The sequence below is a fragment of the Ostrea edulis genome, chromosome 4, assembly GCF_947568905.1.
Source record: "Ostrea edulis chromosome 4, xbOstEdul1.1, whole genome shotgun sequence".
Classification (NCBI taxonomy): Eukaryota; Metazoa; Mollusca; class Bivalvia; order Ostreida; family Ostreidae; genus Ostrea; species Ostrea edulis.
The window spans coordinates 78,825,588-78,969,766 of record NC_079167.1 but is presented as its reverse complement, the minus strand read 5'-3'; the positions used below and the strand labels follow the sequence as shown (position 1 = coordinate 78,969,766).

The following is a 144,179-nucleotide window of genomic DNA, read 5'->3' as shown; positions in this document are numbered from 1 at the left end:
CGATAAAGACCCCCCCCCCGTTCAAAGACCGTTAGCGCCGAACATAGGCCTAAATTTTGCAGCCCTTCACCGGCAGTGGTGACGTCTCCACGTGAGTGAAATATTCTCGAGAGAGACGTAAAACAATATTCAATCAATCAATTTACTACATCGTATATTTATCTTGAATGGAGAAAAACAAAATTTTGACGGAATGCTCAATACTGCGAGTCTCGATATTATATTTGTATATATCTATATGTTGTGTATTCGCTTTGTGTAAATCCCCTCCCCCGGACTGTATTTTATAGTAGTAAAGATAGATGAAATATAATTGTAAGTGATACATTGGATACATGTATTCAACCCACTCCAATGATACCAAAATCCCTATTTTTTGTGTTTGTCAATAAGTTTTCGAGAAGTCACCCCCCCCCCTCTTTTTTTTTTGAAAAACGATCTATGTGTAGACTTATAATCTAATTTAATCATTGTAAATTAAAATACATATAGTAATACGAGTAACACATATAGAAAATTGTCTTTCAGGTACCTTAATTATACCATTTAAAAATAATTTTATAATAAGTAATTTTTAATTTCTTGTAGGACTAATGCGAATAAAAAGTGCCTTTCAGGAAATGTATCGATACATGCATATTAATCCCTATCTTAGCTACACAAACTGTTTTTGTTTTGTATTGTGTTTTCAAAAATGAAAGTGAATTTGTGTTCCCCAACCAACGAAATAGTTTTGTAACCACTGCAGATATAGTAGAACACTGAACCGACCCCCCCCCCTCCCCCACCACCAAATGCCCAAACATCAGATGAATTTTGCACCACTCTGTACCCCACGGATTTTCATGACATACTGTACGCGTTATATGTAGTTATAGATAGTGTGCGTAAAATTTTATATTCGTGAATAACCATCGTATACTTTCTGACAAATAAATTGTCTTTTAAAAATATAGAATTTTACACTCGCACTAAACACTCAAAGTCAATAAAAGTGTGCAATTGAGGGTTTCAAAATCATGGTTTATCGACCATTCAAAATATATATGGTAACATGCCTTTATTAATGGTAAATATCTGTTGAACACTCACCTCAAATTGTTTCAAGTTAAGTATGACAGATTTTTTTTACAGTAGGTCAAAGTATGGTATATTTTTCGAGATTTTTCTCACATGTAACCATCGTTACTGAGTCCTTGACATGATAATATGTAAGTTAAACATTACTTTTCCATGTATTATTCCATAACTTGTATTGGAATTGACTGAGCATATATTTTTTCTAATTTGCGAAAGACAATAAATACAGGTTTTCAAAGAAAATATTTAATCAACACAACAAGAAATTATCTGCTGTAAAAGTCAGTAATAAGATTTTAAGGGCGCAAAATAAACGACTAGATAGCACTTTCAATATTTTTGAAATGGCAGAAAATAAAATTGATTAACAAATATTCTCGAACAGTTCAATATGTATGAAACATGAAAACAAAAGACTAGCAATAGATATAGAACGATAGCTTTTTTGTATGTAAATGAAGTAGCGCTATAATTATGTAACGTATGTTTCAACACTTACACAACAGTACATCCATGAAAATATTATGTCATCATCAGTTATTCTTTACGATTGATGTTGCAAAATCATAACGACATCACTTAATTCAATGGAAATACCAATTTTAATAGAAATATAACGTAGACAAGCAAAAAAAAAAATACCAAATGTGTCTTTTCTTCTGAATTTGTTAATTTGCAATAAATACGCAATTAAAACAAATGTAAAAGATTGATGTTTCGCTATTTAAATGCTCATGATTCTTATAGAAATAACAGACATGTTTTGAAACCTGGATTGCTCGTTGTTATAATAAACAATGAAAGTAACGTATGTTTCTTATTTTTCCTTTCATTACTATAAACACATCATTTCCATTCAACAAATGGAAAGAAACATATTTACCCATTTCTAACAATCTGTTTACAATAATAATATAAAGAAAATGTTTAATTTCCCAACATTTTGATTAAATGTATACCGAATCTTATGTTTTTGTTGCTTATTTTGGAATACGTTTCCATAGAAACTGTCAGTATAATCCACCACGCGGTGTTATGAATGAATATTTAACGTGAACCTTAAGACATAGATGTCCCCTATTGATTTTGAGGTCAAAAGGACAACGGTTAAACTACTCTGGACATACGCTATTGTCCGTTGAGAAGTCTTTCCTTGATAGACATTAAACTTGAAATACTGGTGCCCCCTTATGAATAGATGACCCCCATTGGATTTCAAGTCACAAGGTCAAAGGTCATACAAAATTACTCAAATGACCAGTTGCTTATAAGTATTTTGAGAGGCAAAACTTACATGTATCATTATGGTAGCCTTTGACCGGTAGTTAAACCTTTATTTTCACTGTCTATACAGACATTCTACCTTTTCAGTATTGCCACAAGGGGAGCATATAATATTATTTTTAAAACATTTTTTCATGGTTGTTCTTATGTTTTAATGCATTTTTTTTGTCATGGTAGTTATCCTGTAATTCTGCTCTCACAAGCGCCATTTCTGAAAAAAAATAAATAAAAAATTAAACACAAGTAGAATAATATTACGTAACGGAATTCCTGGTAACATACGTTACACTCAGATAAAATATTTTTTAATGATTTCTCTATAAGATTGCATAGAACAATCATCAGATATTAATCTTTTCATTTCTAAGATATATTATGAAAAGATGCTGAATTCTAGCAAATTGATAAATGTTGAGTTGCATAGTTACATGTATCATAAATAGGACAAAAGCAGAGAAAAACATGGCCTGTATTTCTTGCAGAGGATATCTGTATATGCTAGTGAATACGGGAACAATAACACATTTGTTTCTTCATAACATAGTTGATATTCAACAAACATATCATTAATGATGATATTTTGTCAATATGTAGTTCAATATTTGATGTCTAATCAAGCATTTCATTAAGTAGCATACGTTACTTTGAGTAACGTATGTTACCAGCGTTCTATTCAATGTAATTCTTACACCAGAGGAATTTCGAGATATTTGGAATACGATATACATTCTTTGATATCAGAAGAACAAATTCAGACCAAAACATTCCATCTGCTTAATCAATATTGTATATCAAACATTGCAGTTGTTGTAACAGTACTTACCGTAAGAGAAAATTAATCCTAATTCTCAAAGTTTAACACGTATTGACTTTCAAACTCAAATGTTCATAGTAGACGTTCATGTCATATACCACATCATGCAGACAGAGAGCAAAAATACGCGGGAAAGTGTTCTATCATTCCCTTTAATTCTCGGTAACGAATGTTACATCACGAATGTTACATCTCGACACGTTTGTCAAATTTGAGACCAACCAATGACTTCTGCAAAAGAAATGTTTATATTTTCATTCTCTGTATACTACGAGATTTTCATAAAAGGGGTAATATTTGCTCTGCAAATACGTTTTCATAAAAAAAATATTGTATCGTATGTTACATTTCTAAAATCGAAATGCAAAATTTTTAGAATAATGATGACTTCTTCTCAATGCCACATCCAAATATCGCTTGATGAATATTTTCCCAAAGTTTTTGAATATTTTAGCGCCAAAATAGATCAAAAACATAAAGATAATACGAAATCTTTGTTCATACATTGGGTGTTTAATTGACCCTATGATCACATAATATAATCTGGTGACATGGAGTAATATATACACCACTGATTAAAATCATACGCAAAAGGTGTTAAACTTTTATTGAATGAAAATTTAGGAAATACAAACGATATAAACGCAAAGAAAATTAAAAAACACGCTCTCAGAATTTTACATTTGCTTGTTCAATTTTAAAAATTGAGTCGGTGACAGTCACGTATGTTACAAAATTAGGGTATCTACGCTACCTACCAAGTTTATAAGTAAAGGGGAAATAAAAAGTATACCATGCCTAGGGAGGCTATGGGTCCATGAATGTATAGCACACAAAATATATGATTTGATATAGCTTATTTTCTAATAAAGTGCTGGCGACATTGATTGCACGCTTTTATTGACTTTGAGTGTAAATACGTCACTGATGTACGTACGTACTTAGGTGAATATTGTCGTCTGCTGTTACATGAAATATACCACATGCCGTTTAATCAAATGAATGTGAATGGTACAAAATAATACTTGAATCTTCAAGGAATATATTGTTTATTAAAAGAATCATCCATCGTTATATAAACTATTTAAATATTTACCTGGTATGTAACATGAATTCTCACGAATCATTGGTTAATCTTTATACACCGCTCTGTTTGTACACTATAGCCATAAAAACATGAATGGCATCCGGTCTGTAAGATAGCCTTCAATTTATCCGGATTTTTATTATCATGATGATTCTAATAAATGTCAAACTGTTTAAATAAATAATCATATATTATTTGAAAATATTTTTACTACCCACTTGATTCTCGTTTCCTCTACAACTGCCATGATCACGATGACGAATTTGTGATTCTTTCAACTGATATTTTAACCCTCTTCCATCGTCGCCCGGGATGAAACTAGGAAGGATTGTAAGTTATTTAGTGAATTTTTAAACCATATAAAAATTGTTCCGGGCGAGATGTTCAATTTCACTGGTTTATCTATACAAAAACAATGAAAACACCACAAATAGGCGCAAAGCGCTTACTTTATTTGATTATGTATTACGCATGCGCATAGATAAGTTGATTTCCATATGCTTTTGAGAGTTACTATGAGTTACTCTTTTAGAAATTTGACTGGAAAATATCTACAACGCAAAATATAATTTTCCTCCATAAAAGCGGGGCAGAATTTGGCCAAAACCGTATCTACTTCTTTAAAAACATTAAATTGATGTTTTTCCATTCTTAGTTTGTAATTGAAAAGATTTCGTTCCATTAATTTCACCACTGTGTATCAAAATCTTCTATATTTTCATATTTCCAGCATAAGTAGCAAAGACAAGTGGTAAGATATGTAATGACATGAAAGATAACGAACAGCGATTATTCTCATAACTCCCATAAGGAATACAAAATAGATAGTTGGGCAAACACGGACCCAATAATAGGTTCATCCTCTTTGCTCAAATGGTTCAGAATACGTTGAAAAAGTTGACATGCACCCCAACATAAATATTTGTAAATTGATTATCTGATAAAAATGGTCCATCCTCATTCATCAAGGAGTTTACCAAAAACTTTCATTTTCATACCATGATTTTTAAAACATACGTTTATTTTTTACTTGTATTTCTCATTATACCATCTTACACTTTTACATATTTCTTCAGTAGCATTGTTTTTATCAAAATATATGCAGTTTTTACCAGGATTTAAAGACGTCCATCCAGGAATAATTGTTGTAGGTTTTGATGTTTTTAATGCACAGTTTGGCCCTCATTTAATTATTTTGTAAATATCTGTTTGTTCCCAAAATCTTCTGCCACTTTGGTGCACTTGTAGTTTGTAACAAATTTTTCACCCATGAAATCTTCATACTTGCATCGAAGTTTTCAATAGCTATCATTTTGAACATTCATCTATGTATTCTTAAGTAACTACTTCAACATAACAATCATGGACACTACTAAAGGACACATCTCGTGTTTTCAAAGTATATAGAATTATATGCATTTTGTCTTCATTTTGCTTATAGAACTTAATTGTAATAGTTCGTTCGCTGAAGTATTGCGATAATTAGCCACAATACGGACTACGTCATATGCGACCTTCGTCGATCAACTTGTTGTAAAAGTAGTGTTAGATATTTTTAAAAACTCGGGTTTTAGGGGCTTAATTTATTTACCATGGATAGCATTTATTTCGATGTTGACAAATTTCCCGAGTCTTATATCTTTTAGCCACCAGTGCATACAAATAGTGACCCAAATGTAGCGAGGAAAGCGAGTATGAAATCTGCATAAATTTGCGAGTAAATAATGTTTACATGGGATCACTGTCTAAACACTATTTGGTAATACCATTTCTGTAAGCAACTGCAATTAGCGTTGTTGCTTTTCTAAAATAAACAGTGCAATTATTATTAAATTTGTTTTGGAGAACTTAGATGGGCCTAAATTATTAAACGATTATGCATCATTGACAACTAGACCTACTGTCACGGGTGCATTTAAAAAAAAAAAATGATCAAACATATAGTGAAATCACAATACTTTTAAATTATTTTATTCAAGCAATTTTATTAATCATTATTTTTTTATCTACACGTTGTTACCTAAGAAGTGGGAGCGCGGCGTGCTGTTGTTACACGTATACGCGTTCCTTAAAAAATGAACAGTGGCGATTTAGAGCCCCCCCCCCCCCTAAAATTTTCGAAAAAGGTAAATCGCGGCATCTTGTTTTGAAAAATGTACTAAACGATAAAGGAAGCAATAATTTCTTCTACTCCCGGAGAAATAAATGACAAAATCTTTTGATGTCTTGAATTACTTTATTGGGAGAACTTATTTTTCTCTCCAAAAAAACCCTTAAAATTTAGGTCATTTTATTAATTTCATCTCATTAAAATGATAGAAAATAGTACAAAAGACTTAATAGGAGAAATATTTCAAGCCCCATAAAATCTGTAAAATCCAGGAGCTTCCAGGGGCTTCACCCTCTGGACCCCCACCAGGGCTTCATCCTGGACCCACTGCCTCATAAAGTGGCGCCCTAGGTAGCCGCAATTCCTTGGTCCACCCCTGATGAAAGCATTATAATTCAATTCAAAGTTGGGAAATATCATATTTTATTATTTATAATTGAAAGAGAACTCAAAACTCCATAGGGAAGTAGACGAACTTGAAATGTATGAAGCCGCCGTGACTGCATTCGTGTAGCTGGAATTTCTGAGGATAGGACGGACACAGACGACGTCATATTGGACATTGCTGACAATGAAAAGAGAGGAAATTGCTGTATTGCACAGAGCTGGTCCCAAAAGGAGTGATAAACCGAATGATTGCCAGGATTACAAACTCTGAACTGCGTCATCGAATGCTCAAATCCAGCAAAAATCTGAAAAAATCACGGGATGGAAAATGTAGCTGTAAACCAGGATCTTACGAAAACCCGGAACAAACTTTTATACGATGCACGGAAGTTAGTAAAATCAGGGAAAGCCAAATTTTCTTCTGTATGGGATGGGAAAATATTTGTGATTGATTACAGTGACAAAAAGCACAAAATCCTTTGTCCAGCTGACATGATTGAACTCCTCACTCAACTGGGTGTCCAACCTGAATCTGTGGGTTATTCGTCCGTAATGGAGATGTGAAATGTGCTTTCCAAATAAAGACACTCTTAACACTGCTTAATGAGCTTAATGAGCTCCAAAACAACACTTTTTCTACATGAACACCTATGAATTACTCATAAGTAACTGTCTTAAAATTCCAATATTGTTATATTATCACGCCTCAGACAAAATTGTTGAAATCTAATTGGTCAGATCTTGGTCACATGACGCCATGAAAAAAAAACCGTATCATGCGAGTAAAATCCGTATTGGGTGAGTAATTTTATTTATCGTCGGGTTCGACTTGCAGTCGTGTTAAAAGGAAAGACTATGTTGTATGATATAGACCCCCACATATACAGTTAGAGGTCTTCGACGTGATAAATTCGTTACACTGTTAGTTAGTGACCTGATACGGAAAAATACATGGTGTGAAAAGAAAACCCGTATCGGGCGAGGCGAAGCCGAGGCTGATACGGGTTTTCTTTTCACACCATGTATTTTTCCGTATCAGGTCACTAACTAACAGTGTAACGAATTTATCACGTTGAAGACCTCTAACTGTATATGTGGGGGTCTATATCATACAACTTAGTCAAATGTCTTTCCTTTTGACACGGCTGCAAGTCGAACCCGACGATAAATAAAATTACTCGCCCAATACGGATTTAACTCGCATGATACGGTTTTTTTCACGGCGTCATGTGACCAAGATCTGACCAATTAGATTTCAACAATTTTGTCTGAGGCGTGATAACTAATAATGTCAACACGTGTAAAAACAACCTACGTCAAACATACGCCCGACTATGATGTGTAAATGTTTGATCCCGATGTTTAATACCAGTTTAATACCAGTTCTTCTTGTAAACGACCTATATTTCAAGAAGTCATTTTGTAAATTCAATAGATTTATTCATGAAACCTGAATGTTAGTTTATATATTTATTTAAGTCCCATACTTATAAACAATATACCTTTTCGAACATAAATTATTATAATTACTTTCTTCAATTTCAGGCCCTCTTAAAATATATTTGTAGATATAATAGCGAGTGAAATAGATCACATTCCTTTCACTATATAAAGATTGAATAATTTTTACAACGTATTTCATAACTGTACAGTGTATATATGTTTTTTCCCCCTAACTATCAAGATTGTATTTGTTTTTCTGGGATACAACTCCCAATACAAAGCTGGAATTGAGTCCCTCCTAAGTGAGGGGATGTTTTACTTATTTATTTTTTGCATTTTACTTGTGTCCTTGAACCTGATCCTTACTGTCTCTATTCTGCTTCTCATTTTCTTCCACAGACCTATTACATAATGCCAGTTAGTAGCACTATTCACAGGATCAGGACAGGTTTATACTATGATATGTCTCAAACCGTAAAACACAATTATACTCTTGATTTGTTGACAATATTGTTGGTTAATTTGCTTGTGTCATATATGTAACGTGCCGGGCGTCTACCGTGTGTCTAGGCTCGTGCCCGGTTCACCCGAGTTTTATTGAACAATGATAAGCCCTATCTGGAGTACAACTAGTTGCAATATATACATATATTATTGACACCTGTCTGGTGCTTAACGAAATACAACAAGTTAAACAATTTACAAAATATACATATATTCTATACACCTGTCTGGTGTCCTGAACCCCTGGTTAAACCCCTGGTTATTCAACTGGTCTTTAATTTAAACAACTTGTCTTGTAAGTCACTGGCCTAACCACTTGCATATGCCAACTGTCTATAGCCACTTGCATGGGCCAGTTGCATATGACACTTGCCAATTGCCACTTGCATCAGCCAGTTGCAATGCCACTTGATATATAGCCACTTGCCGTATTATGCCAGTTGCATATCAAAAACCCACAGTGCTAATGATTCTAACACTGGAAATGAGATACGTTTTAACTAGAGCTATGAATCACTTACTCACAAGAGCACCAGTGTGATACTTTCAATAACTATCTTCTACTTCTATCATTTAGACAAGGAACGAACCCTGTATCCAAGTGGCTGCTCACTATATATGTGTTCCAGCATTCACATATTAACAGGCTACAAGACTCTACATACCACAATCTAATTAGGGGGTTTAAAAAGTCTACCTGACTATCTACATATGTATAACTATTTTTGTTTGTTTTATTCTTTTATGATATTAATTCTTGTTAACTCTTTTTAATCAACAGACACATTAATTACAATATTTACAATTATTTTTGATTATACAGTCAAAGGGAGATAATTCACTGTCTGTTTCATATGGAAGAAATGCTTTATCTATTATTGTAATAATCTCTCTTAGCTACAATGCTACGAAGGTCAATACCACTTTTGTACACGCAATTGACTGCTCTAATCCAACCCTGTGTAGAAATGATAGTGTATACCTTAAGCATGTACTAATCACGAATCTTAATGCATTCATCTGTATTTTTGTATATTTGATATGGATTTCATTAATCCTACTATTGTGTGTAGATATTGAAGAAAACCCTGGTCCATTCGAATATCAAACAGATTCAGAAGATTCGGTAGATAGCAACACTAATTCTCTTGATTTTTTGATAGAAAATTCAACTTCATTAGTGCATCTTAATATCCAAAGTATAAATAATAAGCTTGTTATTATTCAACAGGGCCGTAACTGCCGATGAGGCAGACGAGGCAACTGCCTCGTCTGATTTTTTGGCAAAAAAGAAAATAAAATTATATAAATGTTATATTATAGGATATATGTTTAAAATGAAGACAAGCACCTTTGTCTTTGACACCATATTACGATTCTTTACATAGTACAAATGAAACACAAACATGATAAATTGGGATTTAAAAAGTGTCATTTTCAGTCGTAAAGTCAATCGGCGGCCCCCAATCCCCTGCCTCCCCTGATTTAGAACCCTACTTACGGCCCTGTTCAAGCTGAGTTTGGTGGATTCGATATTTTAACACCAAATGAAACCTGGTTAGATAAAAATATACTATCTCAGGATATACTGCTACAGGGCTTTCAAGAACCATTCAGCCGTGACAGGGTGGAAAACCGATACGGAGGGGTAATTGTTCATATTAAAAATCATATTCCATGCAAACGCAGACTGGATTTAAAAGTCGAACAAATAAAATGCATTTGGCTTGAATGTTGTATAAACAAAATGAAATTCCTCATAGGAACGTTTTACCGACCACCTAATTCGGAGGTCAGTAAATGGGAATATATAGCTTACTCACTGGAAAAGGCCAACGATACACGCATTGATAATATAATCATCACTGGGGACTTTAACTGTAATTTATTTAACACATCCAATTCCAAAATTGGTGATATTATAAGTGATCAGGGAATGTCACAACTTATTTCAGAATGTACACATTTTACCGAAAATTCCGCAACATTGTTGGACCTATTGATTGTTAATAATATAGATATTATTGAATTTTCAGGTGTTGGAGATAATATTCTCCCGAACACAGTACGATACCACTGTCCCATTTTTTGTGTATTAAAACTACCCAAATCACATACAAGAACTTATAAAAGAAAGATATGGTCTTTTTCTAAAACAGATTTCCGAGATTACAAACTCACTTAAAGAATACAGATTGTGATGCTCTGATTTGTAAAGATATTGATCAAACATGCAATAACATATGAAACTGCATTATTGATTCAGCCACAAAAACAATTCCAAATAAAATCATTACATCACGCCCTAATGAACCTCCATGGATGCACAGCGATATTCGGAAATTTATTAGAATTCGTAAACGTCACCATTCAACTGCTAAAAAAACTTATTGTCCTTGTGATTGGGCACGGTATAGAAAAACAAGAAATATATGTATCAACAAAATTAGAAGCGCAAGACAAACTTATCACACAAACGTAGCTTATACATTAAAATCAGGTAGAGTAAATCCTAAACAATGGTGGACAAAACTAAAAAGAATCAGTAGTACTAAAATCTCGAGTACTTATCCTCCAATTAGAATTGATGAACATAGCCCGCCGATAAGTGACACTAAAGGAAAATCAGATTTATTTAATATTTATTTTTTGTTCCCAAGCAGTAGTAAACGATGAAAATATTGAGTTACCCTACGATGATAATCTTAGTGACATAAACACTCTTTCAAGCATAGTAGTTTCTACTCAAGACGTTAAAGATGTCTTGGAAACACTCGATACAAACAAGGCCACTGGGCCGAAGTGCATCAATCCTACTTTACTTAAACAAGCATCACCAACTATTGGTTTACCTTTAAGTAAGTTATATAAATCATCGCTTCATAGCTCTAAAGTCCCAGACCAATGGAAAATAGCAAATGTTATCCCTGTATTTAAAAAAGACAATAGTAGTATCGTCAGTAATTACAGGCCAATATCTCTATTAAGCATTCTTGGTAAATGCATGGAAAAGTGTGTCTTTAACCCTTTCTCTACCGGCACATTTTAGAGGTTTTTGAAGACTAAATGACAATATCTTTACATCGAATAAAATCTGCATGTATCACAATTTGGGATAGACATATGACATATAATTTTGTTGAGAATTGTACAGGGAATAATTTCTTATAAAGTTTGTCAAGGTATCCCATATATAAATATAAGTAAAATGCCGATATGTTTAAACATTGAGAAATAAAATCGTAAGAAAACGTACATGTGCAAAAAATTGCTATTTTCTTATAACTTTGTCAGGCATTAAAAATAATTTTTATATCTTCTGAAAGCAGGGAATATATGCTTTTCAAAAATATAACAAATATTGAATTCATAAGGAAAATAAAAAAAATCATATCGAGGAGGAAAATGACCTTGCGAAAAAGCGTTGCGTCATATTTAGACGAAGCCATCCTTCACTTTAAATGCTTTTTTTAATCTAATGGCTTTACTTACTTTATTGATTTTTACATAGTCAAAAAATAGAGAACATTTCCAAAAATATGATATATAGATCATATATCTTATGACCGTAGTTTCAAAGATTTAGAGGCACTCCTTTTGCGTTGCCCTGTTTTTACGCACCACCGGTCAAATTGACCGGTACGGTAGAGAAGGGGTTAAATATTTATACAGTTTTATCCATACCAATGCTATTCTTACGTCACATCAATCTGGCTTTAGGCCTAACGACTCTACAGTCAATCAATTATTAAGTATTGTTAGTGACTTCTATAAGGCACTCGATCAGGGAAAAGAAGTTAGAGTTATATTTTTCGATATAAGTAAAGCTTTTGACAAAGTATGGCATAAGGGGTTATTATACAAGCTTGAAAAAATTGGAATTCGTGTTGAATTACTCGCTTGGTTTAGAAATTATTCATATGATAGGAAACAATACGTCGTTATTAATGGTAGTAAATCAGACATAGGATACATTAGGTCTGGGGTGCCCCAAGGGAGTATACTTGGTCCTCTACTTTTTCTTATTTATATAAATGACTTGGTTATAGATATTGCATGTGTGGTCAAACTGTTTGCTGGTGATACATCACTTTATATTGTTGTCGATAATGCAGATACTTCAGCATCTTTGCTTAATGAAGATCTCGCAAAATCAACAAATGGTCAAAACAATGGCTTGTATCTTTAAATCCCATTAAAACAGAATGTTTAACTATATCTAATATATATATATATATATATATATATATATATATATATATATATACGCTCTGGATTTACAAACCTAGTGGTCTACAACAAATAGTGACTAACCCTGTGACTGATCACCTTTACAATCCCGGAGTTCTGTGAGTTTCTAACCCTGTAACTGATCACCTTTACAATCCCGGAATTTCTGTGAGTTTCTAACCCTGTGACTGATCACCTTTACAATCCCGGAGTTCTGTGAGTTTCTAACCCTGTGACTGATCACCTTTACAATCCCGGAGTTCTGTGAGTTTCTAACCCTGTGACTGATCACCTTTACAATCCCGGAATTTCTGTGAGTTTCTAACCCTGTGACTGATCACCTTTACAATCCCGGAGTTCTGTGAGTTTCTAACCCTGTGACTGATCACCTTTACAATCCCGGAATTTCTGTGAGTTTCTAACCCTGTGACTGATCACCTTTACAATCCCGGAGTTCTGTGAGTTACAATTTCATAGAGTTAGCAATTACTTAATATGTATCACATTCAGAAATATGCAAAAGAAGCTATTGAAAATTATAATAACTATTATTATACCAATAGCAAATGTTATGTCACTGTCGCTATAGATAATAATAATCTAGCCAACAAACAATGGACCTCTTCATACTACCAATCAATTAAAGCTGAGCAATCATTTACTTAGTCATATGATAGATATACTCGTTGTAAGTATAAAAATTGTAAATTATGTTCTTATTGCAACAAACATTTACTTAGACAACACAAAGATTTATGCTGGTGTCACTCCAAAGTACATAACTTTCACAGATACAAACAGGCTAAAGAAAAAAATCAACAAATATACAAATATTTTAACCACCAATGTGCTAATAATATCAAACACTTCAGAATGTCTCAACTTACTTCAGTGGTCAATAATGAAATACATAATCCCAATGAAAAAAATACACAACTTTTGCAAACATCAGTTAGATCACAATGTGGTTTCATGTTTACTTTAGATTTTTTACACAAATCTTTATATCATGACTATATCATATATTTACAAAACAAACCTAACATATCCACTAATTGTCTTAAAAAAATTCATAAAATTACTAAATCTAACCACACTGTTTTAAACATAGCAGATAAGAATTTAGGTTTATGTATCAATGATACTTCCTGGTACATTGATGAATACACAAGACACCTTGCTGATACTAATACATATCAAATATCAACCTTATTCTACATAACTCCATTAAGGACTTACATCGTATTTACCATAAATACAATTGTAAACCTCCCGCCCACGTCAGTAACAAAGATATTAAATCTTTTTACAAGCGCAAGTCACCTTCTGACATTAAACTACCGTCACTTAATATTATACCTAAACCTCATAAACTTAAACAAAAAGCTTCACCTAAAATCCAACATTTATTAAAATCACGACCCATAGTCAACGGATTCAATACTATTATTACAGAACCATCCAAAATACTCAGCAAACTTGTAAGACATTTTCTAAATAAGCTTAGAATTAAATACAAGAAACATGACATTTTAGTCAACAGTTCTTTCCATGTCATAAACCAACTTAACAAAATATCCATTGATCCCTATGACATGGATATACATTTTATATCTTTCGATTTTTCCTCTTTATATACCAATATTTACATTTGCAACTGTTTTCTCCTACATAACACTATTACGAGCAATACGTATTTATTTCTGGATAAATCTACTACGGGGTCAACAGAGGTCACGGCTGTGCGTATGAACATTTGTTAAAAGTAGGTAACAGGTACTACTTTTACTAAGGCAATATACATCTAGCAATCGCTCTCACTTACTACAGAAATCTTTCAATAGATGAAATCAACACCACAAAATGTATTTACGGTTTTATTTGTATTCCAAGCAGTGAACTTTCATCAATAATTGATAAAACCATAACTGTAAACAATGTCTTTAGTTACTAGCCTACTAGGCCTAATGTATGTCTAAAATTTCGTCTGCTACAACTTCACCCTGGTCATCGGTGATGCGGAATTGTACCTACTGCTAGACGATGACATTAGGCTTTAGCAAAATGGTCATTCACAGGATGTATGGCCGGTAAGTCGTCAAAGTGCATTAAGACCTACACACCACAATGCTTTCGTGCCACAGCAGCAAGTTTATGTCGGGACATCAAAGCGAGGCGTCGTGAAAAACCTATTACAAAAAATTATCGAGTCAAAAGAAGCGTTCAGTGAGCTCATGTTTATCAACAATTACATATCCAAATCCAAACCGTCCCTTACCTTCGTGCAGTTCCACATTCTCTGCGATGTTCAGTTCTTTCCGGAGATTCATTCATCTGAGCTGCGTCCTCTGTCCTGTCTATAAATAATTTGCCTACACCTGATGACTGCCGCCCTGTTCTTCATGTTCCTCCATCTCAGTCTTCTGTTAACTCCGTAATATCCACAGAATATCTTTCAAAGTCGGTCTTCAACGTCTTCATTTTTCAAAAGTCAAAGCGCATCACAACTCTAAGTGTAACACTGCGCATCCCCGTTTAAATCATAATTCCCCCACCCTCTAAAATTAGACATATGGAAGAGTTTTCCATTATATACTCCCGAGTTAATGTATAAGTATATGTTGATATACTTGCTTTCTAGCGTCTTAATAATTAAAACAGTTCTTCATTTTATAGAACTTTGTTTTGTGTTGTCGTCATTTTGAACATCTATGACGCTTCGTTGTGGACGAAATGTATGGAAACGTGTTGTTAACACAATTCAGCAATGTTACCGACCAAAAATGTAAATATAAGTAATAAGGTATCATTTTAAAATATTTATCGGGATATAAATACGGGTTGGTACATGATCAAATTTTCCATAAAGCCCTTCGGGCTTTATGGAATTTGATCACGTGACCAACCCGTATTTATATCCCGATAAATATTTTTAAATGATACCTTATTTCTTAAATAATTCCAATGTTATTTATTACAAGTGTTTTGATTGGACAAAAATAAAGCTGAACAAGAGTTAATACATCAATAAATCCGAAAACGCGATGTATTCATACACGCCTGAAAACAAATAACATAGTGCGGGGAAACTATTCAAATTTTTGCAATTGTTAATGAAGTGAATGAATTGGAATTATAAGAATCAAACATTCTTTTTGAAGAATTTATCGATGTGTAAACTCCGGCCATTTTACTCACAAACGTAACATAAAAGTGCTTCGCACTTTTATTCAGTTTGTGAGTAAAATGTCCGGAGTTTACACATAGATAAATTCTTCAAAAAGAATGTTTAATCCTATAGTATTGACAATAACACAGTCATTAACTCATTTCTGTTCTGACAGAATCAGTTAGATATCAAACAAGACACTATGCAATTTATGATAGAACTTTTCACCTATATAAAACTAAATGCTTATTTCCATGTCGGTAACAAGCGTCTATTTCTACAAAAACAAGGCTTAGCAATGGGTTCTTATGATTCTGCAGACATAGCTAATTTATCACTCTTCATCTCCAAAACATCTTTTTTTAAGCTCTCCAATGTACACAACAGAATCATTTACATGGCTAGATATATCGACGATGGTGCCATTATATTGTACAGTAAGCAAAACCAAATAATGTTTGACATCCATGAAATTAAGAAATACTACCCCAAAGAGTTAGAAATCACCTTCAGTATAAACAAAATACAGACACAATTCTTAGATATCACTTTCGGTATTGGATACACCACATTTACAGATAAATATTTACATTTGCAACTGTTTTCTCCTACATAACACTATTACAAGCAATACGTATTTATTTCTGGATAAATCTACTACGGGGTCAACAGAGGTCACGGCTGTGCGTATGAACATTTGTTAAAAGTAGGTAACAGGTACTACTTTTACTAAGGCAATACACATCTAGCAATCGCTCTCATTTACTACAGAAATCTATCAATAGATGAAATCAACATCACAAAATGTATTTACGGTTTTATTTATATTCCAAGCAGTGGATTTTCATCCATAATTGATAAAAGCCTTTCTGTAAACAATATTTTACTATTGTATGTCTAAAATTTCGTTTGCTACAACTTCACCCTGGTCATCGGTGATGCGTAATTGTACCTATTGCTAGACGATGACATTAGGCTTTAGGCAAACAAAGCAAAAAAGTTAAAGAATGCAAATATTTCCGTACATTTTTATTACTAATATATGACACTGTCAATGAGCAAGGCATTATTATAAATACACCATTTACTAAATCTATCTCTTGGTTTGCACAAAAAATGTACCACAATCTTAAAATTTCAGTGTGTTACGATATTTTCAGATTTTATTTCATGCACGAAATAATTTTTTCTCATTGGTAAATATGTGTCTGTCTGGGGTTTATTGTGTTATACATGGTATTGGCTTTTTCAACTAAGTATATTCATATACTACAGTATTTCATAAACTATAGCTCCAGGTGTAAATATATACATATATGAACTTTGTCAATGTGTACGAAATATAAACACTATATGTATGTCATTAAAATAATATATATACTGTAATTGTATACAGAATAGAAGCACGCTACATATGTTAGTACAATTTATATATATAGACTTTATTAGTGTGTATGGACTATAAGCACACTACTTGTGTTATAACACATTTATATAGACTTTGTTAGCGTGAATGGACTATAAACACACTACTTGTGTTATAACAATTCATATAATTCATATGATTACACAAATGTACCAATTATTGTTGTAGCAATAATTATACATCGCATTGTAATTATTTTTATAAGTTATGACAATACAGTATGACGTTTAGTCATAACAATATGTATTGAATTTTATGTGTACACACTATAACACAGTATTTGTAGTATGATAAAAATATTACAATTCCCTCAATCTCCATTAAATCACTAAAATTATTCAAATTATTCATATATATAATCACATATTTATAATCACAATTTCTTATTTTCATCTCAAATCAACCTATTCATATTCATGTTAATATTAAAACCCATGGTTTTTCTTTTAATTCCATTATCAATTATTATTCCTTACTCCATTATTTATTATCAATTATTATTCCCCATACTAATTTTAATTAAAAAAATTATTTTTTTTAATATTGATTTTACGTAGATTAATTCATTATTTATACTGATTGATATTATTATTATATTATTTGTACTGATTCAATAAATTCATCAACTTCAAATGCTTATACATTGTTATATATATAACAGGATACCATATTACAGTTTTCGCGAAAAAATCACTAACTCAAATGCACGTCATAATAGTAACATATGCAATCAATCACGTCATAACATTAACATACGTAATCAGTCTCGTCATTTCCATTTCGAATCCTTTAGTTCAGTTGGGTTTTCACTAAGTTCCTTCCATTTGGTAAGTAAAACCCATTTAAATATATTATAATTAACGTTATTATTGTCTACAACATTAATTCTTTTAAGCACTTTTAGCAATCTTTACAGTCAATTACCTATGCATTTTCGTCGGCAATAACTTAATGCTTTACCATAAATTTTTATTAGTTATAGCATAAATGTTTATTAGTTATAACTAAAATATACGTTCACCAAATATTATTTTAGCACTATTAATTCAACTAATGTTTACCACCATAACGAAAGGGTCCTTTCATCGTTCAAATGTTTATACGAAATCCGTCAATTACAGTTTAACATTATAAATTTATACGCAATCTTTTTAGCACTGTAACGTTAACAAATATTTACTACCATAACTAAAAGGTTCTTATCGTATATATGCTTACAAACCCTTACAACATCTAAATTTACAAACATTAATAATTATTATATTAAACTTAATTTTACAGCATTCTAATAAACTTTTAGCCTTCGATAACGTATGGCCTCCGTGGCCGAGTGATTACAGCGTCGGGCCCAGGTCTACCATCTGCGGGTTCGAGTCCTGCTTGCGCAAATAAAATATTTTACTATTTTTTTTAATTTTTATAATTTTTTTCTCTCTCTTTCTTTCTTTCTTTCTTTCCCTCCTTTCTCTCTATATGAATACGGATATATCCATATATATATATATATGGATTACAATTATTATATTACATGTATTTAAGAAATGAACATCACTTTTGAGCTGTTCATGGTCATATTGATCATGAACAGCTCAAAAGTGATGTTCATTTCTTATATTTATATACATTTACTAAAACACCGTTTGTTTACATTGCTTCTCCTAGCCTCTGTCACAGTAGTTATTGTGACGTATGTCAACACAGACATGACGTCACATTTCGTCTCACCCTGCCTTTTATGAACATTGCAAGGTGCACTGTATTTTGGAGGTAGGAGACCGCAAGATTGGAATGATAATCCACGTAAGTTTACAATCTTAATCCAAAGGTGTGACTTGCGAGATCTGTGACAGATGTTCTATTTTTTTCAAACCATTACGCTCTCTCGGTCGCGTGCTTTGAGTAAGTTCATAATCCGTTCATAGTCAATTTGAACGGATTGTGTCGAGCGCTGAAATTGGTTGGTTCATAGAGGAAAATGTGATTTGCAATATAAATATATATCTGTGCATATATGTAAATGTATGTTTATGTGTTTATATGTAAATTATTATGCTGTAATATCACGGGTATACATTATTTTTTATTGTCATACTAATTTGTTATATGAACTAACTCACTAACCGTTTTTACTTTACTATTTTATTACGATATACATCTTTAGTTTACATATGAGCCTCGCCAGATAGAAATCAACCTTATGGCGTTCAACGTCATAATAAGAAACAAACGAATAAATATAACAAACATTTCCCGGTAATTTTTCAACACGTGTTTAATTTTTTCTGTGTGTAGTAAATCACCTTTAGATATCCACAAACACGCCTATCTAAAAGCGAAATAATTATCAAAATCATCTTTAGCATCATGGCCATCTTTAAAAATAACAGGTTCCCTCATAGAGCCCCTTAGTGTTTTTTGTAACCATGGTCCGATGTAAACAGTTGCGTCACGAATGTCGAGTCCGATCTATTTATCAAACAGCAGAAGACATCAAGTTACATCCAAACAACAGCTGCAGGTAAGGTATGCAGATATTTTACAAAGCAAAATAGTTGTCATTATTTCATCAGAAGAAAGAGAAAGTATTTTAAAGAGATTTTTAAAGATAAATCTACGCAATATAGGCCTAATGTTGAACCTTGTACATTTGTCGCTCATCATACTATATACAGTAATCAATATGTACAGACACCTGATCTGAGGCGTGGATAGCTGGTATAGATCTTACGTACACCCCTATAACCCCTACCCCCCCCCCCCAAAAAAAACCCCAAAAAACTAAACGACTAATAATTTCTCCAAAATATGTGATTTCCCCACCGATCCCCTCCATAAAACGTTTTGAATGAGTCAGTTTATGTGTAAAAGTTCGCAAAGTTACAAGTTACTTGTAAACAATAAGGGCTACCCGTTTCGAGGGTTATTCAAGAGGTATCAAAAAAAAAAAAAAAAAAAAAAAAAAAACTTTACCGAAGTCGGCGAACATGCCGTGAGGCTAATGTATATATCTAGTGTATTTAATCTAAATCCCATAGGTCATCTGGCAACTTAGTCCAGCTAGATCCAGGGCGTTTATTACACCCCACCCGAGCTTGTAACTCCCATATGACAGCCCATGAAATCACCTTTTGTGTCACATTATTTAATTATTTTCTGGGTCCCAAAGAAAATATTTGTTCACAAAAAATTAAAAAGATTGTTTATCAAAACCACTATTAGGTATGTTTCTAAGCTTTTAAATGCTTGTTTGTATATATATATAATACGTCACTATGGTTGAGAGATGTACGCGAATTACTTCCCTTTGAAAACGAGAGAGGCTCAACACGGGGAATATTCTTTTATGAATTTTTACAAACAATATAATCTTAATATTTAACTGCATTGACCTTAGTTATAAGTGTCCCTATAATGATTTTTAAAGTATATTGATTGCTTTTCATAAATTTTATGCAAAGAAAATATAATTCTTAATGACCTTTTCGAATTATTGCACAATTATTTATATTTTGAATCAGTTAATAAATATATCTAACTTAACTGAATATTGCAATGTCCTTACATGAGGTTAAAATCAATATTGCGGATGCATTTCTAATTCTGAAATAAAATATGTAATCATAGAAAGAATAATACGTTTATGGAAATTATCTCGGGTTGGCTTGAATATTCTGACACTGTATGTAGAAACATGAATGTAATTTTCGTTTTATTTCAGTTCGACGTATCTGTATGTAAATAGGCCTATATCCCCTTGGTACTGCGATCTTCGTGTAGTATTCTCACATTTCTCTTGAATTTACAAGCTTTGTATGCTCCCTTAGTCTTTACTCAAAATAATAATTTCGAGATACATGAACATATCTAGGCCTATACTGATTGATAAATATTAGGCCTACTTCTCTAACAGATGTATAACAAATCTCAAATAAATAAAATGTTTCGTAATTGTATTTTGAACTAAATTCTTATTTTCAGTATTTACTATGTATCACCGAGTCATAAGTATTTCACATCACATTTAAATAAGTACTGCAAAGCGGAAATATGCTACGGATACATTGCATTAATAGAATGTTCGTAAAATATGATAAACCATTTAAGAAATAAATAGAAAATTTAAAAAACCATCTGATAAGATATTCATTTAAATATTATTGCAGTGGTGGATTTGTATATGTAGGTAACCCCCCCCCCCTCTCTCTCTCTCTCTATTTTCTGACCACAAATTAAAAAAAAAATAGTAAGATAACAACAAAAGCATAAGATATGACATTAACCCCCTTCCCCACAATCACGCACTTTAACTCATATACCTTTGCCCCACAATCACGCACTTTAACGCATATACCTTTGCCCCACAATCACGCACTTTAACGCACTTTCAATGCGAATTTGTTTTGACTGCGTTTTATCGTTGATACAGCGAAAAGTGTTGTTGGTTTTTTTTTTGTTTTTTTTTTTAATATCTTGGGTTGTAAGACAAAATAGTGATTAAATGAGCGATTTACCAGATTCATTTGATAGTTCCAACAGTAGTAAAGAGATAGATTAGGGGATACACTACTGCAACGCAGCTCCAAATTGTTTACTGCATAACGGGAAAAATCTAACGCGGTATTGCAGAAGAATTATTCATGTTTGGTTTTATTATTTTATTTGATTATTTCAATTTATTATATATCTATAAGTTTATGAATATTACTGATCATGAGGAAGATGGTTATTTTATTTTAAAGAAGCATCAGAAAGAGGGGAGTGGGGGGGGGGGGGGGGGGGGCTAAAACCCATCACAAATTACATCATCGATTTCGTGGTATGAATAAGTTATGTATATCAAACAAAGTATAAAAAATGGGGGGAAATTTTTTCTAAAAGACATATATATGTGTATTCTCCAGGGAGGTTAACGCAACAACATTCTTATTTTAAATGAGAGAGGAAATATGTGTACATTTTCAATTTGGTCATTTGTAGTGTTGATAAAGAGACCCTAGTCAAACCCGTGCCTTTCAAAACTCGAACGCACAGATTACGCAACCTTAAAAAATCATACTACATAAAAAAAATTACCGAAACAAATGAAGTCAGTAATGGACACGAAATCTTAACATTTTATTAGATTTTAAATGAAATGATTGGCAAAATGAAGTATATATGTAAGGGGCGAGATTTAAAGATCGGTGTCGGATAAAAATCTAAATTCAAATAGTGAGGGGGAGTGGGGGGGGGGGTGAAAATTTCCGCAAGTTTCTGTCATCCGACATCGATTAGATATTAGTGGAAAGAGAAAAAAAAAAAAAAAAAAAAAACAAAAAAACAAAAAAAACAAGTGACTTAAAAACCACATGATAATATTACATTTTAATTAACATTTTAAAATAGTTTAAATGTACACTTTCTTTTGTGAATAAACAGTGGAAAAGGTATACTCGTTTGTCATTACCTGTTAATGGATTAGTTTCAACAGTCATCATATTTAGTTTTAGGGGGGGGGGGGGGGGGGGGGGTCTTGGTAAAAACTACGTGAATTTAGTTTTTTGTCAGACATTGAACTTTTGATCTCGCCCCAAAATCTTTCTTTTTGTTTATCATTATTTTTCGCAATTCATTGATTTATCGTAGGCTTGGATCTTTGCAATTTTTATTTCATTTCTAAAAGTTTTTACTTTGCAATAAATGAAAGATGAATCACAGAATAAGTAACAATTCTTAATATAAGGGGGTGGGGGGGGGGGTGAGGGGGGGGGGGGGTGCGCCTTCAATTTGGCCAAGTTGCAGATAAACCATGCCGCTTCGAACTGACAATTCCTCGTAAAACCCGTGCATTTCAAAACTCCGATTGAACACGCGTGAAGACAGGAAGTATTACGTAATCATAAAACCACACGGTTTACAAAACACAAGCTCTCGACGTTTTAATTGTATGTATAAAATGAAAATTAAATGTAACGAGAAGAGTAAAGCCAAGGATGAATTTTTTTTTAAAACTACATTTACCACTGTCAGAACATCTTCCAAACGAAGGCTTGGATTTAATTCGAGTTTTTGTTAAGGTCTATGCATTTATTATTATTATTATTATTTTTAAAAAGTTGAAGATTCAATAAAAAAGAAATATATTTTTAAGGAAAAGACACCAGCCCATCAATTTTAATCCCAATAAAATGTATTTGCCAATCTGGCCACATGTAGTGTATCGAATGTTAATAACGCTCGTGTAAGTATTAACTTTACTACCTACATTGTACATGTATTTAACATTGTTTAACATAACTCAACACCTAAGTACATAGCATACAGCCAGCCATGTACGCTGGAAGGGTGACCGCCCAGTATTCCGACGGTCCGACGGTTCGGTAGTCCGACGGTCCGATAGTCCGAAACTCCGATAATTTGTGGCCACATATAAGAGATCGCTATGTAATAGGCAGCAGAAAACAGGATTAAGTGCCGTGTGCCAGAGCGATATTTTACGTCACAAGAGCAAACCATAGCACAGTGGGAAAACTTTGAACGGGTTCGACCTACATCGGGTACCTGTAAAGTGCGAAACGAAACGAAACGAAATCTACCGAAACGTAACCCACCGAAACGAGACGAAACCCACCGAAACGAAACGAAACAGATTGTATAACCGAACTCTATTAATTGTAATAATTAAAAATGGTGTATAACCGAACTCTATTAATTATAATAATTAAAAATGGTATCTTAAGACCCTGTTAAAGTTACCACATATACAAAAAATTCGCCTCCCCATTGTGGTAAGCTTTCGGCTTGACAGTTTTAAAAGTTGGAAGAGGGTGAGTAAGCACAAAGTTCATATCCGAAGTTGATTGAATACCCTGTGCAATTAGTTTCGGATCCATAAATTTCAGAACAGAGGGTTACAGTTCGGCATAAATACACGTTTCAGTATTTTTTGCTCTAAAGACAAATCTATGTATACATGTGCATATTGTGTATTTGTATGTAGCATATCAAACGGTGGATTTTGAGTATGTCTTCCCGTTCTCTTTGTAATTTCTGCTTCCCTTGTTCATAAGCCTTTTGAGTTTACAAAATGCTGACTTCCTCCTGATATTATTGCATAAAAAATTCTGTTTTCCGTCCCGTTTTCAATTCCCCGTCCTAGCAACAAAACAAACGTATAGAGTTATATTTAGACTCACTACATATCAATAATAATTTTTAATAACACATGTATATATATTTTACCGAATTGCATTCATATAATATGGTATACTATCTAACTTTTTCCATTATTGAAAGTACTCGCACCTCAGCAGTTAGAGATAAAATAAAAGGCTAAGAGCTCTTCCTGCTTTCAAATTTCTCAGACACCAGTTTCTTAAAACAATGTATCTATACCCAAAGGTGGATCCAACGCCAGCGACCCCACACCTTGTTTAGTGTGTTTCGCCAGACCGCTGAGACTGTAACTCTCCGTTCTGAAATTTATTGATCTAAAACTAATTACACATGTTATTTAATCAACTTCGGATATGTACATTTTGCTTACTCAAATTACTAAAATTGGTATAAAATTCGGATATACAGATTTCCGTTGAAAACCTGAGATAGGCTCTGATTGGCGCATAATTGCACTATTGTCGTCCCATACAAAAATTGATTTCCTTATTGATTGTGTTATGCCCCGTTATACAGAAAATTTTCATTTAATAAACTTTTGCCCCTGGATGGGGGGGGGGGGGGGGGGGGGGGGGGATTTGAGGCCTACTTCAAACTTTTAAGACTGAGCAGGGTGTAGGGATTCCTACCATTTTTAGCTTGTTATTTCAGGGGTTGGGGGTGATTATGTAGGTTACCGTCGCCATCTTCATGACGTTTATGTGGAAAATATTGGAATTGAATCCCATTTTAGCATGTGTCCCAATCTAAGTTTTGTGCTCTCCTACCAACACTTTACGATATTTGACTACGGGATTGGCGTTGCCTTATAGCTAATAACAAATTCGTCCGAACAAATTGCTAATTCGTCCGAACAAATAGCTAATTCGTCCGAACGAATTACTACTTTGTCCGAACAAATAGCTAATTCGTCCGAACAAATGGCTAATTTGTCCGAACGAATGTCTATTTCGTCCGAACAAATCCATAATTCGTCCGAACGAATTACTAATTTGTCCGAACGAATTACTGTAATTTCACTCTTGAATGATTTTGGTCAGAAATTGATTGTCTGGTTTATAATCAGGCCGTGTCGATTTTGGCGGTTTCTGGTAATTTCCTTAAAATAATGCCTGACATGAATACATTTTAACTCTATTAATTAACATTTTTGGTGATGGTCAACATGTCGGACTATCGGACCGTCGGAATATTGAACCGTAGGACTATCGGACCGTCGGACTACCGGCCCGTCGGACTATCGGACCGTCGGACTACCGGCCCGTCGGACTATCGGGCCGTCGGAATACTGGGCTTGAACCCGCTGGAAGACGTGCACATGTGAGTGAAAAACACAATACCGTTCCTATAAATATATTAGTACAATTGCATTAATAAGTGCGGTCCTTTGTGAACACCAGAATCGGCTAGGAAAAACCTAGAAATAAAACGATAATAATCGTGAAAATTTTTAGGAAGCCTGTATCCGATGTCATTGCTCCATGATGCAGGGAGAGCGTGACGGACCTCACACTTTACAAATATATAAAATGCTAGATAAAAACTAAAAATAGCAAAAGTTGTCCTATCTGCATGAACGCTGGCTAGAAAGTGACCAGCCTAACAAAACCCGCTTAATCCCCGTGACAGTATACTAGCCCCTATCGGTCAATATTATAACAATCTGATTAAAACCAGATCCTGAGATCCGCTCACTTAGATCGCTACACTAGGATCTGACGTAACCCCATAGGGGGTCATGTCCGCATGACCTTTCGCTTGGAATATTCATGAGAACTATCAGCCAGTCAGATTTCGCCATACAGACAATGATGGCTATTGAGGCGGTTCCTGGCAATTCGTAAACAAATTGCTGTAATCTCTCTCCCACGAAGTTTATTCCACACTGTAAATTTGTATATTCTCGCATTACGAATTTTAAACTTTCACAATAATGCCTAATCTATTCCGTTCTTTCAAACAACAAAACGTATAATATGAAATATATCCAAATTAAATTAATTGTGAATTCAGATTTATGTATGAATAGGGACGGATACGAATTGAATAGTTTTCAAGATGGTTTACTTAAATAACGCAAGGAATATAACGCCAGTCGACGTAAACGGTGCATTGTGACGTCGAATCTAGCTGCGATATGTTTTATTTCAAATCAAACAATCGCAGCCATTTTCCTTGAATTGTGAACTCCATCGGGATTTTTGAGCGTTTGAATGAAAGAAAACCCGCAGAGAAAACAGACGTTGTTTAAATCGCATGTTTTGAAAGGTGTGCAGTCGTCTGTCAAACGTGCAGCCATTTTTGTTTTGTTTTTTGTTTTGCATCTCTAACGTAAATAATGACGCAAAGGTTCATGGGAGAAAAATTATCGTTGGTATAAATCGACAGGGTCAATTTGATTGGCTTAACGAAAGGTCATGCGGACGTGACCCTATATGGGGCTACGTCAGATCCTAGTGTAGCGATCTAAGTGAGCGGATCTCAGGATCTGGTTTTAATCAGATTGATATTATAATGGACCAAGACAACTATATCAAAACACGCTACTATAACGTGAATACATCATTTTCCCGCGTTTACTAGCGAACCGCGGGATGATATAATTATCAAGACTCAAGCGCACTGGTAGACGGAAAATATTGCGCAATCATACATAGATACACTGTAACAAGGCAAATACATATATGTAAATATTCTACCATTTAATTAAGATACAATTACCAGTAAAATGCGCATTTTTCAGCGCATAAAATGATTTGTGAAATGAATGGTGTCAAAATAAACACGAGAGTCAAATATCTAAAAACTGGGTTTTAGTTTAGATTTATGTAATCATTACTTTTAACCAATTCTAAGAGTGGGTACACTAGCTAGCTGATATGTATGTTAAATGTAGAGAGACAATATTCTTGCTTATAATATTCAGTGTTTCACTGGATCAGTTGTTAAGAACAATGTGCACATGTAAGTATTTATCAAATAATCATTAGACCAGAAATTTTATATTTTCTTTTATCACATTATGACTGTTTGACATGGGCCGTTTCATCCAATTTCTAGAATAGAAGGAAAATAAGTGTAGTTTTAAATTCATTTTAATAGAATTACAAATGCTGTGATAAGTCACGATATGTTCTTATTTCTGTTCAGATCAATCATTTTTTCGAGACATTAACATGTTTGACATACACACACTATCTAATTAATCGCAGTCGGGTGGAGATTGAGGCAGTTTTAGTTGATGAACACTCCTCCCCTTTTCCACGAATTTGGACTTGAAGTTCGGACAACCTCCCCTATTTTTATTTCCTTGCCAATGATTTTAGACAAGACATCTTCGCCCCCCCCCCCTCCCCCTCCATTTTTATGTTGTTGAAAAGACGATACTACGTGCCTGAAAAGGAGTTATTTAGACAGCATGACACTTAGGCCTTGCACTGACATAGCTCCTTATCGGAACATCCAGGACACCGCCAAAACATTTGAAAGGTGTCTATAGTGCATTTTTGTAATTTCTGTTCTAAAGCACACCCCTCCCCCCAAAAAACGTAGGGCGTGGCATATGGATGCGGACTGCATAATGTACAGCAGTGCTTTGCTTTTTTTCACATCTTGTTTTGAACATTGAAGAGAATTTTTCAACTATAAAGGAGAATTCTTATTTACAAAACATGATGTAGTATATTCGTTTATTTTTATTAAGTAAACTTTGAATCAGTCGTCAGTATAAATGAATATGTTAAACCTTGTCTAAAACTGAATTTATTACGTTTTTTTCTTTGAAATCAAATAATATACAGAACATATCGAAGGGAAAAAACCCATTGGAAATGTAGATATATTGATATGATTTTAAAAAATACTAGTAGATAAGCAAGTATCCATTCGTGGTATTTCTTTGTTAAACAAACATACATGTTCAAGAATTAATAAAATAATAAGAAAAAAAAGCGAATTTTGGATAATATATCTTTTCAAAAGAAAATATTTTATCCGATAATTATCGTAATTTTTCACTTGCTTTCACTCCCGATTTGACAGTCTTAAAGTATCAGCTTTTATCAGAACTATCCGCGATAAACTAACAGAATATATAATAATGGAAAACGCTATGAAGAAATGTGTTAAAAAATCCGAATTTTCACAAATCAACTCCAAAGTGCTGTGGGGAAAAGGATAACGTCATCATTCAGCGGCGAAAGCAAATGCTACTGTTACGTCATAGGCGGCGTGATAGGCAAAGAGTTAAACATATAAAGAAGTGCATAAAGATTAACAAATAATAATAAATAATGAATTATTTGTTGCTATTTATTGATTGTAGTATGTATGAAGTATAGATATATTACCCATAAAAGTAACCTAAACTCCTCAAAACCCTGAAGCCCCCAGCATATCCCTCTTTAACAAATTCTGGATCCGCCACTGTATTTAAAGACATTTTTATTGCATATAAGATGTGCATATCATATCATTTACAGGTATCATTTAAATCATTCATTTTCAATAAAGGGTTTAAACCGTATTATTTTATTCTCTATTGTATATACGCCATTAGTTAAATTTTAAGGCGCATTATCATTGATATTTATTTGGGAAGGGGGATATTTCAGAGCTAAGTCGATTACTGTAAATAATGATTTTGTATTAATGTTTCAGTTTTCATCATGGATATTGGTTTTGGGGGAGATCACTTTGAAGAAGAGGCTGATGATTTTTATCAAGAATACATTCCCAGATCTCCAACACCCCCACCAACAACGTGGACGCCTGATGACGAGACAGGTAGCGACCAAGATCTTGATGATGGGGTAGATGATGAGAACATCAGATACAGAGTGACAGAATTTTATGTCGAGCCATCCGTACAATCACAACCAAGCTACGATGATAATGTGAATCATGAACGGGTGTACGTTAACAATCTATTTGCAAGTGAGTGTGGCTGCAGTGCGAACTGTTTTGTTGACATTTCCTCATACAAAGAACATGCATACCAGCTTCTTTTAAGGCTCCGTGAGTTTACCAAAAGTGAGAGAGACATTTATATATTGTTCAAGTTAGAAGATCAGGTAACCATAGCAGGAGAGGTCACCACTAAAGGGAACAAACGAGAACGTCAACGGTTCCGTTACACCTTTAAAGGAATGAAAATATGCGAGAGTGCCTGGCGCTGTATTTTCGAAATAGGACGTTCGGAATTTAAAAGCTTAAAGAAACAGTTGAAAGAAACGGCGTTACTCCGCAAGTTCACGGATTGACCGTTAAGAAGTCAAAGCATGGCCATCTATTTTGTGTAATTGAAGCAGCAGTCTTGTTCATCAAGAGATACGCTGACCAGTTTGGGTTGCCATTGCCTGCTGCCCCGCGAGCACGCGACGACACGCCACCAGTTCTTCTTCCGTGTAATGAGAGTAAAGCAGCAAAGTACAAAGATGCCTGCCTGGAATCAAATAGCACGTACGTCGAGTTATCTACATTTAAAGAAGCTTGGAATGCGTGTGTACCTTTCATACAGTTCATGAAACCCAAAACAGACCTGTGCAAGACCTGTTATGATCTCCGTGAAAATATAGCGGGTGCATTTGATGAAGTGACGAAGTTGGAACTCACACAGCGTCTGATTGACCATATAGACCAAACGAAACAGGAGCGCGAGTTCTACAAAGAGTGTACTACTAAAGCACGGGATGAACTTCAAGATGCTGAAAAACTTCTTGGCAAATATTTGCAGTCATGTTCTGTACCTTATGAGAATGTACATTATACGTTTGACTTTTCTCAATACGTGACTATTCCCCATTCTTCACAGTAAGTCGGACCACTTTTTTTCTACAACCCCGAAAGGTACAGATTTTCGGAGTATGTGATGAGAACTTTCCTCTGCAATCCAATTACCTAATAGATGAAAATGAAACTATAGGTGAAAATGGAAGTGAAACGCACGGACCAAATGGAAAAACACCAGAATTGCCTAGCTACAGGGTGCCGCCATTGTGGACATCCAAAGTTGTGCGGAGAAGAAAAGTTGACAGGAGATCTGATTGGTCATTAACAGAAAATCTTTGTGATGGAATTTAATAGTGAAATATAAGTGATAAAAATGACAAGTGACATAACAGAATATGTAGAAAGATACAGAAGTTATAAGGGAAGATCTGAATGAAGAGGTGATATTTGGATGGACAATTTCATTCAGTGCGGATCTACACTAGTTGTAAACAGGCCAAAATTTGAAGGAAAAACGCAACGGCAAGCCATATATTTTTTGGTGGAATTTTGAAGGGGAGATGATGAACTTTGCTGAATGGTGACTGATTTTTTGAAAATTGGCTTAATAAATAATTGACAGTGATTGGAATTTGTATGGAAGTCTATGGGAAAACATTTGGTAGTGTTTGTCCAAATGCTGTGTTGAGTATATTGTATCATTACTTCGACGCCAACAGCTACGGGGAAACAGCTTGCCATCCTCACGCCGATAACTGCGTTGGCCAAAACAAAAACAAAACAACTCTACATTATCTTGCATGGCGCTGCTTAAACGGACTCCACAAGAAAATAAATTTGCATTTTATGATAGCTGGTCATACCAAATGATTGTGCGATTCTTGCTTCGGAATGCTAAAGAAGAAATATCGGCGATCAGAAGTTGACAGCATTTAGCAGTTAGAACAAGTAACAGAGCAATCTGCAAAGAGTAATACGGTAGCAAGATGTGGAGATTTTCAATGGTTCAAGTGGGATGCCTTCTTCAATAAATATTGTAAGCCGGTGAAAGGGATCGGGAAATTCCATCATTTCATGTTCACAGCTGAAGAACCAGGCATAGTATATGCGAAACAAACGCTTGGTGCCCCAGCAGTACAAATCAATCTCTTTAAAGAACGAGTCGAATTAGATGGCTTGCGCACCGAATTTCCTGAAGTTAGTTTGCCAGGTGGACTTTCTAATGACAGAACGCGATACCTCTTCCGTGAAATCAGACCTTATGTAAAAGCGCCGTACAAAGATGTCACGTGTCCCGCTCCTGAGGAGGAATGAATGTACATGAATTTCATCAGACAAAGCTGAATCATTTGTATTTTTGATTTACATTATTATGACATATTGAAAAAACTACGTTTATGTATAATAGAACATGTTATGAAAAATTCATGACGTCACAATTGAATCTAAAATATCGGTGTTTTTAAAAGTAACTTTATAAAGTGTGCCATTTTCAAACTTCAATATATTTGTTATTACTACAGATATTTAGGTCCCGTTTTCGATTTCTTAATCAGTATTTCATGCACCATCTAAAATAATAAAAATATGGAATTGTGAAAATTTTGCCATAAGGTCGATTTCTATCTGGCGAGGCTCATATATATAATACATACTATCGAATAAAAGTTAGGGAGCCATGTCGTGCTATAAGCTGGATCTAGCTACAGAAACATGGTACAGGGTATGAAGTGTATCACCTGATGACGACCTCAAAATTCTTGCCTAATGACGATCTCAAAATTGTTGTATGGCATAATTTATGATTAATAACTAATAACTAGTAGCACTCTATTATCAAAATTTTCTTTGGCGACCCTACCCTAATTCTTTTCTGTATATATTTTAGTTATTTCACATGTATATACATACCTACATCCCTATTACTATTACCTGTTACTAATATTACTAATTATTACCTCCTATTAAAATCCAAAATTTTCTTTATCAATTTTATTACTCATAAGTTACTTCTTTATTTCATTATGATTTATGACCTAATTATAATCACATATATGTGTCCGGCCATCAAAAGACAGTACCACAGTCATTAGACGTGTTGGTACACGATGGTCCTTATTTATTTATATTTATTTATTTTTAAACCATGGGACAACCCATACGTCCCATACGGAGCATATGTATGTTACTACAACACACTTCAACTTCACTATGTTGGTGCATTTGGGAGGTGTTGGAGGGTGAGGCTGGGTCGCAATGAGATGGATAGTATTATGGTAGATAATACAGTCACTAATCGGTTAACGATATATAGTTAACCAATCCTACGAATATCAAACAAACAAATCTCCAAATCAGGTTTTTTCCCCCATATATATTATCGAAGTGGATTTAAGTTTAGCATATCCATATTTACTATCATGCATCAAACTACAGTTTACATTTTGTAAATATTTCCCATCGATTGGTTTTCAATTTGAATTATGATTTGTACTGAACAGTAATTAAACAGCCGGAATAATCCACATTTTTACTGTTTTAATTGATTCAATATTTTTTTCCCCAGCAAATGACAATAGTACGATGTTGGATGATAAATGTCGCGGTTTTAATAATCAATTTGATGACAAATATCAGAGAGTCATGTTCACACAAATGTGCCAAACACTGAAGCGACACCCTGCCTCCCAGGGATATCCAAAGCGAATAGTTAAGTATGGTTCCATGTAAAAATCAGGCAGAGGGTGATAAGTCGACCGTCAGGGATCGAGCCGATACTTATATATATAGTAACATTGTTTATAGGAAATCATTCGGTGATAATATTTTTTTCATATGACGCACCTTCACAGAGCTGTGTTACTAAAAATAGAATGCCCATGTTTTGACCAAAATTGACTCATAAAAATGCTATATATATCTTCTTCAAGGTTTTGATAAATGAAAAGATCATACATTTTCAAATGGCTTATATAAAATGAAGAAGGCTACTGTTTACGAATTTCTGTTGTCATAGTGAGTATTTGTTATGTGTTACCATGGTAACCGTTGCTGTAGTTAACGAAAGGATTTTCTAACGGAAAAACATTCCAACTTTAAGACCATTTTTCTCGAAACAGCAAACACTTTCAAAAAAGTTTTATAATTAGACGGATAAAGTACATGCTATTGAATAATTTTTACTCAATATTTTTTTTGAAAGTTTTTACTGTACTCGGAAAAAATTATATGAAGATTGTGAAAAATGGCGGGAAAATAATATATTTTCATGTTTTTAAGTTTTCTTCTACTTACAAACTGTTCAACAAGTACACTTTTCTGTCATGTTCTAGTAATTATCATATTTATAAATATCTAAAATGATCTTCTTTATGTGTTTACATACCATAATGATATGTCTATAGATGTAAATGCAAGAAACGATGCATAGCATTTTGGGTCGGGATCGAAAGTCCATTTATTATTAACCCATTTCTTTCAGATTTCCTCAGGTTTTTGTAAACAACTTATTAGACCGGTCTTTATAGGATATTTTGCACTGAATGGCGAGTTTAACTTGGAAGTATTTTTGGCTGGATAGTTGTGAGTGTGTGGGTAATTAACAGATTAAAGAAAAAAATGCTTGGTTGGCAATTGTTTTTCATTTTGAAATTCACCTATCAACAACTCTTGTGAGGCTGGTCAACGACGTACGTTGTAGGTTGCTCGAATGACAAGAGATTGGCATTATAGTCCCAAGTATAAAGAGAATGAATATCCATGCTCTTTTAAAGCGTATATCTTTAGAAAAACAAAACTGAAAATACATTGAACAATGTTCAAGGGAATCCTATGATAAAACATTAAGACATAATTTATCAACTTTTGTGTTTTACCCTAAATAATTCATTGAAAATATCTTTTATTTGAAAAATCATTTTGAATTCATTTTTGCTCTGTGTAATATGAAATTTAAAACATTTATTACAAAGCATCTGGACATTTAAAACTTTGGCTAACAATTCTAGAAACATGATATGGCTCAAATTTTAAAATAAACTTTTTAGCACTTGATTTCCTTATGAATCCTTTGTAAGAATGGAACAAAAACTTTTAGTGAAATGTACGTTTTTACATTCGTATAATATATATGTTTGTTCAGGAAAAAATAAAAATAAGAACAGAAACTGCAGACATTTGTGTCATTAATATTGTAAAATTTGGACAGTTTATATTGACTTTATATAATTTCATGAAAATACATGTAATGTAGAAATGGGATTGTTTTAAAATTCAATAATGTAGTTTAAAAAATGTAAGTTGACTCATTTATCATGTCTATGGCACTATCTTTTACCAAGTATGATTACAGGTTGCTTTCAGATGACAAAACAACTGTTTTACATAATCCATGTAGATATTAGTGTCTGTAAAGTGAATTGAAAATGAATTCTTAATTATTTCATCAATACATTCCATTATCTATAAGATTTTTTAACAGTTGCAACTTGTAAGTTTATATCCTTTATAAACTGTATACTGAAAAATGTACACAGAAGAGTTCTTTGAAGCTTAAAAATTTTATTTCAAAATCATACTTTTTTAAAAGTGTAACCCCAAACAAGGCATAAACATGATAAAGGAACAAATGAGCACAGAAATATATTTGTTACGAACATATTTACAAAACGGAGGCAGATCCAGAAAAAAATATAAGGGTGGGAATGGAGGGGTTGTGACTCGTGTATTTACCTTCTCCATCCAGAAAGGGGTGGGTGAAGAGCCCAAAACTTGCATAAAATAGACCATTTGACCTATTCTATGATGCATCACATTATAGATGTATTTTTGCATGTCAACACAACTTCATTACACAATTCAACCCATTGGTGTTTAATTTTTTCATAAGTTGTTTCCCTTTCGAATTTAGGTACATTAGGAATTTCAGTTGAAATAATTTGAATAAACACCATATATAAGAATGCTTTCATGTTTATATGACAATTTGTCATTTATTTCTTCATAAAGTTTTGATATTTTGTTTGGATTCAATATTTTAGACTGTCTTGATGTTCAACATTGAATTTATGGACTCCTTTGCTTTCCTTTTGTAATAGTGTCTTGTACTTTCATTTGGTTTGATTGATTTTCCTCCTGTTACCACTTTAAGTATGTCCTTGGGTTTTGCACCTACAATACAATAAGATAGACACTGATTTTCAGGACACAAGAATTTACTTATTTTTCTCTCCTCAATATACATGTATAATATATATTTCTCTAGTTTTTGAGAATGTTTGAACATTTTATATCATAAAACTTTCAATTAAAAAATAAAGTACACACCTCAGAGCCTAGTAGTCATAGTACACATTGATTTTAAATTATACATGTAGTTAGAAAGAATAAAATACTAAAACAGCATATAAAACTTTTGAAAACAAGAAATGCTTAAAGAAACTTGTATATGGCATTGAGAAGGTGTTCCAAATATTCTAAATCAGTGACAAGTAGGTTCAGGTACTAGCCAGGGCAACAGCTGTATCAGGTTTTGAGTCTGGTTTCTGAGTGACCAATATTTTCCTATAATGGTGGGTTGGGGGTTGGTTGACTTTGACCTCATTATCAGAAGGGGTCATATAGTGCTTGTATATCAGGATTATTATATAATACTGCTCTACCAAGTTTGAGGTTTATAAAACATTTACACTGTAGATTCATTGGTACATATGTGCTACATGTATTTACAGTTATGTATTTACCACAGAGGTTTCCAATGCATGTAGTGATGGTAATGACACTGCATGATGCTGGTATGAAAACTTTAAAGAAATATACATTAGCTAAATGACTTGATCTTTGTTATATTTATATATTATTATTAGAAATATAAATTCAAGAACCCATGCATTGACCAGTCCCCATGACCATATCAAATTGAGGCAGACTTTAAATAGCAATATAATAGATATCTAATAAAAATGTCAAGAAGACTCAACTTATTGATTGATATGAAGATTTATAATTAACATTATGAATTGTTTTACAATAAAATGGAATTCTTTAAAAAACTACAGATCCTAAATATTTTCTTTGATATGTCAAATAGTATGCATATGTTTTTAAAATATGAATTCCGATTTGTCAAGAGCTGAATGGTGACCACTAAAAGAAATGATTTTGTGCATATGAAATAATATTTAAAAAATTTGTGTGTGTTTATATAGAATACATTGAAGGAAAAAACAACGATGTGTATATAAAATAAATTGAAGAAAAAAAATCAAATACATACTGAGATTTGAACCCGGTACCTCCGGCATGCTAATCCAGATACCTTACCACTTGACTATCTGTGATTTGAAATGAGGAGGAATACATTATAAACTAAACATTGCATCTCAAAAAGTCATATCATGTCTTAAATTTTTATATGCAAATTCGACTGAAATCTACATGTAGTACATAAAACCACACTCTTTTGAAATGATACCTACTCCTACTGATCCTCAGTTAGGCATAATCTACATTTTTATCTGAGACAAGAGGCGTTTGTGTGGAGGATACGTAGATGTCTGCTATTATTGCAGACAATTACAAATGAAACATGCCGTCGATTAGGATTAGCCTAGGCCTAAAACATATCATAGCGTTACTGTTGAAAGTATGACTTGAAACAAGGGAGGGGTTTCATCTGTACACAGTCGTCTCATACAATGCTACATTGTATAATACAACATTCGTTATGATTTTTATGCTAGTAATAATAAATATTGCGAATTTTGACTTATTAAATATGTAAATCACACCATTTGAAATTACCGTAATGCGCCGACTTGGTGACATGTCATATAAGAAATGTTGCTCGGTCTTCGTTGTCGGCTGCTCCACACACGTTCTATCTTCAGTGACGGCATATGCATCAATGTATTTCTGACACTCTCCGAAGGTAAATATATTCGTTTCCTTTAGATGAGGCTTGAGAGTAGATCACACTCTGTCGGAATATTGTCCTACACGGCATTCAGTTTTGGATCCGCCATATTCCGCGCACTTAGTGTGTTGACAACGCAGCGCCTCTAGCGATCATCGAGGTTAAATTCAAGAACGATAACCGAAATTGCATTAAAATCGAAACATTTAGAGAGGTTTTAAAATGTTATATTGAAACTTTCAAAAAAAATATTTATTTCAGAGCATGCCTTTTTTATTTGTTTAATGTTATATAATGATATATTTTCATACCTGTTTTGCTGTTTTTAGATTTCAAAGGGATTACAAGTAGTGTTTCGTATAGATTTGCACTAAGCGTGAATTCTCCATGTTCATAATTATCTGTCCATAATTTTGGAACAAGGCGAAATAAACCAAAACTACTTTGTATATTTGCCAAACATATTACGGTGAGTTAGTATGCTAAGTTTGGGTTCATTTCGTGAACATGGACTTATCACGAAAATGCGATTTTGCCTGATTTTTACGTGAAACCATACTTAAGTGACTCACGTACCCCTATGGCGAGCCGTGAAGGATACGGTCTGTTTCTGCGGGAATTCTTTAGCGAGGTTTCTCATTCCTCTACTGAATAAGACAAGCTCGAATCCATCCGTTATAGCGATCGGGACATGAGATAACATACCCCTCACACAGGCTCTTCTTGCAAACTGTAAAAAACGTGTATTGATCCTAAAATATTCATCACATGCCATTTCCTGCTATACTAAGCAGTGTTAGCCCGCTATATCCGCTGATCTACCACGCCCCAACTTACAACACTTCACAAATTCATATAATTATATACATGTATGTATATATATATATATATATATATAGAGAGAGAGAGAGAGAGAGAGAGAGAGAGAGAGAGAGAGAGAGAGAGAGAGAATTAATATATATAAAGCACTAAAATGACCAACAACACAAACAGTGTGGAATTGTCCAATTTTCAGGACGAACAAATATAATACACTGTATTTACATAGATACGAAAGGCAAATTAATGTAATTATAACGAAGACAAACTATCATTAAAGCTAAACTACTAAACATGGCCTTTTCATATCGAAATCGTAAGGCTGTTCATGTAAGTATCATATGAATGCTTCTTCAATATTTTAAAGTCAACCAAAACTGTCGAAGGTATGGTCAATAATATAGGGTTATTGAAGGTGAATATTGGCACGAGTTGGCTGTGAAAATGCACGAGCTTGCGAGTGCATTTTGACAGCCAACGAGTGCCAATATTCACCCATATAAGTTCAATAACCCTTTTATTATATAGCTAAAGTATTTGGTTGTTAAGTTATATCCATTTTCACTCAAACTACTCCAAAATAGACGAGAATTCATCAATATTGCCAGTGTGCAATAACAGCATGCATTTCTTAACTGTTCAATATTTAACCCGTCATTAATGCATGAAGCAAACTGATTTTGTAAATGGGGACATCATAATTTATGTACAGTAAAACATAATGCTTAAGTAAATATCAAATACCGGCTCTGTCAAATTCGGAGGACCGTCGTCTGCCATTTTTGCTTGTTTACGTCGATACGGTAACGTCAATATTGAACGCTCATACTCGGAATGTTTCGGGCGCATACAATTTACGCAATGTAAAGTTAGCGTTCAATAAATTCTCAGGATATTGAACGCTAACATTCTCTAGATTTTACGCAGATTTTATATTAGACTATTTATTAGCTATATAATAAAAGCGTATATTGGGGTACTTAATGAAAATATTCTATGAATTTTAATGAAAATATTCTATGAATTTGATCAAATCTGTATTTCATAATGTGTTGGGGTTAACCCAAGTGTATGTGAGTAATTTGCCATACTATTTTAGTTCCATGAATTCAATTGTTATCGCAATTCACCTTTGAATTAGAACGCTTTGGCCGATATAGTATTGCGTTGTGTGACGACACAATTGAATCTGTTTGTAATACAATTGCGAAATGCAACAGAAACTCTCATTGGTCCATATGTATAAGTCCACCCAAATTCCCTTATACGGGAGTAGTCAGCATTAGAAAACATGACGGCCAGATGGAAACAAACTTCAAAGGAAGAAAGAGAAAAAGTTGTATTCTTGTGTTGTTGTCTCATAAATTTAATATAAAAAATTCCTAACATATTTTCCTACTATACCTGTGTCCAAACATACCTTAAAATATTTATTAAAGCCCCATACGACCCCAAAACTCGCAGATTTTGATGGTTTCGTTCATTGATGTAGCCATGTTAGGTAGCCAGTCAATTCGAATCCCGGTTCATTTCCATACTGGCACAATAGCGTCTAGATGTGAACTAATGCTCCCACAAATATTTAAGATAAATATTTTAAATAATATATCATCCCAGTTCCATTAAATGATAATTATTCAAATAGCTAAACTCACAGCAATGCGGCTTTCATTAGTCTGGGCCGTGCCGGTCTCCATTGTTAAGGACCACAATGGGCTTCTGTAGCATTTTCGTTAATCAAGAGCTTATTTTACCTTTACAAAAACTATATTTTTTAATTTCTATTAATTATTCATGTTGATAATAAATGAAGAGCGAATACATAACTCACAACGAATTTTATGAATAGATACTAATAGCAAAAGAGTTCGAATTGACCGACTACCTAACACTACCTAACACGGCTACGTCAACAAACGAAATCATTTGAAGCTGCGATTTTTCGGGTCGTGAAATGAATATTTGAAGGTATGTTTTGTATGCATTCTTTTGAGACACGACAGGATATGTTTACTCCTCCTAGTCACCTGATCCCACTTCTGGTATATCCAGGGGTCCGTGTTGCCTAACTCTCTATTTTGCATTGCTTATAGGAATTACGAGATTGATCACTGTTCGACGTGTTCGTTATCTTCACCTTTTAAGCAGAGCATTGAAATTCCATCACAGCAGATATCAAATATATTTTCATAATACATAATTATGAATCATTTCAAATGTTCTCTTAATTAAATTTACAGCAGTATCACCATTTATTTAAAGAAATTCCCGTCTGTTTTCACAGCAGAACTATACAGATCGTCAAACTCAATAAGATATAAGAGATGCCAAATTTCCTTTGAAAATGTAAGCTTTTGCACATCAATACTACTACTATACTGCAATACTTCTACTATTAAGATTTTGTGAAAGCTGGTATGATAAGGTATCTAATGACTTTCAATGAAGTTGGCCTATCGGGTCGAATTAGAAGAGAAATTGATTTTCTCAATATTTTACTTAACAAAACATTAGGAATAGGACATTGAAAATGCTCCCAGGGATAGCAAGGTCAAGATATCATACAAATACCATGTTGCGTTTGTCAGTTACTACCTGTTTCTATAGTTTTACAAAATGTTTTGTTTTTGTTTTGATTTTGTTCAACTGGAAACAAAATTCAGTACTATTGATTTTTTTATTGAAGGAATAAAGGGATATTTTAGTAGGCCTTTGATTCACTGAAAATATAGTCCCCTATAATGTGGATCCGTCAGACCCAATTTCAGCATTCAATGTTACACCTATAAGTAAGAACAAGTCATGTGGTCATGTGACTCGAATACAGCCACATGCCCGGTGTGATCTAATTTGTCTGAATGCTTACAGGGGTCCATTTTAATCAAGTCCATTGAGATTCCAAACCAGGTCTGTAACCTAGTCAAATGCAAATCTACATCATCGTACCAATGTTACTCCTGACGGTAGCAACAGCTATTAAGATTATCTGATGCCTTTCTTCATATTCCTACTTACCCCAAGGCGGTGTCCACTCGTTGCGAGTCATGTCCTAACATAAAGAAAGAATACCCTAGCTACGAACTATCCTTGTACAGAAAATTTAAAAGTAGTCCGGTTAAAGACTGTAAAATATTTTGAGTAATATCTTTGTTGCTAGAAATAACAAATCATGCAACTGATAGACTGTTCAACTTATCCTTAAAGATGCTGATGTGTAGATTATCAGTGTAAATCACCAAACCCAGAAACCCAATACCTGATGTACGGCTGTATGAAGCATCTTAAAATTCAAAATATTCAGTCTCGATTGAAGTCAGCATTTCGCAAATTCTATGGTCGTTATAACGATCTAGTTCGTCAATACAACCTATCATTGGATCAAATGCTGTCTGACATGTTTTATACCGATTGTTAGGCCGTTCTTGGCACACTGATTTCGACTACGGATAACTCCGTTTATCTGATCAAGATATAGGACTCACGGCGGGTGTGACCGATCGACAGGGGATACTTACTTCTCCTAGGCACCTGATCCCACCTCTAGTGTGTCCAGGGGTCCGTGTTTGCCCAACTTTCTATTTTGTATTGCTTGTAGGAGTTATGAGATTGATCACTGTTCGTTGTCTTCACCTTTCATACAGCTGCCGAGTTTGTCCATCTGTAGGGCGAACTATTTTTCTACCGGTAAGTGACATACTAATTAAAAGTATAAACTACTGTGGTCATTTTGTTACGTTACAATCAGGTATACAAACATGGAATTCTTTCCTTTATCTACCAATATAACTCTAGTCCGTTACGACGTTACAAGCAGGTATACTAACATGGAATTATAGCATGTGTATCACAATTGTATTTTGGACATTATTTCCCGGTCGCGGCAACTCAGTGGTAGAGCGTTCGCTTCTTTACCAGCATGTCATGAGGTCGAGGCCCGCTCGTGCCGTAGCCGCGTCAAACCTAAGACGTTAACACAGGTAGTGACCCCTCCTTCACCAAACGCTCGGAATTTAGAAGTGGGAATCATCAGTCTTCCGTATATGACCTTTAAATCGGAGGTCCCGTGTCGCTTCAGGCGTTGGCGCGATAACGAACCCTCACTGCTACGCCCCTCAGCGCAAGCATAAGTCTAAATTTGTAGTACCTCACCTACAGTTGGTAACGTCTCACTATGAGTGAAAACATATCGATGGGACGTAAAACAAACAAATCTATAAACATTTCTTTTCCAATCATTTGTTTTTATTATCCAAAGGGTAAATGTTGGAAAACAATCATTAAATGTCTCAACAATTAGAAATATGACAACAGTTCCGTTGGTCACCTTATTTTCTTAGATTTAAAAATAAAAGTTCCTTGTTGTTTTAGGACTATGACTATGCAGACACTTGTCGTTCTTATATCAATGATACTGACTTTGACATATGGATACCGTAAGTAAACAATATATTATTTATATCTATCGTACTATTAACTTCGCTATCACATTACGGTCTAGTAAAGTGGTGTAACCAATTAATACACTGTGCTAACAATCAAATCGAAACAAGGGACATATCCAAGGAAGATATCCCGATAGTTTATTATTATTATTATTATTACTTTATTCATTTATAAAGCGCAACATTACATATAGTTTCTATACACTTACAGTTTACTGTTCAGAGCACCACTTACTCCATATTAATTTTCATCACACAATGTAAGGAAACTAATTCAAGATTAACTAGTATTCGTTTGCCATTATACAATTAACATGTATATCAAGGTGCAGCATACATTTTGTAAATTTGCAGCTTAACTAATATTTTAGTTGCCTTGTAGAATAGAAATGCTATTGACTTTGTTTTATAATCAAACTTGACACGGAAACGCTGGGAAAACCCTATAAATTCAACACATAAATTTCATTTTTGATTAATTATAACGATACATTTAGTAGGTACATGTAGTATTACTTGTTCTGTGGAGAATTATGTTTCTGTGTGAACGTAATTTTCGTAATCAGTTATTATTTCCACAATCAGGTAACAATAGAATATCTTTCTTTCAATCAAAGAGATCTTATCTCAGACAAATGAGACCGCGCAGGCTACGGAAATACATGGATGCCATGCAGCTGGAACATGTCATCTATACCAATCCAGTAATGCTGTAGATGGAGATATTAACACGTGTACAAGGACAAAAGAAATTGGGTTTACTTCTCCAGATAAATGGACATGGTGGTATGTTGACCTTGAGAACGTACTCAGAATCTACAGCATCAGAATACAGTTCAAAGACTATGGAAAACAATATGGTATTGGTCTTTATTGTTTAATGATTTATGACTTGATCTATAAATGTTTTCATTTTCCTCTAGTGTCCAGTTCACTTAAATGATCTCTTCCTTCTTGACTATCATTAATAAAAGTTTAACGAGCTTCCTGATGGTCACCAATTAGAAATTCCTTGAATATTTCTTAATTTACTGGCGGCATGCTAAATTCAATCCTCGACTATATGCAGACATATCCTTCCAATTTTTTATTTGTTTTCAAACATTTAGATTGTACGCCAGTAGTCCATTTTACCAAATTACAGAAACTACTCTACATGCAACAAATTCGAAACGTTTTTGCAATAGCATTTTGATAAATAAAAAGGTTTGGTTTGTTATAGTTTACAAAGTAATGCAAATTTATTGGATGTGTATTTTGTATATTATTAGTGAAAGCAGGGATGAGAGTACAATTCTTTATATGTTTCACATTGAGAACGTATTTAAAGACCCAATTTTAAGTTGACACCCCCAAATTGTAAGCTGCCTGCCAATCAAACATTTAACAATAGATCTCAGGTGGAGTGACATCTGCAGACACTGTGGTCTGGGGCTACCCCAGAGAGGTGTTTTGATAACAATAACACCAGTATCTATAGGCATTCTTTAGATCTTGAGGAAGCCCAGTATACCTGAGTTTTGATAGCAATGACCTGTCCACAACTGCTATTTTCTTGTAATTCAATTGTTTTTAAAAAAAAAAGGCCCCTGAACAATGCAATTTCAATATAATTGTAATTTTTCCCCTCTATATACCTATACATGTATTATAAGTTACACAATCAGAAATCAAACAATAACTTGCACAATAAGTTTTAAAACTTGTAACCTATTGAAATAATTTATGTCATCAATTTATGATACCTCTATATTTATAACAGAAATTATTCATTGAGTCAATGACAGAGAGATAGAGAGAAAGAGAGAGAGGGGGTGGGGGTGTAGAGTGTGTGTCAGTTACCCTTAGGAATACAACCATTATTCAAACACTATGACCACAGAAACTCTACAGAGGTCCCTGAGACAGGGCCTGTGTATATCAAAACTATAAAAAAAAAAAGCATGGACAGGTAGATTTCTACCATGTTCTGTCTCTGTGTATTTCTTTGAGTGCCATGGGATATAGCAATTAACACCTTGGTAGACCCTGGCCACTCCAGGTAAATAACATCTGTTTAGATTAGGCTCCGCCTACATTTTCACTGACCGTACGGTCTTGAGATGGGTCTTTAACGTGTTTGTGTTAAAAGTGTATACTAGTATAACGTACATTAATCAATCTCATAAATCTCATAAGGAATACAAAGTTAAGAGTATGGCAAACGCGGACCCCTATACACAGAGTTGGGATCAGTTGTCTAGAAGTAAGCATCCCCAGTTGACCGGTTACACCCTTCATCTTGATCGAGTCAACTGAGATTTGGTTCGGCTGAATATTTGGACTGACACCTCTACCGAATCTCGGAGCAGTCATAATTCATGTCTGGTTTGCATCCAATTTCTGCCTGTTCTTGCAATTAATTTGCACCTAGATGGCATTGCCGCTTGCTTCAAATATTAAATCAACTCTGTATCAGTATCAATGCTGTATTACTCTCTGTCTAGTGTGTAAATCAAAATGTCAGGAAGCTTTCATGTGAATATAATTTTTTTTGGTTTAGTGGTTCGTAAGAAAAATATTTTCTCCATATATTTGTATTTAAAACTTTGATCCACTGTTGTGGCCTCATCTTAACCGCAGGGGGCCATGATTTTTACAAACTTGAATGTAAAACCTTTATCCTCTATTGTGGCCCCATCCTACCCCTACCCTCCCCCCCCCCCCCCCCCCGCGGGGACATTGTTTTAACAAACTTGAATTTGCACTATGTCAGGAAGTTTTCATATGAATTTCAGCTCAGTGGTTCTTGAGAAGATTTTCAAATGACCGGACTCTATTTTTACACTTTTGCATTTTTGTGATTATCTCCCCTTTGAAGGCATGGCTATTCATTTTAACAAACATGGATACCCTTCACCCAAGGATGCTTTGTGACAAGTTTGGTTGAAATTGGCCAAGTGGTTCTGGAGAAGAATAAAATGTGAAAAGTTTACGACAACGACGACAGACAACGGACAAATTTCGATCAGCAAATGACTATAGGGAGACTTCAATTTAGGGAGATAAGAAATTGTGCTATGAAAGTCAGCCTTTGAACGGAAAAAGTGATAGTTTTTATTATGAAAGTTACATACCTAGACGGTAAGTAATGCAACATTATTAGTGATACAGATTTGGTTTAATGGTCAAATAACTAATCTGAAGCGAGCAGCTTTAATTGGTAGAACTGACCGAAGTTGAATGAATTGTATAGGACTGCTCCGAGATTCGATGAAGGCATCACAGTACAAATATCCAGCTAACCGAAACTCGGCCGAGATTAAGTACATGTAATCAGTAGTCAAAATCAGTATGTGAAGTGGTATGAAACTTTACCCAACGACAAATTGTATTAGTAAATTGGATCGTTATAACGACCACAAAACTTGCAAAATGCTGACATCAAACGAGACTTTTGAAACACCGACCCTGTAGTATCAATTTATTGGTCAGTAGCTGCCTTAATACGGAACTTTCGGGATGTGCCGGAACGGCCGATTATATTTGACGTTTACACACCACGGTCACGTGATAATAACCAATTGTAGGGCAAAGTTGACAACGATACAAATGGTGTTTAGCTAGCAGACGGTCCGTAAAGAGCTATGCGCAGTCCCACGATGACGATCCTAGTCACTATTGGTGCTTAGTACCTGGATGTAAATTTGATGGAGGGGAAAAGGTGCATTTAGACGCGTATCATTGGATGCAAGGCGTGAGGTTTTACCGATATCCTCAAGATATTCCCTAGATTTATTTCCCTCACCAACTCCCATATTTTAATCAAATGCATTTTCCTATAAAATGGTTGTAGTAGTTCCTTTCTTTCAAAGATAGCATTTAAATGCAGGAATGTGATAGCAATTGAAGAATTCCATGCTTGTTTACTTAGTTGTCATTGTAATCCGGAAGTGACATGCCCTACAAATGACGTTCAACGCGCGATAAAAGTCGAGTGGATCCGTATCTCGAAAGTCCCGTATTCAAAAGCTGATTATAAGCAGCACAAGCTCTATTTCATATCGAATCCGTTGAGAGGTATAAACACCATGTACAGGTGATAATTAATGGAATAATCCCCATCAGCTAATGTAATCCGATTACACATACGAGTTGCACAGCTAATGTAATCCTGATTACGTTAACGGTTACGAATGCACCTGCTAATATAATCCCTTTCCAATGAATCCCACAAGTAGTTGATGATGTAGATATCAACCAATCCACTAAACTATGTTTTGAGACATAATTTGTTTACTACGTTTCTTTTGATTGAGATTCGCATTGTAATGGTTGGTATTATTATCATTGATATTACCGTATAGCGGTGGTTGTTATTTGTTTGTTATTTTTTGGGGGATTTTTTTTTTAGCGGAATACATATTGGCGGATAAGAAAGAGTTATATCACTTGCGTATTTGGCGAGTGAAATTTGGCGGAAAGCTATCTAACCACTAAAATAAGACAAATTCATCACCCCGCGGAAAAAAAAAACGCTGTACGGTATCAAGGTCTCCGTTGGATTCTTTTTTCCGTTTTTTTTTTTTTTTAATTTTCACAAATTTTGTAACAATGATAGCGCTAAAATTACCCATTTGATTTTTATGAAACTTTCAGACATCATTAAACATAACATGAACTTTAATTTGTTTTCGAAAATTTGACGTTTTTCTGATTCTTAAGACCATTTTGTGCACGCAACTCCTCCAAAATTAATGACGATAGGTACATGTAACTGAAACGACTATGGTACACAGTTCAATGTTCAAGCAGCAGTCACGCCTCACTGGATAAAGCTAACGAACAAAATTGTCAACCCGTTTGTCTCCGTTCCTTTGCATTTCGTGTCTGTTTCTCTTTCAGGCCAACGCGTTCCTTCTCCGGCGAAGTCCGGTCTATTCAGTGGAAAGTTTAAAGCATGTCAAAAACTTGAAACGGATATCACCTGACTATGGATTCCCATAGTGTGCGGTACCTATGCGTTGTAATAAGCTTTAATCGGAATTCATGCCCCCCCCCACCCCCCCCAACCCCCCACCCCCCACACACACACAATCTTTACCCAGATTTATATACGTATGTGAGAGCAAGGAACGACAACTCTGGGTAAAGATTGTTACTTGTCCAGTTCACATCCGTTAATATCAGTTAGATATGAGTCACGGCCGGACTACAACCGGGCATGCAGCGGGCCAACTAAAGATGTAATGGACCCCAACCGCATGTTTTATGAACAAAAAAACGCATGAAACTGGTGAATAACGGTTGTCAAACATTATAATGTCCACGGGATTGGTGTTGTGTAGTACTGTGTCTTTCCTTCTATTAATGCCCCCCCCCCCCCCCCGGAGAAATGGCTCTATAGTAGTTTTTCTCCCCAGAAATATGGCTTTATAGTAGATTTTTCCCCCACGAAAATGTGGCTATCTAGTAGGATTTCCCCCATTTTATAACCAAATGACCCCCTGGAAACTTACTATATAGTAGATTACTCCCCCAACCCCCCAACCCCTCTTCTCATTCCGATTACATTTACGGTGGATCTTTCCCATAGATATTTTTTCAATTCTGAAATACCCTTATTCTAAATATCCTAAATGCAAGGTGAAGATAACGAACAGTGATCAATCTCATAACTCCACAAGCAACACAAAATAGATAGTTGGGCAGAGTTAATTTCCGCATTCCCTTGATTTGCTTCGTGCGTTAACAACTTCTCAATAACTGCTGGACCGATCTTTACCACATTTGATATGTAGCATCTATAAGAGAAGGTACATGTAATTGTAACAGGGTTTCTGTTGAATTAAACAACAAAGTCCTGTATGGGTTCTTAGATGTCGATCACCTCCATTTTATTGCCAGAATCTAAGCTTTAGATATATATGTATGTATGACACTCTGAAACATATCAAACAATTATATTTACAATCATGTACATCAAAGTATTACTTATTTACACCAATTACTTCTTTAAAATATGTTGCCATGATATTATAAAAGCCTAAACACTGATACTATATTTAGGATATTTCTATAATGACTATACAGACATTATTCATTATAATCATAGAATATATCATGAACACCATCATACCATTCTAAGGGAATAAGTGATGTGGCAATAATCCCTCATTTAACAAAACATGTCCATGGAGATTGACTGTAAATTATGAAGTTTACATAAATAAACTTGCATCATAAAAATATCAAGCATGTATTTAAAAATATACCAAATCTGTGAAACACATAAATTTAACTTATTTCAAGCTAACTGATTTATGCCTCATAAAATATCATTCTCACTGTGCAAGTGCTATGGAATTAAATCTACTAAATTATTAAGCTTACTGCAAATTAGAAATAATATTAAAATTGGAAAATAAGCTTACCTTGTTAAAGAAATGATCAATCAACAGTCAAATATCTGTCATATATTTTCACCAACTTCTCTATAAACCAACTAGACAAAGAAATGACTGAACACCACCAAGAACTTTTGGAGGGAAAAAGAACTGACCAATAAAACACCAGCTAACAACACTAAAACCAATAGGAACTTCGAACACTTTCAAACCTATTTACAAAAGTTTAATTATAATGACCTAAGGCAAAATTCAATAAATCAGAACAGGTACTGCCGTTCTACTTGGATGAGCATAAAACACATCTCAATGTAGTGGTTATTCAGATAATGTTTAATTTGAAATCTATATACAAATTTGTGTAGATTTATTAATTTAAATCAATTAATAAACACTATTACACAATGATGACCCTGCAAGCCTCTACCAAAAATTGTAAATTTTATGACCTCCGGAGCAGGGGTTCCTGTGTTAGGGCGTGACCATATTGGTCATTTAGTGAAAATGCATTATTCCTTTAAAAATCTTTTTCTTTTCTTTTAGGCCAATAACAGAAAAACTAAGTAAATGGCAATGATGGGCAGGGAATCCTCTACCAAATCTGTAAAATCCATGATCCCTGGGGCAGGGGCTGTAGTAATGCCTGGTTGCAGGGGAAGGCCGGCTAAAATGCTTGTGTAGTTAAAATAACTTTAGTATTTACAAGCCTCCGTGGCCGAGTGGTTATATAGTCATCGCGGTCAGAATCACACGGCCTCTCAGTTCTGGTCGGGTTCGAATCCCACTCGCGCCGGTAAGTGAGAAAGTTTTCCAATTTACTTTCGGAAAGTCGGTGGTCTCTTTCCAGGTACATTGTATCTGGGTTCTCTCTTCCACCAACAAAAACTGGGCGCCACCAGATAACTGAAAAATTGTTGAGCGTGGCGGAAAACAGAAAAACAAAGTACAAAGTAGTATTTACAAATTATAGTGTGTGGGGGTGATTTTTTTTTAAAATAACATAATTTCGTATATTTTATACTTTCTCATCAATACCGTAAAGCATATCTCTAAAATTTGTCTGTATGAAAATACATGTACATGTATTTACATTCAAATTATCGGCAACATACACTTTTAGATACTCAGATCTATTCACTATAAATATTCATTGTACAAATCCCGACTATCTTTCCATAATCCGTGAAGAGGAAGGGGGGGGGGGTGTAACATTACTATGGGGGAAGATCTACTATATAGCCATTTTTTCCGGGTGAGCTACTACTGGGGAAAGGCCACAGAACAACATCGACATATTCTTGTTTAGCCAGTTTGACTTTTCACCTATTGCAAGTGCAATCGTACTTGTACATTGCTCTTCAAATTTTCCAGCTGTGCTTATTGATTTCATTAATGTTGTTTGGAAAAATCCATAACATATAGACAGAAGGAACATTTTGGTATAAAGAGTTACCTCCCTCCTCTGTCTTTCTGAATAATTAGTTGTGCTATATCTACTGATATCATACAGTAAGTAAAACTTGGTTATTAGGAAGTCACATGAAGCTTCAGATTAAATGTTCTTTATGTAATATAAATGATCTCTCCGTATTGGAAATTAAATATTATTGATTTTACGAATGCAACTGTAATCTGTCATGCCAAATAGTTAACCAAAAGACAAAATGAACGATCAGTCATAATTTCAAAATTTGAAACTCAGTATTGCAAATGTATTTCTAATTGTAGTTTTTCTCCAGTGCGGCAATTTAAAGGCAATTAAATTATAAATACACGTCGTTTCTTCTCATCAAACGCAATAATTGAAAGCATAATGCCCTAAATGAACGACAAACAGAAAAACTCCTATATTATAAACAGTGACCTGATTTCTTGGACATTGTCACGTAGTGTATGACCTAATTTCAGTAAGTTGTTCTAACTTCAAAGTTATAAGGTTAAAATTTCTCAGAACAGTCCCGGTCCATTTGATGTATGACATTTTGGACAGTGTTCGACTTTCTACTTACTATCAAGATTTGTGTCATCACATTACATGTTCAACCAAAATAAACCCAAACTTTTATGTGTTTGTACATATTAGTAACATCTCATGTTTTCAAAGTATACAAAATTACATGCATTTTGTCTTCTTTATGCTTATAGTAATCAGGGGCGGATCCAGGAAATGCGGTTACGGGGGGCGCCACTTTAAGAGGCAGGGGTCTGGATTTTACATATTTTATAGGGCTTGAAATATGTCTCCTATTTAGTCATTTGTACTATTTTCTATCATTTTTATAAGGTAAAATTAATAAAATGACGCAAATTGTAAGGGTTTTTGGAAAAAATAAGTTCTCCCAATAAAGTAATTCAAGAAATCAAAAGATTTTGTCATTTATTACTCCGGAAGTGGAAGAAATCATTGCTTCTTTGCTTCGTTTAATACATTTTTCTAAACAAGATACCACGATTTACCTTAATTTTGAAAATTTTACGGGGGACGCGCGCCGGCTGCCCCCCCCCCCCCCCTTTAAATCCGCCACTGGTAATTAATTCTAATAGTTCGTTCGCCAAAATTTTGCGATAATTAACCACAATACAGACTTAAATCTAAGCCCCGATTTCAAAAAGTCTAGTTAATACGGAACTTTCGGGATATGCCGGAACGACCGATTATATTTGACGTTTATACACCACGGTCACGTGATAATAACCAATACGCAAGATCGTAAATACCGAGTTAGCGGAACTCTCTTGTAAAGAAGTCCGGAAAAGCGGGTCGATCTTAGGCATTTTCATGGCATCGGAAGACGATTTAACCTCCATGTGCTTAATTCCACAATTAAAAGCATTTTTAAATGAAAGGTGTGTAAAAATGTCTGGATACAGGAAAAATGGACTTCTGAATTTAGCTCGCGAAGCTAAATATTTTGACGCAAGCTTTTCTCAGCTTTGGGAATTTCCTGGCTGACAGCAGTGGGGAAAAATCCACCACATTTCCATTAAAATCTATCAGTTGTGGATATTTCTGCGTATTATGTTTCTTTCTTGAGTCATTACTACAGTCTACTGCAATGCAATGATAGTACACCATTGTTAAAATCGGGTGAATCGATCACGACAAAAGTTGCAGAACGGTATTATTTACCAACATGCCCAAATTCTCGCACACCCTGGGTCTCGCGAGACTTTGAAAGGGGAAAGTAAAATTTAAAACCGAGACGGAAAAAGTAGTCGCGATCTTGCGTATTGTAGGGCAAAGTTGACATCGATACATATGGTGTTTCGCTAACAGACGGTCCGTAAAGAGCTATGTGCAGTCTCACGATGAAGATCCAAGTCATTATTGGTGCTAAGTACCTGGGTGTTTAGATGGAAGGGAAAAGGCGGATTTAGACGCGTACCATTGAATGCAAGGCGTGAAGTTTTACCGATATCCTAAAGATATTCCCTAGATTTATTTCCCGCGCTGACTCGCATAATTTAATCAATTGTATTTTCCTATCAAATGATTGTAGAGATTCCTTTCTTTCAAAGATAGCCTTTAGATGCAGGGAATTGATAGCAATTGAAATAGTTCATGTTTGTTTACTTATTTGTTATTGTAATCCGGAAGTGATATGCCCTACAATTACGTTCAACGCGCGATAAAAGTCAGAGTGGATCCGTATTTCAAAAGTCCAGTATAGTAGGTAATCACGTGGTACAGTGACGTCACATGCGCCCTTCGGATTGTATAAGTTGTGTGAGATATTATCAAAAACTCAGCTTTTAGGGGCCTAATCTATTCACCATGGGTAACATTTACATCGATGTTGACAAATTTTCCGAGTTTTATATGTTTTCGCCACCAGTGCATACATACCCAAATATAGCGAGGAAAGCGTGTATGAAATCGGCAATATTGCGAGTAAATAATGTTTATATGGGTCGCTGTTTACAAACTGTTGGATAATGTTAATATTCCTTTATACATCTGTAATTGACGCTGTTTTTCACCCCTAAAATAAACAGTGCAATTATTATTTATTTTTGGATTAGACAAATTATAATACGTTACATTGTTGACAACTACTACTAGTAGATGAACTACATCCTATGCCAAGCTACTATCACGGCCGAGTGCATTTCGGAAAGAGGGCAAAAGAAACAACACACACAAATCAGTAAAAGTAATCAAATTTGAAGTGGAAATTATATTATTTTATTTTGATAAAGCAATCTTATTATCATTGTTGAATTGTGATTTGCACGTCGTTAGGAAGTGGGGGCACGACGTTATACTCACGCACTCTTGAAAGATGTTACGAGTTCATTGAGGAAATAATTTCATAATTCAATTTAAAGTTAGGAAATACAATATTTTATTACTTATATAATTAAAAGTTCAATTATTTTGTATCTTTAAAATGTTTGTAAATCTACCATTTGGTAGAAATTGGAAGCACGTTATGCCGGGTATGTTGTTACTGACAAAGTGAAGGTCAGTTGATCCGAGTGTGTATTGAATTTCAAGACCAGAATAGAATTATGTAGTGCTAATAAGCTTCGATTTATCCATTTTTCGCAGTTTATCAAGGTCTCTGTCCAAGCGGCTTTTGAAAAGGTGTGTTTTTGAAGGTAAAATTCTTGCTCCAACAAAAAATTATCCACATCTGTTTTCTAGTACCATCCTTCGAAAAATTGAAAAATACTCAGTCTAAATCCTTTCTGCTGACAACTAATACACCCGAGAACGGCACAAAACATCTTAATGCAATGCTATTTACAAGCCGTCAGTGTGATAATTGGTGTGTTTTTTTTTGTCAATTAAATCTAATCTGTTTATGAAATGGCTAATAGATGTTTTTAAACCCGAGGGCGCATATGACGTCACACATAATGGCGCGTAAAATAGCGAAAGTAAATATGCATATCGCAAGATTTCAATTTCATCGCTTTCAAACTCGAAAACTACGCAAAATATTTCATTTAAAACACATTTAGAGTAGTTTTAGGCATGAGAAGAATTAAGTTTGCTGAAAAAATGAAAAAGTTTAGAAACATGCGTTGTGTCCTTTAATATTATTACAGAAACTCGTAACGTAAAACTCTATAATCACGAAAAAAATAATAACGTTGAAAATATAAGACGAATATTGTATTTCAGGGGCAGATCCAGGAATTTTTTTACTTTAAAAAGAGGAGGGGGGTGGTGGCTCTACCATTAACTTTGGTTTTCAAAGGGGGAGTTCCACCCTCAAAATGCGTTATTTTTATCTTTTTTAAACAAATTTTCTTACGAAAGGAGGGATCAGGGGGTCAGACCCCCCCCCCCCCCCCCCGGATCTGTCACTGTATTTAAAAATCTATTGACGTGTCAGATCGTTGGTCTCAAAACGGGGGTGTTCATCGTTAAATGAGATGTATATAAGTAATAATTATTGATCTTCATCAAATGATAAATATGGGTCTAGGCAAATCTATTAAAGTATAACTAACACTGAACACAGGTCTACAAACTAAGGGTCTGTAATGTTGACTCGTTCTGGGCTCTTCGTTCTGGAAAATTTCATAAGGCTTATTCAAGACTAAAATCACGGATTGAAGAAACGAACAAGCATTTTTACCTAGTCAACAATTATCAAACCAAATGTTATCTATAAGATCAGAATCAAGCATCGATAAACAACGGATTTAATCCATATCGTATTACCTTAAGTTGTCATTTTAAAAAAATAGAAAACTGGCTTAGATCCACCAAAGCGTGTCCCACCACTAATTCTAATTTAAAATTGCTATTTCAGGGTAATTTGTGGGAAACAAAAGTAGGATTTTATTTAATTTTACGAGATTTACTAATCATGCCAGATTCTAATATAGGTTATGGACTTACCTCACATATGGAACAATATTAAGGTGCAAACAGTAACTCTAGAGGAAATATTTCAGAGTTTATTGGCACAGATTGTTAATTTATATACATATATATATAAAGCACTAAATAATCACAACTAGGTACTGAAAATTTTCACCCCAGCCCAGGGTCGAACCAGCGACCTACCTTTCTTTTTGGGAAGTCGTTGTGGCCGAGTGGACTTACGCACTGGTTTGACAGTCTTGCTAGGCGGTGGGTGCCGTAGGTCGCTGGTTCGACCTCGGGCTGGGGTGAAAATTTTCAGTACCTAGTTGTGATTATTTAGTGCTTTATATATTAATTAATTAATTATCACATGTATCGTTTAGATCCTAGGGGTAAACGTAAGGTTGGGTGTTATAATTGTTTGTTTGTGCTATATATATATATATATAAATCGAAGAGAACGCACTTCTCTTCAGCTTACATAACTGTTTGATATCTTTAACTGATAATTCCAGCCACGAGACAAAGAGGACGTGCTGCTGGTTTCTCGCTCTATGTGTCAAACACAACGATAAAGGAGGATGGGTATCTGTGTTACAAGAACGGACAGGAGTTACCGACCTTGGATTTCAGTACAACTTGTGTGAAACATGGACGTTACGTTATATTCTACAATGAAAGACTTCACGGGATAACTTATCCTACCGGATATCAAACAGCCGCAGTTCACACTGAATTGTGTGAAGTAACTGTAACAGGTAAATGTTACATTGTGTTATCATACAATTAAAATACGTTTGATGCAGTATGATAAATAAGGTGCTATATTTTCTTGATATTATATGTATAGGTTGTGAAGAATCCGATGTGTTTGGATATAACTGTGATGTACCCTGCCCAAACAACTGTCAGGAATCGAGATGTGACATTGTCAACGGAACGTGTTTGGTGGGATGTACTGCAGGATGGGTGGGACACTTTTGTAACAAATGTAAGATTACGTATGTTATATCATGCAAAGATTATTGATACTTTAATGTATATACATTTAATATAAAATGAGATATGACAAGTGTAAGATGTAACAAATGTAAGAGTGCGGTGAAACCCTTATTCCTATATGACTGACATTCTAATGCAAACGAGTTTCATTGAAAATCGGACATAAAACCGAAAAACTTATGAACAGAATGATTTTTTTCCGTAGCATGTCCAGCTGGATATTACGGTCTACAGTGTAATTCTACGTGTATTGGACACTGCAGAGACAACCTGTCCTGTAATCACACCACTGGTCGATGTGACTATGGCTGTGGTAATGGATGGACAGGAACACATTGTAACACAGGAAATTCATTTGTCGTTATCTTAAAGTGTAAAGTATCCACGTTTACTAACCGTTGTGAAATATTTGATGGTTAAATATCAATATATTTTAAATTTGATGAATACCACAAAAAAGTAGCATGGGTATGAAACTGAAAATAATAAATTTTTCGATGTAATCATCTTTTACCAGAGTGTCCAGCAGAATCATACGGTCCTGATTGTGTGTATAACTGTAGTGGACAGTGTCTGAGTTACCTCCCCTGTAACAGGACAACAGGAATATGTGACGATGGGTGTAATCCAGGATATACCGGAGAACTCTGTGACAAAAGTGAGATGTTGCATATATAGTTTGATGTTTCAAATACGTTATCGATTGCATTACAGAAGTATTTCTTGTTTCTAAGTTGATGAAGTAAGCTCTAAATAATATTGCGCATTCAAGTTTGTATTTTGATATTTTATTTTGTTATCAACCTAAATTTTTTCCCATTTAAAACTTATACGATTTAAAACCAACATTTTAACTGTTAAACCAACTCTCATATCTATTAGATGAAACACAGAGCAGAAATACGAAAAATGTAATTATTGATTATTAATTAGGACATTGGATGTGTTTTCTTTTAAACTACAAATGTAATAGATATGTTGATAAATGTACGCAATCATACTGTCTTGTTTGAAGTCAACAATCCATGCATGTGCATCTGGTAAAAATGAAGGTGTATAACAAAACAGGTATAGACTGTGTCCTCAGACAACGGCTATGTTGTTTAACTCTCGAACGGATCTGTGGCCGTCAGCTTAGGGCTTCAGGCAACAGATCCGTTATCTGGTCAATCAAACAGCAGTTGTCACCGGACCCAGTCAGTAACTGTCAATAACTACAAAAGGGATCAATATGCAACTTTCCAGGATGATAGTATAGCGTTTGTAGATGTGCAGAACGATAGTTATTTTGTCTGCACGTACATGCACGTGCAGAATCATACTCAAGTACGCTTGTATGCACGTACATTACTTTTTTTCGTTGCTTGGTACTGAAAGGACCATATTAAACACACTACGTCTAATTAAAGGCTAAAATAATATGATTTTTTGCTATAGGTTTACAATGACATCACTTTTTAATTGGGGGGGGGGGGGGTTGGTCCCCGTTACAATTAGAACTAGTTTCATATTGTTTTACGTTCCATTCGAGAATTTTTCACTCGTATAGAGACGTCAGCATTGCCGGTGAATGGCTGCAAATTATAGGCCTATGCTAAAGAGTTGATGTACGATAGTCGGTTAGGCTCAATTTCAAAAAGTGAAAAAAATCTAAATCGTTTCAACGAGTTAGTATCTCGTTATAACGAGTTAATGATCTCGTTATAACAAGTTAGTTATCTCATTATAACGAGTTAATTATCTCGTTATAAGGAGTTAATTATCTCGTTATAAGGAGTTAGTATCTCGTAATAACGAGTTAGTATCTCATTATAATAAATTGATTATTTCGGTATATAATAAGTTATTATCTCGATATAACGAGTTAGTTATCGCGCCATAACAAATTCATTATCTCGAATAAAACGAGTTAGTATCTTGTTATAACGAGTTAGTATCTCTTTATAACGAGTTAGTTATCTTGTCATAATGAATAAGCTATTTCGTTATAACGAGAATGCTAAATTGTCAAAATGATAACTCTTACAGAAACGTAGTAGGACCTTCTCTTATTCCCGAAATCTAAGATTATTCTTAAAACAAGTCGTAGCAATGATACAATTGCATGTACTTAAAATAGATTGTGTTTGTTTGTACAAATACATATCTTGTAAAATAAATCATCAAGGTATATATCAATTTGCAAATGTTTATAAGTTTATATATATTTCCCCAGTAATACCGGGCCCCACCGGGCAGGATTTTAACAAACTTGAATCTCCGCCATCTTGGAAGCTGTTTTGTAAATTTAAATTTTTCTGACCCGTTGTTTCTTGAGAAGATTTTGACCAAATATCGAGTTAGCTCAAAAATTTTGCCAAACCATTGTGGTATATCAAAACGATAAAATCTAAATTTCTTCTTGATAATGGAAAATTGGTATTTTTGTTGATAGAAGAAAATATATCGTCATTTATTCAATTCTTCGGAACTAGATATAAAGATTTTCTTGTCATCTTAACAACGAATAAAATTGTTACGTAATATATGTAGTCATCATAAAATAATCGTGATCAATTCAGAGATTCTATTAACTTTAATTTTGCGGTTATTAATTAATTATAATCATTTTGGAAAGAACAGGACCTGAAGATTTCCATAGAAACTAACTCATTATAAAACGAAATAATTAACTCGTAATAACGAAATAATGAACTCGTTATAACGAAATAAAGTATTATTATTTTTATTAGTATATTATTATACTAGCTCGTTATTTAAGGAATGGCTTTAATTCTGGGGCATGTTATACGAGTATAATCTGGTTTGGTCCAGTTTACGCTTTATAATCCAGGATTAAAGTAATTCCTGATAATTTAATGCAAAAGACAAAGGTACTAACCTTCGATGATCAAAATGTATATTATAAATCGGTAAAATACAAGTCAAATAAGCCGGTCAATGATTAATTTAGCAACAACGACGAAGTGTCTTGCTGTGAAGGCAGCTATCTTTAATCTTAGCTCTATGGAGCGTAAAAATTGTCATGACAAAAATATGTGTAAGCTATCCATGCAATGCGTAGTTCACTGCCCTCTGGAGATCGAATTTGAAGTCGCTCATCTCGGACAGATTGAAAAAATACGGGAAATTGCAATGTTGAGGCCTACCCAAAGTAAGTCCAGATTAGAATAGGTCCTCAGTACCCCCAACTTGTCGTAAGAGGCGACTAAATGGTGCCATCCTTCAGATTAGACTGCAAAACCAGAGGCCTGTGTCACAGCAGGTGTGGCACGAAAGAGATCTCTCCCTGCTCAATGGTCGTAAGCGCTGAGCATAGGCCTAAATTTTGCAGCCCTTCATCGGCAATGGTGACGTCTCCATGTAAATGAAAACGTCTTGAGTGGGACATTAAACAATATACAATCAATCATCGGAAAATGTAGGTGTATTGTTGAATCTGATACTTCATTTCATGTCTACAAGAACAAGTATACACGTTAAAAGTAACTATTATTCCATAGGAAAGATTCAGATACCACGGAATGACCCTGCTGATCTTAGTCATTCATTTTAAGCTTGACTTTATAGGTCAATGACAAAGCCTGTATCAAGTTAAATTTTGTGCATCTTTATGGTTCTTTCAAAAAATATCGAAACTATCATGCAAATTCAGATTCCTTTTTTCTATCGATTTGCAATATAACTTTTAAAACAATCCTCGTTTTACAAGCGTTGTCTTTTGTTGTGTTCAAGAGATATTTTGCATACTATGCAAGTGTTCAATTTCTTCTTCTTCAAAAATTGAGAAAATAAACAACATTTAATACTTCTACACAACATTTTAGCTCACCTGAGCTGAAAGTTCAAGTGAACTTTTCTGATCGCCTGTAGTCCGTCGTTTTTATACGTCCGTCTTATTATGGTATGGCGTTCATGTCCGTCCGTCTGTCTGTCTGTCCGTCCGTCTGTTAGCTTTTTCGTGTCCAACCCGTAACTTAAATACTACAAGGCCTAGAATCATCAAACTTTGTCTGTAGATACATCTTGGGTAGAAGGTGTGTCACACATTAAAACCAGGTCACTGTGACTTTTCATTAAGAAGATATCTGTCTGTCCGTCCGTCTGTTAGCTTTTCGTGTCCGACCCGTAACTTAAATACTACAAGGCCTAGAATCATCAAACTTTGTCTGTAGATACATCTTGGGTAGAAGGTGTGTCGCACATTAAAACCAGGTCACTGTGACTTTTCATTAAGAAGATATCTGTCTGTCCGTCCGTCTGTTAGCTTTTTCGTGTCCGACCCGTAACTTAAATACTACAAGGCCTAGAATCATCAAACTTTGTCTGAAGATACATCTTGGGTAGAAGGTGTGTCGCACATTAAAACCAGGTCACTTTGACTTTTCATTAAGAAGATATGGCCATATATGGCAAAAACTTGTCCGGCTCATAACTTGAAAACTACTAGACCTAGAATCACCAAAATTGGTCAACTAATGCATCTTAGGTAGAAGATGTGTCACATCCTACTTTAAGGTCACTGTGACATTTAATTAAGTTGATATAAAAAAATGTTTTAATGGGTACAATCTATACTGTTAACAATTTGTGACGGGCGTATCATGTGCCGTGGCGGTGCACTTTATTACGTTTTCCACTTCGTCTCCAGAACCACTGGACCAATTTCAACCAACATTGTTCAACCAACAAACTTGGTCAAAAGTATCCTTAGGTGAAGGGCTTTCAAGTTTGTTGAAATGAAGGGACATGTTTCTTTCAAATGGGAGATAATCACAAAAATGCAAAAAATAGGGTGAAGTCATGTAAAAATCTTCTTCTGAAGAACTAATGGGCCAGAAAAGTTGAAATTTACATGAGAGTTTTGTGACAGAGTTCAGATTAAAGTTTGCTAAATTCATGGCCCCCGGAGGTATGCTGGGGTTACAATGGGGGATCAAAGTTTTACATGCGAATATATAGGAAACATCTTTAATGAGTCAAGGTGACCCAGGTGAGCGATATGCCCCTTGGGACTCTTGTTTAGGTTTTGCATTAATGATATGTGTAAATGTATGCAATAACAATTTTGATTAATAATTATAATAATATTCATTAGATCAATTCAATGCATTTCTGAGGATTAAAGTAATTGTATCATACCGTCTAAATGAATATTTGTTATGGTATAAATATTTATTTCTTATCGAAACTTATCAATAAAATATTGAAACCGCCGTTTTAAAGGGGGGGGGGGGAGCTCATAAAAAAAGAAAAGGAATTTCTCAAATGCGATGAAATGGTGGTTTTTTTTTTTAAGTTTTCAAATTTTCAGTGTACATTATTATTCTGAATGGTATGATGTTCTTGAATGAAGGGATTTGTCAAACCTGTCAATGTCTTTTCTTTAAAACTTAAGGTTTTATGAAAAGTATCGGCTTCATGGCAATATGAAATATGACATGCTATGCAACAGTTTATGAGCTGTGTTCTGGAAGTTTATTTGGATTTTATTGAAAGTGCATGTTATTCATCAAGTATTATCAAAGAAAAATAGATATGGTATCCATGGAAATATTTGCCTTGTGTTATTTTTGCCAGGATGCATTGGAAAACGATTTTGCTCCGTTTTTTATTTGCACAATACTGATTATTGGTAGTCTAAAGTAATGCATAAATTCACGTATTGGATTGACCCTTTTAGGGTATTGGCGAAAACAAATCAGAGGCAAAATATCCTTAGCTACCATAGTAAATTTTGATGTTTTGAGATAAATATCATTGCCCATTTCTCTTCTTTTAGTTTGCAATGCTACGTTTTATGGAGAAAACTGTTCTGTACTATGTAATGAGAACTGTGTCAATCAGTCATGTGACCATATCACAGGCAGCTGTACATACGGATGTAAACCGGGATGGAAGACTCCTCACTGCAAACAGGGTAATTCTTGATATGACGTTTCTTACTAATATTCTTTGCATCATATAGCTTTTAAATATCAAACAATTCTTTTCCAGCTTCGGTATTTCAAATGATCAACAAATTAGTACAAAAATTTGCAATAAAGTGCAAACCTATTTTTCCAAATAGCTTTTCTATAATACTGTCAATTTTTAGAATATATGTGCGCTTTATCTACATATGTCATACATCGTCATACATGTATATTGAATGCAGTCTGACGTGTTTCATACCGATTGTTAGATTGTTCATTTTATGCTAATTTTGACTACGGATTACTCCCTTTATTTGAATAAGATCTAGGGTCCACGACGGGTGTGATCGGTCAACAGGGTATGCGTACTCCTCCTTGGCATCTGATCTCACCTCTGGCGTTTCCATGGGTCTGTGTTTGCCCTGTTCTCAATGCTGTGCTCTTTATAGAATTTATGAGATTGATTGTTGTTCGATGTCCAAAATTCACTTTTTCATCTTGCAGGAAAATCTCGAATGATAAATAAATAATCTGATATTGCTTCCCTCTAATGTTTTTTCTAGAATGCTCAGTAAAAACGTACGGCAAAGGTTGTGCAAATCACTGCAGCAGTCATTGCAGAAATATGACATGTGATCCAATCAATGGATCTTGTTTGGAGGGCTGTATTCCCGGTTACTTGGGAAGTTTCTGCAACAAACGTATGTAGTTTATTGTGAATAGTAACACTTATTGTTCATTTCTCATTAATTGCGAATATGTACATTGTGTATGTATTTAAGCATGTGACAATGGAACATATGGACTCAACTGCTCCCAGAATTGTTCTCAGAACTGCCTCGACATTTGTGATTCTGTTGACGGATCCTGCACGTGTTCCTCTGGGTGGACGGGGTCCCCTGACTGTAATGAAAGTAAGTGTATAACTTATATTTTGCCAACGAATATTCTATTTTTGAAAATGCTCTATCTCTGAAGAATTACATCTCCCCTCATATAGCATATTGTTATGTCTCCCATCTTTCAGGGGGAAACATGTCGTTTTTGTACTTTTCATCCATCCATCCGTCTGTCTGTCACAAAATCTTGTGAATGCTTCCCCTCCTATGTAGCTTATCGGATAGACTCAACTGATTTGATATGCAAGAGCTTGTTCTGGGTATAGTCAGTTTTTAAATCGAGGTAAGCTACTGACAAACAAGTTGATGGTACAGGGATTTCAGCAGTCTCGATTGAAGTCAGCATTTCACAAATTCTATGGTCGTTATAACGATCTAGTTCGTCAATACAACCTCACATTGGGTCAAATGCTGTCTGACGTGTTTCATACCGATTGTTAATCCGTTCTTGGCACACTGATTTGACTGCGGATGGCTCCGTTTACCTGATCAGGATATGGGGTTCACGACGGCTGTGACCGGTCAACAGGGGATGCTTACTTCTCCTAGGCACCTGATCCCACCTCTGGTGTGTCCAGAGGTCCGTGTTTGCCCAACTATCTATTTTGTATTGCTTGTAGGAGTTATGAGATTGATCACTGTTCGTTATCTTCACCTTGCACTTGAAACTTTGTACAATGCTTCATTGCCATTTGTAGATGTGCACATTGTCGGGACAGGATGTTCCAATTATTTTTTTAAAAGTTATAGCAGATCTAAGAGGGGTGGATAATGTTAAAATAGCTTGTGATCACTTCTCCTCCTATATTGCTCATCCGATTAACTTCAAATTTTGTACAATTATCGGAACAGGTGGGTCCATATGTTAACCTTAAAGTTCTGGTGGATATGAGGGGTGGGTGGTAAAATAGTTGATGAACACTTTTCCTATGTGGCTTATTGGAGTTCATAGTGTATATGTTCCTGCTCCTGCTTTCTCCTTCATACCAAGCAGTACATTAAAGGGAGGTTTTATTTGGAGAACTTCCAATTTAGGGAGCTGGCGAGACATTTGTTTTTCATAAAAACAATCTCTAGTTAAATATTACGTTCGTAAGTCATGGTCGCAAAGTCAGTGATGAAAGCAACAGCTTCCTGGGTCAAACCTCAAGATCTTTTGAGTTTGTAATCACACGCCCTACACTACATTTCAATTGTTTTCCTCAGGTTCTAAGAATCACAATGTGTGTATCGATCGAAGTAGAATAGTTCTATTTACAATCATTTCGTCAAGTTACATGTACCACTTCAATTTGTAGACGTATGATGTTGTGTACAATTACTTCATGCAATCGGTTTTTACCAAATTATCACGATTGTATTCTTTAAAGTATATCAAAGTTGCATAAGGTAATTAAATCACTCCAAATTTTGTCAATCGAATTCAAAATTCTATCCTATAATGTACATTATTGAATAAATTATAGTAAATGTTGGCACTAACTTCATGATTGTTACATTTAATATGTCATTAAAAGTCAAAAACAAAAAAGATTCTATATCAGTACATCAGACGAAATATCCTCATTTTCGAGTCAAATTTTGTAATTGTCCATATGCAAAAGTTTATAGCTTTCCCCGCTGAACATTTGAAAAGGGGAAGTAACTCCTCTTGGAGTGATCTTAATTGATGTTGAGACCCGTAACTGGTGTGCATGGTCAAAATTACCGATCTGCGCGAGTATTCACTTGCGTTTCTTTTTTATTGGATAATACTAAAACGTTTGTAACTATCTTATTTAAAAAGCGAATGAGTTGATATTTACAGTATTGGTAGATGATATGTATATTGTTATAACTGTGTAATGAAAAATGCAAAAGCACACGCGCATGCGCGTGCGTCGTTTTTCAAATGTTCATTTTTTAAAGGACGATACCGTTTTTGTTTTTGTTTTTCATCAAATTCTTTTGATGTTAAGGTTATAAATGTGTCTTGGTACTTCTTACAAATTGCTGTGGCTAAAATTACTGCTCAGCACGTGCATGAACGTATGCTGAATTCTGATTGGACGTTTTAAAATCACTATAACTTCCTTATGATTGATATCAACAAAAGTGCGGAATCATACACGCGTGCCTTTGTATGCACGTGCATTGCTTTCTTTCATTTCTTGGAACGTACCACATGTAATCAAAGTTTAAAATAAACTGATTATTGCTATAGGTTTACAATGACATCACTTTTTAATTGAGGAGGTTTGAGGAATATATGTAACGGTCCCCGTTACAATTAGAACTAGTTTATTTTGTTATCAACCTAGATATTTCCCATTTAAAACTTATACGATTTAGAACCAACATTTTAACTGTTAAACCAACTCTCATATCTATTAGATGAAACACAGAGCAGAAATACGAAAAATGTAATTATTGATTATTAATTAGGACATTGGATGTGTTTTCTTTTAAACTACAAATGTAATAGATATGTTGATAAATGTACGCAATCATACTGTCTTGTTTGAAGTCAACAATCCATGCATGTGCATCTGGTGAAAACTACACGTAGAAAATAAAGGCGTATAACATAACAGTTATAGACTGTGTCTTCATACAACGGCTATGTTGTTTAACCCTCGAACGATCTGTGGCCATCAGCTTAGGGCTTCAGGCAACAGATCCGTTCTCTGGTCAATCAGACAGCAGTTATCACCGGACCCAGTCAATAATTGTATAATATATATCATAATAGGATTAGGTAGCAGGTATCGCTTATTGAAGCCTTCTCCTGAAGTACAGAGTCACTACATGACATACATGTACATTGTACTTATCATAAGTACAAACGTAGTCGCAATAATCAAATTAAATAATATATATTATGAAAATACCTATTTTAAGTATGTATACATATTATACCATGTCAGTAGTAAATGACATGATCATCTTTGCAATAACAAGAAGATGAAATATACTGCGTATAATTTGTTTCTCCACTGGACTGTTTCCTGCTATCCCATTATTTGTTAAGCATGTGGGAAGTACCCACTGTTATTCGCGAAATTATTGGTACAGTTACATTATTTAATATTATAACATTTGGTTTCATATTTGTGCTGTTTGATCATTCACATCATGTTTGTGTGTGTTCGGGGTTCTTTCCCCACCACTCTTATAATTTTTGAATCTATCTTTGGCTTCCAGCACGTTCATCTGAAGAACTATGCATACATGATATATATCTAATATGGTTATCATTAAATGATTTTGGTACTTGAATCTGACCATGTTTTGCTCAAGAACATTTTCGATATGATGAAATTATAAATTATCATATTTCACATTGATAGCATGTTCAGTTGGCTGGTATGGATTGAATTGTTCAGAGAACTGCAGTCCCCATTGCCGATCTGAAAGTAATCATTGTAACCATAGAGACGGACATTGTGAACATGGATGTGACGATGGATTTCAAGGAAGTAAATGTGAAGAAAGTAGGTATTCAGTTCTTATTGAACAATGTAATATAATAGTCTAACGAACTTAGAATGACACCTTTTTTTACCCAAAATAACATACATACACATATGCACCTGTCTGTCCTTTATCTTTAGACGTTTGTTACCTTCATTATTCATTTAGGGAAGTTAATCAGTAAAAATAAAATACCTTACATGGATGAACATACCAGTATGTTGGAGGCGTATTTTGATCTTTCGTGTGAAACACAATTCGTTATGGATAGTGGAGTACTGTAATGTTCTTACTTCGTTTGATCTTTTTGTGTGACGTCAGTTACATCTACATGCAATGTTTGATATTTTCCGAAAGCCACCTTTCACGTTGGTAGTCGTGTTTTGTAGGCCTATATCTTCAGTCAATGGTTTATTCCCTGATCTGGGAGTAAAATAGTAGACAGGTTTTTAGTAACATCTGATGTAGTTTCTTGCATACTCTTGTTCATATTGTTAACTATCTCGCATGTGTTGATAAACACTTTTTGATAAACAGATTTTGTTCAAATTGTAATTGTAATTGTAATTAAAAGATTTATATAGCGCCCTATCAACATTAGTTCTCTAAAGCGCTTTACAAATGTGAAAGAAAAGATAATATAAAATCGATTTGCACATACATGTGAATAAAATACTCATAGTTTCAGAATTAAAATGCATAAATATTATTATTAATATATAGCGATATGATATGATTACCCTTATAACATATGAAACAATTTAAAACAATCCTTAGGAATAATTAAATACATAAAAAGGACATAGGTATAATAACAAACAGCAGGTTTTTTTTTTGTTTTGGGTTTTTTTTTTTTGTTTGTTAACAGCACTGTAAGAGCTGTATGTAAGAGCACTAAGTATATAAAAATAATCACAAATTAAAAGCTAATCTAAAGAGATACGTTTTGAGGTCCACTTTAAAATTAGACAATGAAGTACATTGTATGAGTTTAAAAGGCAGATAATTCCAGAGACTCGATGCAGCCTTGTCCAAACGTCGATCCCCATATGTTTTTGTACGTGTCCGAGGTACCTGGAGAAGATGCAGAGATTCGGATCTTAGTGATCGTGTGGAATTGTAAATGTAAGGATATCCTTTATGTAAACTGGAGATAGGTTGTTCAGAGATTTGAAAGTATGAAGAAGTATCTTATATTGAATTTTGTATTCAACTGGGAGCCAGTGAAGATCTATTAGAACAGGAGTAATATGGTCGGATTTTTTTGAGCATGTTATTAATCTTGCAGCTAAGTTTTGTGCCCTCTGAAGTTTGCTGGTGTGTTTAGAAGGAACACCATAAAGCAATGCATTTCCGTAATCTAATTTGGATGTAACTAGCGAGTTTACTAGAGTTTTACATGCTTCATCATTGATAAATGAACGGATACAGCCAATTCTGCGAATGTTCACCTATGCTGATCGGGAAATAGAGAGACAGTGTTTTTCCATAGTAAGGGATTTGTCAAAGAATACTCCTAAATTTTTTACGAAAGATGAATCACTTGCAACACAATCACCAAATTCAAGATCAAAACTGCTCATATCTTTAAGTATGTGTTTTGGTGCGAAGACGACAAGTTCAGTTTTATCTTCATTGAGTTTGAGGAGGTTAATACTCATTCACATACGTATGTCCGTTAAACAACTTGAGAGTCTTTGAGACATATCAGTCCAATTGTCACTAGGTTCAAAGATGATATAGATCTGGGTTTCATCGGCGTATATATGATACGTCATATCATGACGTCTGCATACTTCCCCTAACGGTTTTGAAAAAAGACAGTAGAGTCTCGGACCCAGGACTGAGCCTTGCGGTACACCACATTCGAGGAGACAAGCATCAGACAAAGATGAACCGACGGCAACACATTGATATCTATCACTAAGATAGGATTTAATCCATTTCAATGCATATCCAGTGATACCAAACATGTTTTCCACACATTGCAATAGGATATTGTGGTCTATGACATCGAAAGCCACAGAGAGGTCGAGCAATACAAGGATAGCGCAACTGTTATTGTCAAGTGCACATACGATGTCATGATGTACCTTCATTAGTGCAATTTCTGTAGAGTGTCCCGTTCTGTACGCGGACTGAAAATTGTCATGCAGTTGATGTATATCCAGGTGGGTTTCGATTCGTTTTACAATAACCTTTTCAAGAATCTTCGTAACAAACGAGAGATTTGACACAGGGCGATAGTTTTTGAAAATTTCTTTGTCAAGCCCTGGCTCTTTCAGTAATGGTCGAACGATTGCCTGCTTAAAGTCATTAAGAACAATAGATTCCAACAGCGACTTGTTTATGATTAAAGTGATGTGTGGCAAGAAACTCTCAATGCATTGTTTCAATAGATGCGCAGGAAATTGTGTTCAAATTGTGTTTTGTCACAACTAAGGCATAGCGGAAAACGAAATTCGGAGATAAATAGGAATGGTGTGGTTGATTGGTAAGTTATTTTAAGTCTCGTCGAGAATTTTTCACTCGTCACCAGCTGTAAGTAAAGCACTGCAAATTTAAATCTATACTTAGAACGCAGGAACGTAGCAAGAGGCGGTTGAGTTAAGGCTTTCCCCATAAATTCAGTGCTGTACATAAATGTACTTTACCGCACTGATACATTACATGACGTCACAATGAAAAATACGTCATGACGTAGGTCATGACGTATATATCTACAGTCCTGTTGCAGTTGGAAATGTCAAACATTTTTGTCGTTATTTACCACCGCTGTCAAACGATAAAACGTGTAAAAGTTTCTGTCAAATGGGTTATATTAATTCTCTTTGATATTGAAATAGTTTCAATATCTTCTTTATATAACATACATGCTAAAGTAATTTACATATTATATTGTGATCTAGATATCGCCCCTAATCTGCCCGTATAGTGACTTTCACAATGGACTCATTTGCATAAACAGGGTTTCAGTATATAAAAAAATTCAGCATCGGCACGACACCCCGAGGTTTTTGAATGAAAGATGTTTGATTTGTGTGACATGTGAGCTTCAGTGCAAAAGGAAAGTTAGGTGAGGAAGTTGTGGCGTCAACAAAAAACATGTTTTTCAGGCTAGATTCAACTTCGTATATGTAAAAATCGCTGCATCTTGCATATTCAATGCAAAAATTAGACATGTTACAAGTTACGATAAACTTGCTCTCATCACTTTTCAAATTAAGAAATTAATATGCTTTGAAGTTATAATAACTACAACTTGCATTGATATCTGGACATCGTGCCAATTGAACGATTTATACATTCACGATACGATTTTATCTTGATATTTGATGACGTGATACACAGCTGATGTAGAGAATGTCAGTCGGGTGAAAAATGTATGGGAGGTCTATGTGTACTTAATGACATATAAATATTGTTTTCGTATCAAAGAGTTGTGTTTACAGAATTTGTCAAAAATTGATCTGTTTATTAATGCTTTTTTTCCTGACATATTTCGATGGCCCTACTTAACACAACTGCGGAGTCTTCATTGTGCAAAAGCCTGTCGCGATATGGGATCTCCGTTTTTAAGGTCATATCCGGAAGATTATGATTCTAACTTCTAAATGTCGAGTGTTTAGTAAAAGAGCAACCATCACCTACATGTGTGGTTACATCGTAGGTTTGAGGTGATCATGGCATGAGAGGGAATCGAACTCATGACCTCCCGTGTACAAGGCGAATACTCCATCACTGAGCTACCGCAACCTCGGAAGTGGTGTGGAAACCATATCTAGAGTCATGTGTGCGGCATAAATGACCACAGACAATGCATCTCCTTGTGATTAGACAACTCATTCTCCAGAAATGTTGACGATTCACATACATATTGCATCTGGCTCTCTGACCTTATCCTTCTGTCACATATAAAAAAGAATCCAAACAATGGTATTTTTGTGTACACTGTGCGATAATATCGCTATTTAGAGCATACTTGGTTGAAAGGAAATGTAAACAGGGTGTTTTAATTAATTTCATATTGTTTTACGTTCCATTCGAGAATTTTTCACTCAAATAGATACGCCACCATTGTTGGCGAAGGGGTGCAAAATATAGGCCTATGCTAAAGAGTTTATGTACGATAGCCGGTTAGGTTCATTTTCAAAAGGTGAAAAAAGCCCATCTAAATCGATTTAGTATCTCGTTATAACGAGTTAATTATCTCGTTATAAGGAGTTAGTATCTTGTTATAACGAGTTTGTATCTCGTTATAATGAATTAATTATTTCGTTATAATCAGTTAGTATCTCGTTATAATGAGTTAGTTATCTCGTTATAACAAATTCATTATCTCGTATATTATATAAATATTGCATGTAGTTGAGGGTAACATTGAAAATTTTCACCCCGAGAAAACCATTATCAACCGAGGCGTAGCCGAGGTTGACAATGGTTTCTCGAGGGGTGAAAATTTCAATGTTACCCTCAACTACATGCAATATTTGTTTTCTTATACTGAATGTTATGTAAACTGGAAAGCAGAAAAACTTACGTCTGTTGACATTTGATCAATCACTGTCATGCGATATTTGGTATTTCGATGCGGGTACTGGCGTTTATTACAAACGCTCAAACGACGTCGTCTAGCAATCTATGGCGAACCGTACGCGCATAAATTTGACGCATGTGATAATTTTTTATAATATCACCCGTTGTCAAGTACTGTTACCCGTTGCTAGATACTATCACCCTGGGGCGCGTGTTTTTTGTTCTCAGAGGGTAACAATATGTTTTTTCAAATGCTTCTCGACCAATCAGGTTCGAGTATTTTACATGAAAGTATAATAAAACGAGTTAGTATATCGTTATAACGAGTTAGTATATCGTTATAACGAGTTAGTTATCTCGTTATCACGAATTAGCTATTTCGTTATAACGAGATAATTGTCTCCTTATTCTGAATGGTATGGTGTTTTTGAATGAAGGGATTTGTCAAACCTCTCAATATTTTTTTCTTTAAAAATAGGTTTTATGAAAAGTATCGGTTTCATGGCAATATGAAATATGACATGCTATGTACAGTTTATGAGCTGTGTTATGGAAGTTTATTTTGATTTTATTCAAAGTACATGTTATTCATCAAGTATTATCAAAGAAAACTAGATATGGTATCCATGGAAATATTTCCCTTGTGCTATTTTTGCCAGGATGCATTGAAAAACGATTTTGCTCCGGTTTTTATTTGCACAATACTGATTATTGGTAGTCTAAAGTAATACGTAAATTCACGTAACATTGGATTGACCCTTTTAGGGTATTAGCGAAAATAAATCAGTTGCGAAATATACCTACCTAACGTAGTCAATTTCAATGTTTTGAGATAAATTATCTTAGCGATCATCACCATAATGTTTAGGCTTTATTTTGTACCTATTTATCTTAAATTCAGAATCTTTTCTTAAGTTTATTTGCATTATTTTACTAATATCTGTCAATATGTATGTTCTATGCTGGCCCATATTGAAAACTAGTGTTATCGCTAAATATATAATCCTGGATAAATAAAGGCCTTATTATTATTATTATTAATATTATCAGCATTGTCTATTTCTCTTCTTTTAGTTTGCAATGCTACGTTTTATGGAGAAAACTGTTCTGTGCGATGTAATGAGAACTGTGTCAACCAGTCATGTGACCATATCACAGGCAGCTGTACATACGGATGTAAACCGGGATGGAGGACTCCCAACTGCACACAGAGTAATTCTTAATACGGTGTTTCTTGTTAATATTCTTTGCATCATATAGTTTTAAAAATATCCCCAAAAAAATCCTTTTCAGCCTTGGTATTTCATATGATAGCCAATTAGTACAAAAAATGATCAATAAAGTGCAAACATATATTTCCAAAAAGCTTTTGTATGATACTGTAAACTTTTAGAATACAAATATATGTGCGCTTTAACTATATATGACATACATGTATATTGAATGCTGTCTGACATATTTCATACCAACTGCTAGGCCGTTCTTTATATAATAACAATGTTAACGGATCCTGTGCGTGTTCCTCTGGGTGGTCAGGGTCCCCTAACTGTAGTGAAAGTAAGTGTCTAACTTATATTTTGCCAACAAATATTCTATTTTTGAAAATGCTCTATCTCTGAGCTTTTCTGATCCCCGTTGTGCGTCGTCTGTTCGTCCTTCTGTCTATCACAAAATCTTGTGAACGCTTCTCCTCCTATATCGCGCTTATCGGATAGACTTCAAACTTTGTACAATGCTTAATTACCATTTGTAGATGTGCACATTCGTGGGACAGGAGGATCCAATTATTTTCCTAAAAGTTATAGTGGATCTAAGAGGGGTGGAGGATGCATAATGGCTTGTGAACAATTCTCCTATATGGGTTATCTGATATATTTCAAAATTTGTACAAAGCTTCATTGCTATTTGTAAATATGCATATTGTCGGGACAGGAGGATCCAATTATTTTTCTAAAAGTTATAGCAGATCTAAGAGGGGTGGATAATGTTAAAATAGGTTGTGATCACTTCTCCTATATTGCTTATCCGATTAACTTCAAATTTTGTACAATTATCGGAACAGGAGGATCCAATTGTTATCCTTGAAGGTATAGTGGATCTGAGGGGTGGAGGTGTAAACTAGTTTGTGAACACTTCTCCTATGTGGCTTATTGGAGTTCATAATGTTTATGTTCCTGCTCATGCTTACTCCTCCATACCATGCAGTACATTAAGGGGATGAGGTTTCGTTTGGAGCACTTCCAATTTAGGGAGCTGGGGAGACATTTGTTTTTCATAAAAACTATCTCTAGTTAAATATTATGTTTGTAAGTCATGGTCCCAAAGTAAGTCATTCCTTGGTTTCATGAGCTGCAACGCATGAGAGCTACGACTTCCTGGGTCAAGCCTCAAGATCTTTATCATCACACGTTCTACATTACATTTCAAATATGTCCCATGTCTTAGATTTTCTCCTCACGTACTAAGAATCACAATGTGGCTATCGATCGAAGTAGAATCGTCTTATATATCTACATAAGTTATATATTTACAATCACTTCGTCTAGTTACATGTACCACTTGAATTTGTAGACGTAAGATAGTGTGTACAATTACTTCATGCAATCGGTTTTTACCAAATTATCAAGATTGTATTCATTAAAGTATATCAAACTTGATAGTTCCATAAGGTAATTAAATCATTCCAAATTCTGTGAAAGGTGAAGATAACGAACAGTGATCAATCTCATAACTCCTATATGTAATACAAAATAGATAGTTGGGCAAACACGGACCCCTGGATATACCAGAGGTGGGATCTTGTGTTTAGGAGGAGTAAGCATCCCCTGTCGACCGACCATACCTGCCATAAGCCCTATATCTTGATCAAGTAAATTGAGTTATCTGTAGTCAAAATCAGTGAGCTAAGAACGGTTCTCAATCGAATTCAAAATTGTATCGTGTAATGTGCATTAATGAATAAATTATAATAAATGTTAGCATTAACTTTAAAATTGCTAGATTTGATTTGTCATGGAAAGTCCAAAAATATATAAGATTTGATATTAGTACATCAGACGAAATATCCTCATATTCGATTCAAATTCGTTTCTGTGTTATAGATTTTGTAGAACTTGGATTGTAAATCACTAGTTATGCTAAATATACCAGGTATATAAAAAAAAAAAAAACGTACGATAATATTTTGTAATTATCCATATGCAAAAATTTATATTTTTTCACCGCTGAACGTTTGAAAAGGGGAAGAAACTCCGTTTGGAGTTATCTTACATTGTCCTGCTTTAATATACCTAATGTTAAGCCCGGGCTCCGTTCTCGGTCCCAGCGTGCCGTCAAACCATGGACATTTTCATAGATAGTGCGTGATCCTTCGCCAAGAGTCATAACACTACCTGCTGCGGCCGTGAGCACCATGCATAACTCAAAATGTTAACACTTCATCTAAAGTTGTATACGTCTCGACAGGAGTGAAAAATGAACGAATCGGACGAGTATTTGGACCCGTCCAGGTTAAGGATGAAATTCAAATAAATCCACCATGCCAGATTATAGTAATGGGTCAATAGTTCAACACCTATCAAAGGAATGTATTCTATACCAAACAGTATATTTTTCGATGTGTTTTGTTTGTAAGGCCGTGAACGCCGAAAATACGTCTAAGTTTGAAGCCCTTCATCGGTATTGGTGACGACTCCATATGAGTGAAAATTCTCGAAAGGGACGTTAACACAAGATACACTCAATCTATAGTCAAAGTCAGAGTCTGAATAACGGCCTAAGAATTGATGCGAAACACGTTAGACAGGATTAAACCTCATGACAGACTGTATTAGCAAACTAGATTGTTATAACTACATTAACATTTGCGAAATGCCGACTTTAAACAAGACTGTTGAAACACCTAGAACATAAACTTGTTTGTTATTAGCGTACCTCGTGTTAAAACTGTCCATAAGCAGAACAAGCTCACGTGTACCAAATCAGTTGAAAGACATAAACAACATACGCAGGTGATAATGAAGTATTGCTACATAGATATTGGAAGATAACGATAGAAAAGATGAAATCATCCCGTTTGTCATTAAGATGAGTTGTTGGTTTGCCGTTTACATCTATATTCAATGAAGTATTCAAGTACGAAGCAAATATGGAAGATTCTCTGTGATATCTTTTATTTCGAGTTCACTGGATATCGAATCGACATAGGTTGAAAGAAAATGGTGCTTTTTCAAAGTTTTCTCTTGTCTTAAACAGATAGGCAATAAAAAAAACAAACAACGTTCTATGTTAATTCTTCTCCGTTATCATACGTTTGAGAGAATATTTTCATTATCAGAATATTTGGGGTCCGGAGTTTCTGCAGCACAGTCCGATACGACAGATTCTGACACATTAACAAAAGTCGTGGGAGGGACGGTGGGAGCCGTGGGTCTTATTGGTATACTCATCACAGGGATACTGTATATTCGGTATTTGTACTTCATCTATACGGTACATTTTATTGTTAATCTATTGAGAAATGAATCACATAATGTATTTTTAACCATTTTCCTTTGTGAAATTTATACAGAAGGATGAATCAATTTTAAGGGATATGTTAAAATAAAATCGTTAAGACATTAACAATGAAATATAGACAAACCTTCCTCTCAAAACTAAAACTTCTTTCTGTAGATGGAGAAGAAAGAACACATGAAGACACGGAGACGGTAGCGTTTTCTTCTGTCCCAGAAACGTTAACAATAGGTAATTCTGCTGCTGTAAAGGATACCTTATTGTTAATAATATCAAGTACGGCATATCATATCAGCAATATTCATTATTAAGGTAACTATGTTAGAAATCTATATGTTTTAATCACTTATTGGGGGGGGGGGGGGAGTTGAGCACAGACAAAAGTAATTATTGTCGTGTTGCTTATTTTTCCTGTTGGCTTACATTAGCATTACATGTCGTAATTCAATTTCATACAACATGTATAATATTTTACAGGTGCTAAAAGACATGAAGATATGGAAATGAGTGGAATCGGAAATCCTGGCTTATAATTAAAAACTAACGGGGAAATCCTAATGACGAATACTATAATAGACATATCTGTCTCAAATTTTGATACAGCAATATTCGTCTTGTCTGAAAATCAGAATACCAAGTTCAAAGAAGAATACATGATATGCAACTTTTGATTAATAAAATTATGTAACAGATGACTCGTACATATGAATAGTTCAATTGAAATTAAGTGGATATTGTGCATGATTGTCTGTAATTTCTTGATATATGAAAATGATTTAGCAAAACGTTTTAGTATTATTTCTTTGGAGGCTTTAAACTGGTGGGGGTTTTGTTTGTTTGTTTTGAAAATATAACTTATATCTTAGTTTGTTCATTGTACAGGTAAGTGTGGAATCAAGTCATCCAAGATACTGTAAACGTATTATATTTGGCGTGTACGATATTTGGCGGAAATCGTTTTTTCAACAAGTTAGCGTAGATTTGATTTAGCGCATTCCTGAATTACTTTAAAAATCTAGATTTACGGATGGCATTTAGCGATGTACTTGATTTAGCGGAAGCTGCGTTCCACCAAAGGCGCTGAATAGAATACACAGCCAAATGTAATATATTTACAGTATCTGACGAAGACTTGTAATAAAGATTAAGAATCAGTCCTCACTATTCAGTACAGAAATAAGATATTAAATGTATTCTGTTAATGTTGCATATAGACTTTTATTGTATTAACATTATTTCTCTACATACACAATTTTATCGTTTCATTCACTGGTGTGTGTAGACAATTCCTAGAGGAGAACTACACCCATGTAATGAAGGAAAGAAACAGGAAAATGTTGCCAAAAATCGGTACATCACGATTTTCCCGTGTAAGTGTCTCAATGTGACGTTCTTTGAACTAGTAATAAGTATTGTGATAAATATCAACAGTGTACATTTTGTTTTGAGTAGATGACCATTCACGTGTTGTTCTGGAAACATCACCAAAAGAGTCAGACTACATTGACGTGAATTATATTGAGGTCAGTGATTTGAATCGATTTTTTTAGCGGTTAATGTTAATGAAGTACACAATCTGTATCGCCAAAGAAATAAAATCTACATATATAATGCAAATGAGTAGCCATCATTTACTTTTTATACAAGAAATGCAGATTGAAATTGTTGAAAAATCAATGAGTAATTTTATTCATAATATTAATCTTCAATTTCGTCATGGACACAGGATGTGCAAGGAAAGAAATTGTATATTGCAACGCAAGGTAAATATACAATGTATATCTTCATATATCGATTTTCAAGTGTGCGTTATTATTCCAACATATTTTGTGAATTTGTAACATTAAAATAGACGACTGGACATGTCATTTTCTTTTGGTGATTTGTTTACTCTGAATCCTGGGTATGTTCCAATATGCCTGTTTATATTTATCAGGACCAAAATCAAAGACAATTGTTGTTTTCTGGAAAATGGTCTGGGAAGAAGACATTAGTGTAATTGTTTGTCTGACGAATCTCAAAGAGGGAAAGAAGGTTAGAAAGAGACTTGATATTATGATTCAAAATCAATGATTAATAGCATCCCATCTCTGATGTGTCCAGGGGTCCGTGTTTGCCCAACTATCTATTTTGTATTGCTTGTGGGAGTTATGAGATTGGTCGCTGTTCGTTATCTTCACCTTGCATGCATACAAGGGATACATTTTGTACATGTGCAATAAGGTGATAATAAACTGACCACATAGCTCTACATGTACGTAACGTGATCTTACTCGCAGTAAAGTTGTATTATGATAACAACCTTACTTGGACCCTATCTTTATCAGAACAAATGTGCCGAATACTGGCCAAATTCCAGTGACAAGATAAAGAAAGGCAACATCAGCATACGAAACCAGAAAGAAAACGTATACGCGGACTATGTCATCAGACACTTCCGCTTGCAAAACAACGCCGTGAGTATTGAATGTTTACGTCATTAAATTTTCTACGTCAGCTGAGAAAATGGGTCATGCTATGGCCAAAATTATATTAAAGTATGTGAAGCAGAATTATCTCTAATATAAGATTAAAATTGTCAAGCAGAAAATGTGCACCTATATCATTGACGAAAAGTGGATTATGAAGACAAATAGATGAAAGGTTATGTGCTTATAATAAAATGATAAACCATACTTTAATTTACACTATCTATCTATGTATATTGAGTCTGAACATGACAGGAATCAAATTGAGGATATCCTGATATCTAGTGAATTGCACCGCATACCGGAATGAACATAGTATGCTTTATATCTAATGTATAATTCACAGTTTGTTGCCTAATTTTGTGTCTGGATAGTTCAAGAGTTTGGATTGTACAACACACGATGAAGATAAATTTCACTACATTGCTAAAGTTAATTTGGTAAAACTTAGATTGTTCCCATTTCCACCTTTCCCACTCTTAACTGTAACATTAAAAGGTAACAATTAACAATTTCTACCTTTATCGCAAATGCATACGTAAAAACATTATTAACTTCCAAACAAAAATGTTTTATGTAAAACGTTTTGTATTTACGGGCTTCAGTTGTAATGTTGGAAATTTAGAAGATGCATGGAATATAACTTTCATTTCATGTAATGACTAAAGACAAATCCTTGAAAACATTAACATCATGTCTACCCGTCATAATTGTAGTGCAATATAATGAGATTAACTCATGATAAAATATGCAGGCCATTATGTAATGAATTAACATTCGAAGAATATGATGCAGGTGCCAGAATCCAGAATTTTAAATGTCGTATTCTGATTATTAAACATCAGTATACAATTTGTTCAATTTATACGAATCATAATATTTTGGTACGTATTTTTTCGTCACCTTTCTCTGCAACAGATATATCCAATATTTCCAACTCTTCATATAGGTGATCATTAACTGTTTAATTTCAGGATAAAGTTGAGCGTGACGTGTGTATGTTCCACTACACGCAGCGGCCACATCACGGTGTCCCAGAACCGCTGGCTCTCGTGGTATTCCATCAACACGTTCTGAAAACTTCTGTTGAATTCTTTCATATTTTTCAATAGCAACATAGTATAATTCATCCACTGAATATTTTCACACTGTCAAAGTCATAACAGTGATATTTTCAGTGTGAAAATAGCATTACTTCATGACAGCAATGAGAAACTGTTGGGAATGTACAAGCTAAGACACAAAATATATTCAAAATTCTGAAATTGGATTTTAAACATTTCGCGCACCAGACAGGATTTAGTGAACTTTGATTACCTTCAATATAATTTATCATGCTGATGATGTAACTGTTGTTGAAGGGTTTTCCCCAAAAATAATCCTATTTATCAAATAATTTTACTATACATGACTAATTGAGATCCATGTCTAATATACTAGATTGTTAACCACTGATAATATCAACTCTTCTATTTTAACCGTTGATTATATTAAAGCTGACATGAATTAATAAATACGTACACCTTTCTCATCTTAACCGCCATATTTCTTTCAGGTAGCCTAATTTACTCTACCCGTATATACCCCAAATGTGATTGTCACACCTGAGTGATTTTTCTAGGTGGACTCGACCAGTGCACATCTCCGATAGTAAAATATAGGGAATGAGAAACAAATAAAATAACATTTTAAAACATTATGCTTCGCTCAAAATTACAAAATATTGATTGTATACTAATGCAACATTCTGGAAGTTTAGATAAGTTAGACAAAAATCCAAGCAAAAAAAAAAGAGAAGCTTTTCTTGCCTACTTGTAAGTGCATGCAAGTATTTGCATTTTCTAATAAAATAAATGCGGATAAATCAATTGCCAATTACATACAGATAGAATGGAATAGGCAAAGAGCATAAAATATATTATTTATATCAATTCTTGCAAAATAAAGGTGCATGCCATATGCATAATATGCAATGCACAAGGTATAATCGCCAAAAAAAGTATCAAATACGGGCGTCTATTCAACAGGTATCGGAGATGTGCACTTACCGAAAATATTAGATTCTCTTTATTCTGATAAATCCACGAAACAAAATGATAAACTCCATTTGTATATCGTTAGAACTTTACAACACGTTCTCATTCCATTATACAGACTGCGACACACTTCACCCGTGTCAAACAGTGTGTCTTCAATCAGGGGAGATGTCAGAGTCGAACAATTTTCCTGTATTGAATGCTTATCTGGTCGAGGTTTTGCAGTTTATAGAAATGGGGAATCTAATATCTGGTTGGATATATTGCGTGCACAATTCAAAATTTTTCGATGATCATATACAAACTTGGATATACAAATAAGGGAATAATGATCGAAAATATACATCTGTGTGCAAATGCGTGTATTACATTTGCAATCCATAATAAACAGTTGAATACACAAAGACACATATGAAAGGAAATTTATAAACGAAAATATAGTTTTGTTGTCTCTTTTGGAACCACATAATTATTTACGGTCTCTGTATGTCCATATTCATTGAGAGAGAGAGAGAGAGAGAGAGAGAGAGAGAGAGAGACCGTCCTACTTCGATTTATAATATATCATTTCACAGAAGGAAAGAAAATTGATCACTTATATAAATGTAAGCTTCCAAGCATTAAACATTTCCAGCTATTTAAAAAATTGTGATTGACGATATATTGAAAACTTACAGGAGTTGATGCTTATAATTGAATTCATTACAAATTAAAAAAGAAAATTTAGTTTGAACTGTGCGTGTAGAAAATACTGACTTTGTATGTTAGAATAACGGGGGGAAAGTAAATTGTCAAAAAAAGTGGGGAAAGCAGACCAGCCTTCCTGCCCACCCCAACCCCCTGTTTTCGTGCCTGAAACAACATATCAATTCGTGTTGAAAGAAAGGTGCATATCTACATTTCATTAAATTCCAAAGGAGCTCGAATTTATGTGTTCCCCTATTAATTATTTTGTATGCAAGATTCGTTCCCGAATTTAGAATCATGCTTTCAGTCAGAGCAGAAATGAATTCATGTTGAAGTATATCTAGTTTGAATGCAAATGTTGGGTTCCTTCTTTTAATTTCATCAGACTCATTAGAAACCCCTCTCCCAAACTATGCAGCTTTGTTTTTATTGATATCTAAATCGGTATAAATGAATCCGGATATAAATTATATAATGTTTTTTCGTGATCATATAGATATTGATACTGATAATAAAAAAAGAAAATGTTTATACTCTTGCCTTCTGCAGATCCTACTAATGCATTACAGTATATTGACACTGTATCATATCAAATAAAAGCTCAACACGAATTTTACTGATTTATGTACACTAACATCTTATCGAATACATTTGAATTTGAAATTTCTACGTACAGCGGTATGGCCATTGCGCCAGATCTACGAAATGAAAATATTTATGAATAAATTACACTCAAGCCTCAAAGTAATCATTATGGCATGTTACAGAAACGTTAAAACACACAAATGCTATAGTCCTGCAATGCATGCATGCGATTTTTCTGAATACATGTATTTATGTATTCATGAATGAAGTTCCTACGCTTGAAAATATCTTGGTCTTTATGCATTTTGTTTTGTGATTTTGGTTTACCATTCCTTACACTGTGTAAATGAAGGGAAACTTGGTAAAGGGTGCAATTCTACATGCACCATACAATTAGTATACATGCATGTGTTGCAAAACAAAATGTACAGGTAATAACCAGACATGTATCGTCATTTTTCATGGGGGGGGGGTACAACAGGGGAAAAAATGGAAAATAGGATTCTTCAAAATTTCTTGCCATTCAAAATAATAATAAAAAAAGATGAACGAAAACAGCAATAAAATAAAATAAAACACCCAAACAAACCAAGATGTTTTGTCCGATGTTCAAAGTCCTAATGTGGGGTGAAGGGTTAAAGAGTCTTTTACTTTGACTACCTCAATAATTTCCCCCTACACTTCATTTTCTTCAATCGTTGGGGGTCGGATGGGGTGGTTAGCGTCCTCTACTATGAGTGCCTCATATCTTCATTTTCTTAATTGGTGGTGGTGTGTGTCTTCTACTATTATATTAGAACTTTCAAGCTGGGGTAAGTGGGGGAGGGGTTGTCACTCAATGTATCTTTTATTTGCATTACAAACTAACAAAAAATGAATATTGTTATTAAAGGTGGGTGACAGATACTCTTGTCCTCTCCCCTTGATGTTTGATAACGACGCATAATATCATAAACTTGATTATTACATTTTGCATTAGTACAATTTGCGTCGAGTTCGACGCAGAATGTAATAACGCAAAATGGCATAGATGTATAAGATCTATTGAGCGCCAAATTAGCATAAAATGAAGTAATTGAAAATAGCATTATTTAAAAATATGTTTAATTTTTAATTAATGCGTGCTTTAAATGAATCAAATAAATCTGTATTATCAATTAATGAGAGCAATATTGAGTTACTAGTACTGTTCTCTTTTTATTGAATTAACGATATCATTTGTCTTAATAAGAGCACGATTATTACAAGATCATCGGTTCTCTCTCTCTCTCGTCGTTCGTTCTCTCTCTCTCTCTCTCTCTCTCTCTCTCTCTCTCTCTCTCTCTCTCTCTCTCTCTCTCTCATCCCATACACTCGTACAGTGTTGTATATGCAAATTTATGTACCTAAATGATTTCCTGATTTATAAATCTGCAATACTCTGACCAGTAAATCATATGGTATAATGATTCATGCACAATACAGGGTAAATATTATACTCTGATACTTCCTCTGATTGAAGATAGCTGATCGGCACGGGCTAAGTGTGTCGCAGTCTGTACAATGGACAATGTTGTTTACTGTTGGAATGCAAATGGAGTTTATCGTTTTGTTTCATGGATTATGCAAATAAAGGGAGTTTTACTACTACTTAGATTATTTTCGACAAGTGTACACGTACATCTGCGGTCCTTTACAAATATTACGAGTATTTCCAGGTAAATAGTCGTCCGCATTCGATGCGTTTTCATGGCGAGCATACATGCCATTTTTATAAGTACAGTAGTATTTATGTCTTTGCCTTTTACTTGAAGTAATTGTGAATGGTATACATTGTATACTCTTTGCTTATTCCATTTTATCAATAGATAAAAGATGAAATATTTCTCCGCATTTTTGTATAGTTTTGACATATTTACTGCAAATGTACGCACTTTCACGTAAAGAAAAGGCATTCTATATATATTTATCCAAATATATATATTTAGAATGATTTACTACTGTAAGATATGTTTATTATAATTTTGAGCACTGCGTGGTGTTCCAAAACGTGATTTCATTTCTTCTTGATGTCCTATAAATTAGTATCGGAGATGTACGTGTTACCTGTCGAAGCTACCCGCACAGGTAAATCGAAGACACTGATGTGAAGTGAAGCGTAGCAAAGCTCGTCCCCTTATATACCATGCGAACCCCGATACATATAACAATAGAAATTCCAACTAATATGGCGGATTAGCAGAGAAATATGGCGGACATATAGAATTATACTATATTTATTAATTCATGTCAGCTTTAATGGATTTCATTTTAACCGTTTATTATATTGATGACTTCTATTTCAAACGTTGATTATATTGAAGACTTCTAATGACTTCTGTTTAACAATACAGCGCTTGGATTGGTAGGACAGGGACGTATATTGCATTGGACGCGCTTAATAAGGGAGGCGAGATAACCGGGAAAGTTAATATCCGGCAGTATGTAGAAACCATGAGAAACAGCCGTGCTAACATGATCCAGGGCGACGTAAGTTTGTGTTTTACTCTCTTTGATTCCTAGTGGATAGTTTTACGGGGTATCTTGATCAGGTAAACGGAGTTATCCGTGGTAAAAATCAGTGTGCTAAGAACGGTCTAACATTTGATATGAAACACGTCAGACAGCATTTGGCCCAATGATAGGTTATAGATAATAAATTTTAATTGAAATGGTAATTGTTTCGTAAGTGTTCTCGTTTATCGGTGTTCAGGTGTTTTCAAACAAATCTCATTCAGACAGAACTTCGAAATCAAAGTCCTAGATCTGGTTAGTAGCATTCAATTTTCTGTAAAGAATTGTTGGTAGATGTGCTATATCATGCCTGTATTCCTTGATATGTTACATATCATATTCCCATGGGCACGAATTGTGTTCCTTTGTTAGGTGACATGTTTCTATATTCATATGAAGCAGAATTTATTAAAAAACTTCTATGCGAAAAGAAAAGATATCTTGCTGTGGCCTTCAATTCAACATTTAGATATATGGACGACGTTTTGTCTATTAACAATAATAACTTTCATTCATATGTCGATACGATATATCCCTGTGAGCTCGAAATGAAAAACACCACAGAGTCGTCCACTTCTGCCTCATACTTAGATATTTTATTGAAAGTAGACATTAATGGCAAACTGACAACTCAACTGTATGATAAACGGGATGATTTCAGCTTCTTCATCGTCAACTTCCCATATTTATGTAGCAATATTCCATTATCACCAGCATATCGTGTTTATATCTCTCAATTACTTCGGTATGCAAGAGATTGTTCTGTGTATAGTCAGTTTTTAAATTGAAGCAAGCTACTAACAAACAAGTTGATGGCACAGGGGTTTCAACAGTCTCGATTCAAGTAAGCATTTCGCAAATTCTATGGTCGTTATAACGATCTAGTTCATCGATAGAACCTGTCATTGCGTCAGGTGCTTTCTGACGCGTTCCATACAGATAGTTAAATCGTTCTTGACACACTGATTTTGACTACGGATGTCTCCGTTTGCCTGATCGGGATATGGGACTCACGGCGGGTGTGATCGTTAAACAGGGAATGCTTGCTCCTCCTGGGCGCCTGGTCCCACGTCTGGTGTGTCCGGGGGTCCGTGTTTGCCCACCTATTTCTTTTGTATTGCTTGTAGGAGTTATGAGATTGATCGCTGTTCGTTGTCGTCACCTTTCATATAGATATGTGTATTGTGTTAGTTTAGAATGTTGGATCATTACAAATAATATAAAGAGAGAAAATCACCTTTTTTAAATACCCGTTTATAATACAATTCATATTTAAGGAGCAATACAGAGTTGTTTACTTGGCATTACTTGAATCATTCCGAGGAAAAAGAAGGTCTGTATCAACCAGGACATTTCTACGAGAATTCCAGGACCATTCCTGTTACATGAATCTCGGAGAAGTAGCCAATAAATCACCACTTTCTGCTGAATTTCAGGTGATTCTATATATGAATCTCTAATAAACATTGGCCTATCTTAGCTTGAATGATTTGAACAGTTTGTTTGATTTTCTAAAACGATATTTGTGATTTTGTGCAGTAACATGTGACATGAGAATGATCTTCTGTTCTTGTTTCTAGGACCTGTTGTCCAGAAGGCGAGAATACACACAAGAAGACTACAAAACAGGGCGGCAAAATGTATCGGCCAATTACAAACCCAGTGTTCTGTCTGGTAAACCAGTTTGTGTAATACATGAATACCTTGGTGCCACAAAACTCAGTTCAGACACCTTGCAATAATGATAGAATATTACCAATTAATGATTAATCCCCATCACAGTTGAATATTTACATTTCACTAATGGTGCCACACTTTTAATATAGAGTCTACAATGCACTACACTTTCACTTTAATATTGTAACATATAGATACATTCTCATTTAAATTTCTGCTACCCCTCCTGTGGTGAAGGCAGCCGACAATTGATATCCAGGAGTCTCTATTCTAGAGATCTTCTGCATTCCATTTATGTTTGATTGTACATATGCATATTGGCTCTCTACCCCTAAAGTTTGACTAAATGAATCTGAATCAACTCGCATTGTATATATGAAGGATACCCAGAGACATAAAACCGTTTAGACTGATGAATTATATATTTTCTTTTCTTGAAATCATTTCAGTTGAAAGTTACATGTGTCCATTGTCAAACACTAAAGGGAAGAACACCTACTATAATGTAGTTTCTTTACAGGTTCGTCTGCTGTGTAATATATATATTTGTCAATATAACATGAAGGCGATATGTTTATCAGACCGCCATTTTTTCTAGCAAGGGGTTTCTGATATGCATCTGTCCTCACAAAGTAGAGTAAACCCAATTGCTGGTGAAAATGGTCAGACCTAAGAACAATCAAAAGTACAAAATGTACTCCTAGGAGCTGAACTTTTTCAAAGATTCCATGATAAATATTAACTTCTGTATAGATCAAAACAATTGTGTCATTGTTTTTCTTTATTGTGCAGACCTTATTAATTGATTACGTTCATATACTTAAATTTCTTATGGATCTCATTACGGGAACAGTTTATGATTTTTATGTAGGATTAATGACCTTTGTTCTTATTATGTTTGACTTGGAAGGGGACATGTCTGAAATGTCTTACTTATTTAGACTGATCAACATTTTTTTGACAGTGAACATATTAATTATCCGTATGATACATCATAACTGTATATGATGGTAAATCAATCAATATTAGAGTCTCATTGATCAAGCTAAACCAATTTGTCATTGAGAACACACCGTGTGTTGATTCGCTTATTGTGTGTAGCGCAGGTGTTGGTCAATCATAATTTATTGCGAGTCGGCGGAAAAACTCAAAATTGTAATTACCGTTTAAACAAAATCAATCCATGGTAATTATTCCTGATATGTAAATGTATAATATATAGATCTACAAAGTATTTGAATATGCAAGGTGAAGATAACGAACAGTGATCAATCTCATAACTCCTACAAGCAATACAAAATAGATAGTTGGGCAAACACGGACCCCTGGACACACCAGAGGTGGGATCAGGTGCCTAGAAGGAGTAAGCATCCCCTGTTAACCGGTCACACCCGCCGTGAGCCCCATATCCTGATCAGGTAAACGGAGTTATCCGCAGTCAAATCAGTGTGCCAAGAACGGCTTAACATAATATGAAAACTACAAGATTATTTTGAATAACCATAATTTACTACTACAAAGTTATAAATCATTTACATTGAATGCACCGATTAAAAACAACAATACGTACGTGATGGCTACATTCTGCATGTTGTCTTTCATTTACTTTTCATTTTCAGTCTTTGACAAGAAATGACCATTTCATCAGTGCTCAATATCCTCTCCCAGATTACACAGAGGACTTCCTGAGACTTGTGAAGGCTTATTATGCACCTACAATTGTATCTCTGAGCCCGTTGGTGGAAATCGAATCGGAATGGTCGAGAAAAAATCCTGCAATTTGTATAATGAGCAGTCTTGTATCTTTTCATTTACCAATCATTTGTCAGGTTACTGCGCATGATTCTGATGTCACAATGACGACACGTGTAATATTTTTAGTTATACGATGTTGGACATAAGCATCAAAATTTAATATTGAGAGATTAAAATTAATGTGCACTTGTAAATCATGGAACATTTATATAATTATTTAATTTTAATCTTCATGACAAATGGGATGAATTCAGCTTCTTCATCGTGAACTTCCCATATTTATGTATCAATATTCCTTTATCACCTGCATATCATGTTTGTCTCGCAACTGATTCAAGATGATAAAATATTAATTATGTAGAAAAAAAATTATGTCTATCACAATGTTCTACGGTGATTCTATAGGTGAGGGCATTTTGGGTAGCGTGACCTCAATTGCTAAAATGGAGTAAGAAAATTAATGTTGTATCATTGTACGCATACCAATTTAACGAATTCCGATATTTAAACTGTTGAAATTTCTACGATATGTCATTTATTAAACTTTTATAGATATGATGATAATGCTCATATAGCAGTCTACTGATCGGTATGGAATAGAAAGGTTTGGTGGAGTTCGTAGTATTGAGTAAGTACATTTTCTAGGTCTACAAACTATCCTTTTTATGTAGTTTGAATGAGTGAGTACATTTTCTAGGTCTAAATAATATCCTTTTTATGTAGTTTGAATGAGCGAATACATTTTCTAGGGCTACATACTATCCTTTCTATATAGTTTGAATGAGTGAGTAGATTTTCTAGGTCTACAAACTATCCTTTATATGTAGTTTGAATGAGTGAGTACATGTTTAGGTTTACAAAATATCCTTTCTATATAGTTTGAATGAGTTTCTCAGAATTACAACAGAGATAATCCTCATAGGTTTTAAAGAAAATTTGGAAATTTTACTTTGTATGTGTTTTATACATTTGTATTGATTTCGGGTGTAAACCTCACAGTAAACTTTTAAAACTGTCCCGGATGTCATTTTAGCGTGATTGTTACTATAAATAACGGTTTAAATCTCATAGTTAGAGGTTACGTTCTGTAACATAAGTATTGTGTGTAGCTTTGTAAATGTACATGTAATAAATCTATGCTGTTTCATTGTATTCTATTTCTGAATTTAAATCCCCAATTTTTTCAACTCGACATAAACACGTGTAATTACAAAACGTAAACGAAAATATCAACCCCAGAAACCAACCAGTCATTGCCGTTCTGCATATAGTCAGTTTTTAAATCCAGGCAAGCTACTGACAAACAAGTTGATGGTACAAGGGTTCCAACATTTTCGATTGAAGTCAGCATTTCGCAAATTCTATGGTCGTTATAACGATCTAGTTCGTCAATACAACCTATCATTGGGTCAAATGCTGTCTGACGTGTTTCATACCGATTGTTAAGCCGTTCTTGGCACGCTGATTTTGAGTACGGATAACTCCGTTTACCTGATCAGGATATAGGGCTCACGGCGGGTGTGACCGGTCAACAGGGGTGCTTACTCCTCCTAGGCACCTGATCCCACCTCCGGTGTGTCGAGGGGTCCGTGTTTGCCCAACTATCTATTTTGTATTGCTTGTAGGATTTATGAGATTGGTCACTGTTCGTTATCTTCACCTTTCATGCTTTAAGACGGTTTACGATTGGCATGAGCTTCAATTTTGTAATAAACTCCTTTCATTATTGTAGCCATCCCATAGTTTGTGTTTTCTTTTTCAGTCTTCATTTTGGCTTCCTGCTAAAAATGAAAGCAAAACGATTGGAGCATTCACGACTAAAATGACAGACTGTACACAAACGACAACAGTCACCACAACTAGCATTACTCTGCACCAAAAGGTGTCCATTTACAAAGTTTTCTGATGAAATTTGTTTTTACATTTCATGAAGTACTGTTTGGTATTTATAATCCAAGATTCATTTCGTCTCAAACATATGATTGCAGGGAGCTAGTGGCATGAGCGTTTGCGTACTGGAAAGTAGAAGATGGAAAGGAGAAAGCGATTCCTCAAACCGGAGAGTTTTACTTGATCTCGTCAACGAAGCGAGAGTGGAGGAAAGGACCCACCCCGAGGGAAGGATTCTGGTTCTGTCGAGGTTTGATTTCATTATTTTTTTGCAAACATATGTAATATCTTAGGAATTATTTGAAGATCCACACCTGGGAATTAAAGAAAGGCTAATTTGGGTTAAGCCAAGTACTCTCTTGTTCTAGAAATAACAAAAATATACCCGGTATAACACTTGTGAAAATTATACATCGTTTCTAATAAAAAAAATCTTCCAGAAAATAAAGAGTCATTTTATCGCATAGCAATTTAATTCAATTCATAAATTCTATTATCATCAGAGTAATGAGATAAAATTCCATATTACTTAGTGATGGGGCCAAGCGATGTGGACAATTCTTAGTTGTATCCAATGCTCTGGAACAACTTACCATGGATACAGAGGTGGACATATTTACAATCACAAGACAACTCCAAATCCGACGGCCAGAGTTCATATTTTCTTTGGTATGATTGAAATACTTTCATTTTCCACTCAATTTCAATACGATTTCTTTTCCTTTGCACATCAATGTACAGAGAACTCCGTGTTTTTCTATTTTCAGGAAGAATATCAGTTTTGTTACGAGGCCATTGCTGATCATCTCCAAAATGACACAGTGTACGCGAATTGCTGAGGACCAGTTAAAGAGACTGTAACATCAAACACAATGAATTACATCAACCAACCTTCTTCCTAATAACAATTATATATGTACTGGTATTATTGACTCACCCACACTTCACTTATTGTGTGTGTTTGTTTCTTATTAATTATTCTTCCGCTTCTTGTTCTTCTGCCTTAAAATGTCCGCAGGCATTGTCCGTAAACAGTAGATGAAAGTATTAGAAACTTAAGGATGTGATAAGGCAAAATATCTAGTTGTGTAGAAATGTTTTTGTTTTCAGATTAAATGGGGTTAAATTATATTTTGGGGAGTGAGTCCAACATAGAACTATGTGTGGAAAAATTAGTTCCAAAATTCAACAGATATAACTTGAAAAATATGATTGCGTGCTTGGGTATTCGGAAATGAGAAGATGCCGGGGCATACAAATTAGTATCAAGGTCAGGGACCCCAGTGACCGATATTGATAGAGACTTGGGATCTCTCAGATATGATAAGACTAACAGGCAACAAACTAGCATCAAGGTCAAACTACTCCTATGACCTTCACCTTGATCATAAAACGCATTACATTATGGGAACAACATTGACATGGAATCGATAAAGATATGATACTGAAATGGAGCTGAGTCGAATCACACCGTTCCCACCACACAACCAGTAATCAACGTCTCCTCCAATACAATGCAGCATACACCCAGTCACCACTTGTTCTCTTCCTTTATATCTAATTCAGCTTTTTAAAACCATTGCACCTTTAATTCTGTGTCTAATCCATTTAATTTTGCTCAGTAACTCTACCTGACCTGACCTGAACGCACTCCGTCAGCCATTTGTGTTGCTGTTTTCATTCTTACTTTCATGTATTCAACGCACCATTTCATAAAAGTTGATTAAAGCTTGTTGATGAGAGGAACTCTTTGTTTTACTATTTAAAAATCACATAATTAAATGAAAAGAAATGAAACTCATAGCGCATTGATGAAAAAGATGTCCGTCCAATTTTTCCTTTGATACCTGCATGAAGAAAAGAATTGTCAGTTTAATTTCTTAAATTAATTATATGTTTCATTTCTTAAATTAAGGTCTTATGGGAAAATAGTAGTACTCGGAAAAAGCCCACTTTTAAACAGCCAGTACTTCCTTTGGGATACTTTTTAATCGGCAAGTTATAAAAAACCTATTTTGTCATGTCTTGATTTTAAAATACATTGTTGCAACCCTTAGTACTGTTTAGATTTGGTCTTGTTTAGTTCCAAGTGTATAGATGTGCGTGCGAGCGAGAGTGAAATAGAGAGAGAGAGAGAGAAAGAGAGAGAGAGGCAACACCGATCTATCGGGGTAATGAGCAAACTCTAGGCTGCATTTTTTTTTTACACCTCTTGGTCCCTTGAATACGGACTCATCCGTAGTCAAAATCAGTGTGTCAAGAACTGCCTAACAATCGGTATGATACACAAGAGCTTGTTCTGCGTATGGTAAATTTTTAAATAGAGGCAAGCTACTGACGACAAGTGTATAGTGTAGGGGTTTCAACAGTCTCGTTTAAAGTCAGTATTTTGCTAATTCTATGATCGTTATGACGATCTAGTTTACCAATACAACCTATCAATGGGTTAACTGCTGTCTACGGTGTTTCATACCGATTGTTAGGTCGTTCATGGCACGCTGAATTTGACTATGGATAACTCCGTTTACCTGATCAAGATATAGGGTCCACGGTGGTTGTGACCCGTCGGCAGGGGATGCTTACTCCTCCTAGGCACCTAATCCCACCTCTGGTGTGTTCAGGGGATTATGTTTGCCCAACTCTCTATTTTGTATTGCTTGTCGGATTTATGAGATTGATCACTGTTATCTTCACATTTCATGAAACACGTCAGACAGCATTTAACCCAATGATAGGTTGCATTGATAAATTGGATCGTTATAACGACCATAGAGTTTGCGAAAGGCCGAATTTAAATAAGACTGTTGAAACCCCTACACCATCAACTTGTTTGTCAGTCGTCGGTCTCGATTTTAGAACTGATCGTACCTAGAACAATCTCTTGCTGTATCGGATCAGTTGAGATATATACACACACCATAAGCAAGTGATATTGGAATATTGCTACATAAATATGGACAGTTGACGATGGAGAATCTAAAATCATCCCATTTGTCATAAAGTTCAGTTGTCTTTTTGCTGTTATCAATTTTCAATAAAATATCTAAGTATGAAGCAGAAGTGGGTGGTGGCTCTCATAATGACTGAGACCAGTTGCGCCATATGAAGTCGAATGAGCATAGCTTGTTTGTACATGAATATACAGTGTACAAAATATATGTTAAAAGTTATGCAATGCGCCTGGGTTTGAGATAAAACGTACATATACATTGATATGTGGTGAAGTATGAAACGCTTAATGAAGACTTTCATACGAATGGTGTGACCGGTCAACAGGGGATGCTTACTCCTACTAGGCACCTGATCCCACCTCTCGTGTGTCCAGGGGTCCGTGTTTGCCCAACTATCTATTTTGTATTGCTTGTAGGAGTTATGAGATTGATCACTGTTCGTTATGTTCACCTTGCATTTGAGTATTGAGACACGACACTATAACCGCATTTTTGGCAATAAACTAATGTCTGGTAAATGTATATTCACTGTGTGTTTTCTCCTTAATTTATATTGATGTACATTGCTTTTTATATACAACGAAGGAGACACAGTTTGTTTCAATTCAGTTAGATCCAACTTTTTATTGTTGTATGTCCGGTATGAATACATGTATATTCATTCAACAAGCTAATTTTTCAACTACTGAAAAATAAACCAAAGTGGTAAAGCGGTGCGCATTGATATGTAGATCAACTTACAAATCAATAAAGAAAAATAGATAATATTCTTGTTATGGACTGTTTTTAATTACTATCGCTTGAATACGGATACCATTACTAACTATGGACACAAGTCAAAGTCAGGTGAATTTATCTGTTGCTTTTTGATAACATACAGGTCAATAATATTTATACTTTAATAACTTGAAAGTGTATCTATATTAAAAAAAGATACAGAAAAATGTAAATGCGAATGTTAAAATGTCTCTGGTTTGTTAAAAGGGAGACGGCGATCACAAACATTACAGAAATAATTTGCATAACATATCTTTGTTGGTTTTCAAGAGACACAAAACATGTAAAATATCGATTTTGCAGAGTACAAGATAAACGAAATGTAAAAGTCTCCGGTAGATTTCGAACCTACTCGAACAAGAGTCGCTGTCGTTATGAAACTCTGGTTGGTAACACCTCTTGACTACCAATGGGTTAGCCATTTAAAAATAAACGTGAATCAGGGGCAGATCACTGAAAATGCTAAAGACTCGTCTGAATTTGCAGTGAAAAGTGTATCATGCCGCCTTAATTATTTGATGTGAAACTTTGTCCAAGGTCCACGCTCTAACTTCTAAACACAAGAGGAATGTACACCATAGGAGAATGCTTGAAAAAAAAACCATGTAAAGAATTGTTCTTGAGAGAATTTATCACTACATGTGCCATTCTTAAAATGTTGAACCCGAATATGATACATCCTACCAAAGATGGTATATATTGAATATATATGATACTCTACACCATAGGGATGGGGAACCTATGCTTTGAACACAACTGATCTTCACTACATGGGAAATATTGGATATTAAGTTTACAAACTGCTATCATAGTATTAAGAAAGGAATTTTTAAAAATCCACTACATGTTGCACAGCTGTTGATAATTCTGTACTCTACTGAATACCCACAACTTGTGCCTAGATTACTACAATGGTACTATTTCATAACTTTATGAAGATACAAATGTTGCCTCACATGAGAAATAAATTTCCTATTAGTGTTTTGAGGTCAATTCAAATATTCCATCCGTCAGTAAGATATACAAGTGACTGACACTGTTGGTTTATTGAACAGAACATTTTTTGTTCGATTACCATTACTTAGATATTTTGATGAAAGCAGACATTAACGGCAAACTGACAACTCAGCTGTATGACAAACTGGATGATTTCTGCTTCTCCATCGTCAACTTCCCATATTTAGGTAGCAATATTCCATTATCACCTGCATATGGTGTTCATATCTCTCAACTGATTCGATACACAAGAGGTTGTTCTGCGTACAATCAGGTTTTAAATCGAGGCAAGCTACTGACAAACAAGTCGATGGTACAGGGGTTTCAACAGTCTCGATTGACGTCAGCATTTTGCAAATTCTATGGTCGTTATAACGATTTAGTTCGTTAATACAACCTATTATTGGGTCAAATGCTGTCTGACATATTTCATACCGATTGTTAGGCCGTTCATTGCACACTGATTTTGAGTACGGATAACCCCGTTTACCTGATCAGGATACAGGACTTACGGCCGGTGTGACCGGTCGACAGGACATGCTTACTCTTCCTAGGCACCTGATCCCACCTCTGGTGTGTCCAGGGGTCCGTGTATGCCCAACTATCTATTTTGTATTGCTTATAGGAGATTGATCACTGTTCGTTATCTTCACCTTTCATGTTTCATATCGATGGTTAGGCCATTTTTGTACTCTGATTTTGATTACGGATTACTGTGTTTACCTGATGAAGATATTGGTCTTACAGTGGGTGTGACCGGTCGATAGGGGATGCTTACTCCTCCCAGATCGTTGATCCCACCTCTGGTATATCCAAGTGTCTGCGTTTTCCCAACTCTTTATCTATTATTCCTTATAGGTTTTATGCGATTCATCACTGTTCGTTATCTTCCCCTTTTTATGTCACGTTGGAGATGAACACTGTTTTCTGTATTTTAGATACTTCGGGATAAATATATTGTTATATTCCTGGTTGTTTAGGTATTGAGTCAATGAGAAAAGAGTTTTCGAGAGAATTACGTCGTTCAATTAGTATTACCAGTAGCAATATCTTATTTTGATAAATATTTCATATAATGTGATTTCAGAGTTGTTTTGTTGTTGACTCAGTTCCTTGATATACTCGTATTTCTTGAAAACCGCAGCGGTGGCCTAGAGGTTGGAGCGTTCGCCCCGCTAGCGGAAGGCCTGGAGTTCGAAGCCCGGCCGCGGCAGACCTAAGTCGTTAAAACAGGTAGTTGCAGTTCCATCGTCAAACGCTCGGTATCAGGTGTGAATGCCCCAGGTGTCCTCGGACATGATCTTAAAAATGGATGTTCCGTGTTGTAGTAGGTGTGGCACGCTAATGTATCATCATCCACAAAATCATGCAAAGCGTTATCGCGCTGTGGTACAATACACATTACATATCAAACAGCCGTCGTATTTAGTACAAAAGTATTAACTCAGAAAGCCATGACAAATAACTGAAGTGGGACGTTGACTTAATGAAATACTTTGAAGGCAGAAGGGCAAAGGATAGTCAAGCGAAGTTTTACAATGGTTATTTATTACTTATATAAGCGTTTGAGACGGACGGGTAATTTTTAAAGACGACACGAACCACCGTCGTACGTTGACAAACAACGCGTTGACCCGAAGGAATAACACAAATGCGTACATTCATCTTTGGCTCCCTACAGAATACCATAAATCTTACATTGATATTTGGCACCCTACAAAATATTACAAATACATATATTAATCTTTGGCACCCTACATATTACCATAACTGCATACATTGAACTTTGACAGTAATATATATGCATAGAAGTGAACTATCAACCATATCATGAAGTCTGAAAAGTTATCTAAATAAACATTTAATATTCAGACTTCCTGGTTGTCGTATACAACGATAAACACGACATGCATACACTTGTCTTCCTCATACATGTAGGAGTGGGATTGATTTTGTCATCTAGATACCGTGAGTAAACAATAAACTTTACATCCATCATATCATTAGTTTCATGACTTGGTATCACTTATTCTTAAAGTGATGGAAAGATTAAGCTATGTTTATGAATATTTAACTCGTGCGATATCCATTAAATTCCAAATGTTTTAAGTATTGTTAAAGAAGGTAGATTATTCCTTGCATGTATACAGTATCAAAGATACAAACTTTCAAAATGTTCATTAGTGTGATCGATGATTGTATTTGCTTTAAAGAAATCCTATCTCTGAATAAGGAGACCGATCAGGCTAAGGAGGTACCAGGCTACCAAGTCCATGGAGCATGTCAGAATTATCAATCCAGTCGTGCAGTAGATGGAGACTTTAACACGTGTACAGGGACAATACCTATTGGAACTAGTAATCTAGATAATTGGACATGGTGGTATGTTGACCTTGAGAAGTACTCAGCATCTTCAGCATCAGTATACAGTTCAAAGACTATGGAGAATAATATGGTAATGATTGTCAATAAAACTCAGTTCAAGGATTATGAAGGATATGCCACAGAGATTTATCAGTACGTTTTCAGGGGCCCAAAATCAGATCCATTCCTACTGGAAGAAGCTTCAATTTTCATTGTGAATGATATTTCCCAAATTAGTGAACAGTACTTTTGTATAGTGTCTCTCCTGGATAATATGAGGAGCATGGTCCTTTTGTTCAGAAACCCCCTCTATATCAATCAATTCGCAGTACTATATAAAACACTCTCAAAACATCGCCATTATTAGTTTATGGTATTATGTCTTACAATGAAGATTCGTCTATAATTCCCACTTACTACACAACAGAGTTATTAGGTAATAATTATACATTATTTCCTACAGACATATCGCCGCGGTGGCCGAGAGGTTAAAGCGTTCGCCCCGCATGCTGTAGGCCGGGGTTCGAATCCCGGCCACGACAGACCCAAGTCGTTAAAACGGGTAGTGACAGTTCCATCGCCAAACGCTCGGCATCAGGTCCTCAGAGATGACCTTAAAAACAGATGCCCCGTGTCACAGTAGGTTTGGCACGCTAAAGAACGCCCACTGCTCAATGGCCGTAAGCGCCGAGCATAGGCCTAAATTTGAAGCCCTTCACCGGTCTTGGTTACGTCTCCATATGGGTGAAAATTCTCGGGCGAGACGTTAAGCAAGATACAATCAATCAATCATACAGACAAAATATATTTTCAGTGCATTTTGAGTAGAAATAATTCTTTGAAACTGCGTACTGCATTTCCAGAGTCACCAGAAATAGGAATTCTGTATACTGCATTGTACATAAAGAACGGAATAGTAAGATATTTTATTAACATAAAATTTACTTTCCTATTATCAATATCATTTAAGCATTCCATAAATATATTTCAATTTATTTCACAGAAGAATTTGATCTACCAACCTCAATTTCTTAGTTTTTAGGCTTTTGTGAAAAAAAGTATTTTTAAGAAATGTATATTGGGTTTTTTTCCGAGGGGTGGGGGGTTGCCTTACACTATCTAGTTTGACCTCATTCATTGATACAGTGTGATGTAGTGTTGCTGTCACAATTACTATCAAAGTTAGTTTATGTTGTCACAGTTGTATAACCTGATACATCTAAAAGCAATATATATTTTCCCCAAATTCCATTGAATTGTTTATTAAATGTCCCCACCTACCAAAATATGGGGTTCGTAAATATAGACTGATAAATCTCTGTGGTAATTCAAAATGTTTCCACTCCTCATCATGTTAATCATAAATTGATGATTTCAGTCATGAGACAAAGAGGACGTTTTGCTGGTTTTTCAATCTATGTGTCAAATACAACTATAAAGGAGGATGGATATCTATGTTACAAGAACGGACCAGAGTTACCGACCTTGGATTTCAGTACAACTTGTGTCAAACATGGACGTTACCTTATGTTTTACAATGAAAGACTTTACGGTACACGTTATCCTACCGGATATCAAACAGCCACAGTTCACACTGAATTGTGTGAAGTAATTGTAACAGGTAATATTGTGCTACATCATTTTATTGAATTGATTAACTGATTGAATTGATTGAATATTGTTTAACGTCCCGCTCGAGAATTTTTCACTCATATGAAGATGTCACAGCTGCAGAATTTAGATTTATACTCGGTGCTTACGGCCTTCGAGCAAGTAGGGATCTTTATCGTGGCACACCTGCTGTGAACCTCAGTTTTTGTGGTCTCAATCGAAGGGCCAGCATATTTAGTTGCCTCTTACGACATGCAAGGTGTACTGAGAGACCTATTCTAATCAAGATATCCACGATATGCTACATTATTGTACAGTTAAAATCCATTTAGCATGTGTAAATGAAATAATATATTTTCTCTGCATCATATATATAGGTTGTAAAGAACCCGGTGTGTTTGGATATAACTGTGATCTACCCTGTCCAAAAAACTGTCAAGAATTGAGATGTGGCATTGTCAACGGAACGTGTTGGGGTTGTACTGCAGGATGGGTGGAGGAGTTTTGTAACAAATGTAAGATTAAGTATGTTACATCATTGAAACATATTTGATACTTCAATGTATATATATTCCATATAATATAAAATATGACACGGTGCAACTTATCAAAGGAATGACATTTTTCGTAGCCTGTCCAGCTGGATATTACGGTTTACAGTGTGGATCTACGTGTGCTGGACACTGCAGAGACAACCTGTCCTGTAATCACACCACCGGACAGGAACACATTGCAACACACGTAATTCATCTGTCATTATCTTAAAGATGTCTGAAGCAAATGAAATACACATACCAACTGCAGTGGAATATTTAATAGAAAAGCCCAAAACATTAATCATAAATCTAGAATTATAAGGAAAAAACAAATAATTTGTAAAGTTTCCTGGGATGTGAAACGAAGACGAAATGCTCGTTGAAGATATTAAATATTCTGATAAAATCGTACTTTACCAGAGTGTCCTGCAGAATCACACGGTCCTGATTCTGTGTATAACTGTAGTGGACAGTGTCTGAGTTACCTCCCCTGTAAGAGAACAACAGGAATATGTGACGGAGGCTGTAATCCAGGATATACCGGGGACATCTGTGTCAAGGTGAAATGTTGGAAAATTATGTCTGTATAGGCCGAACTATCTCTTATTTATAGGTTTGATAAAGTAAAATTCATACTTGTGTGTGCGTTTTGTTTGTCCACTAGGCCTCGTTCTATTATAATATCAATTCTTCAGTCAAAGTAATAGCACCTACTGCGATAATTAAAGACTTCGTTTCGTAAGCATGTTTGTTCTTTTAGATTAGATAAGGTAGAATGAATGAATACCAATATTCTTTCAATCATATATGTAGCTTTAGCAAAGAATTTGATACTTAACCATTGTTATAATTAACCTCTATCGATGGTAGTTACTTGCAATTCTTATCATCATTGATTTTGTTCTTAGATATACTTTGCTGACTGTGGAGAATATTTCTTGATATTGAGAAATAATAAATAATCATGTTTATCATTGATAGTATGTTCAGTTGGCCGGTATGGATTGAATTGTTCGGAGAACTGCAGTTCCCGTTGTCGATCTGAAAGTAATCATTGTAACCACAGAGACGGACATTGTGAACATGGATGTGATGATGGATTCAAAAGAAGTAAATGTGAGGAAAGTAAGTATCCATTTTTTACGGACAAAGTGATTTAGTTAATCGAATTGTTCAAGGTTTATGATTTAGGCTAGTGATGAACCGATTTTCTAGCATAAATGATATCGAGCGAAGTGGTTAGGAAATTAAATGACATTTTGAAAATGAATCATCTCAATATCATGCATGGTGTTTGGAACTCAACTGACTCGATAGGGAAGATATGATCTTCCTATGATATAAACCGAGACGGGCTTTTCATAAATAGTTTGAAGCTACAAGGGTTTTAACAGTCTCGTTTAACGTCAACATTTTGCAATTTTATGGTCGTTATAATTATCTTGTTTTACAAATACAGTTTCTCATTAGATTGGATGCTATCTGATTTGTTTTATACCAACTGAGGCCGTTCTTTACATATTGATTTTGACTACGGATTACGCCATTTACCTGATATAGATAGGGGGCTCTCGGTGGGCGTGACCGATCAGCAGGGGATACTTACTCCTTCTAGACATCTGATCCCACCTAAATTAGTTGCAGGGTTCTGCGTTTCCTTGCTCTAAATTTTGTATTCTTTATAAAATTTAGGACATTGATCATTCACTATTCGTTAACTTCACCTTAAGCATTCATTGACTTTCACATTTTACAGACATGTACATGTGCATATCCTTCAGGATGTAGAAAATACATTAATATGAAATGTGAAAATAACGAACAGTTATCAATCTCATAACTCCTATAAGCAATACAAAAGAGATAGTTGGGCAAACACGGACCCCTGGTCGCACCAGAGGTGGGATCAGGTGACTAGGAATAGTAAGCATCCCCTGTCTACCAGTGACACAAGCCGTGAGTCCTATATCTTGATCAGGTAAACGGAGTTAACCGTAGTAAAAGTAGGTGTGTCAAGAACTGTCTAACAATCCGTATGAATCAGGGCAGACAGCGTTTGACCCAATGATAGGTTGTAATGACAAACTACATCGTTATAACGACAATAGAATTTGCGAAATTCGGACTTTAAAAGAGAATGTTGAAACTCCTGTACCATCAACCTGTTCAGTAATACATTTATATCCTAAAATCACTGTACGTTGTATTCACTTCCACACACACACACACACACACACACACACACACACACACACACACACATACGTGTAACGCGTGTCAAATGAACACCTTAACTCCCCACCTGCAACTGAACACTTCTACAGTTATTGGTATTTTAGTACGAAAATTTACTATTTGGTACTAAAAACAACATAGAAGACATTGCTGCGGTCGAAATTTGTGAAATATAGTTTTATTCTCTCCTTGAATTTTTGCTTATCAAGTGAACACTTTCCTTTACACACTGTCAATTGAACACTTTCCTTTACACACAGGCAATTGAACACTTTTCTTTACACACGGTCAATTGAACACTTTCCTTTACACACAGGCAATTGAACACTTTCCTTTACACACGGTCAATTGAACACTTTCCTTTACACACAGGCAATTGAACACTTTCCTTTACACACAGGGGATTGAACACTTTCTTTTACACACGGTCAATTGAACACTTTCCTTTACACACGGTCAATTGAACACTTTCCTTTACACACAGGCAATTGAACACTCTGAAACACGCGGCCAGTTAAACACTCTGATACACACGGGCAATCAAACACTTTGAAACATCCAAACAATCATTCTCACCACGCTAAATACATAAGGCCAATCTCTAAAACTTACAAAAAAGTGTGAAACGATTACATAAATGGAAATTGGGATGGGATAGACAGGGAATCCACACATTTCGTTGAAATTATCGCCTTAAGAAAATCAACAACAAAAAGGGGGGGGGGGGGGATAGTATTGATTGGATGATTGATTGCTTATATAATTTACGTCCCGTCGAGAATATTTTATTCATATTGAGACGTAACCAGCTTTAAGCGGAGTACCTATCCAATGTATCCATAGGGTTCAAGGTCGTAGCAGTGAGGGTTCTTTGAAATTTCGTGCGAACACCTACTACATGTACGACCAGGGATCTACGTTTATAAGGTCACATCTAAAAGATCCGTGATTCTCACTTCTAAATGTCGAGCGTTTGGCGAAGGAGCAATCACTACCAATTTCAACGTCTTAAAATTGGGTTTGCGAATGAACGGTGCTTGAACTCACGACCTCCCGGTTACGAAGCGAACTCTCTACCATTGAGCTACCGCGACCGGTCGGGGAAGGGGTAGTAGTGTCCATAATGATAACTTTAATTGTAATAATAACTTATAATAATTATCATTATATATATATATATATATATATATATATATAATATATATATAAAGCACTAAATAATCACAACTAGGTACTGAAAATTTTCGCCCCAGCCCGGGGTCGAACCAGCGACGTACGGCACCCACCGCCAAGCAAGATTGTCAAACCAGTGCGTAAGTCCACTCGGCCACAACGATTTCCCTGATATATACTCCCTCGTTTGTCAATACATGCTGTACGAGCCAGACTCGGTAGTAATTCAACCAAAGAGTATGATAAATAAAATCAAAATTCTGTATAATGCAGTGCCTAAAAGATCTAAAACAAGTATTAATAATTATATACATTTTTTGTATTACTTTTAAGTTTTTTGTTGACTTTTGATATAGATAAAAATTAGATATCTTTGTAAAAAAAAAAATGTTACGCGATATCTTAATTCCACTCCAAAAGGTAACATTTTCATGAACATTCTGTGTAAATGTAACTACATAGATGTGGCCTTACAGAAAACTTTAATCAAACGTTGCAAAAACCATAAATTGTTTGAAAATCCGGTGTATAATACCAGTTTATATAACTTCAGAATCAGGATTTGCTCCAGATTCCTTCATATACTGTTACAAAAATATCTACATGTTTATGATATGTACATGGAAATTATGTCAATTTTGACTATCATCTCACTTTAAAATATGAGGACAAAATTGTAATAGAAAACCCCCAAAAATCACGATTTTCCTTCATCTTAGATATTTTTGTTTAGAGATTTCGTGCTTTAGGCACTCATTACGTCCTCCCCTTGGATAATTCCTGGTTTCGCTCCCGCCACATGCCAACAACTAAATATCCGCTAAACGTGTTGGACCCCCCCCCCCCCCCTCCCACTAAACACGTCTGAAACACACTGAGGACAGGGATGACCAAATTCAAGGGAATATATTACTTTCTGTTTTTGTTCAAAAACTGGACGTGTCCTCTCATGACTTTTGTAATACAAATTCACCAGGATGATTTTTAAAATCTTAATGTTTTACATAAGCTCAAATAATTGAAGTCCAATAATATCCATGTGGTGGAAATATTGCTTGCAAAAATTAATTTAGAGCTCTGTATGAATGACTTGATTATCTCTTTTAATTCAATAGATCTTTTTAATTATATATGCAGGGCTATTTCATAAGTAATTAATGCGCACATCGTTGTTTTGTTTTTAAAAAGAGAGCAACAATTCAATTAAAGAAATCATTCATTCAGTTGTGGATATGTCGAATTAATTAAGGATTATATCTCAATTAGATAATTACTCTCACTAACATAATTATTGCACGCATCAATTTAATTAATGATATCATTAATTCAATAGAAGAGAGCAATAATCCATTTATTGCGCACATTAAGTGATGTTAGCATTAATGAATTATTGCTCTCTTCAATTGAATTGTAGCATGCATTAATTCTATTGTTGGTATCATTAAATTATAATTCATTTGAGGAATGCAACAATTAAGTTATTGTGTGCATCAATTCAGCGGAATAAATAATGATATCAATAATTCAATTCAAATGAAGATATCATTAATTATTTGAAGAGATCTTTGATTGCAATGTTGCGTGCATGAAATGAATTAATAATATCTTCAAATAATTAAAGATATCTTCAAATATCTGAGTTTGTTATTTTGGCGCTCCATAGATCTAAAACTTCCTAGTGGATTCCAGTGCTTTCTGACTCAAGACATCATACCAGTTCTTGCCACAAATGAATCTCACCATACAAGTGATCTAGCCACCTCTCTTTTAATCTCTTCATAGTATTCATATACGTAAGAGGATTTTTCTCCTTGAAAAGGTGATATTTAAAAATTTGTCACTCTTTAAGGAATTTTATGATCCCCTAATAGTATGTACATGTACCATGGTAATTTCTGAACTGTTCGGTGAAAATGTTGACAATCAAGAATCAGTCACTGGTTATTCATGTGAAATTTAGCTATCTCATATGAATAAACTCTTGATTATTTTACTACAATGTACCATATTAACCAATTTCGGAAATAATTCCTTATTTGTCTTAAATTTTAATTTGATATAAAGATCGAGCAAACTGAAACAATAAACCAAAGTTCACATTGAACACCAGTGAGGCAATCATATACAAATATCAAATTCATATATTATAGAATTCATTAAGATATTTGAATTATTCTAATCTTTTAATGTTTCATGGTAGCAATGAAAACAGCAGGTCTTTTATTCTCAGTCATATATTTTATTATATAACAGGGGATATTACATGTACAATTAGTAAATATATATACATCATATATGTAATTGCATGTGCGAGAAAAATGTATACATACATACATAAGTAATTCAACCACAGACATATCCATAAATTTACATTTAATACATTGAATGAATTGAATATGTCCTTTGATTAAATAATGAACAAAGATGGATCCATATGATAATACATGTATTTGTAAAAGAAAAAAAGGAGTTCCATTTCTCATACAAATGATATAGGTAGAAATATCAAAATCAACAAGAGGCCCATGGGCCACATCGCTCACCTGAGTCATCTTGGCCCTGCTGTTTTGATTTTTAAATGCTATTTTATCAATCTTTATTCTCATGAATAATGTGACCCAAACCTAGCTCTAAAGAACACAACATTACTAAAATGAAATCATATAAGACAAAGATATGACTAGCATGATATTGCTGTTCTGGATAAGACCAAGGTAAAAAGTCGTAGGTCTTGGTATGATATGAAAGACCTTGCCATAAGTAATCAATATACAAAACATAAATGCCCTATCTAAAATAGTCCTGGATATACTTAATACGTTATACTTTCTTAAAAGTATGTCAAACTCAGAGTTCAGGGTCACAAGGTCAAATAACATAATATGATTGATTGTTTTAACTGTTTTCCGCCACACTCAACAATTTTTCAGTTATCTGGTGGTGCCCAGTTTTTATTGGTGGAAGAGAGAACCCAGATACAATGTACCTGGGAAGAGACCCCCGACCTTCCGAGAGTAAACTGGAAAACTTTCTCAATTACCGGTGCGAGCAGGATTCAAACCCGTGCCAACCAGAGGTGAGAGGCTCCTCAACAAGATGAAAGGTTTTATCATAAGAAATTCATAATATATAATATATATGAAAGATCTACCTTAAACACAATGTAGTTCAGGACATACTGAATAGGTCAGATTTGTTTTGCCATAAAAATTGTATATACAAGATATGAAAGTCCTAGCTTAAATAGTTCAAGAGATATCTTTAAAGAATTTTCCTTTATATCAGCTAGCATATAAAACTTTGACCCCCTATTGTTACCACACCATAACTCCCGGGGAAATGATTTTAACAAACTTGAATATGCACTATGTCAAGAAGGTTTAATGTAAATTTGTGTGCTTCATACTAAATTTGAAAAGAATTCCGTTATTTGAATCGTAGATTGATCGCTGTGCGGTATCTTCATCTTTCAGTTATAGAATTTAGTTAAAAATGTTCAATTGTTAATGTCGACGGACTACAACAGATGCAGATCAATAGCAATATGTCATCTGAGTTTACTCAAGTGACCTAAAATTGTATAATTTTTCTAAAGCTTTTGAAAATTGATAATGCTATAAAAGCCTAGTCTGATCCCTTACACTCCATTTCAATAGTTAAGCGTAAAAACAGACTGGTGGGGATGGGGACCAAACTTAAGAAAGCTGTGAGATTAGTTCAATATTCAAACCTACAGTATTTGAATAATAAGTATTTAACCCAACTGGGATGATTTCATCCTAAATATTTCACTAAAAATATTTGTGAGGATATTAGTTCACACAGACATTATGTTTCAAAATGAGTATGAGTATGGAAATGAACTGGGGTTCAAATTGACTGGCTACTTAACATGGCTACATCAACAAAGAAATTGAAATCACTTGAAGCTGTTTTGGGGTTATATGTGGGTTTAGAAAATATTTGAAAGTATGTTTGGAAACAAGTATAGTGGGAAAATATGTTGGGAATTATTTAATATTAAATTCATGAGACAGCGATGCAGGAATGCAGTGATAGAGGGACTTAAACATGCACTTTTTTTCTCTGCCATAAATTGAAGTTTTTTTTATAAGGGGTTCATCTGAAGCTCTCTTTTCAAAGAGCTACGGTTCTGCATCTAGTTTTTGAGGAGAAGATTTTAAAAGATTTTCCTTGTATATATTTCACATGTAAAACTTAAATCCCCTATTGTGACCCCCACCCTACCCCTGTGAGCTTTTTACAAACTTGAATATGCACTATATATGAATGTAAAACTTTGATTCTCTATTGTGACCCCACCCTACCCCCAGAGACCATGATTTGCACAAAACAGGAACCTTTCGTGTGAATTCAACTTTCCTGGTCCAGTGGTTCTTGAAAAGGTTTTTTAAATGACCCCACCCTATTTTTGCATTTCCATGATTATTTCCTTTTTGAAGGGTGCATGACCCTTTATATGAACAAACTTGAATACCCTTTATCTATTGATGATGCATACCAAGTTTGATTGAAACTGGCCCAGTGGTTCACTCTGGAGAAGAAAATGAAAATGTGAAAAGTTTATAAACAGACAGACGACAGGCAAAGGTGATCAGAAAAGCTCACTTGAGCCTTTGGCTCAGGTGAGCCAAAAAAGTATACAAACATGTTTAATGTTAAACTTGTTTGTTTTATTGCTAAACAGCTCCATTGCCAGCATCTACCCTTACTGAGCTTCCAGTGTCAGACCTTGATATCAATCATCATCACTCATTTTGACTATCCAGGCCAAATTAATCTTTTTGCAAGGGTGAGGCCTGGCTGTCCTGTCGAGGTTGAAGTTTGTACTTCCACACTTGGCGACCCAGTGGATTGATCCTATCCAATCCTGTAAACTCTAGGTCTTGTTCTAGGATCTCATCCCATGTCAGCTTTGGTCTACCTATGAAGTTCTTTTCTGTTGATAACGATGCATAACATTCTGACAAATCTGCAAAAATATTTAGAGAAGTGATTAGTAAAAGGTCTTCATAGAAATAGCAATAAATGTATAAATAGATAAAAATCATAATTTCTATTTCTACAAAGTAAGTGTTTATCAAATGATCAGCTGTAAATTACCTAGGCTGTGTCAAGCTGAATGAGCTAGTTTGTGCAGAACGAACAAAAATTACACCAAACACAGCGACACCTTTTGGAAATTTTATTTTTACAAACTTGAATCTGCACTACAGAGCTGTATGTCAGGAAGCTTTCATGTAAATGTAAACTGCTCTGGCCTAATGGTTCTTGAAAATTCTCTATACTTATTTGAATGTAAAACTTTGATCTCCTATTGTGGCCTCGGCCAACCTTCCCTGGGAGGCATGATTATGACAAACTTGAATCTGCACTATTTCAGGAAGCCTTTACGTAAATTTGTATTTTACTGGCCTTGTTATTTTCCTACTTCTTGTGAAGATTTTCCCTATATATTTGTACATGTAAAACTTTGATCACCTAGTGTGGCCCTATTCTACCCCAGGGGGTCATGATTTGAACAAACTTCAATCTACAATTGTCCGGAAGCTTTCATGTAACTTTCACATCATCTGGCCCAGTGGTTCTTTAGAAGAAGATTTTTAAATGACCCCACCCTATTTTTGCAATTTTGTAATTAGATCTTCCCTTTGAAAGGGGGTGTGGCCCTTTATTTGAACAAACTTGAAAGCCCTTCACCAAGGATGCTTTTTGTCAAGTTAGGTTGAAATTGGCCCAGTGGTTCTTGAGAAGAAGTCAGAAATGTGAAAGTTTACAGACAGACGGACAACAGGGAAAAAGAATGTTCAACTTCAGTGTTACATGAAAATGTACTTCAAAATCACTCAACAACAATTATAATATTGCTGTATGGAAATTTTCTGTCCAAAGAAAACAATGTAAAAAAAATGATGTAATCTACACTCTACAGCAACATGTGAGAATAATGAACGTGAAATATATATTCTGAAAAAAAAAACAAGAGATGTTTGTAAAACACATATGCCCCCCATGGTGCAAAATTGAAAAGGGTTATACACACACCTCATTTAATTGATAGTATTATCATCAATTCAAAATATTGAGCAGACAATATCTTCCTATGTCAAGAGTGAATTGACCATGTGACCTAAAATTCAATAGGGGTCATCTACTCCTTATGCTGTACCAGTGTACCAAGTTTGGTACGTGTCAATCAAACAAATAATTCTTAAAATATAGGAGACAATATATTACTATGTCCAGTTCAACTTTTGACTTTTGACCTCAAAATCAATATGGGTCATCCTCTCCTGAAGATGTACCAGTGTACTAAGTTTGATGTCTGTCAAGTAAAAGGGTTATCAAGATATTGAGTGGACAGTATATTACTATGTCCAGTTTGACCCTTGACCTTTGACCATGTGACCTCAAAATCAATAGGAGTCATCTTCTCCTGAATATACACCAGTGTACTATTTAAAGTTTGATGTCTGTCAAGCAAAGGGTTCTGAAGATATTGAGCAGACAGTATATTCCAATGTCCAGGTTGACCCTTGATCTTTAAACATGTGACCTCAAAATCAATAGGGATCATCTTCTCCTGAAGATGTACCAGTGTACCAAGTTTGATGTCTGTCAAGCAAACAGTTCTCAAGATATTGAACGGACAGTATATTCCTATGTCCAGTTTGACCCTTGACCTTTGCTCATGTGACCTCAAAATCATTAAGGGTCATCTTCTCCTGAAGATGTACCAGTGTACCAAGTTTGATGTCTGTCAAGCAAACAGTTCTCAAAATATTGAATGGTCAGTATATTCCCATGCCCAGTTTGACCCTTGACCTTTGACCATATGACCTTAAAATCAATAGGGGTCATCTACTCCTTAGGATGTACCAGTGTGCCAAGTTTGATGTCTTTCAAGCAAAGGGTTCTCAAGATATTGAGCGGACATTATATTCCTATGTCCAGAGTAGATTGACCCTTCACCCTTGACCTTTTGACCTGAAAAACAATAAGGATCCTCTTCTACTCATAACTAACCAGGGTTTGACACTAAGGCACGTCCGACCGACCGAATCTACTAAATGATACATGTAGGTCCGGTCGGGTAAAATGTCGATTTACTAGTCCGACTGGTCATGTTGATAAAATAAACAAGAAACTTTATTTTAAACCATAAGATATCTTATTTTTAACTTTAAAAAATAACTGTAAAGAGTTTGCGAGCAATTTTGAACCGCGTGATGACAAAATCTCTATTTTTAGTTCGAATACATAGTCGCTGTCGGAAGTGATGTTTTACGACATTTACTCTTTGTTAATGGGTGTAAAGTTATATTTCGGATAAATATATATAAACTGAATTTATTTTCATTTGAAAAAAACCCCAGTTTATTTTAATTGAATATAAGAAAGTGTCTATCACAGGGATCGAAATTAACTTTTTTCACCACTAGCAAATTTTAGCTAGTGGATTATTTTCCAACTAGCAAAATTGAGCTTTTACTAGCATTTTTCAATCGATTACTGTTTTACATGAATTTAAGAAAACAAGCATGTCTCTTTATCAAAATTTTGGGAAAATCTTTTAAAATCTCCTTTAAAGTGCAATAATAAAAATAAGATTGCGAATTCTTTCATTTAAAATTCAATGAATTATCAGACAACATACATGGTGCGGGTCATATGGTACACTTGTGCGGCGTACTCGCTGTCCAGAGATCTACCACCTATTAACAGCATCATGTGGATTGAAATCTTGAAGACTGTTTGCGCCAATTTAAACTATATGTTCAAAACTTTTGGAAATTTCATCTAAAAAAATTCTAGTTGAAAAGAAAACCCCGCGAACTCGAAGTGTTTGACTATAGAGTACAGAAGGACACCGCGTGAAATGGTGACACACTGTCATGTGTTGTTTTATATAGACACGGACGAGATCAATATGCTTGCTATTTAAATCAGACGTCTCTGAGACATCCGAAGTGTGTATGAAGTAGGCCATCGACTGAGATGACCTTGGCCTTAGTTATTTATTCGATCCACGTTTACTTTTTCAATACTTGTATATTCATTCTGTAAAGAGTTTCTATGCACAAGACAAGATTATTGTAAACTTCAAAGTACAGCCAATAAACCGAGGAAATCCGGGGAAAAGATTGGGGTTTTTTCACTCGCAAAAAGTTGCGATCACTTGTGATTTTTTACTTGCAAATTCAATTTTTAACTCGCATTTAGCGAGTATTTCCCCTTAAATTCGTTGCCTGTATCAAATGAATAAATTAAATCGTAAATAGCCATTTTTCGTTGTTGACACATGTGCGGGAATGTCTCGACTTCTCGTCCTCAAGGAAGGATGTTCCGAGAAAAAAAAAGGAGTAGATTGGGAAGTTTGAAAATAAAAGCACCAAATTGAATGACGAGACTAAAGATGTTTTTGAGACAATTAAGTACGTTTTAGTTTAAACTTAACGTTTGTCATTTGAATTAAGTACTTAAATATGGAGAAACCATCAGGGTTTCTTTTCTCTGGAAAGTTGGTCAGGGCTAGTGGATGTAAGGTCAGGTCTAGTAAATATTATTTGAAGTAGCCCGACTGGTCTAGTGCTCAAGAAAGTAAATGTCAAACCCTGCTAACCCACATATGAAATATCATTATCATCAAGTGAATGGTTCTCAAGATATTGAGCGGACAACACATGGTCTACAGACCGACCGACCAACCGACAGACCGACCAACAGGTGCAAAACAATATGCCCCCTCTTTTTCAAAGGGGGTCATCAAAATAAACTCCAACCACCTGTCCATTTTTATTTCCAAACAAAGATGAAAATCTAAAAAATAATTTTATGACTAGGCCAAAATAAAAAATGTGTTTGTTTCAGGTCGCCTGCCCGACCCTAAATATATCCACCGACCCTATTAATTTTTTTCAATTTTCCGATTTCAATTCATCGATATACGAACTATTACCCGAAATGCCAAGACATCTATAATTGTAATATTAAAACTCCATCACATACTGTGTATTTTGTCAATTAAACATTGTGCTCTGAACCCATTTTTTATCTGTTAAACACATTATATTACAACTTTAACTATAAAATTTTCATTGATTCGAAGGCACTTATTTATTTTTATAAAAAAAAATATTTAAAAAAAAATAAAATAAACCTACCTACCAACCCTTTTTTTAAAAATCAGAGGCGACCTAAAACAAACATTTTTTTTTTTGGCCCTATGTGGCCTAAAATATTTTGTATACTTACTAATTTCAAAACTCGAAAGGAAATGTTATCCATGTGAAGCCATCTTGCTCTGTTCATCCTCTGGGGAAGACAATTAATTCTTTGATTTTGCAGTTTGTGTCATGACTACACCATGATATCTTCTAATCTCGTCATACTATCAGAAAGTAATTTTGGCAGTTGGCAAGTGTATCAATGGTGTTACTTCTTCATGATCAGATCTTCTATACTGTGTCATATTCAGCATAAAGTAACAATTAAGGGCTATCATCTAGTTCTGAGGTACTGAGGAAGGGCTGTTTTTCTCAACACATAGCCTTTCTTCTGGTATTCTTAGGGATACTTTATTCATCTTTTAATTACATTTCCTTCTTGGAGATTAAAAGTTGAAGACCACTGAAAGAAAAAGAAGTGATTTAATGAATTCCATGTAGTTTATCGAATGTGCTGACCAGAATATTATCTAACTGTAGCCCCCCCCCCCCACCCCCCCCCCCCCCCCCCCCCACCAAGCATGCAATGTCATACATGTAACTGAAATCAATACTTATAAAAATTAATTAAAATTAAAATCTTCAAATATACAATCTTGTTACACATCTCCTATATTTTTCACTTACGATAACTCTGAATTTTTAATAAGTGCGTCCTTTTGTCCACAAACTTTTAATAACCCCTCATAAACAATTTACAAATATGATATCAGAAATAATAATCTAAAAAATTATCCTGTTGTTCATAGATGCATGCCATCAACATTAAGAGTATAACAAATAACAAAAGCTCTCCTGACATTGTGCCATTCTGAAAGAAATGAGGTGCTTATACCCCCAAAGCCAGGGGGGTAACCCAGAATTGTGTCTAGAGAGCGGAATAATATATTTATGGAATTAACCAAAAAATTAGTAATAATTTTTTTTTAGCTATGAATTCATGTTAAATAAAGTGCACCGCCATGACACATGATACGCCCGTCACATATTGTTAACAGTATAGATAGTACCCATTAAAACATTTTTTTTTTTATATCACCTTAATTAAATGTCACAGTGACCTTAAAGTATAATGCGACACACCTTCTACCTAAGATGCATTAGTTGACCAATTTTGGTGATTCTAGGTCTAATAGTTTTCAAGTTATGAGCCGGACAAGTTTTTGCCATATATGGCCATATCTTCTTAATGAAAAGTCACAGTGACCTGGTTTTAATGTGTGACACACCTTCTACCCAAGATGTATCTACAGACAAAGTTTGATGATTCTAGGCCTTGTAGTATTTAAGTTACGAGTCGGACACGAAAAAGCTAACAGACGGACGGACAGACACGCCATACCATAATACGTCCCGTCTTAAGACGGGCGTATAAAAATTGGTCATGGTAGCTCAGTGGTAACACAGTCTTCGACATTAACCAGTGGCCTGATGCCCGAGGCCAGTAAAATCGGGATCGGGCTTCTTAAAATATTAAACCCTGGAGTCCGATGGGCCTGTAAATGTTTTCTTATATGTTCTGTATATATTACAAATAAAGCGTGAGATTGACTCAGACTAAATGTCATGACTTAGTAGTCAAATTTCGCATAGAAAAATTATCAACCATGCTGCCTTTTCTGAAGTATAGGGAGGGGGCTCGTCCGGGAAATTCAAAACCACCCAAGCGTATTTCACAATCACAACCATCCGATAAAAAACCCCCAAAAAAAACTGTTGTACGAGGAGAAAAAAACGAAAATTCATGCCCCATTGGACCGAGGGCAGTGTTCAAAATTAACCATAGACCGAGTATATGTCAAATGGCACTGGTCTATGCCAACTGTAATTGAGATAGACCAAATTGTCTATGCCAATTTTCTAGATTTAAAGCAATAAAGTTATCCAAGAGGGCCTTGCATGGTCAGTCGACGTCTGATAAACATTATGAGGAAAGGATGATATTACAGAAATGGAAAGAAAATACACTTTCTAAGTATATTAGAAGTAAATGAAAATGTTTTAAATTTGTGTTATTATTTTTTCAATGTTGTGGTCTATGCCAATTCGATGAGGTCTAAGTCATCTTATTTTGGCATAGACCTGTGGTCTATACCAAGTTTTAAACCAATTTCGAACACTGCGAGGGTAGGCCTTGGCTAACATTTAAAAAATGTTTTGTACGTGGTGTATACAAAACAGAGTTGAACATGAGCTGCTGATGTATCTGCGAGATTAATCAGTCTATGCGAAAGACATCGGATCGTCGGACCTGACCGATGTGCAGTGCCTCAGGTCCGATGCATCATTTTTTACACCGGATCGGAATGTCAGATGTCTCAATGTCCGGTTTTGAGCTTTACTATCTTGATGCGGAGTTTGTTATAAGTAAAAAAAATAGCACACATCCAAATACGTAAATGAATTGATTAAAACCGCATGGACTGTCTAAAGTATTATACGGGAAGGATTCCTGGAATAGTATTACTAGTATAATAAATAAGATTCCCTTGGTTTTGCATCTTCACGTGTTTCACTTTTTTACATTAGGTTTTTCGGTCTGACAAAATTTGGTTCGGTCCGGTGTGTTCATTGATTACACTGGACCGAATGTCCTGTGTGGTCCAAAAACTTTCGCATATACTGGATTAATATGTTGAAAAATAATATAATCCTTTTAATGTCAGTTGTTCTTTAACTATGATCATCTTGACCTGTATTTTCCTACAGTAAAAGAACTGTGCATAGAGTAGAATCAGCAAATAACAAGAGATCAAATTAGAAAATAAACATTTTGGGCCTGCAAAATATTGTTCGGGCTTGCACAATTATTATACTGGGAGGCCCGAAGGGCCTGTGCTTTACAAAGTTTTTCGTGAAGACTGGTAACAGGATCAAGAAATCATGGTTTCGAGCCATGCTTGTACTTTATTTAGGGTGAAAATGTAGATAGTGAGGTGAATGCTCCATCATCATATTTAGCATTCAAAAGAGAAAGTTGCTGGTCTTTCAGATGAGACCTTTAAACACCACATGCATGCGTCTAAATGTGTGGCACTTCATACTACTGAAATATTCTCTACAGGTATTATACTAAAATCAAACATACACATACATGTATATTCATATATATGTTAAAAATCTTAATTATCATTTTAGAATTTTCTTCTTCTGACAAAATGATGCGCAAGTACATAAATGGAAGCTATGCCACTATATGTCATGACACTGTACAGCTTGATCAGTTGATACATCACATAAACAGTCACAGATGTAAACAATCAAGAAAAACTCAGTACACAACATCACCCCTTAATTTTGAATTGTAGCTGAAGATCATTCTGCCAAGATCGAAATGCAGCTTGGCAATGATTAGCGAGGGTTATATTATTCTTAAAAAGTAGATTGAAATCAAAAGTCAACTGCCAAAGTTATCAGGAGACAATAATCCATACATGGTTCGAATTTCCTCCACTGCCACCTAAAGTGCACGTGTAAACAACGCGTGTGACATGCACCACACCCCGACAGGCTACATTGTAAACAAGTAAAATGCATTCAGAGTAATAGTTTTACATATGATATTCTGTTTGGTTTATAGTCTTAGTAGCTACATACCTATGTTGTACACCTGTACCATGTGCGTACTGCAAACAGTGCGGCGTAATGTACATTTGCATCCTCGGGGATTTCAACCCGGACAAAGTGGAACATGCCAATCCGAATACATATATATCTTTCGTTTTTATTTTTGCATTTTATTTATTTATCTATTTATGTCATGGCGTTGGGAAAAAAACTTCAAAGTAGGGAGACAGATGAAAAGGGGGATACGGTCCAATCATCCAAAAAAAAGTCCCGTGTGGAGGGGTGGGGGTGGGGTTGATTCCTAAGGACTTGGCGCATATCTATTTGTTTTTAAATGTGAAATTCTATCCAAAATCAATATGAATTTTTAGTATACAGAGTACATTAACTGCAAAGATTAAATTTTAGAAAAAAACCCAAACAGTTCACGTACTAGATATATCACTTTCATCATCGGAATTTTCAGTAACTCGGGTACTCTGTCGCTTGTACATAACACGATCGGTATGAAACACCATTTAATCAGTCTATCTAATAAAAAACTCATTGTTAATATGCAAAATTTTTCTTTCAACCATGTTTACTTACCTCAGATGGGCCAACTTCTTTCCCTGGAAAACTCCATTATGATGACATCACAAATTACGTCATTCAAAACAGAGCATGCGCACTTCGAAAGTGTGTAAGCCATGCTCGCAAGGAAAAAGGATGGACGAGTGCTAAATCTTTACACACCTGTTACACACATCTCATAAATCCTGTTAAGTAAACACTTCAGGATTTTGATGGTAGATGAACTATTTAATGATTTTATGCTGATTTTTATAAAAATCCAACTGAACACCACCATTTTCGTGTTCCTTTGACCGACCCCGTGTTGATTTACACGTGTGCCTTCTTATTCACTGGTTCAATTGACAGGGCTTACAAACACACACACACACACACACACACATACGCGTAAGCACCTTCAAGTTGGGTCCTCTAACTCAGCACGGGCAAATGGGAACCCCCTTTTCTAGCTGGTATTTTGTAGTGGTTTTTTGGCTACATATTGATTTTAATATTACCAAAGACATGTGCTATTTCAAATTTTGATTTGACAAGTATTTCACAATATGACCTAGCACCTTCAAGTGAGGACTTCCGGTACAGATACACCCTGCCAACTTGGGACAACGATACACACACAATCAACTGAGGACACCATATACATACTGACAACTGAAACCGTTACATAATAGCAATAGCTAATTTATTTGTATCAAAACATTCTTGCAGTTTTTACATAAAAGTGAGAATATATATTCCTATTACATTTTCGAGCTCACTACGAAAATCTTAAACCGAACGTTTATATTCATCATAAAGAGCAAAATGAAAATAACTATTGACTTTATTGCCCGGTCTCTCCTCGAGGACATTTAAAAGTTTGAGAAATTTATATGCGGACAGTTTTTTTTCTTTTAGAGAAAAATCATGAAGTTGTCAGGACAACGAATAGACAATGAAAGGATTTTCGCAACACAGAATAGTTGCATTAAACTTGAAAATTCAAGTAGATGTCGACATTCCCTTCACGCTGCATCTCCACGGCCAGTCTTGCACATGCATAAATTATACGAATAGCGCATGCGAAATACGTCGGAGGTTTCCGCTAATGTTGCATATCCAGTTTTAGTTTGTCGAAAGCATAATGTATATATTTTTCTAAAATTTAATGTTCATTTCTTTTGAATATTGGAACGATTTTTAAAATCACAATATACATTTGTGAAATTTCAAATGTCGAATGTCATTTAATGAGTTAAATATTGTTAATATACTTCAGAAATGTTTTTAGCTCATCATGATATCTGTCGGCATTCTCCTGACATAGACATCAGAAGGATTTTAACAATGATCCGATATAGATATGACATTAACAGACAACTTTAGCAGAGAGTGTGTCAAATAAGTATATATTCACTTTGAAACATCCAAACATTTGATTGATGACACCGTGTAAGAGGCTTTGATCACCTTAGTCTATTGAGGTCAAATCGATACACATACACACCATCAAATGAAAACTATCACTTTTTAGGTTTGTTACTGACATTTTTTCATAGAGAATAACATACTTAATAAGAGTTCTGTTTTGTTGATGACCAAAACCTTTCATATTATTGTATATAAGAAAGTTGCTAAATTTCGCAACTCGCCAACAGTTACTACAAAAATTTAGACGTCAAACACGTGACACATTTTAATTAATGACAGAACGTCATTCTAGTCCGAGGCAAAACAATTTAATATATACATACACTCAACTGATATCAATTCATACACACCGTCAAATGAAGACTGTAATATACACACAGTCAACTGAGGTCAAATTGATACACACACCTGCAAATGAGGACTTTCATATACACACAGTCAACTGAGGTCAAATTGATACATACACCTGCAAATGAGGACTTTGATACACACACAGTCAACTGAGGTCAAATTGATACATACACCTGCAAATGAGGACTTTGATACACACACAGTCAACTGAGGTCAAATTGATACACACACCTGCAAATGAGGACTTTAATATAGACACAGTCAACTGAGGTCAAAATGATACACACACCGTCAAATGAGGACTTTCATATACACACAATCAACTGGGGTCAAATTGATACACACACCGTCAAATGAGGACTTTCATATACACACAGTCAACTGAGGTCAAATTGATACATACACCTGCAAATGAGGACTTTGATACACACACAGTCAACTGAGGTCAAATTGATACACACACCTGCAAATTAGGACTTTCATATAGACACAGTCAACTGAGGTCAAAATGATACACACACCGTCAAATGAGGACTTTCATATACACACAGTCAACTGAGGTCAAATTGATACATACACCTGCAAATGAGGACTTTGATACACACACAGTCAACTGATGTCAAATTGATATACACACCATCAGATGAGGACTTTGATATACACACAGTCAATTGATGTCAAAATGATACACACACCATCAAATGAAGATTTTGAAAATCAGTTTATGAGAGGTTTTGGTAATCAAAATGTTCGTGGACTGATGCTATAAAATCATCATCGGCAAAGCTATAAGAATGAAATTTGGCATACTTATAGATATACACAAGTTTCACTTATATATACGATATTCATTCATTAATTAAGTATTATTGATGATAAAACACCGGGCAATACGTCGACACGGCACAACCCTAAAATTATATAAGATACTAGTACTCTGCTTTTTATAAGGATCAAGGAATGAAATTTATATCTATTGATAAAGGTTCGTGAATCTCTAGAAATATAATGTAGTACAATTATACATACTGCTACAAATTTTAACGTTATTTTAACCGTTTCTAAGGATTTTTGGTCGATTGCGTGAATGAAGTTCTAAACATTGTATACAAAAAATGACGAGGGCGGACAGTGTATTTTTCCGCAGCGTAATTAACATTTGTCTTAAATTTGGAAATTGACCAACAGAAACTGTTTATCAGTTTTGCGAATCTGGTGTATCATATCAAGTGTTCCAAACTGTAATTATTAGAAGGCTTAAACACTTTAAGGAAACGAGAGGCCATTGGGTCATATCACTCACCTGAGCCACCTTGGCTCATATTTAAATAGTTTTCCTATATATTCACATGCAAAACTTTGATCCCTATTGTGGCCCCATCCAACCCCATGGAGCCATGATTTTAACAAACGTGAATCTGCACTATGTCAGGAAGCTTTCATGTAAATCTCAGCTTTTCTGGCTCAGTGGTTCTTGAGAAGAAGATTTTAAAAGATCCTTCATATATATTTGTATGTAAATCTTTGATCCCCTATTGTGGTCCCATCCTGCCCTCGGCGGCCATGATTTTAATGAACTGAAATCTGCGCTATGTCAGAAAGCTTTTATGTAAATTTCAACTTTCCCGGCCCGGTAGTTTTTGAAAAGAAGATTTATAAAGATTTTCCCTATGTAAAACTTTTACCCTCACTTGTGGCCCCATCCTGCCTCATGGAGCCATGATTTTAACAAACCTGAATCTGCACTATGTCAGGAAGCTTTCATGTAAATATCAGCTTTTCTGGCTCAGTGGTTCATGAGAAGATTTTTAAAGAGTTTCCCTATATATTTGTATGTAAAACTTTGATCCCCTATTGTGGCCCCATCCAACCCCCGGGAGTCATGATTTTAACAAACTTGAATCTGCACTATGTCAGGAAGCTTTCATGTAAATCTCAGCTTTTCTGGCTCATTGGTTCTTGAGAAGATTGATTGATTGATTGATGTTTTCCGCCACACTCAACAATTTTTCAGTTATTTAGTGGTGCCCAGTTTTTCGGTTTTTTTTTTTTGGTGGAAGAGAGAACCCGGATACAATTAATATACCTGGGAAGAGACCACCGACCTTGCAAAAGTAATATGGGAAACGTTCTCCCTTACCGGCGCGAGCGGGATTCGAACCCGCGCCGACCAGAGGTGAGAGGCCGTGTGATTTTGAGCGCAATCCTCTAACAACTCGGCCACGGAGGTCCTCTTTCTTGAGAAGATTTTAAAAGATTTTTCCTATATATTTGTATGTAAAACTTTGATCCCCATATTGTGGCCCCATTTCAACCCCCTGGGGCCATGATTTCAACAAACTTGAATCTGCATTATGTCAGGAAGCTTTCATATAAATTTCAGCTTTTCTGGTCCAGTGGTTCTTGAGAAGATTTTGAAATGACCCCACCCTATTTTTGCATTTTTGTGATTATCTCCCCTTTGAAAGGGAAATGGCCCTTCATTTGAACAAACCTGAAAGCCCTTCCCCCATGGATGCTTATGGCCAAGTTTGGTTGAAATTGGCCCAGTAGTTCTGGAGAAGAAGTCGAAAAAAGTTTACAGAGAGACGGACAAACGACGGACAACAGGCGATCAGAACAGCTCACTTGAGCTTTCAGTTCAGGTGAGCTAAAAAGAGAAAGTATTAATGACGACGAAAAAATAGGATGTCCATAGGTCTTATGGGTATATATCAACACGATCAATACTGATTGACTAATTTCTTTGCGACTTCGCAATAATTTCAAGACAAAAGAAATAGCGCTTTTTGTTTCTTATGACTAGGAGAAGTTTCATTCAGTTTCTTTCGTACGTAAGGGTATTGCTGCCAATTGATATGTGTAGCGACATAACAATAACGGAGCGGATCAAAGATCTTATTTTAATCAGATTGGTATTATGCAAAATCCGCATGGCTTCAATTTACAAAATCTGGTCCACTGCATAAGTATTTTCGCCTCTGAAATCTGTTTCGCTGTCTTTTTTCAACGCCCTCTGGATCAATAACTTGAAGCAACAATCGAACACTCTCCTGATTCACAACAAAACCATCCTTATTATATCGTACGTACAACTTATTATCTCGTTATTACGACTTACCATCTCGTTCGTACGACTTATTATCTCGTCCGTACGACTTACCGGTATTATCTATTTCGTATGATTTAGTATCTCGTTACTACGACTTATTATCCCGTTATTACGACTTAGTATCTCGTTATTACGACATAGAATATCATTATTACGACATAGTATCTCGTTATAACGACTTATGTCGTTTGTACGACTTTCTGTTTCTCGTACGTACGAGTTATTATCTCGTTATTACGACTTATTATGTCGTTCGTACGACTCATCATCTCGAAATTACAACTTATTATCTCCTTATTATCTCGTAAATACAATTTATTATCTTGTAAATACAACTTATTATCTCGTTATGACGACTTATTATGTCGTACGTAAGACTTAGTATATGTCGTTTATACGACTTATTATCTCGTAATTACGACTTAGTATGTCGTTCGTACGACTTAGTATCTCGTACGTACGATATATTATCTCGTAATAATGACTTATTATCTCGACTCGTACGTACGGCATGGTATCTTGTTCGTACGACTTAGTATCTTGTACGTACGACATCGTAATAAATGGATTAGAAATCAATGGATAATAGTCTTACGTTACCACTTTGCACAATAACGTCGCATGACATTAACCGAAGCGCGGAGTTTGCGCCGAAGTAACTGATCGTGAAACATATAAAAGTGTATACTAAGCTTTTACAAGAATGCATTACATTGAAACTTTCCACACTTACAGAAAATATGTGTAATAAAAATTACAATAAAATTCATTGCAATCGAACGAGTACTTTTTGTTATATGTCATTAGTTCATGAACTTGATAACCACTCGTATATTCAGCGAACCGAGATCAATTCTCTATGTACATACAGCGAACCGAGATCAATTCTATATGTACATACAGTGAACCGAGATCAATTCTATATGTACATACAGCGAACCGAGATCAATTCTATATGTACATACAGCGAACCGAGATCAATTCTCTATGTACATACAGCGAACCGAGATCAATTCTCTATGTACATACAGCGAACCGAGATCAATTCTATATGTACATACAGCGAACCGAGATCAATTCTATTTGTACATACAGCGAACCGAGATCAATTCTATATGTACATACAGCGAACCGAGATCAATTCTATATGTACATACAGCGAACCGAGATCAATTCTATATGTACATTTACCGAAAATTTTCTCCCCTCTTTTTTTTTTTAAAAAGAAATCTTTTTGTGTTCATACAGCTACTGATAAAAGCGAGTCAAGATTTAACTAGTTTAAACCTATTTGTCCGCGTTTAGAATATACGCATTCCTTAAAACTTTTTTTTAAAATTGTCCTCAAACGCATTATTTTGTTCATTTAGTGAGAATGTTATTTTTTTCAAATAATTATAATAAATATGGTTTATATTGTTAAATGGTGTCGTATTTTATACTTTTGAGGTTGACTTTGCGTGGATTACTTTGTGATTGATCGAAACTTTACCTACATCGAGAGCGCGGACTGAACGGACTACATGTACATGTATATAGACTGACGTCATACTTTCAAATGTAGTTGTAGTAACCTTTCATATATGGAAGAATTGGCTGCCTTCTATATGATGTACTATTTTTTTGAAACACCCGTTACCTTCATATCCGCATGAACCACCAAAAAAAAGCATTTTTTGTTTAAATATACACCATCACGTGAAGGCTTTGATACATTTGTACACAAAGTCTACTGAGGTCAAACTGATCCTAACCTGCGCAATGGAATAAGCTCCGCAGATATTTTTACCAATATTTCCTTCGATTTTTAAAAAGAAATTTTACAATCATCCCAAGGCAGATTTGATAGGGGTTTAAATCAAAGATCATAAACTAATACGGTACGTTGTTCAAGTTACCATGACATTTATTATTCAGGAATCATATACAATAGCTTTTAAATTGCAGTTTACCGATTTTGTGAAGTACTGATTATTTGTAAACGTATTTGATACTCTTGTCACTGTCTCGATCATCAGGCATGCTAGAGTTAAGATGTGTTTTAAGACGAACTTACAACATATCTTAGTCATAAGTGTGGCTAACAAAGCTATCCTAACTTTGGAGACTTCCTAATCTTCGTCATAATTTTAAAACAACAATGGGGTACATAGGGTACACCTGTTAAAGTATCGATACTTGTAAATACATATGACTTACGTCCAATAACAAGATAATCAAATTGCCAACCATGATTTTTCATGAACTGGGGCTCATAACATAAAGGGTACTTAAGTCTAAGACCGTGCTTATGTAGGACTTAAGTACATTCTTAGACTAGATGCATGCTAAGCTAGGACAATTCGAGCAAAAATTAAGTTTGTCTTTCATACTTTTTACACATGTTTAAAGATATAAATTAATGATTCCGGGATTAGCATTTTCTAGGGTACAAAAATAACAAGACGTACTGTGAGCAATGCTCACTAAGAATACCCCCCCCCCCCCCCGTTTACCCCAATCTCCGAAAGGGTGTTGTTAATAGGTATAAATTACCACTTTCCTGAGTGTAAAAATATGGTATGCCTTTGTAGAAGAAAATGGAAGGTATAGTCCGAACACAAATACATTATATAAACCTATAATTTTGAGCTCAAAATCAAAGGTCAAGGTCAGAAAGAGGTCATGTATGTACATGTCACATCGTCTCATGGTGATACACCCATATCTTATGGTATGACTATGTCAAAACCCTATAATCAATTTTGACCTTGAGGTCAAAGTTCAAGGTCATATAGAGGTCATGAGGGTACCCGACACATCGTCTCATGGTCATACACTCATGTGTCAAATATGGTATGCCTATGTCAAAGAACAAAGAAGTCATGGCCCTGACACAAATCCATTGTAAAAACCTTTAATTTTGACCTTGAGGTCAAAGTCATATGGAGGTCATGAAGGTACATGACACATCGTCTCATGGTGATACACTCATGTGTCAAATATGGTATGCCTATGTCAAAGAACAAAGAAGTTATGCCCCAGACACGAATCTGCACAGACAGACAGACAGACGGACGGACAGATAGTGATTCCTGTATACCCCCCTGAACTTCGTTTGGGGGATATAAATATCAGTTTGTAATGTATAAGATAAATAGATTTAATATTTATTACTTCAAATAATGAATATAAGGATTATTTTTTAATGCTAACATTTAATCGAAAAATTCATTATGAAAGCAACTTAAAAAACTTTAATCGACAAGATAAGGTCTTTGTATAAACTGTGCATTTACGAAGATAAATTAACCTTTCTATGATAATTTATTATCATTACATGTTAGATATGTATTAAAATACAAAGGAGATAGCAAGAAAATTTTTAAACAATTTGATGTAGTTTTTTTGAAAATTCAGAGTCACAGGGTAACAGCAAACGTCCTTCACATACAGGATATTTAAAATTTTGTTGAGATTTGTTTGCTGGACATGACTTCTGGTGCTTCCATAAGTCTGTAGCTACAACAACGGCCAAACAGTGTGCACATGGCAGGCACTTTTCTTTTTCTTCATTTTTTCTCGGTCTGTACTTTGGTACGATAGTCCGTGTTCCCTTTTCAATGAATGTTGCTGTCATAGGCGAGAAACGACTCCGTGACCTGGACTGGTAAATGTCCTAGTAAAAATAAACAAGTGAAATCAAGAGAACAATGATGTATATTTTTGTTATTATAAGAACCTGTGGCTTGAAATTTGGTATGCAAGTAGTTAAACATTAATCTATGAATTCAAAGTAAAACGACAAATTACGCATAGCGTACCTAGTTTAAGATTTTTTTGGCATTCGGACCAAGTGGTTATTTTTTTTTTATCTGGGTCAGAGTTAGACCCCTCTCTATATTTATCATGGTATCACAGAGTTTGGGCCCAAAACGGGCTTTGAGCCCCTGTGTTTGAATCTGACAAAGCTCAGACAATCAAAATTGAACATAGTAACAATACCTAATGATAAAAATAGGACATAATTAGCATATATCTATGATTTAAAACTTACTCAGTTTTTGGACTTGCAAGAGACATGCCTTAACTTCCTCATTCGTTCCATCTGGAATGATGATGATGGACTCACTGCTGATTGGCATCTCCTGGGACTGAATAGTAATCAAATCCTTAACCTCTGATGAAGAAATAATATGAAACAAATTTTAGCAATATTTGTTAAACGAAATGCTATAAAACATGATTTATTTTCAAACAATTGGAAATGGTACCCATAGCCATTCAAATGGAAAAAACAATGTAAAAACAGAAAGATATTGGGGATTTTATATCATATGAACAAATAGCATTTATTCTGATATTAACAACTACAGTCTAGACTCGCAGTCTTATGTGACCATTCAAGAAGCTAAGAAGAAAAAAGTCACACAAGACAGGGAGTCACTTTTAAACAGTCCAAGACTAGTCTCCAGGGCTTTCTCATTCCTGAAACTATACTAACTCCAGAAATGTTATCTATATCTAAAAACTAGTTTTTAATCAATGCACATGTGACTGATTTTTTAAATTTTAGATGCTTTTATACTGTAAAAAATTACTTACAAAATGGTATAAGGGGAGTTGATTCATCAACTATATTAATAAAATTCTTGAAACAAATGGGATATAAAAGTATGTTAATGTATTTTTGGCTGGCAGGTAATGCACACTTTGGTTATGTTATCTGTAACCATGCAAATTTTTGTACACTTTTACAAAGTGCTTCACAGGAAATTTCATCACTAATAAATCAAGATAATTCTGAACATTAACTGCATAAAAAAAATATCTCAAACAATGTTCCAGGTGTCCGACTTGCAATTTGCCATTTATATTTATTGACTAAGATAGGCTATCCCCCAATATATCCTTCAAACACAGATTGATTTACATGATTTCTTTATATAAATACATAAATTGAAAAGTGCTTTTTCAAATGTCCAGATATTTATGCAAAAAAAATTGCTGTTGAGAGGTCAAATTAATTGCTGTATATACAGGGTTTAACAAAAGTCATTGTAAGGACATGGTACGAGTACTTGGATTGCGGAGTCATCAAACGCCTAGTTAAGGAATAAATGATAATGACCTTTATGAGAAAAAGAGTAAAGACTTTATATACATGTAATTAACAAAACAAAACAATATAATGTTTTAGTCAACTTGGGACACCATTTTTCAATTACGAACAATGGAGTAAACAAATAGGTTTGTCTCAAAGTCACTTAAAACAGTTTAGATGTCGTTTGGTACTAAAAATCACAGCTGCTCATATCCTAAGACAGAAGGTCACTTAATAGTGTTTTTATGTAGAATATTACATTGGATGGGACTAAATATGATCACATAAGACAGAGTCATGTAATACAGAGAGCTATGGCAGTCTAGATTGTATTATTCCAGTTTATCCATTAAATAAGTAACTAGTATTAAGTCAATTCATACAATGTTTCATAGTTACAAACTTCTGGTGAATCTATGCTTACAGCTCAGTAAGTTTCATTCTGCCTAGTCTTGAAAAGCATTATAAACTCATCAGATATATAATAAATTCTGTTTATAACGAATTAAAATAAATTGTTTGTCCCTGACACTTCACTATTACTGTAGTCTGCTTATGACGATTAAATTGGTTATTTTCAGTCTCAAAATTGGGGGGGAAGGGGGGGGATATCAATATTTTTGGTGTTGGGTATGGTACTAATTATGGGACCAGTTGCACAATGAGAAAAAAAATCCTGTAAATTTTTTTTTCTTGTTATTGTAGTATCACTAGCTCATTAGTTATGGATGAATTACATCTGTTTTAAAATATGTCACCAATTGTAAAATAAATGATAGTTTAGTTTATATGTACATTTTTTATTTTAAGAATTACTGTCAATCAAATATACCTGGAAGAACTGCAAGAATTAAAGGAAAAATTGGGAGAAACATATTATACAAATCTTGACTGAAATTGAGGGCAACACTGATTAGGGGTCTCACATTATCAATGTCATCCACATTCTAAAAGTATCCTTGTCACCCAAACAGACTCTGATAATACTCCTTCACTCACAGGAATTATATTACAGACATACTAACTGGGTTTTTACTCATCAATCATTTACAAATCCTTGTATCTGTTAATTCTGCGAGCAAACCGTTGCACTGTGCATCCATTGTTTATGTGTCTTGACTAATTACCTATTATGATGTCACATTGGTTTTGATTCACGAAGGTTTATTTACGTCAGTCAACGAATCTATAAATTGGATGCAATACATTGAAATTATCAGAATATTATCTCCATATTATTCCTATCCGGTCAGTATTATAAAAATATTGACTGGTCAATATCTTTTGGATGGGCTACCATTTCAATTGTTGACTATTCGTCAATACAGTGAGAATATATTACTGAATATAACAATATAAATTAACAACCTACCTAAGTTGAAGGAAATCCAACTAGTAGGAAGTTCATTAATTCCTTCTAATAAACTGCCATTTCTTGCCAATCTGGATAATTTTGGCTCATTGTGCACAACTCCAGATAAATAGTCACTATTTATCTCATACTGGTCCTGAAAAATACAGCCTAAATTGCTTTTATTCAAATAAATACTGTGGAAACATTAGAATTTGTTGTACCTCAATTTTTGTGGAATTCATGGGTACCCCCACCAATGATTTTACATCCTAATCAAATCATATTTACATCAACTAAGTTTTTCCCTTCATTTCTTATGAAAATTGATAGGCTAATACAACAGTCTATGAACAAAATATCAAATCTAACCAGTTTGAATGACAAAGATTGGCCAGGTAGTTTCAGAGAAGTTATAAAAGAGCCTATGGGCCACATTGCTCACCTGAGTCACCTTGGCTCATATTTAAAGATTTTTCCTATATATTCGCATGTAAAACTTTGATCCCTACTGTGGCCCGAACCTACTCCCAGGGGCCATGCTTTTTACAAACTTGAATCTGCACTATGTCAGGAAGCTTTCATGTAATTGTAATTTTTTCTGGCTGAGTGATTTTTCAGAAGAAGATTTTTAATGATTTTCCCTATACAATGTACATTTGTATGTAAAACTTTGATCCCCTACTGTGTTTACCCCCGGCGACCATGATTTTTACAAACTTGAATCTGAACTATATCAAGAAGCTTTCGTGCAAATGTAAATTTCTTTCATCTAATGGTTCTTAAGGAAATTTTTTTAAAAAGATTTTTATCTATTTATTAGTTATGTAAAACTTTGATCCCCTATTGTGGCCCCATCCTAGCCGCAGGGGGTCATGAGTTTAACAAATTTGAATCTGCACTATGTCAGGAAGCTTTCATGTAAATCGTCGCTTTTCTGGCTCAGTGGTTCTTGAGAAGAAGATTTTTAAAGATTTTCCCTATATATTTGTATGTAAAACTTTAATCCCCTATTAAGGATGAGCGGAGCCCCCTCCCTCCAATTTAGGAGTACGAAGTTTGGACAAAAGAGACAATTTGGGTTCCTTTTCTGCTTGTCAACAATTGTAGAAGACAATTCTCCGACGACTGTCCCTATACACTTTGAAAAACGATTCTGTGTGTTTGCTTACTATTTTAAATCTTTCCAAAATAATCACTCAGTGATACGAATTACATTGGTTTTGCAATTGGCAGTCGCCATATATAAATTTAGTGGCGGCCGCCAGATAAAATAACTGGTGGCCACCAGTTAATGTATATGGCGGCCGCCAGATAATAACTGGCAGCCGCCAGTTAAATTAAGTGGCGGCCGCCACATAAATTAAGTGGCCGCCGCCAGTTAAATAAATATTAATTCTATACCCTGGCACCTATCGGCTTCTGTACAAAATCGATTATTCCTTTTAAAAATGCATGAACTTCCAGGTACGTTGATGAAAAGTTACAGGATGGACAATATTGTTCAAATTTTCACCTTCCGGGCAGAAAAAGGATTTCCCTGCAACATCAGTTTTTGTTACACAAAACAGAAATAACTTTTAGATATTCAATCAATGAACCCAAAAGAGTTTAGAAGTTAAACTGTAAAGAGTAGAATTCCTAATGATTATAGCAAAACCTCAACCTTTGTTACTTTTACCCATCACTAGACCAACACAAATATATGCTACTAACCTTTTATTTTACATTAAAGCCTGTAAGTACCAAGACAACAGGGAGGCCATCTCTTTCCTGTATAATTTCAAAACATATTAGATACAGAACTAGTAATAAATCTAAAAGCTAGGTAGATTTAGTCAAAACTTCTCTAAAATTAGAAATTTGGACATGACTCAGTTGATTTAGTTGCTATGCTAATCTCATGAATATTCAATCTAACAAATATATGTAGGCTATGGCAAAAATTTGACATAACACTAATGAAAGTACCCAATGTATTTATATTTTCTATATACATGGGGTTAAGGGTACATCATATTGACCTATATAACTATTTTGCTAGAAAATAAAACAAGTTTGAGTTTTTGTACCTTGTTATTGGTTAGTGGTTGAGAATTTTAACAACATAATTGAACTACCTGAAATTAATGAAATAAATTATTTCAAAAATTACGAACTTCAAATTTTTGTTAAATATAGATTGAGACAAGTCTGAGTAACCAATAACCACATACACATCTTTTTAAGAATCCCCAAGTTCAAAATACTCTATGAATTAAAAAAAGCATACACAAATAAGCTATGAAATTTAATCTTAGATTATAGCAGAAAATGACATAATGACCAAAAATAAAGCTTTTCGTCAATTTTGGACAGTTTTTGCCCTGCCCCTAGGGCCTCAGGGATGCTGGAGTCCTGAAATTTACAATTTATGTCCCCCTTGTCCCATTTATGCTTCATTTCTGAGTTTACTCAGGTGACCTAAAAAAAAATCCTGCTAAAACGCATCAAAGATGCATATAGCCAGGTTGCAGTTTGGAAAATTATTCACAAAGTAAAAACATGCACGTATTTAATATAGTTTATAAGTATGAAGCTTTGAATGGCCACAATAGGTATTTAGTGTGATAATGACCTTGACCTTTGGATTTCAAAAGCAACATGAATCTTGAATGTCATCAGGATTTGACGTCTGATAAACATGCACCAGCAAGTACATGTATAAAAGTTAAAGGCAAGCTCAAATCTACAGTATATAGTGAAAAAGAGACCTTGACCTTTGGTCTTTTGACCTCAAAATAAATAGGAACCATCCTCTTTTGGATGTGATCAAAATATGCAAATCTGATAAAGATGCCCCTAGTAGTATGAAAGTTAGAGACCGGACAAGCTCAAATCTATGGCATTTAGTGACAAAGTGACCTTGACCTTTGGACATCAAAATAAATAGGAACCTTCCTCTTTTGGATGTGATCATGTCATGTAAGTTTCACAAATATGCCCCTAGTAGGATGAAAGTTAAAGACCGGACAAGCTCAAATCTATGGCATTTAGTGACAATGTGACGTTGACCTTTGGACATAAAAATAAATAGGAACCTTCCTCTTTTGGATGTGATCATGTTATGTAAGTCTCACAAAGATGCACCAAAAAGTATGACAGTTAGAGACCGGACAAGCTAATTGTGGACGCCGCCCGCCCGACTTGACGCCCATCATTTGCCAATTTAAAAGCCGAGATTTGTTATGCAACTTGGCTAAAAGGTAAAAAGAAAAATGTAATGTCTTCTGTAACAAAAGACCATCGTAATATAATAATTTAAACCAGACTTACTAGATTCGTTTTTATCCTGAATAAGTCATCTTCACAAGTCAAGGGTTATTGATTCGTTACCTCGCACTAACCCTTGACATCAGTCGCTATTTAAAAGTTGGGCTCGAGAAAAAGGATGACGCAAAACGTTAAAATTAATCAGCCAATGGGATTTCTTGTTTCAGATGAAAGTTTGGTAAGGGAATAAACAGAAAGTAAAAAATGGTTGATGAAAAGATGTGAAAAACATCAAATCGATCATTTGACTGAAAACCAAAAGCTTTCGATATCATGTATCAGAGAAGGAAAAGATGTTTTTATTGGGACTAAAACCGGCAGTGGTAAATCGCTACCTTACGAAGTTGTTCCCATTATTTTGGGGGGAAATGCAGTGACGCTGATAGTCGCCCCACTTTTCAACATCATTGCGTGTTAAATTATTTCGTAACGTAATCAATAATTAACATTTTTCGTCCTTTAATTGTTGTAGTTTATTATATAGTTCATAGTCAATTTTAGACAACTTGTTTAATTTGTTAAAACATAGTCGACAAACGTACTTCGACAATCCATCATTTTCATTCGGCTCATACCCCAAAACCTCGTCTAATTGTTTCTTCAAGCAAAACGAACTCCCAAAAATCAATCGATGGTATCTGTCTTGTACTAATTGGCCACAAATTCTACACCATAATGCCGTCGCCATGCGTGTTTACTGTTTAGTTTTGTTTTCGACCGATTATAAAAGCCGTTGTCTGATTGGTTTGCAGCTCCAGGCTGCAAACCAATCATATGTTTCTTCTCGAGCCCAACTTTTAAATAGCGACTGATGTCAAGGGTTAGTGCGAGGTAACGAATCAATAACCCTTGACTTGTGAAGATGTGAATAAGTGTGCATTCAATGGATGATTCAAAATCTTAAAATTTGCACTTTAAAACAGCTCCCCACATTTGTGTGGAGGGCACATCTTTCTTTTTAAAAGTATACAATCCAAAAATGACTTTAAATGTAAATTATCAATGTACCTGAGAATTCCATGGATAAGACTTTAGTCCGTAATCATATAATAGTTATTCTCCTTCATTAATGTCTCTGTTATGAATACAATTAAAATTTGACAATAAAACAAAAGATTATTACTGATTAAGGTCAATTATATCATATTATACAGTTATTATATTATACAGTTATAGACTTGATATAAGGGAAACATGATTTGCTGGACCTTCAAAACAGAAATGTTGCCCAAATTCAAAGGCCGAGATTTCTGTCTGAAGATCCAAAAAATAACTTTACTAAATCCTAGCCAATAACTGTTTTGTTATACCCTTCATTCAAATATGAGTATATTTTCGTGTAGTAAACAGCCATTTATGTCAAACTGCACTTCCGTCATTTCTGACTTCTGCTGAGATTGGATGAGTGGTAAAGACCCATTTCATGGCCATAAGTAGGCAGGACCTAAACAAAACAGCTGTTATTTAACTGGAGTGACAAGGATCTATCAGGGTGCTAAATGCTATTCACAGAGAAATATTGATTGATTGATTGATTGATTGTATATTGTTTAACATCCCTCTTGAGAATATTTCACTCATATGGAGACTGCCAGTGAAGGGCTGCAGAATCTAGGGCTATGCTTGGCGCTTATGGCCTTTGAGCAGGGACGTATCTTTATCGTGCCACACCTGCTGTGACACAGGACCTCGGTTTTTTCGGTCTCATCCGAAGGATTGCCCCATTTAGTCGCCTCTTACAACAAGCAAGGGGGTACTGAGGACCTATTCTAACCTGGATCCCCACGGGATCATAGATGGAACGTAAAATAAATTGAAAATCTATCTAGCCATCGTTTTAGAAATTCAAATAAAAAAATTATTCACTGCATTGAATCGTTTATGATTATTTATCTTTATTGACTTCACTTATATATAATTAGTTTGAGGATGTTAGCCATTGGAAGATTACGAATTTCTCTAGCCATATAATAGTATTTTACAACACTGCAGTTCATCTCTGGATATGGTCTCACGTTAAAAAAATACTACGAAATTAACTTTGCAGTAGATGGCAGGGTAGATACTCTTACTATCAACACACTCAGTTTGGGATGCCCAGTTAACACGCTTGGCCGAATCTGTCAATCAGGGCCTGGGCAATTATTTCTTCTTTGATTGACAATCGGTATGTTATTGATATCTGTGCAAGTAAATTTGAGGGAAGGTGGCTTAAAATTGGGTCTTAATTAATCAGTTGAGATGGTGCGGTACAACAATTTTTACGTTTGACTAGCAGACTGGTTGGCATCTAAATTGTTAGTCCAGTCAAACAAAAATTCATTTTTGGATTTTTTGTTTGTAAAAAATATAAAGATGAATATTTATATAAGGCTGTAAAAGTATACTAGCTGCAATAATGTAGCCCTCTCCAATTTCTTTGGGGGGGGGGGGGGGGGGAGCTACAACTCCTTAGGATCTCCGTAATGGTGCAAATGTGGGAGTGATCACTCCCACAACATTTTCGATCATTCTCAACATTTGCCGACTTTCTTTACGTAAATAAAATGATATTCTATGTTTCTTAGTCAAGATATATATTTAGAACCTGCAACTTAAGATTTGTGAGGTTCTACTCTACCGTTTTCAACAATTTCGATACATTCCAATTTCTCGATTCATATTTGTGCACCATGTTTGATGTACTGAAGTTTCTAATTCTGATTGTCAAATTATTTGCATATGCCATATAAGGTAGTATTTACATCAATGGACAAGTACGGAGGAGAAAGCTATTTCCTTTGTATTAAAAAGGATTAGATTTAATATCAAGTTAAAAAGCAAACAGCAGAGTGTAAATTCTTTCTGCAACCATATGATTTTCCTTTCTTTGTCGGAGTGGCTCGAATAACTATATTTACGCGCAGATTTTCAATGTTTAGGTTTTTCAGTAGACCCACCTACGATATCTCGTAATAACAAGCATGGCGGAGCAGACAAAGAATTTTGCAAGTTGTACATGATGTTTACTGAAAAACACCTTTACTAGACATACCCAAGCACAAAGTGTGAACTCCTTTTGGTGTAAACAACATTTTGGACTAATACATGGAGCTTATTATCGGTTATTCATAAAATTATTTTGCACCATTACGGGGATCCTATGGAATTGTAGTCCTATCCCGAAAACGTCAGAATAAAAAAAAAATCGGATAGGGCTACATTATTGCAGCTAAACAGTATACATACATGTACATTAATTTACTGAGTTAGAGGGCAACACACATTGTTGGACCCGAGAACAAAACTATTGCCCAAGGCAGTTTGACTGAAGGCAACACTTTGGTTCAGCAAAATGCATTTTGCCCTCGAGTCCACTCAAAGAATAATTTGTTATATACCTTTTATTTTTTAATGTGACAAAATTTTGATGCCAGTTAACTACAATGTGAAATTATCTTGGATAGTTCTGTACACTAACTGTCTAACATTTAAACAAATGTAAACTATTGCTGCTCTGTAAAAACATTGCATTTGGAAATGTTTGACATTGAATAGGAAAGATTCACATGGGAAACAAGCATTCTGAGAGTATTGTACAAGCAATACATGTTCCCTACCGGCACCCAAAATTCCATTAAGGGATATTATTTAATGTGCGAAATACGTTTCGAGAAAATTCGGACATAGATATGTTAATTTATTTTTCATATGGAATTATTTTGAGAAATCATGCATATTATATCTTCAAGAATACTAAGAATAAACACTTTGTTTGATAGAATGTTACAATTTGATCTGCAGCATTACTTACATTACCGTCTTCTCCTCCCCCCCCCCCCCCACCTCGATTTCAATATATTAGGGCACTAACCCGATCATAAATATGAGAGACGTTTAAAAAATATTAACTTTAACACCTGTTGATAAAAAGTAACGAAAGTCGAATTTGATAAGTAATAATTGCTATGTTGGATCTGCAGGATAAATTCCCGTCTTCTGTTTTCTCACCTGAACACTGATCGAGCGTAACACTAACCCGACCGAAGACAAGTCGCATAAATATATCTGTTGATCAAAAGTAACGAAAATCAAACTTGATCTGTAGTTTCACGGAAAGACAGAGATAAAGACTATAGTCACCCTGGTTTCATCGGTAGGGGACTAATAAATTTTAAAGGTATAACAATCATATGTTATATGGAACTATTCAAGCTGCTCCCAGTAGTAGTCTAGCTTATAGGCACATGATCACTGCCCTTACCAAAATATAAGCCCTCTGGCACACAGTTGCTGCAAATTTGCAGCGCATTTCCGGCAAGTTTGCCGCAACTAGTTGCGGCACATTTACCACAAGTATACTTTTCGTATGCAAATTTTTCCTCTGGCACACAGTTTGTGGCACAGTTGCGGCACACACTTGCTGCACACTTCTGGCACAGTGTGCGGCATATTTGCCGCAAGTATACTTTTCGTATGCAAATTTTTCCTCTGGCACACAGTTTGCAGCAAACTTGAGGCACACACTTGCTGCACACTTCTGGCACACAGTGTGCGGCATATTTGCCGCAAGTATACTTTTCGTATGCAAATTTTTCCTCTGGCACACAGTTTGCGACAAACTTGCGGCACACTCTTGCTGCACACTTTGCAGCAAACTTGCGGCACACTTCTGACACTGTCTGCTCGAAATTAAGGGATCCTATATAAACTGTCATATTACAAAACAAAAACACAATAATAATTCAATTAATATAATTTCAAGAACAATGACATATCAAGTATTAATTAACATATATTCAAAAATACTAATTTAAAAAAAGAGAGATTCAAAAACAGAAATGACCAGGTTCTTGTAAAATATGTTATCTATCATAGGAACAACAGTAGAAACATACTGGAAAAATGACAAATTAAAGGTAGAATTTTTCAACAACAACAAAAAAAAAAAAAAAAAAAGAAAAAAAAAGAGAAGCATTTTTAAAATGTTAACATGTATCTTCAATGTTTTTATAACATCTATAATGTACAGGGTCTGGAAAATGTTAAGTAAAAGCTGAGTTGGTTACATAAAGTACCATGCATTTCCAATGCTTCCATAACAGCTGTTCAAGGTCTGAAGAATGTCAAATAAATGCTGTAAGAGGCGTTGATTACAAAAAATAGGCACCATCTATTCAGGAAGTGCTTTAAAAAAATGACAAAGTTCAACTAAATGTATTTTTTTTTGAAAAAAGTCTGATCACTTTCAAAAAGACACAGCACAACTTCAATGTGTCCATAACTACTGTACAAAGTTTGAGGAATATCAATTTAGATGTGCACGAGTTGATCACACAAAATAGGTACCATCTATTCAAGAAATGCATAAAAAATGACCAAGTTCAACTACACGTAATTAAAAAAAAAAAAGTCTAATCATTTTCAAAAAGACGCATGCACATCTTCAATGTGTTCATAACAACTGTACAAAGTTTAAGGAATGTCAAGTTAGAGGTGCATGAGGATTTGATTACACAAAATAGTTACCATCTATTCAAGAAATGCTTTAAAATGACTTAAGTTCAACTACATGTACATTTTTTTTTTAAATGTCTGATCACTTTCAAAAACACATATGCACATCTTCAATGTATTCATAGCAACTGTACACAGTTTGAGGAATGTCAAATTAGAGGTATACGAGGAGTTGATTACACAAAATAGGTACTGTCAATTAAAGAAATGCTTAAAAAATGACGAAGTTTAACTACATGTAAATTTTTCAAAAAATGTCTGATCACTTTCAAAAAGGTACACGCACATCTTCAATGTATCCCTAACAACTGTACAAAGTTTGAGGAACATCAAGTGAGAGGTGTGAAAGGAGTTGATTACACAAAGTAGGTACTATTACAGGGATGCTATTGTCGCTTACCCACCAGTCATTCACCATTTTATAAACTGTTTGCACATTGTGTAACCCGACCAAAAATATAAAATATAATTATAACAAGATGTGAGAGAAAACTTAACGAAACTGCAACAGCTTCTAATCCACAAATATTGCATTGTGCAATGTTAAAAAGTTCTCGGTGAAGTCCCACCCTGGCCATGAGAGTACATTTTATTTGGAAACTGCTGCATAAAGAATTTCTTTCAAGATCCAAGAGAAAAATATCAACCCACTGTGGCACTTTTCTGGCCTAAGGTCAGGTTGTGATTTAAATAGATTTGTGAATTTTGGCCGTTTTAGATCAATCATGTGAAATGAAAGTTTTTAAAAAAAAATAAAATCCTTTTTAAACAAGAGGTACTGTGAGCAATGCTCACTAAGAATACCCCCGCTTACCCCAATATCCCAAAGGGTGTTGGTAATAGGTATAAACTACCTCTTTTCTGGGTGTAAAAAACAAATGGCATGACAAACCGAACCACATTGCTACTTCGATGTCCAGTGCACGTGACCTTTGACCTTTTAACCCCAAAATCGATAGGGAACATCTCCATCCCATGGGTAGTCCATATGTATGATATGGTGACTGTAGGTGGAAAGGATAACGCTTTAGAGCCCGGAAACCATATTGCTACTTCGATGTCCAGTGCGCTTGACCTTTGGACCCCAAAATCGATAGGGAACATCTTCTTCCCATGGGTAGTCCATATGTATGATATGGTGACTGTAGGTGGAAAGGATAACGCTTTAGAGCCCGGGAACCATATTGCTACTTCGATGTCCAGTGCACTTGACCTTTGACATTTTGACCCTAAAATCGATAGGGAACATCTTCATCCCATGGGTAGTCCATATGTATGATATGGTGTCTGTAGGTGGAAAGGATAACGCTTTAAAGCCCGGAAACCATATTACTACCTCGATGTCCAGTGCGCTTGACCTTTGACCCTTAAATCGATAGGGAACATCTTCATCCCATGGGTAGTCCATATATATGATATGGTGACGGTAGGTGGAAAGGATAACGCTTTAGAGCCCGGAAACCATATTGCTACTTCGATGTCGAGTGCGCTTGACCTTTGACCTTTTGACCCCAAAATCGAATGGGAACATCTTCATCCCATGGGTAGTCCATATATATGATATGGTGACGGTAGGTGGAAAGGATAATGCTTTAAAGCCCGGAAACCATTGCGTCTACAGACGGACGGACAGACAGACGGACAACCCGATTCCAGTATACCCCCCCCCCCCACAACTTGTTGCGGGGGGTATAACTAGCAAGTGCTATACAAATGATGCTATAAATGCTAGAATTGTATATACAATTAAGACAAAGGAGTTGACATGATCTTAAGGACATGTAATTAAAAAGGAGGTATATCATTTGCATAACATGACTATGTGCATTGTGCATCAATAACAGGTTTCGGCAACATTTGCAGACAAGAATGAAATATATTCAAAATTCACACATGTAAACTATGCACTTTTCCTCAGAAAAATCTGGAGACAATCTACATGAATTTTAAAGTCAGTACTGTGAAGGACTTTATATTCTGATAAATTAATACAGACTTGTGAGCACTTATTAGGGAGAACACTGTAAACATTTACACAAGTTTCTCCATCATAGATGAATGGGAGAATAATAGGACTATCTCCATGCTGTCTGCGCCTTAGAATCAAAAACATGATTGAATTCTGTTCCTTCTTCTAATCTTCCACTTGTTCAGTACTTGGTCATCACAATCACATATTGTCCGCAACAACTCTACTGTCCCATCCATTTGTTGTGATAAACTGTAAATAGTTTTTCGGTTAAGACAGAGTGCCTTTACTCACAAATACATGTAGCAGTCTCATCAGATTCACTTGGCAAGTGTGTATAAATTGAAATGTCATTCTTTTTTTAAAACTAAATAACACTAAGTAACTTCATTAGTGATTTATACACATTAATCCAGGCCCGCATGTTGGAACTCTCAGATATGGCAAGTTGAAGACAGCCTATCAACACACCATCACAACTTCTGTATCTTCACGACTATCATGAAATATATTCTGAAAAAGATATAAAATTGTAAATAATTACGAGATACCATTGGCCGTCCTATATACAAGTTTGCAAGGCGTCTAACATAGGAGGAATCATTCAGGGGTGTGTACATGTAATTACCGTCGCCCGACACTTGGGGCCACCGATTTTCAAAGCCGAGAAATAATCAATGTTGCGTTATAGCCCATTGGGCTAATAAATGCAATATTTGATGTACAACTGTTAATATCATGCTGACAAGACTTTACGTACAAATTAACTTTATTGCCAAGACAAGATCTTTAATCCATTTTAATAACGTATATGCATTGATGGGAGTGACAAAATTGAGATTCTGGAGGTCACATCCCTGATCATAATGCAGTTTAACTTTTCTAACTGGACATCTGGGTTCAAATCATAAGCATTTGAATAAAAAAAAATCAACCGTTCATTAAAAAACACCATTTACTGAATAAACTATTCAGTTTTGCAAATATAACCCGAGTAGAAAGTAAACAAAAAATAGCATAATTATTACGGAAATAGGCCTAATAGCCTAGTCAATTTGAAAATAAACATTGAAGGAATTGCAACAGAAATAAATTCAACTTTATATTGTAGAGCTTTTCAAAGTAAACATTATATGAAAACCTGAAATCTCAACTCACTGCACAGATATGAAAAAAATAATGATGATTTTTTTTTTAATAAAAACGGAATTTGACAACGGTACTGTTGGGCTGTCGTACTATTTGTTTTGGTGAATCAGTATGACGTCATATGCATAATGGATATACTGCAATCTAATCTTTTCGTCTTTTCAATATGCTGATATTTTTTCTCATCATTTTCCGGATTCTAATCAACATGAGGTAAGTTTACTATCAGTCATTCCCTACTTTATTACTGTATTGATTGATGTTTTGCAGTTAAGCTCTAATAAAATATAATGGCTTTCCACGATTAGATAATTTGAATAATAAAAGAAGCAAATGGTGATATCTACTTGCCTTTTCCACTCCGTATATATCATATAATTTCATAATATCAATTGAATGCTTAAATTCGTGATGATTAATGCATAATATAGGCTTATTGCGAATTTTCTCCGATAAAAATGCTAATGACGTCATCCCTTTGCAGACGAATTTTTAAAGTATGGAAACCAGTTCGGGCGAGAAATTCGTATTTTTAAAAGAATATTTTATCTTTAAAAAACTGGTTAAAAACAATATAAATAATTACATTTCATTTATTATTTTGTTGTTAAATTTCCTTGGAACTCCGTTTCAAAAAGTACAATATCCATTTTAATTGAAAATAATGGATTATTTGAGTTTTGTACATAGACTAGGCCTATATGTCTTTTTCAAGCGATTTTCAAATTTACATTTAATTATTGTTTAATTACTTTGTTTAGGTCTGTAACAATTTCACGCATATAATATTGTTATCGTCATATAATTTTATCGAATCCATTTATTCTCAGTTGATTATGAAATTTATATTGCTCATTCCATTTAATTTCAGTAACCAAACGCCTACCAACGGGATTAATTGTGTGATTTGCTGTGGAACCGTGAAGCCAGAAGATGCTGTTGTTCTCACTACAAAAGGTAGCGAAAACATTAATCTTGCCAGCCGAGAACGAGGCAAAGAACTGTTCACCAAACCAATGCAAAAAGTTCATGAAAAATGTCGCTGTGAATTCATCCATGCTCACTGCATCGAAAAAGAGACTGTTAAACGAAAGAGTGCACACTTGTTATTTTCTAGTGAGTGTGAAGCGACACCATCAAAACTGAGGTCAAACTATTCATTTGATTTTCGTGATGATCGTTTGTTTTGCGGCCAGCAAGTTGTTAGAAAAGGATCTAGAACAAAGTGGTATCCAGTTCGGACACTAGAATTTCAAACCACGCTTTTGAAAGTTTGTGAAAAGCGAAACGATGACTGGGGAAGGATAGTAAAGGGTCGAATAGCATCAGTCAGTGATCTGGACGCAGCAGATGCAGTCTACCACCATGTATGCAGTACCAATTTTAGGACCTCGAAAGCAATGCCCAAAAAATTCTCTGCAGACAAAAGTACATGTGAGCAGAATGAAAGCGGTAGACCCTCAACACTGCAATCAGAATTTGATGACATGATTAGCTTTTTGAATTCTTATGAGGAGCAAGTAACTGTCAACGACTTAGTCATCAAAATGCAATCACTTTGTGGAGAAAAGGCTTACACGACAAACTGGATGAAACAGAAGTTGAGGGAACACTATGGTGATCGCATTGTCATGTCAGACAAACAAGGACGGAAAGATGTTATAACATTTCGCAAAACGGCTTCAAGTATCTTGCACAGTTTGTATCTAAAAGGCTTAAATAATGAAAGCGAGGAGGAAGAGAAAATGAAGATAATAAAAACTGCAGCAGAACTTATAAGGAATGACATTTGTGCCCTCGAACTTGATAAAAATATTTATCCAGCTGCTGCAGAAATATCACAGCTTCAAAAATTTTTTAGAAATAGTGCCTGAAAGTCTACAGTTTTTTTTAAGATCAATAGTGAAAGAGAAGTCATCCAACTTAAAAACTGCATCCATAGGACAAGTAATTATACAAGAAACACGGCAGCGAGCATTGATTTGTCCCCTGCAACTAGGATTAGGAGTCCAAATGCATCACCTTTATGGATCACGATTCCATGTAAATTCTTTGTACAGTCTTGGGTTTTGCTCCTCGTATTCCGAAATCCAGAAGTTTGAAGCATGTGCTGCAGTTGAAGGATCATCTGAAAAGCAAATCCTAGGTGTAAACGACTGTCTCCAATTCGTTGCTGATAACGTTGACCACAATAATTATTTGTTTGTTTTTCGGCCTTTTCCCCTCTCTCTCCATTTTTTTTAAGTGTCTATGTGGTACTGTCCAAATGTATAAGAAAAAAGAAAAAAATCCGCGATGGCTACGATAATGCAACTAGAAGGAGTCTAATCTCATACAAAGGAAATTTAAAAAAAAATAAATTCCACATAATTTCAAAGAATTGAATGAAGCATGTAAATTTATAAACGTAAACACTGACTTGCAAGATTTGACGCAACAACATACAATGAGCGATGGTCAGTTTCGTTTTGAACAATATATTAGAGAGTTTATAACTATAAAATACACAGTAAATCACTTACTCAATGATTGGAAGATTCTCCTCAGAATATCTGCATCAACTCCTGTTCTCGATTCATGTTCAAGATGTTTACCGGTATCACATCATGGCGTCTGTTGATATCAACTTTCGCGCTCAGCATATAATATTGAGTGAATCCCACACCCGACGCATTGAACCCGATCTCTATTTGCGATGCATAGAGCCGTAAAGCCCCATGAAGACCTACTTTGGTATACAGCTTAGATTATTTTAACTTAGTATCAATTAGCATTCCACAAATCAGAATAACATACCTGGATAAAATCCTGATATGTAAATTATACGATATAAAGGTGAATTTTTACCACTCTCATTTGATTAATTTCAACTCACAAACCCAGTATCTGAATTGTAATCAACAAATATACATGTAAATAAAGAAAATAAATGAAACCTCTCTCTCTCTCTCTCTCTCTCTCTCTCTCTCTCTCTCTCTCTCTCTCCATTTATTTAGATATAGATATTTTTTCTTCACTTTTTTTTTCTAATTAGATTAAAATTCAGATACCTGTGCACTTACATCTTATTTTAAAGGGGCATTAGCTGTGAAAGTGATGACAACCATTTTCTTTTTTTTCCTCAAAATCTCTCAATGATATTGAAATACATATTGATGACTAATAAAAACATTTATTTTTTATTATGTACAAAAACAAGAGAATTAACCCTAATAAAACTACGTTAGATAACCGCTTTTAACGTAAAGAAATATATACGGAAGAAGTATTCACTGCACCCAAATCAAATCATTTCTCAAATAAAAACAAAAACAACATTTACATTTTGCTGACAGCATGCAAAGGTATACTAGAGAATAATTATACTGTCTCGCACTTAGACAATAATATTTAATCACCAAAATCACATGATCATTTTCAAGAGGTTAAAAGGTGTTTGAAATAATTAAATACAAGTGTAATTATTACTTTAATATATAATAACTATTATAGGGCAACTTTCATTGAATTCAATATTTGCTGACAAAATGACCGCTAATTCCCATTAAGACAAGAAGATGGATGGAAGGGGTGCGAGAAATGTTGCATATATGTTCTATTATAGAAAATGTTGTGATGGATATATTGAAATGGCTCTTTTATTCTAAATATTCAAGAAAAGTCGTGAACTTTGGTGCCCTTGCTGTTTCAGTTCTAAAATTTTAAGAAAAAAGTTGTGAACTTCTGGCACACGATTCTGAATACCAAAGAAAAAGTTGTGGTGCACTTCTGGCACACAGTTTTGATTCTGAATACCAAAGAAAAAGTTGTGGTGCACTTCTGGCACACTGTATCGTTTAGGAAACGTTGTGGTGCACTTCTGGCACACTGTGCCACTAGTGGCGCACACTGTATGCCGCTAGCGGCATTAGCTGCACACTTCTGGCAAACAGCTCTGGCACACTGGTTTGTTTGCCGCAAACTTGCGGCAAATTTGCAGCAAACTTTACATTTTGGTAAGGGTGATGCAAACAAAATTCTAATTATAGAACATCTTAAATAATTCAAAATACATAAATTCTTGTAAGTAAAGTAACAATTGTAAATACCTGGTTGCAAAAAGACACTGAAAAACATAAAACATTGTATCACCCCCTCCCCCCACAGATTAGGAATTTTGCGATTCGAGAATGAATTTATTTATTTATTGAGTTGAATTTTTTTTTGTCGGGGGTGGGGTGAGGGTAAGTGTAATGCGCAGAGCCTGATTTGCAAATTTGCTATGATTTTTACTGTGGCAGACCAAATCTTGAAAATGCTTCTCCTCCTGTACGTCCCGTAGGGATCCGGGTTAAAATAGGTCCTCAGTACCCCCTTGCTTGTTGTAAGAGGCGACTAAATGGGGCGGTCCTTCGGATGAGACCGCAAAAACCGAAGTCCCGTGTAACAGCAGGAGTGGCACGGTAAAGATCTCTCCCTGCTCAATGGCCATAATCGCCGAGTATCTATAGGCCTAAATTTTGCAGCCCTTCATCGGCAGTTGTGACGTCTCCATATGAGTGAAATATTCTCGAGAGGGACGTTAAACAATATTCAATCAATCAAACATGTGCATATGTACAAAGTAATTTTGTCAGTTTTAGTGCTACACAACTTGAATGTTTAAAAGAGTCGGATGAAAAGAATTGAATAGTCCGTGATTTTATAAAGTGGCCAGCCCTGTGATTTGTGTAAGCTCTAGCTGCAGTTTGATCAAATTTTATTTTATTTTACTGTATATGTTGTCTCCGGTTTGACAGTGTGTATGGACATTTTTGGATTCCATGTTTACAGTGGAAATTCTTAAAACCTCATGCTATAAGCATGGTATATTGATTGTGCATTTCTAACCGATCGTTGGAAGAAAATTGACATAATTTAATAAAATTCAAATAGAAATGTCTTCAATCTAGAGTCTTCAATGCATGTTTCTGCCAACATGTCTTCGGTTGATCGTATGTATGGGAAATTTTGTCATTTATACATCTACACGGATCTTTCATCGGCAAATCGCTGTGGAAATTTGCCTACTATGTATTTGAAACATATCGTTTGAATGAGAAGGTCATCACACGACAAAATCAAGTGAAAATGCCTTTAAATTACTGTTCATGTTTTGTTGTCACATGTCCTCAGTTGATAGTATGAATGTGTTAATTTTGTGATTTCCATCGTTGCAGAGATAATTTATCGAAATGACGTACGTTCGAGTATGAAGGTTATCGTATCATGACGTACACATGAAAATGCCTTCAGTATTCTATTTTTTTTTTATTTTTTTTTGCTGCTACGTGTCTTCTATTGGTCATACTTGTATGAAAGTCTATGTTGTTTACGTTTGTTTAGTAAAATTAATTGACTTCGTGCGTTGGATATAACATGAAATACATTTTACGAGTTTATAGTATGTATGTAACATTATGTTTGTAAAAGAAAATCCTGAATCTATGATATGTTGCCTAATAAGCAATAAAATGAAAAATAAATAACACCTACCTTCATCTGTTTGGGTGACATTGATTGTCCTTGATCTGTATGTTTTGAAGCGCTTTTATGACCAAGAAGGCATGTAAACTTCCCTATTAACACGCGCATGCGTATTACGCCTCGTGGTGTGTATACGGCCATGCTGGCTGACTGGAAATTTTATACACACCACATACACAAAACTACAAAACATCTCCAACTGGTCCATGCATTAATTTTTATATATATGGGTTATGGGAAGGGTGTGAGCATTTCTGAAGAAAAATTCAAGTGAGGACCGGATTTTGGTTCTCACTTCATTTTTGTGTCCTCAGTTATAGCTGTGTAACCTGACGTCGGTTCTCAGTTGAGAGCGTTTACAAACACACACACACACACACACACACACACACACACACACACACACACACACACACACACATACGCGTAAGCACCTTCAAGTTGGGTTCTCTTACTCAGCACGGGCAAATGGGAACCCCCTTTTCTAGCGGGTATTTTGTAATGGTTTTTTGGCTACATATTGATTTTAATATTACCAAAGACATGTGCTATTTCAAATTTTGATTTGACAAGTATTTCACAATATGACCTAGTACCTTCAAGTGAGGACTTCCGGTACAGATACACCCTGCCAACTTGGGACAACGATACACACAC

The 144,179-nt window shown here is 34.9% G+C and overlaps 1 protein-coding gene, 3 long non-coding RNA genes and 1 pseudogene across 5 annotated transcripts; 2 read left to right on the top strand and 3 right to left on the bottom strand.

The window, feature by feature from the left end:
• Nucleotides 1-29,329: 29,329 nt before the first annotated feature.
• Nucleotides 29,330-31,900, top strand: LOC130054328 (uncharacterized; annotated as a pseudogene).
• Nucleotides 31,901-35,383: 3,483 nt separating this feature from the next.
• Nucleotides 35,384-37,601, bottom strand: LOC130054373 (uncharacterized). Its single transcript, XR_008802683.1, has 2 exons — nucleotides 37,221-37,601; nucleotides 35,384-35,588 (listed from the first exon to the last, which is right to left on the bottom strand). It is a non-coding gene; the product is annotated as an uncharacterized LOC130054373 (long non-coding RNA).
• A 4,937-nt stretch (nucleotides 37,602-42,538) lies between these two features.
• LOC125667208 (receptor-type tyrosine-protein phosphatase epsilon-like) lies at nucleotides 42,539-90,493 on the top strand. The gene is made up of 25 exons (XM_056161483.1): nucleotides 42,539-42,584; nucleotides 43,211-43,453; nucleotides 55,319-55,561; nucleotides 55,654-55,794; nucleotides 56,011-56,147; nucleotides 56,319-56,463; nucleotides 61,588-61,725; nucleotides 62,503-62,634; nucleotides 71,683-71,820; nucleotides 75,727-75,781; nucleotides 76,408-76,493; nucleotides 76,576-76,646; nucleotides 76,850-76,886; nucleotides 77,060-77,157; nucleotides 77,451-77,579; nucleotides 78,566-78,702; nucleotides 83,272-83,407; nucleotides 84,709-84,867; nucleotides 85,012-85,105; nucleotides 85,558-85,628; nucleotides 86,728-86,867; nucleotides 88,607-88,745; nucleotides 88,852-89,003; nucleotides 89,287-89,422; nucleotides 89,521-90,493. The coding sequence occupies exons 1-25, from the start codon at nucleotides 42,557-42,559 to the stop codon at nucleotides 89,590-89,592; spliced, it is 3,057 nt and encodes a 1,018-aa protein (XP_056017458.1). The 5' UTR covers nucleotides 42,539-42,556; the 3' UTR covers nucleotides 89,593-90,493.
• Nucleotides 90,494-103,181: 12,688 nt separating this feature from the next.
• Nucleotides 103,182-114,754, bottom strand: LOC125661858 (uncharacterized). 2 transcript variants are annotated; one of them, XR_007365154.2, is made up of 3 exons: nucleotides 114,242-114,754; nucleotides 110,673-111,047; nucleotides 103,182-106,389 (listed from the first exon to the last, which is right to left on the bottom strand). It is a non-coding gene; the product is annotated as an uncharacterized LOC125661858 (long non-coding RNA). The 2 variants fall into 2 exon arrangements; XR_008802652.1 differs by lacking the exon at nucleotides 114,242-114,754 and having other exon boundaries at nucleotides 110,673-111,130.
• An 8,251-nt stretch (nucleotides 114,755-123,005) lies between these two features.
• Nucleotides 123,006-126,176, bottom strand: LOC130054376 (uncharacterized). Its single transcript, XR_008802687.1, has 3 exons — nucleotides 126,113-126,176; nucleotides 123,694-123,816; nucleotides 123,006-123,315 (listed from the first exon to the last, which is right to left on the bottom strand). It is a non-coding gene; the product is annotated as an uncharacterized LOC130054376 (long non-coding RNA).
• Nucleotides 126,177-144,179: the final 18,003 nt, after the last annotated feature.

What these genes read in the sequence shown, in the direction of transcription:
- LOC125667208 (XM_056161483.1), top strand. Translation starts at nt 42,557, where the DNA reads ATGATACTGACTTTGACATATGGATACC. An exon ending in ATTGTATATTGCAACGCAAG is followed by an intron (nt 76,887 to 77,059) that starts GTAAATATACAA and finishes TATATTTATCAG; the next exon opens with GACCAAAATCAAAGACAATT. An exon ending in GTGGAAATCGAATCGGAATG is followed by an intron (nt 86,868 to 88,606) that starts GTCGAGAAAAAA and finishes GCCATCCCATAG; the next exon opens with TTTGTGTTTTCTTTTTCAGT.